Source organism: Rhinolophus sinicus, chromosome 11 (genome assembly GCF_057876585.1).
Source record: "Rhinolophus sinicus isolate RSI-liver-muscle chromosome 11, RSI-T2T, whole genome shotgun sequence".
NCBI classification, from domain to species: Eukaryota; Metazoa; Chordata; class Mammalia; order Chiroptera; family Rhinolophidae; genus Rhinolophus; species Rhinolophus sinicus.
In genome coordinates, this window is record NC_142511.1 from 21206225 (window position 1) to 21329579 (window position 123355).

The window sequence follows — 123355 nt, forward strand, 5'->3', positions numbered from 1 at the left end:
GGTGATCTTTGCTAACTTGTCTTCTAAGTCGCTGATTTGATCCTCTGCTTCATCTAACCTGCTGTTAATTCCTTCAAGTGAGTTCTTTATTTCAGTAATTGTGTTCTTTAGTTCTAACTGGTTGTTCATTATCATTTCTCTATCCTTCTTTATGTCGTCTCTAAGCTCCTTAAACATTCTTATCATCAGTGTTCTGAACTCTGTCTCTGATAGGTTGGTTACCTCTGTTTCATTTGGTTCCATTTCTGGAGGTTTCTTCTGTTCTTTTATTTGGGACATGTTTCTTTGTTTCCCCATTCTGGCTGACTCGCTGTGTTTGCTTCAGTGTACTAGGTAGATCCCCTAGAGTTCTTAGTTCTTGCTGGGTTATCTTATGTAGTATGTGTCCTTTATATTTGACTTGCACTGCTTCGTTCTTCTCCTCTGCGTGTGCTCCAAAGGTGACTCTTGTATTGTGTATATTGTCCTGTTAAAGAAGATCTTTAATTACTTTTTGCTTGTGAGTAGGTGGGGTTAACTCCTAGGCAGACTAGTTGTGAGACTTGGCTCTGCTGCATGAGGGTTGACCGCTTAAATGTGGTTTGGCCTCTATGGGCTCTTGTGCCTGTAAAGAATTCCCTCTGGGTTTGTCACTTGTAGGTCAAGCCCAGTAGTATTCTGGTTTGGTCTGGAGTTGGCCTCTGGGTATGTTGAATCTTGTACCTCTTAATTGCCTGATAGGGCTATTTCAGAACAAAGCAAATCACCAAGCACAACAACAACAACAAAGGAAAAATCAAATATATTCACATGTAAAAACAACCGACAACCCCCACTCAACACAGGCAAAGATATCAAAGATATAAAGACAAAACAAAACAAAACAGAAAGCAGTGCCAGTCTTGGCTTAAGACCACCAAGTAACCTCGAGGTTGTCCTCTGCTGTACCAAAGAGTCCCCTGCGTATTGTGCAGGCAGAGCCAGTCACCTGGTGCTCAGAGTGACCTTGGGACTGCAGATTTAGATGTGTGGGGCTGAGGGGTCTGGATGTTAGTTTTTACAAAGCCAGTGCAGTTTCTGCCCTTGCCTGCACATATGCACACGTAGAGTAGCACCACGAGTCCTGTGTCCAGTTCTCCTGAGTCTTAGGGCATTTCTTCCGTGTGTATGTGTGTGTGTGTGTGTGTGTGTGTGTGTGTGTGTGTGTGTGTGTCGCGGGCAGATTTCTGAGCTGCTGAAAGCCTGGAGCTGTGTCTGTGGCTTATTGCTAATCAGTGGGAGTTCCTCCGCAGATGTAAATGCCCCTACTCTAGGTAGGCCAGAAAGGGTGGGGGCTGGGGATGGAGGGGTCTACTCTCTCCCAGCCCAGCTGTGTCACACTTCCCGCAGGCCAGAAAATGTGGTGGCTGGGGGCGGAGGAGTCCCTTCTCTCCTAGCCCAGCAAAAACCATACTCCTCCCAGCCTCCTCCCTGGGCCAGAGCCGCCCGCCAGTCTTCCCAGAGCCTGAGCACCAAGGCTCCTCTGCAATCTGACACCACTCCTCAGTTCAGGGGCCAGTCTAGTCTCTGGAAGGGTGGGGGTAGGATTGGAATTGCGGGGGACAGAGGCCCAGGTATGGAGTTTGTGTCCTTTGTCCAGCCTAGGGCTTAACTGGAGGTCTCAGCTGAGGTTATTGCCTCAAATGCTGGATATGCTGCTCTCTCGGCAGGAGAGATCAGCTGTGGGACACGGGGAAAGAGCCCACCTCCTGGGTTTTGTGTTCTCTCTTCCGTCCTGGGATCCCCTGCGTCTCTGCAGCTGCAGATGTCAGCCGGGATTCCACAGCCGCTGATGTGGACCTCGTCCCCACAGCCACAAATGCGGGCCGTTTCTCCACTCTGCTCCCTTCCCTCTTCCCCCGCTCGCCCAATTTTCCCCACCTGCAAGCAGTCCTTGCAGAGTCTCTTAGCTGTTCTGTGTGATGAGCAGAGAGTCCTTTGATGGGTTATAAATGTCCCGTTTCTGATAAGATCCGGAGGAGAACTCAAAAAGTGCACCCCGCTGCCACCATTCCTATGACGTCACTCCTATAATGCAATATCTTAACAAATATCATTCAGATAGTGTTCGATATCTTTTAAATTCTCACAGATATGGCCTCCTTGTTTGTAGCATAAGATACCACATTCCAGTTATCACATTGCTATACTCATTTCATGTAACGTGCGCTTCTGCGTTTAGTTTCAGGCAAGACCAAATCTTTTGTGCATTTTGGACAAATGTGAATTGAGCTTACCAATTTCTGTGTTTTAATATCATGCATATGGTGACAATAACCAAGAAGATAAGAACTACTGAGCCTGCAGAAAGTTCAGCAAGTATCAAAAGCCAGAAAAATGTGACCTATATATTTCTTAAAAAAAAACAAAACTTTTTTTAATTGGAGAATATTGGGGAACAGTGTGTTTCTCCAGGGCCCATCAGCTCCAAGTCATTGTCCTTCAATCTAGTTGTGAAGGGCGCAGCTCACTGGCCCATGTGGGAATCGAACCGGCAATGCTGTTATTCAGGGCTTGCGCTCTAACCACCTGAGCCATCCGGCCACCCAGACTTATATTGTTCTGAAGAGATTGTGGGGCCTATTCCTAGTGGTGGGGAAATATGTTACTTTTACATTTACATATTAGAAATTTATATATTTTATTTATATTTATAATTACATACATTTATATATTCATATATTTATATATTTATATATTTGAAATGCTTTGCTCTATTGATGTTTGTTAAATGAACATTTATATCCCCCTTGACTAAAAGAAAACAGGAAATCATAATTTTCACACTTTCCCTTGCTTCCTCCCTTGCCCTCACCATTCACACATCCACACTTTTCTTCCTTCAGAATGATACAGAACTTGATTTGCACAGAAATGCAAGGCTCCAACCTCCCAACTCAGTTTTATCTTGGTTCTTACTCACCACTCTCACAGGTTGGTAGTGGTGTCGGCCCCCACGTTTTGTTTGCTTGGCACCAAAGGGACTTATTTCCTTTCATGGTATAATAGGTAAATGTCACAGAATCACCATGTCTGTATGGTGGCTTAGCTCTTTTATCTTTGTATCCCCCTGGTACTATGGGCTCAGGGCAAATGGCATTTTTGTTGTAATATTCACATATAGGAGCAGCTTTGTTCCAGATTCCTTTCACTTGGTCATTACTTATACAAAAAAGATATCTTTTTCCAATTAGGCGGAAGGTAGATGAACAGGTGTACCTTACCACAGTGTTAAGAAGTATGGGGCCAGAAACATAATTTTTCCAACCTATTTTGATAGGAGGAGGAGGGTCACAAGAAAGCCCTGAAAGTAGAAAAAGAAATATGTGGTCATGCTGATTATAACAACAAAAAGATTCAAATTTAGATTAAACATCCAAATATAAGTCACGTCACTTTTGCAGAAACAGACTTAAAATTTTTCATAATTTATTTTTTACTCATAGTCCCTGCTTATTCCCAAGCTCCTAAATTCTTACCTTTTTCTTCATTTTCAGCAAACAAATCAATATAGGATTTATAAGCACCATCTTGACCCAATAGTGACAATGAAGCAATTTATTGAATAGTTCTGAATCTAATAAATTTAAATAAGGAAACAAAAGACAAACAGCACATGAAAATAATTGTTAATGACAAGCTAATCACATGTGGGGAGGTAACGTGGACTAGTGAAACAGGGTTCAGTAGATCTGGTTTAAAATCCTCACTGTCATTCAATAGCTGTGTGACCTTAGGCAAGTCTTACCCTCCCTAAGCTCAGTTTCCTAGGTTGTCGTATAAATCAAGCTACTTCATAGGCTGTAATGAGAATCCAACGAGAGAAAACTACCTGAAAGGGGCAAGTACAAAACCTGGAACATACAAAATATTCAATACCTGTTTGAAACACCCATCTGGGGCTACAAGTGGTGAAAGTACTTCTGTCCTGCTGCTAAAGATACTGCAGTCTCACTATAGTCATTTGTCATCCTTTTATGCTGGACCCCTTTGAAAAAGCCATAGGAAGTGATTAGAGGTTTGGAATAATAACCTCACATCCTTTATTTACTTGATCTCATGTGCGTGAAGGATATTAATTGTTTATAGCTGTGTTGGTATATGCACATCTTTCCTGAATGAGTCTCAGAGTAAAGGGAACCTCCAGAACTTTCGGTTGATTTCCACTTAGCTCCAAGAGGGCTCATCATTAGAGGAAATGGCATACAGAAGGCATGGCCAAACCGTTTCAGCACATCAGTGCTACTCAGTTTCAGTAGGGGTAACTTTATCTTAATACGATACAATACAATACAATACAATACAATACAATACAATACAATACGTAGTCAACTGAATAAAATTAGTTTTGATCTGCATTCTAGAACATACGGAAGAGTGGCATATACATGTTCAAAGCACATATATGAATAACATTTTATAATTGATGAATGCATGAGAACTCACCAAAAATCACGAGCCAAGATGCATATTTAATTGTTCTTGCTTTCTACTCACGTTCATGGACAGGAAATTTATTCCAGTACTTTCATTCTTTCTGAGAGACACTGATTGGAAGGTTTGTCATTTAACCAGTACCTTAAATAATAAGGGGTGGCAAATTGTCACCAGAACAAACCAATTCTCAGTTACATGGAATTAATCACTTCTCTCAGGTCTCAATGGGCTGTATTTTTAAAAGCATTTATGGCTTACGGAAAAAGTCCAAGATTGTTTGTTAATTAGCTCAGCTATGTATGACTTCAGACCAGGTAAAGACCCAATGAAAAAAATTCCTAATGATTATATTCTTTTAAAAAATTCCCCCTTTTCTTATGGCATTCAAATATTAAGCTTCCTGACCACTTAGGGAAAAAAACAACAAGCACCTCAGTTCCTAGTGAAAAAAATATCAAAGATAATTTTCCCCAAGCTCACCACAAAGAGCGTCTCTTACTGAACCACCATCATCCATTCATTCTTCGTAATACGAGCCTTAACTTCTGACCCCAAACGTTGCTTTGTCAAATGATGAAAGGACTATCACAAGCTTTGGCTGGTCATGCACCATAGATACACTTGGAGAAAACTAAAACGGTTTGCTTAATAACAGAATTCTTAGTAATAAAGGTAAGGAAAAGGAGGGGGAAAAAATCAGAGAAGGAAATAAATGAATTGTCTTTAGAGATCGCATCGTGCCATGCTTAGCTGTGAACCACAGGTCTCAATTCAGGGCCAGTCACCTCACACTCACCTCTCAAACAAAACCTCTGTTCCAAGATGGTGATTAGAGGAAATCACCACATGGCCACTGAGAAGGTGCTTTGGAACAGCAACACACAGTTTCACTAGAAAAAGAGACAAGGCTAGCATATGAAGAGTCAGGAAACAGTTGAGTTTCCTTAAGATGGAATGAAGTTCTAGGCACCTTCACATTTGGGGGCTCTATGGCTCCAGGGTCCCAAGGATGTAAATGGCATACAGTTAGCTCCAATGAGAGTGTAGCCAGGCTCACAGCTGTAGGACACTTCCTGTCCAGTTGGAAAGAATTCTTTATCCATTTTGTTATAATTACCATGGTGGATACGTGGAGGTGGGGGACACTCTGAGAAAAGATCGGGACCAGAAGCCTTTCATTTCTCAAGTAAGAACTTTCTTCTGTACAACCTAAGCCAACACAGTGTTGGCAGGTGTGGGATGAAGGTGGCCACATCATCTCTCTTAGGTGTAAAGCAGAGAGTCCTCTGGTGAGGTGGAGTGGGACTAATGTGCATTACTTTTTTTCAGATGTGATAAACCATGCAACTATCTGCTTTCCCTATCTTGATCTATGCCAGGAAACATTACACCCATTCATCATTTTCCAATTCATTTAAGTAAAATGATACCCTCTCACTAATACTGTAGCCGAAAGAACCAAACTTTTTAAATATATTGTCACCACCAAAATTTTTTTCTGTTCCCCACATCATATTGATGAAGATACTGAGCATTGTGAGAGGAGCTCCAAATTTTGCCAAGTTTTTGTATGTCAGACATTTCGGGGAGACAAGGGGAAGAGACTCAATCTTAATTCTACCCTTATTACATAAATGTTACATTTTTCAATACTAGAATGTATAATGTATTTCGAATCAAATCTGATATTAGCCAATTTCCCCCATCGGAATGACCATTAGGATTGAGAATTTATTTTATGTTTGTTTAAATAAAATCTAATCATACATTTGTTTTGGAAAACTTCTCTGACCATTGGCTCTGATGCTATTTCCTTCCATTTTTTCTAAGCAACTCATCTCTGGTCAAACTCCATTTCTGGAGTGGTCTGAATACAATGACTAATCGACATGCGATATAAAATGTTGTCTTTATCTCCTTAACTCAGGACACCTCTGAACATTCATTCCAGTTTTATAACTTCCCTTACAGTTGACTGGGGATATCACTGAGATTTCATTGACACTCTGCTTCTTTTGCCTAGTTTTAATTCTTTTCTCTTCCTTTCAATAAATTTTGAGCCTAAGGCCACTTCCTAATAACAGACTTACACACTAAACTTTGTCTCAGCATTTTCTTCATGGCAACCTGCCATGTGACAGCCAGCAGGGTGTGGAGCAGAACGGGCTTCTCAATTTCCAGCTGCAGATGGTCTGGTGACTCATGTGGATTGTTCTAGCAAGGAATAGACCACTAGATTCAGAGTTGGAAGGTACTTGAGGATAATTCTGTTTGCAATGATTACAGTAGAAGGAACTTTTAAATGTTGTTGCAAGCACCATTTCCTTATTTATTTTCCAACAAGCTTCTGAAGAGTTTGGAAATACATGGTAAATTGACATCTTGGTTTATTTAGAGGCCGGCGGAGACCCAGGGATTTCTCTGTAGAAGACTATAGTAGATTCTATCTGATATTTGAAAAATTTTCTGATTATTTAGTGCATACTGATTTGTCTTATTTCGAATTATACACCACTTAATCTGTACTTAATATATAGCAGCTTGTTATTACACCTCTACTCTTTGCTGCTTTACTGTGAAATCTTACGTCCCAAGTAAGTTTATTATGCATTTCCTTTGTTTTTCTGAAGCTATAACTTTTTATTGATCTTGATCTCTCCCATGGGTCTCCCAAAAGAAGACAATGTATAAAGTCTTCAGAGTTCTCACTAACTACTTTTAAAGAAATAATTCTCCCATCCATCCCATCTCCTCCTCTTTGACAACCATCAGCTTGTTCTCTGTATCTATAGGCCTGTTTCTGTGTTGTTCTGTTTGTCATTTTTTTTTTTAAGATTTCACCTATAAGTGAAATCATATGGTATTTTTCTTTCTCTTTCTGACTTATTTCACTTAGCATAATACCCTTTAGGTTCATCCATGTTGTCACAAATGACAATATTTAATTCTTTTTTTATTGCTGATAAATATTCCATCATATATATATATATGGAGAGAGAGAGAGAGAGATATGAACTCCTAGGTTGCTTCTTTATCTTCACTATTGTGAATAATGCTGCAATGAACATAGGGGTGAATACATCTTTTTGAATTAGTGTTTCTGTTTTCTCTGAATAAATACCCAGAATTGGTATTGCTGGGTCTTATATGGCAGCTCTATTTTGAATTTTTTGAAGATTCTTCATACTGTTTTCTATAGTGGCTGTACCAGTTTACAATTCCACCAAGAGTGCATAAGGGTTCCCTTTTCGCTACATCCTGACGAGCACTTGTTATTTCTTGAATTCTTGATAATAGGCATTCTGACAGATATGAGATGACATCTCAAGGTGGCTTTGATTAGCACTTCTCTGATGATTTGTGATGTTGAGCATCTTTTCATATGTCTGTTATCCATCTGTGTCCTCTTTGGAGAAATGTCTATTCAGGTCCTCTGCCCATTTTTAAATAGTATTGTTTGGGCTCCACACCTACATGTGGCAGTTGAGAATCAAGAGTGATATCTCAGCTGGGGAAATCCCCTCTGAAGAGCAAGGTCCCAGCCCCACACTGGGTACCCCACTCAGAAGCACCAGTGCTGGGAAGAAGAGTCCCCCAACATCTGGCTGTTAAAATCAGAAGTGGAGGCAAGCAATCTACCAGTTACAGTGTTCAAAACACTGGTTATAAGGATGCTCAAATAACTTAGTGAGCATCAAAAAGGATACAGAAACCATAAAAAAGAAACAGTCAGAAATAAAGAACACAATAACTAAAATGAAGCATACACTAGAACAATACACTAGAAGGAATCACCAGCAGACTAGATGAAACAGAGAATCAAATCAGCAATTTGGAAGACAAGGTAGTAGAAACAACCAATTGGAACAGTAGAAAGAAAAATGAATTAAAAAAATAAGCATAGCTTAAGAAACCTCTGGTACAACATCAAGCATAACAATATTTGCATCGGAGGGATAGCAGAAAGAGAAGAGAGACAACAACGAATTCAGAACCTATCTGAAGAAATAATGACTGAAAACTTCCCTAATTTGGTGAAGGAAATAGACATAAAAGTCCAGGAAGTGCAGTCTCAAAAAAGATGAACCGAAAAAGGCCCACCAAAACACATCATAATTAAAATTAAAATGCCAAAGGTTAAAGATAAAAAGAATCTTAAAAGCAATAAGAAAAAAGCAGTTACTAGAAGGGAGCTCCCATAAGACTGTCAGTTGATTTCTCAACAGAAACTTCGCCAACCGAAAGGGATTGGCAGGAAATATTCAAAGTGATGAAAAGCAAGGACCTACAATCAAGATTATGCCGCCCAGAAAAGCTGTAATTTAGAATCAAAGGACAGATAAAGAGCTTCCCAGACAATAATAAGCTAAAGGAGTTCATCACCACCAAACCAGTATTACAAGAAATTTTAAAGAGACTTCTTAAAGAAGAAGGGGAAAAAATAAATATGAATAATAAAATAGTAACAACTATGTGCCTATCAATAGTCACTTTAAATGTAAATGGATTAAATGTTCCAATTAAAAGATAGAAGGTAGCTGAACAGATAAGAGAACAAGACCCATACATATGCTGTCTACAAGAGACCCACTTCAGATGGACAGACACACACACACATACACACACACACACACACACACACACACACACACTAAAAGTAAATGCCTGGTAAAAGATACTTCACGCAAATGAAAAAAAAAGCTGGGGTAGTAATAATTATATCAGACAAAATAGACTTTTAAACAAAGGCTGTAATAAGAGTCAAAGAAGGACATTTCATAATGACAAAATGATCAATCCAACAAGAGGGTATAACCTTTGTGAACATTTATGCACTCAAGATAGAAGCACATAAATATATAAAGCAAATTTTGACAGAAATAAAGGGAGAGATTGACAGTAATACAGTCATAGAAGGGAACTTTAACTCTCCAATTGACAATAATGGATAGATTTTTCAGACAGAAAATCAACAAGGAAAGTGCCCTTAAAAAACACATTAGACCAGATAAATTTAATTGATATTTTCAGACCATTTCATCCACAAACCAGCAGAATATACATACTTTTCAAGTGCACATGGAAGGTTATCCAGATGGACAACATGGTAGGCCACAAAACAAGACTCAATAAGTTTAAGATTGAAATCGCATCAAACATTTTATCCAACCACAATGGTATAAAATTAAAAATCAATTATGAGAAGAAAACTGAAAAACACGCAAACACTTGGAGGCTAAATAGCATGCTACTAAACAAAGAATGGGTTAATAATAAGATCAAGGAAAAACTCAAAAGATACCTTGAGACAAATGAAAGTGAAAACACAATGACCCCAAATCTATGGGACACAGTGAAAGCACTCTTAAGAGGAAAAATCACCGCAATACAGGCCTATCTGTAGAATAGAAACAAGAAACAAGAAAAATCTCAAATAAATATTCTAAACTTACAGTTACAGGATCTAGAAAAAAAAATAGCAAACAAAGGCCAAAGTGAGTAGTAAAAAGGAAATAATACAGATCAGAGCAGAAATAAACAAAATAGAGTCTAATAGAACAATACAAAAGGTCAATGAAACCATGAGCTTATTCTTTGAAAAGATAAACAAAATTTAAAATTGACAAACCCTTAACCAGACACATGAAGTATTTATATATATACATATATATATATGTATATATATATATATATATATATATATATATATATATATATATATATATCTGATGAATATAGATGCAAAAGTCCTCAACAAAATATTAGCAAACCGAATTAAAAAAAGATCATGATCACCATGATCAAGTGGGATTTATTCCTGGGATGCAAGGTTGGTTCAATATTCACAAATCAGTTAACATGATGCACCACATAAATAAAATGAAAAATAAAATCATATGATCACATCAACAGATGCAGAAAAACATTTGACAAAATTCCAGCATCTGTTTATGACAAAAACTTTCAGCAAAGTGAGAATAGAGGTAACATAACTCAACATAATAAAGGCCATATACAAAAACCCACAGGTAACATCACATTTAATGAGGAAAAGCTAAAATTGTTTTTTTTAAGATCAGGAACAAGACAAGAAAGCCCACACTCACTTCTTTTATTCAACAAAGGATTAGAAGTTCTAGCCATGGCAATCAGACAAGAAAAAAAAATAAAATAAAAAGCATCCAAATTGAAAAGGAAAAAAAAAGACAACTCCTTTTGCAATTGCAACAAAAAGAATAAAATACCTAGGAATGAATTTAATGAAGGATGTGAAGGACCTATACACTGAAAATTATAAGACATTTTTAAAGGAAGTTGAAGAAGACACAAAGAAATGGAAAAACACTCTGTGTTCATGGATTGAAAGAATCAACATAGTTAAAATGGCCATTGTGTGGACAGAGTCCCAGAGAGCAGTTTCCGGGCTCTTGGCCTCACGTGGGGAAGTGCTGGCTCGGATAGTGAATGACCATCAACTGTGATTGGTTGGCCATCAGCTGTAACCAGTTAGCCAATTGGTTACTGATGTAACTGCAGGGCTGCGTTGATTGATTGGTTGGTTGGCAGGCAGAGAAGTGAATGGTGGACTGCGTGCGGATCGTGTGGCTACTATTGCGTGTGTCTTGCCCGGCCGCCAGAGAGAATATAGTGGTATGACTGCCCTATTTATGGCTCTGTGGGTGTTCCCTTTTTCGCCTAGCCATATCCTGCATTCTTATGTGGGGAGCGGGACTAGAGACCCCGCAGGCCACCTTGCAGGACAAATGGTGCAGTGAGCAGGGTCCCCCGCATGACAGCCATATTACCTAAAGCAATATACAGATTTAATGCAATCCCATCAAAATCCCAATGGCATTCTTTTAAAGAAATAGAACAAAAAATCTTCAGATATGTATGGAATCACAAAAGACTCTGAATAGCAAAAGCACTCCTAAGAAAAAAGAATAAGGCTGGAGATATCACACTACCTGACTTCAGCTTGTACTACAGGGCTACAATAATCAAAACAGCATGGTATTGGTAGAAAAACAGACACACAGACCAATGCAATAGAATTGAAAACCCAAAAATAAGCCCACATAAATATGGATAGATGATTTTTGACAAAGGAGCCAAATACAATGGAGCACCTCTTCAATAAATGGTGCTGGGAAAATTGAAAAGCCACATGCAAAAGAATGAAACTAGATGACTATCTGTCACCATGTACCAAAATTAACTCAAAATAGATCAAAGACCTAAGCATAAGATTTGAAACAATAAACTGCGTAGAAGAAAGCATAGATACTAAACTTATGGACCTTGGTTTCAAACAGGATTTTATGAATTTGACCTCAAAGGCAAGGTAAGAAAAAGCTAAAATAAATGGTTGGGACTATATCAAACTAAAAAGCTTCTGCACAACAAAAGAAACCATAGATAAAACAAAGAGGCAATCAACCGAATGAGAGGAGATATTTGCAAACAACAGCTCTGATAAGGGGTTAATATCCAAAATATATAAGAAACTCATACCACTCAACAGCAAAAAGACAAACAATTCAATTAAAAAATGGGCGGAGGACATGAACAGAAACTTCTTTGAAGAAGACATACAAATGGCCAACAGATATATGAAAAAATGCTCAACTTTACTACCTATTAGGGAAATGTAAATCAAAACCACAATGAGATATCACCTCACCCCAGTCAGAATGGCTATCATCAAGAAGACAAACAATAACACGTGTTGGAGAGGCTGTGGAGAAAAGGAACCCTCATACACTGTTGGTGGGAATGCAGACTGGTGCAGCTGCTATGGAAGGCAGTGTGGAGCTTCCTCAAAAAATTGAGAATAGAATTACCGTATGACTCAGCAATCCCTCTCCTGGGTATCTACCCAAAATATCTGAAAACATTTATCCATAAAGATATATGACTCTGATGTTCATTGCAGCTTTATTGACAGTGGCCAAGACATGGAAACAACCAAAGTGTCCTTCAATAGATGATTGGAGAGGTGACAGGGTGGCTCAGGTGCTAGGAGTACTGTTCTCCTACCGCCGAAGTCGTTGGTTCGATTCCCACATGGGCCAGGGAGCTGCGTCCTCCACAACTAGACTGAGAACACAGGCTTGAATCGGAGTTGGAACGATTCAACTCCGGAGCTGGGAAAAAAACAAGATGATTGGATACAGAAGATGTGGTATATATACACAATGGAATATTATTCTGTCATAAGATGAATATTATGCTAAGCGAAATAAGTCAACAGGAAAAGTCGAGAAAAATATGACTTCCCTGATATGTGGGATATAAAACTGAAGGCAAAGGAACAAGGCAAACAAACAAAGAAACAAAAACTCATAGACACAGACAACAGTTTAGTGGGTACCAGAGGATAAGGCGGAATGGGGGATGGTAGAAGAGGTCAAAGGGGGTCAAATATATGGTGATAAGAGGAGAACTGACTCTGGGTGGTGAGCACACAATGTGGTATATAGATGATGTATTACAGAATTGTACACTTGAAATCTATGTAATTTTACTATCAATTGTCACCTCAATAAATTTAATTATAAAAAAGGAAGAAGTAAAACTCATTATTTGCAGATGACATGATACTATAGAAAGAGAACCTGAAAGATTCTATCCAAAAACTGGTAAATGAATTCATTAAAGTAGCAGGATAGAAAATCAATAATCAGAAATGGTTTTCATTTTTATACAAAAATAATGAACTATCAGAAGAGACATTAAAAAATAATCCCATTTATAAATGCATCAAAAAATACCTAAGAATAACTTTAACCAAGGAGGAAAATGACCTGTACTCAGAAAATTATAGGACACTAAAGAAAGATACTGAAGAAGATACAAATAAATGGAAGCATATACTGTGCTCATGGGTGGGAAGAGTTCACATTGTTAAAATGTCCATATTACCCAAAGCAATCTATAGATTCCATGCAATCTCTATCAATTCAATGCAATCCCCTACCAGTGGTATTTTCCACAGAAATAGAATAAATAATCTTAAAATTTATATGGAACCACAAAAACCTTGAATAGCCAAAGCAATGTTGACAAAGAACGATGTTGGAGGTATCATAATACCTCATATCAAATTATATTACAAGACTCTAGTAATAAAAAAAAACACGGTACTCCCATAAAAACAGACTTGTAGATCAATGGAAAAGAATAGAGAGCTCAGAAATAAACTCACACCTATGTGGTCAATTAATCTATGACGATGTACAGTTGGAGGCAAGAATATACAGTGGGGTAAAGACAGTCTTCAACAAATGGTGTTGAGAAACTGGATAGACACATGCAAAAAAAATGAAGCTGAACCACATTCTTACACCATATACAAGAATAAGCTTAAAATGGATTAAATGTAAGACCTGAAATCATAAAAATCCTAGAAGAAAACCTAGGGAGTAAACTCTCTGATATTGCTCTTAGTAATATTTTTTTCTGATAGTTTTGCACAGCCTAGGAAACCATCAACAAAACAAAAAGACAGCCTACTGAATTCGAGAATACGTTTGCCAACGATACATCTAATAAGGGCTTAATATCCAAAGTTTATAAAGAACTCATGCAACTTAAAACCAAACAACCAACCAAACAAGCAAACAAAAAACCAACCAACCAAACAAACCAAAAACAATCCAGTTAAAAAATGAGCGAAGGGCCAGAATAGACGTTTCTCTAAAGAGGACATACAGATGACCAACAGACATATGAAAAGATGTTCAGCATCTCTAATCATCAAAGAAACGCAAATTAAACCCACAATAAGATATCACCTCACACGTGTCAGGATGGCTGTGATCAACAAATCAACAAACAACAAGTGTTGTTGACAAGGATGAGGACAAAAGAGAACCTTTGTGCACAGTTGGTGGGATTGCAAATTGGTGCAGCCATTATGGAAGACAGTATGGAGGTTCCTCAAAAAATTAAAAATACAACTACCATATGACCCAGCAATCCACTTCTGGGTGTTTATCTGAAGAAATCCAAAACACTAATTTGAGAACATACATTCACCCCTATGTTCACTTTAGCATTATTTACAATAGCCGAGATATGGAAGCAACCCAAGTGCCTATCAACAGACGATTGGATAAAGATGTGGTACATATATACAATGGAATATTACTCAGCCATAAAAAAGAACGAAATCTTACCATTTGCAACAACATGGATGGACGTAGAGGGTATTATGCTAAGTGAAATAAGTCAGAGAAAGAGAAATACCATATGATTTTACTTATATGTGTAATCTAAAGAACAAAATAAATGCACAAAAACAGAAATAGATTTACAGATCCAGACAACAAACTGATGGTTGCCTGGAGGAGGGCAGTTGGAAGGCTGGGTAAAAAAGGTGAAGAAATTAAGAAGTACAAATTGGTAGTTACAATATTGTCACGGGAATAGAAAATACAGCATAAAAAATATAGTCAATAATATGGTAGTAACTATGTATGGTGCCAGATGGTTACCAGACTTAACAGGGGGGTCACTTTGTAAATTATATAAATGTCTAACCACTATGCTGTACACATGAAAATAATATAAAATAATATTAAATATCAACTGTAATTGAAAATAAAAATTAAAAATAAATTCTACTGTTTGTTTTTCTGGTAGTAAGTCTTATGAGTTCCTTATATATTTTGAATATTAACCCCTTTTAAGATACACCATTTGCAAATATTTTCTTTCATTATATAGGTTGTCTTTTCATTTTGTTGGCAATTTTCTCTGCTGTGAAAAAGCTTTTTAGTTTGATGTACTCCCACTTGTTTTTGATTTATTGATTGATTGAATTTTGCTTACGTTGTCTTTCTTTTTTGTGTCAAATCCAAAATATCACTGCCAAAACTGATATCTAGGAGCTTATCCTTATGTTTTCTTCTAGAAGGTTTATGGTTTTGGATCTTATGCTCAAGTCTTTAATCCACTTTGAGTTTTTTTTGTGTATGGTATAAGATAAGGGTCCAGTTTCACTCTTTTGCATGTGGCTGTCCAGTCTCCCCTAGGCATATTGTTTCCCCATTGTATAAACTTGGCTTCTTTGTCCTAAATTAAACGACCATGTATGTGTGGGTATATTTCTTGGTGCTCTTTTCTGTTTCATTGATCTATAGGTCTGTTTTTTGCCAATATCATGCTCTTTTGATTATTATAACTTTGTAATATAGTTTGAAATCAGGAAGTGTGAGGCTGCCAGCTTTGGTTTTCTTTCTCAAGATTTTATGGCTATTTGGGTCTTTTGTGGTTCCACACAAATTTTAGGGTTGGTTTTTCCATTTATGTAAAAAATGTCATTGGAATTTTGATAAGGATTGAAGGGGCGAAGGGGCATGGCCCTCTCTGGGGTTTGGCCACTGTGCACCCAACAGGTAATGTAAATTACTCTACTCCCTACTCCCTTGAGAGGACCCTGGAAAGGTAAATTATTAAACAACATTGTCCATTAGCACAGGGGGCCTCAATTCTGTGGTTCCCTTGCCCTGGCAGAACGAAATGTTTTATTGAAGAGGAAGTACACATGCATGAAAAGCCAAGGACAATGACATTAAACGGCAAATTCTTGGAAGCAATGAATGTCATTAGACTTAATTGCTTAGGTGAAGCAGATAGGAGGAAGAACTTTTCTGATGGAACAATCTCTCAATGCTGGAAAATTAAGAATGAGCAAGATTTATTTGTAGAGTTGTGAGTAAACCTGTACGACTAGTAAAAGAAAACAAGAAGACTAACTTGATGGCTAGTAAAGAGCAAACATAAGGGGTTGGCATTTTCTTCCTATGAGTTGGCAAAAAGTAAAAACGTCAGCCAATGCGAGTAAACATTTTGAGGGGATCAGCACCTCAAACTTTTAATTTTCAACATAACTTTTCCATATGTGAAATGTTTTTAAATTGACATGGATTTTGAACCACCAAGTCTGTTTAGAGTTTATTGCAAAGAAATTATCAGAGCTGTGGGCAAAGATGTATAATTTTTGAAAAACATGAACCCTAAGTGTCTAGTAACTGTATTATGGAATTGACGGTAGGTAGCTTTATGGAATGAAATTGTATGCAGCAAGCAGTGTAAAAATATCACTGTGAGAAACTGACATATTTGTAAGCAGAATCTGAATCATTATCTTTTGATATTCTTTTTATTAAAACAAAAGCAGTATATTGATACACAGTAAAAGAGATTAGTTGTGCATATACCATAATTATATTTCGTTTTCTTTGTGATTTTCATTTTTCCATATTGACTGATCCTATGTTACATTTGGAATCAGGTGAAGAAAAATTTTTTAACAATCCAACATAATCTGACAATTAAGTTCGCGAACTTGTTACAATGACATTGCTAACCTTATTTTGATATAAGAAGGATTATTCATTATGAATTTGTATCAAACGGACAGTTAGCTAAATTCACTATTTGGAAGTGCTGAAAAGGTTGCATGAAAAAATTGGAGGACCTGAACTTTTTGCCAACAACTCACGGCTCTTGCATCACGACAATGCACCAGCTCACACGGCACTGTCTGCGAGGGAGTTTTTGCCAGTAAACAAATAACTGTATTGGAACACCCTCCCTACTCACCTGATCTGGTCCCCAATGACTTCTTTCTGTCCCCGACGATAAAGGAAATATTGAAAGGAAGACATTTTGATGACATTCAGGACAGCAAGGGTAATATGATGACAGCTCTGATGGCCATTCCAGAAAAAGAGTTCCAAAATTGCTTTGAAGGGTGGACTAGGCGCTGGTGTCAGTGCATAGCTTCCCAAGGGGAGTACTCAAAGGTGACCGTACTGATATTCAGCAATGAGGTATATAGCACTTTCTAGAATGAGTTTGTGAACTTAATTGCCCGTATATGTTAACATCTACTTTATTCATAGAATGGTGAAGATAGAACCTGTATCACACAGTGTTAACACGTTGCGTACGGGTCACGAGAATCTTCACGAGGGATTTAAATCCCGCCATTCGCAACGTGTTAAGGAATGAGAGGGTGTGAGGAAATGGAAGCTCTTTGTATAAACCTCAAATACATCTCTGGGATTACAAAATGTCATATATACATATATACATATATATATATATATATATATATATATATATATATATATATATATATATATATACATACAGAGAGAGAGTACATATATATACATATATGTATATATATAGAGACAGACATATATACGTATATATGTGTATATACATATATATGTATATTTATATATATTTACAATTCTACATCTGAGATGTACTACAGACTTTCTGGGTTCAAGAAACCATGGAATTTCCTCCCAGACCAACACAATATTTGAATTCTTGGCAGAACACACAAGACACTAAGTGTGGAGATGATGTATACTTATAAAATAAACACCTTAGAGTCTTGGATTATAAAATCTAGATACTTTGTGATGACACAGACTAAAGGAGGTATAACTAAGGAGAGAGTGAATAGGACACCCAGTGAGGGGGAATTATCAACTCTGTTCCTTCTTACAGTTGTAAAACAGTGCTATAAGAGAAATGTTCTGTGGCTCAATGTTGGCACTTATTTGTAAAAGCAGAATTTATTTACTGTTCTCTACAACCATCTATACACAATTTTATATGTCAATCATATCTCATTAAAGCTGAAAAGAACTTTTCCCATCTATTTTTAGGCTTGAAAGTAATTTTTGTGTTTTTTTTCCTTGTGAGAAAATTCAAGATAGGGAAAAAAAATAAGGCTAGTGTTTGGTTTCCTACTTACAGGCTCTAGATTAGATTCAAGGACTGAAGTTTTACTGAAATGTTCTCTCATCAGTGAATTTCTACACCGAGGGTTCATGAAGCTACTGTTCTGTTCCAAGCCTTGTTCCCTATTTTCTAGACAAGCTCCATTAGTCAGAAATAGAGTTTTCTTTTGTATCTCCAGTGCCCAGACAGTTCTCAGCCTGTAGTCGGTACAAAATAAATACTTGTTAAATACTGAATGAAATAAATGGGTGCTACTGTCAACTGCATTTAATGTCTCTGCCAATTCATCCCTGTACGGGTTTACCGAATACTAGAGCGTTCTGAGAGATCTTGAGTTTAATAACTTTACACTCTAAGAACAAAGCTGGATTTGTCTCTAAAAGGAATGAATTACAACTGTCTGCAATTACAACAGGAAAGCTTTCTAAATCAGGCATCACATGCTGACCTATGATGCGAAGCTAATGTCTGCCCCTCAGCCTGGAGATCATTTAGTGACTGAGGACAAAGGAGAGTATTGGCAGAGAAAATGAGGAGAGAATGGAGAATATGCAGGTTTTGAACTGTTTGGTAGATCTCCTTCAAGGTTTATGAATGGCAGTAGGGTGAAGGTAAGTGTGTGTGGATGTCATTAAACAGAGGCCAACTACTTTAAAATAAAACAATGTCAAATGATACTTTGCCTCCTAAATTAGTATATTTACATTCTGCTTTTCCAAAGGTGAGGGTAGCAGCATGAATGGGCTTGTAAATGCTTTCAGAAAATGCTCTCCACTATCCTGGTGAATTACATATTAGGATTTGTGAAAGCCTGAAAGAGAATGGCTTAACAGAGGATAGTTAGGCCATCTTTGTGATGTTGGCCCTGGCAGCTATGCCTCCTCTGTTTGCACCTGGCAGCCAATAGCTGTCACCAGCAACAGTATTTATTACTGTGGTATGCCACACCCAAAGCAGGCATTCTGAACGCAACCAAATACAAGGAGGGTTTTTCTCAGAAGGGACGTATTTTAATTTTGTTACCTTTTGGTGTTGAAGGCTTTAAAAAGCAGATACATTGCAAACCATATTCTATGAGTAGATTTACAAAGATAAAATCTTTTATTCTTTTTTTAATTATAATTAATGGTGTAGATAGAAATTTTCATTTAAGCATTATAGTCTTTAACTCACATCTCATACTTAAGTGTACCAAAAAAGCAAAAAAAAAACAAAACAATGTTAGAATGTTCGCACTAGATATACCTTTGGAGAGTAATTGTTTCAGCTCCTGCTTTTCAGATGAAAAATGTAAGTCCAGAGGTTAACAGAATTGCTCAATAATACAATTACACTTAGGCAATATGCTATTTTATACATTGTCAGTATGTACATAGTATTTCCATAGATAACTGATAAAAAATTATCATGGATTTCTTGCAATTAAAAAGTTATAGGCATCAGGTATTTGTTAATCACATTACATTCCATTCTGGAGGAAAAAAAGAATTTAGAATGTTTTCTTATAATGGGGATTTTTAATTCTAATAAAGGCCAATTCACAAACAATTAATTTCTAGTCCTCCTTTAAAAGTTACTTCTTCCTAAACCCAGGAAATAATAGAGGTTTGCTAAAGTCCCAACTAATAATAGAGGTTTGCTAAAGCCTCTTTTTATATATTAGTGGGTTACTTGCATTTCTCTTTTTGGTGACTTGGATATATATCCTTTGCCCATTTTGGGACAGGTAGGGTGAAGGTTGGTCTTTGAATTATTAACTCTCAATTAAGCCCATTACCCTTTGTCTGTGATATAAGCTGCAATCTTTTTCTCCCAGTTTGTCAGCTGACTTTTTGGTTATGCTGTTTTTTCTTCTCTTGCATGATTTTAAAATGAACTTCAAGTTGATGTCCGGTTTATTATTTATATTTATCAATGTAAATGTGGCATAATACACTTTAAAAACAACTATTAAAACCATAATTACACAGAAATTAGTAGTCATATACAAATATATTCTTAAATATCCAGAATGATTCTGATATTTTCTAGAGGTCATTAGTGTGGCCCGTAATAGCCATGTGAAATGAATTTTTTTTTTTTAAGGATTTTACATGCACTATGTTTAATGTGATGCAATTAAAATGTTATTACACGTAAACAGTCCAGTAAATACATTTGTACTATATATGTTTTAGATCACATACTTCTTATTCAAAAAGTGGACATATTCTTTTTTGCATATTTAACTAGACAAGCAGTTAGAGGAAATGTTCGCTGTAATTCAGATTCAAATTTAGCAGCGCAGTCTTCCCAGTGTTCTCTAGTTATCTTTTCCTGCAACTCCTGCTCCATCTTGTGTTTTAACCCATTCATCTGAATATCCATTCCGATTTGATTGGGTTTTAAATCTCCAGGGAAATTAAACTCTCGATTTTCATATTCATTTAGCTTTCTTTTTGTAATCTGAAAGTGTTTCTTAAGTTGTTCTGAGAACTGTGGACCGCAGACACAGATTCGCAGCCCAACTAGTTCCGGCAAAGGGGAGAGAGCTGTGGAAGCTGGACCGGCTGTGGTGGTTGCCGCCATTGCTCTTCAAATGAATTTTTGATCAATAAGGATATGGATCTCTCAGAGATTCAGGGCCATTTACTGAGAATGTGTCAATACATGTTTATAATTTGGTAAATTATTAAAAGTCATGCTCTCCTAGTTAATTTAGTGTATTCTGTATCCATTCAAAAGTAAACTAATTAATTTTATATAAAAATTTACCCTTTTATTTAAATTTTAGTATGTTTTTTTATATAGAACACAGTACAAAGTACTTCTAAAATACAGTTTAGGAACTATCCAAAGCTTTTTTTTCCCCCCAGATATTTCTCTGGAATAGTCTTAACCCATCTTCCCAATAATCATTTAATGCCTTTTTAATAAACAAACATTACTTAGTTTTCTTTGAGAAAGTGAAACTGATATAGCATCTACTTTACTGCAATCTGTCTAAAAGGAGTGGGTTCTGCACTATAAACAAAAAAGAGGTGTTTAAACAAACAAGACATATATGTGTAAAGAAACATAAATGAAGAAAGATTAGCAGAAAGTGAGTTTTAAAACATTAACAGTAGTTATCACCAGGTAGTAAAATTATATGTGACTTATTTGCTTTTCATATCTTCCTTCTGTATTTTCCAAATTCTCCTTAATGAGTCTGTTCCATATTACAGTTAACCCTTCAACATGAGTTTGAACTGCATGGGTCCACTTATACGTGTATATTTTTCAATAAATATATAGTTGGCCCTCTGTGTCCCCAGATTTCACATCCACGATTCAGTGAACCACAGACCAGAAACAGTATTTTCATTTAGGCAGCACCACTACCATTGTTCAAGGGTCATCTGTATAATCAATTGAAAATAAGAAAGAAAAATGACAAACTTGTAAACAGAAATCCTAGGCATTGCCATCTACGTTTAAGTAGTTGAGACTATTTCTATATCCTAAGTGCAGTCTTTTCCCTGACTAGATAGTGTGTGCTTTCAGCACAAGGAAAGGGGTGATGGAGTGACAGTAATCCAAACTAAGAAGAGGGAGCGTCACTAGATATTGGGAGAGCATCAGCATCTTCAAGGGCACGTTTGCATCTCTGTGAAGTCACTTCAAAGATTTTATGAGTCACAGATCTTACTTTGTTGAAATGAATTGGCTCCTTTCCAAGGATCATTTTAATCCAAGGTGTTCTCTGGCTTTATAGTACATTGTCAAGGAAGGACACTGAAATGACAAGAATTTTTATTTAGATGACTGCATGGTCCACAACTGAACTATCCAGAATTTATATGCTGATAATCATGGTTCTAGCATTATATATAAATTACAAGTTCAGAAAAAGTATGTATTGCCCTCTGTTGTGGTTGCACAAGAAAGTATGGCATGAATTGAGGTACTATGTAGATAAGAGATTAATGATTACCTTTCCTCATTGCTTCTTTTGTCAAAAGAAAACTGTTCTCAGAGTTAAGCAACTAAATAAGAAGAGCTTTATTCCAGAAAACATACATACAGGTCTATCATAACACACAGATTATTTCCTTGAGTCTCTTTTCTGAGCCATGATTGTATCCAGGGAAATAAACAGGATCTGGTAGTTTGAGAAGGATCAGCTTCAGAAAGCATGTGCTCGTCCTCTAGTCACAGAGGACACTGAAAGAAGGTACTGTATAGTCTAAGGCATACAGATGCTTCCGGGGCCGTGCTGAAGCCTGTCCTCTTCCTTAATGCCAAGAACACTGTCCTCCCACCAACAGGCAGACCCCCTAATGAGGCCCTTCTGCTCACCTGACACCCCCAGTAATTACTGTCACTGGATCCCTCATCATTGTTCTATTTCTAGCTCACAAGTCTTCCCAACATCATGTGTCACCTGCATCAGCATTGAACATTCTCACGTCCTTCAACACGCAGCTGTGTCTTTGGAGTCTGCCTCTGACTATTGGGGTCTCCCTCTACCCCTGTACCTGGCCTAAGAGCACAGGTCTGCAGGTTGGTACAGATGCTAACTCACTCTTTATCCACCAGATGTTGCCGCAAAAGCTTAACATTGTTCCTGTACTTACCTGTGGTCAAAATTGTCATCTTAAAAGAGAAATTTGAGACAAATTCATTAAGGACTTCCAACTTCATTATTAAAAGGTAGTTAATAGTCAAGGTACACAATGGGAGATGCAACTTGGTGTAAAAGAATGTTTCCAAAAAGTTGAGGATAAATAACATTTAAATTCATTCTCAAACACTGTGATTAAGATTATATGTAGAAATTAGGGGAAATTTTAAAATGTGGTCCTTACTGCTAAGTTAATTTAGCATGGGAAAAAAAGCCACATAAGCACAGTGTACGGCATACACACACATAGGCGACTAATCAAGGTTTAATGAATCAATGAATAAGTGAATGAATGCAATAGAGTTAATAGGCAAAAAACAACAAATGAAATGTTGAATACTATGGGACATATTTACATACAGTTTTTAACAATGGAGAGAATTGTTGTCTTTTGGTTAAAATAAAACCAGATCAATAAAAATCTCAAGGTATAACCCTGCAAATATAAAACAATATGCAAAGAAGCTTGACCATAAAAACCACTGGATGGAGGGTATTACAAATAATTTTTACATTTTTTTCTGTATTCAATAACGATCACATATAACCCTTAAAAGAAAATAATTTATTTAAAAATGGAATAGACAGAAAGTGCTGTGAGTTCCAAAGAGAGACATCACTTTGGACTGGCATTATTTGGGGGAGATTCTTGGGTGGTGAATTCTGAGCTGGGTTAATTCAACTTAGCTTAGAACAGGGGTGTCCAAACTTTTTTCAACGTTTTCCACCAAGGGCCATATGCGGTAAAACACACAAACAGCCGGGCCACTCACTCGAGGTGAAGTACGTATTGCTTCACCTGGTTTATTTAAGTAAACTAAATATATTTTTGGAATTTGCTGTGGGCCAATAAAAAATGGATTGCGAGCCGCAGTTGGCCCACAGGCTGCAGTTTGGACACCCCTGGCTTAGAAGAAAGGTGGCAACGTATCTTAAGCAGGTAACCTGGGCAGGAATGAGGTGAAATCCAATGATATTTTAATCAGTCTTCTCAAATATTTTTAAATTAACTTCAATAAAAGCAACAATTGACCACTACTCTGGTTACTTTGTATGTTTATATTTGGTGGCAGCAGGGCTGGCTATGATTCCTTTTCCACCAAAGTACCCCAATAGTTGAGGAAAATAAATGCATCACTCCAAGAGCCTTCGAGGCTAACTCAAAGCATCTCTGAAAGTACAATATTTTCTGTCTTATCTTGAAACCTCCTGCATTTTTTTCCTTCTGCCCCTGTATATACGTATTTGTGCTAATATAGAAATAATGATATTTTCCCTTTAAGCTATTGGAATAACATCAGAAAAAATATTCTAGGAAGCCATGCCATTTCCATTCATAACTTCTAGATCCTCTTGGTATACTAGCCACACATTCCCCAGGCATATGTAAATACTCACTTGAGAAGGATCAAGATAAATGATCATTAAAGCTTCAAAAATTAAATGACCAATTCTGAATTATTAAGTAGCCATTACATTCGATTTGCTGCCCTAAATAGTCATGAAAACAAGTTATTCGACAGAAACAATATGAGTAGAAGCCAGATAATAAACAAGGCTTTGCATATTCATTTCTATTTAAGAGAATATTGACCATACCCTGTATATTTTTGTTTAGGAAAATTTGCCTATATCTTGATTAAGTATAAAATGCTTTTCCCACCTTCTTTTTCTATAGCCACTTCCACTGTCTTCTGTTGAATTTAGGATTTCTGGCATGTGTGTAGATATAAAATGCCAGGTTTAGATTAATGCACTTTGATATGAGAAATAGGTAGGACAGGAAAAAAAAAGGAAATTTACTAAAAAAAAAAAGTTATATTCTTGCTTCTGTTTTTCATAGGAGTGGTTTAATCCCTTTCTAGGGCTTTTGGTGCTTTTGTTTCTGAAAATGCCCTGGAAATCTTATGAATAGGAAATTTTGGATTCCTGGGCATAGCCAGAGCAAGCAAGGGCTGGATGAATTCCTTTGCATGATAAAGAAAAATCGAATTTTGAATTTACAAGAAAACCAAAAGTTGTATTGAGATACCCTGAAAATGCATTACAGATCTGAACAAAAGGGACAATTGTCTATTGTGAAAGAGGCCTGGAAAAAGAAAGCCAAAGTTTAAAGGTGGACTAGCCAGTGAGAAAATTATCATAGTGTGATATAGTTCAGGCTTTGATAAACTTTCCCTCTTAAGGTCCAGATAGAAAATATTTTGGCTCTGTGTGCCACGCAGTCTTTGGATCTCTGTGGCATCTGTAGTCGACCCCCTTATCTGCGGTTTAGCTTTTAACAGTTTCAGTTAACCATGGTCAACACCGTTCCAAACATGTTAAACGGAAAACCAGAAATAAACAATTCATAAGCTTTAAGTTGCATTCTGTTCTGAGTAACATCATGAAATCTTGTGCCATGCTGCCTGGGACATGAGTTAGCACTTTGTCCATTGTTTTCACGTTTATATACTCCCCACCCAGTAGCCACATAGCAGCCCTTTGGGTCATAAGATGGACTGTCACAGTATTGTAGTGCTTGTGTTTAAGTTACCATTATTTTCCTTAATAATGGCCCCAAAGTGCAAGAGGAGTGATGCTGGCAATTTGATGTGCCAAAGAGAATCTTTAAAGTGCTTCCTTTAAGTGAAAAGGTGAAAGTTTTTGACTTCAGATAAGAAAAAAGATTATATTCTGAGGTTGCTAAGGTCTGCAGTAAGAGTGAATTTTCTACCTGTGAAATTAAGAAGGAAAAAGAAATTTGTGTTATGTTTGCTGTTGTAATTCAAACTACAAAAATATGGCCACAGTGTGTGATAAGTGCATAGTTAAGATGGAAAAGTCATTAAACTTTAACATAAGCGTGTATGTATAGGAAAAAAACAGTGTACGTAGGGTTCAGTACTATCCACAGTATCAGGAATCCACTTCAGGCCTTGGGATGTTTGCCCGCGGATAAGGGGGGACTACTGTATTCAACTCTGCTGTTGCAATGTGAAAGCAGCCAGAGACAACAAGTAAACCAATGGGTGTAGCCGTGTTCTCATTAAACTTAATTTACAAAAACAGTTACCTTTTAGTTCAGTGATTTCTAATATTCAATTCTATGTTGTGTGCCACTTTGGGTTGTAGTGTAATTTCCCATTTCACTCCAAACCTTTAACAAACAGCTGAATATTTGCTACACAACAGTTTATGGTAAGGCTACTTTGAATAAGTAGAATGAAGGCAGAGGATGTGGTAACAAGACCAGTGGAGAGGACAGAGAGGAGAGAGCAGTCATAGGAGATCAGCTGAGACAGAATTCAGTGAAAGTCGGACAGCAGGGGAAGAGGTAAAGTGAAAGTCTCCACAGGATCCTTAAGGGGTCCTGCACATCTAAGGGAAGCTGGAGGCCTTGGAGATACACCCAAGTGGCAAATGATTGGGTTCCACAAGAGAAAGAAAAGTTTACTACTTCTCAAAGGTTCATAGCATCGATGCACAAAATTGTACCTAGGAATACTTTGAAAAAGAGTGCTTGTGCATAGCACTGACAGAGTCTTCACCCCAAATCACTGGAAACAAAGATAATTCAAGCAAGAATAACAGCAACAAAGGTGTTTCCAGCTCCTGAAGTACTTTCTAACCTCTGGTATCAATGATCCAACTAGTGAAATATAGTCAGATCCTGTTTCTGTTTTCGATATTTGAGTTGTTGAAAACATTTTGAATTCGTATATGTATTAGGTACCTGCTATTTTCCCGATTTGCTTGGAGAGATTGCGCATGGTCACAGTTGCCTTCTTGGGGATGTAAATGGACATTCACTTCTTTAGATTTATCATCTGTATAATTGCTAATTGGTAGGAGAGACAAAGATGGTAAAAATAACTTAATTATACACTTCTCAGTTTTGGAAGAAATTAGTCAGTAGGTTTCATTTTGAAATTTAGGGCATAATTCGCCTCAGGTTTCTGAAATCTTTGTAAGCTATCTAAAACAAAACAAAACATAACAAAATCCCATGTTTTAAGATTAAGTAAAAAGTTAGATTAAGAAATAATACTAAAACCATCCTATACATTACATCAGAACTCTAAATAGACAAGTGTTCATGTCTTCAAACAACACATTTCCATATTCCAAAGTAATACTAGTTAGTGAATATTGTTACAAGATTGTGATACTTAAGCTTCACAAAGGCTTTGCACTGAAATCTTACACAAGCCGTCCTTTTTCTCCTATAGTGAAGCTATCACTTCTGTATTTTGTACAATTAATACCCATAGTCAAAAGAGCAGCAGTGATGTCATGAAAGTGTACGAGAACTGACTGTAAAAAGAAGTATTTATCACTTTTAAATGTCAATAACAAAGTCGTGTGTAAATAACAAGAGCTAATGTTTTCTAACAGTCCTCACAAGTGAGGCTTTGTGTTAAGCAAGGTAGGAACTCTTATTATTCCTGTTTTACAATGAAAATGAAGTTTAGAGATGGTAGGTATCCTGCTCAGTCTCAAAGCTAGTAAGTGAGTGTGAACACAGGTCTTAATGATTGCAAAGCCCATGGCCTTTCCTTGTATGCTATTTTGCCTTTTTGGGGGTTATTTAATAAACGTTTCATTTCACATAAGTGCAATGATAAATAATACCAGTACCTTAGATTTCAAGTATGCATTGATTCTAGGAATTTAAGAATGGAAGCACAAAGAGTTAACTCACTCCACCACTTCTCTCTACTTCCGTAATACTCTTTGCCCTCTCGTGGAAATTAGAATGAGGGCTCCGCTCAGACCAAAAAGAAGACTGAGTCAGGAGCCCAAGTTTTCACAGGATGAGGAAGGGAAAACTTGAGATCCACGCATGAGGAAGTAAGGGTCGTACATTCAGGTGGGATGGGCTTCAAAGGGCAGTGACTATGTGGTTAGATGAGCAATGGCCTGGAAGTGGTCTTAGATGGTGAGTGGTACATAGCGTCTGAGCGAATACGACCTTAGGGAGCATATGCTGAATGAATGGCTATGCAGTTGGTTAAGGTGGTTATGAGATAATAGACAATATACATTGTTTCTGCCCCCAGTTCCTGTCACAGATCTCCTGAAACCTTTGTATAATTTTAAGTGATAAGAATACTAGGAAAATCTTTTGTTCAAAACGGTGACTCTGGGTAGGCTCCTGGATAGCTCCTGGGTCACATGAAAGACCAAGCCCTGATTAGAAGCTTGGAATTTTCAGCCCCATTCCTCTTCTTCCAGAGAGGGGAGAGGGGCTGAAGATGGAATTAATAATTGATCATGCCTACCCTAGAAAGCCTCCAAAAAATCCCAACTGTATGGGGTCCAGAGAGCTACCAAGTGGGTGAACACATCCACATAAGGGAAGGGTGATACACCTCACCTCCACGAGGACAGAAGCTCAGGACCTTCTCGACCACACCCTGTGTATCTCTTTATCTGGCTGTTTATCTGTATACTTTATGATATCCTTTAATTGACTGGTAAATATAAGTAAATGTTTCCCTGAGTTCCATGAGCTGTTTTATCAAATTAATCAAATCCAAGGAGGCCACCATGGAACCTAAGATTTATAGCCCTTGGGTCAGAAGCACAGGTGACAACCTGGACTTGTGATTGGCATCTGAAGTCCGGTGAGAACTGTCTTGTGGGACTGAGCCCAAAACCTGTGGGATCTGATGCTGTCTCCAGGTAGATTGTGTGGGAATTGAGTAAATTAAGTTGTAGGACACCTAGCTGTTATCACAGAGTTCCTTGGTGTGGGAAAAAGTCTCATACATTTAGTGGCCACAAGGGTCCAAAGTGAAGTATTCTGTTTGAATAGTAAAGGAGACAGACAGGAGGAAACAGTGAAATTTTTTTCTAACACAGTGGTTTTTGTGGACATGGGAAAATGCAGACAGCCTTTGCTGAGAGTGGTCTTAATAGTTCTGTCACTCCAAGCATCATAGCAATGAAGACTTTAAAGCTTTATCAGACTGTGAACCAGAAGTCTCTTTTGTAGAGAAATGGGTATGGATTAGACAGAAATAAGAGGCGAGGATAACTGGTCTCTGAATGGAGGAGTAACTATTATTTCTCAGATATCAGTATGTGAGTTATCTTGTTTGATATTTATCACAAATTATTGATGGAGTAAATATCCAGTGAACTATCGTATGTGCAGATAATAGCATCTTTTTTCATTAGTGAAATATCAAGGCAGTGAGGTTAAATCACAGAAATAACTAGCAAGTCTTGTGAAATGACAGGAAAGTTTTAACTAAACCTTAATATGGACAGAGGCCTTTAGATATAGTGTGATTCTTTTAGGCTAATAACTTAGGCTACAAAAAAGAGGAGAGAATGCATACTGTTCTCTAGAAGAATACTGGTTCAATATTCCCAAACAACTAAAACAAATCCAATATAATAGATGCGGTGGGGGGAATATGAAAGCAAAAAGGAACTATTCCAGCTTTGTACTATATGCAGTTCTGGATACTGAATTTCAGTGATACTGAAACAGATTCAGAAATGGGCAACTAAAATTATCAATAGAGAGCTGAATGGGTTTGTGTGTGCATATCTATATATCTATATCTATATATCTATATCTATATCTAGATATCTAGATATGTGTATACATATATACCGACTTTAAAATGGAGCCAGAGCTGTCATCCCTGAGGGGCTGCCTTGCACGTTTTGTAGTGTGAATCTTAGGAATGTTAAAATAGGGCAAAATGACCTTTGGACTGGGCCTAAAGCTTCATTGTGCCCCCAAAAACTGTTTGCAAAGATAACAAGAAAGCAGATACTAGGTTACAGGACTGATGACTACCAGACTGAAAATTAAAAACATTCTTTAGAATAAACATCACCATGTTATCTGCCCCTATAGAAATGCCTTCCTTCTATTGATGTAACTGTTCCCCTTCCCTTTCTCATAAACGCCCCTGGTCTTTGTCTCCTAATCAGAACAGTATTTAGGCTTCTGCCTGAATCAGTGCGTTCTGAATAGTGATTCTTTGATCTGAAACAAATGCTGTTGCCTCTCATTTTGAAAGGCCTTTTATTTTTAAGTTAACAGGTTCAAATTTTTGAGTCAGACAATTGGGACGAAAGCCTTAACTCGTAACAACTTCCTACTGGTAGGATTTAATCCAATCTCTAAATTTCTCTGAATCTCAGTCTTCTCTGCTTTGGAATAACATTATGGTTATCATTATCTCATTATGTTAACGTTATGGCAACCTACCTCACAGTTGCTTTGAGGACCAAAGAAAACAATAAATGGTAAAGCATTCTGTAAACAAACATGTTAGCTGTTACTATCTCATTATCAATGTTGACAACTGTATAAGTAGAGGTCCAATTTCATTACATAAAAATTATTTTGAGTGCCTTAGGTGATCCCTGCTCTCAAGGAACTCACTGTCTGGGGAGGGGGATGGTGAGGAGTGTAGTGGATACCAAGAACGTAAGAGATCAGTTAATAGAATGTGGGAAATTCAAAATGGGGGTGAGGGAGGAAATGAATACTTTGCTTGCAAGAAGCTCTGCTGTGAAATTCTGCTTTTAAGAAGTTTATATTGGCACCCTTCGTGAAATGTTAGAACTCCAATTCTACAATGCTTCTTTAGGAGACTGCATTTGTTTAGAAAATTGTTCACCTACATTTATATACTGTTTCTAATTGGTACAGAATTTCCTAATCAAGATTAAAACATTGATCTCTTTGACTTGACCTCACTGGTTTTATTATAATGGAACCGATAAGACAGAAGCTGTGTATGTTCTCTTTCCAATCAAAAGTATTTCCTTACTTAGATCTTAATCCTTGCAACATTTTTACAAGTTTAAAAAGTAAATGGTGTTTATAAAAGATTTACTTTTTTAAAATGCCCAATGCAAAGCTTCAGTTCTTCCACACTGGCAGCTGCGACATGTGCACCAGTGCAGCACACTAGCTAACTTCTAGTGGCCTGATAGTGTCTGTGTGTAGAGGTAGAAGTCTGGACCGTCTCAGCAGAACTGGGATACCAACTGCCCCATCAACCCCTTTGGAAAAATTCCTTCTGCTTATTTTCTCTTTTGTAAAAACCAACTCCTTCGTAAAATTCGAAGTTCTTTTTTTTTCAATGTTCTTAGTATCCTGTATATTTCTTTTAGTATGAGTACTTCTCTATGTATAATGTGCATCAAAGGCCTTTTTTATAAGAATTTCTACATCTGTTTACGCAGTAGTGTTTTCTTTTTCTTTTTTCAGTTTCTCATTTACTTCTCTTTGGGTTCCAAGAGGATGCAAGAAGAGTCATACACATTTTTGAGGCGAATATGGCTGTACTTACCCTGTTTTGCGCTGTAGAATCATCCAACAGGCTGCAAGGACAAGTAGAATAAAGAAGACCGCTCCAAAGGACACGCCTACGCAGTAAAACAAGGCGATTAAAAGCATAGAAAATATTTTCTTAGTTTAAGATACTCTTAGCATTCACCTGCACTATTTCATTAATGTGTTAACTGGCCTCCTTTCCTCCACTCTTTAGTCCTCCCATTCATCTTTCACCCAGAGATCAGAACGATTTTCAAAAAATACTCATCAGCCATGTCTACGTATAAAGTGAATGAATTCTAGATATTTCAGAATCAAGAGGACTTGCGTATAGATTGCGTGTGAGGTATATCAGGAACAATTCGGAGAGTTCTGGCACAAATCGTTGGATAGACAGGAGCCCCATTTGTGGGTATGGGGGAAACTCGAGAAAGCGGGATAGGGATGGAGAAGAAAATTGAGAGTTCCATTTAGGATATGCTACTTTTGAGATGTTTGTGACAGTCAAGCAGGCAGATTACTTTTGGAACATACTGTTTGGTGAATAGATGATCACCTGCCTCGATGGCATGTTTTTTAAATGGTTCAAGCTAGTTCAGCCTTTATCTTTGCTTTTCGTGTCTTCCCTTGTGACACTTAATAAACAAAACACGTTAAAAAAGAGGCATGGAAAATATAACCCATAGGTTTCATACGCTATCTTAATATCTAGCCCCTCTAGAGGTTGCCAATGATTGTTTAAACTACTACTATAAATTCTGCTGTAGAAAACACCCCTGTGCAGGCTTACCTTTAAGATTTCCCCTCTGCTCCTTGTTTAATCTAGTGCATTGTTGTTACTACCTTAGGGTTATAGAAAAGGGGTGAGCAGAGCAGCTTTGTAACCTTTATTCCAATGGCAGCCTTTCAACAAGTATGTGAGAACAACACTGGAGCTCCTGGGCTCCAGGTCTCCATGGCCCTGCATGTGTCTGTTGTGTAATGCACAAGGCAAGAGCTATTCTATACAGCCATCTCTGCCAATCCCCTTTGAAGCAAACTCTATTATAAGACTATTCCTCTTACATACGCAGATCACAAAAGTGGGCTTAGAAAAATTGGTCTTTGTAGCTTCTAGTTTGTGCAAGTGGGCACACTACCATCCTGAAGAATATTCCTGGTTGTATTCTCCAGCTATAATAAAATAAGATAAATGATTGTTCATTTGTAATGGTTCAAAGATTTCATAGAAACTTTGATAAAGGACACTCACTCTATATGCCTATGAGGACATCAGTTTTGCCACACTATGGCCTGAGTTTATCACTATTTTCTTTCTAATGAGGTCACAAGGTAAGATATTTTAATCTCTCTTTTTACATTTCATTCATTATAAGGGAATACTTACTGTTAAAGACGCTAGAGTTCCTCAGCAAACCCTTTATAAAACTTACCAACAATGAGAGCCTTATGTGGGCCTAAAAGGAAGACAAAGTCCACAAATGCATCAGTCTAGCACTTTACATGATTAAACAGAAACTGTCAGCCAGTGACAATGTATCTGATTTTTATCAGTACACAGTCAGTACATTTTTATCAGTACACAGTCCAATTATTTTCTAATATATATATATATATATATATATATATATATGAAAAAAAAACCATTGGTTTTACTCAGACAAGCTCATTTTATCTTGCGTACTCAGTGGTCTGTTTAATTTCTTTTTAACTTCATATTTTATCATAAAAGTAGTATAAAATACAGCAAAAAAATTATAAGACAAAATGAAAGAAAAATATCACACATAATCCTACCACCGTGAAAGGCTGTGGTACATTCCCTTCTGGCACGTGTTCTCATGCATCTGAGTTTTCACATATGTATAGAATCTCTGTATCTACCTTACCTTTGCATAGTGGAATTCAGCGCTCAATATATGTTAACTTTACAACCATTACCATCACCACAACCACCATTGCTGCTACTTCCATGATAAAACGATTAACCCTTCATTATATTTCTCATCTGTCCACTGCCATCTTACTTACTTTCCAAGTGTGTACATAAATTGTAAGTCAAATTTGATGACTTTTTATGATTTTCTCTATTATATCAAAAAGTTCAGAGTTGGCCTTCTTCTAGAGGGTTGATAAATATTCTTTTTATTATTTTTATGTTAATTTTTCTGTGTTGACTTTTAAAACTTTTAACTCTTTATTTTACCTGGTATTTATGGTAAGATAAAAAGAAAGGCTCTAAATTTTTTCAATGCTACCTGTATTATTTGAGCATCTTTTCCTTTCTCGTGGATTGATGATGTCTCAGCTATTATGTTTTATCTGTAAGATATTTTTATTTTTATGTACAATCACCTTTATTTTATTTATAAATAAATAAAATAAATAATAAATAAAATATTATTAATATCTGTTTTGTTCCACTTATTTATAAAAATAAGTCTATTTTGTGTGGTAGAAAGTGATTTGTGGCTTTATATTTTGTTTTACTATCTGGTATGGTGGTCTCCCAATTATGTGAATTTTTTGTCTTTCACAGCCTCATCTTCAAAATACTCCAAAGGCATTCAGTCAGTTAGGCAGCATTTTGCCAAAGAAGTGAATATAATTTGATATTAAGGGAGTGTCAAGTTTATAATTTGGAGACATTATTTGTAAATCAGATTAACTAGCACGTTTAAGGGATTAACTGTAAAAAAATGGCTCTTGAACAATCTTGGTATCCACATATTATAAATAAGAGTCGTAAGAATGGGTGGGGGACAGCCTAGCACTTCCTTAAATTAGGAAGAGTTATTCATTGGTAGTTTTGTTCATCACCTCCTTGATGTGTACAAGTTCAGGTGTTAGGATTTTCTATCTTGCATTACCCTCTAGTTGCCAGCAGAGGGCTACTCTCCCACAGAGCTCAACGACACATGATTTCTAAATCTTCTGTACCAGCTTAAGAGCCTGTAGCTACACCAGTGAGGCAGACCTAGCAGCTGGCCTCTGCAACTTGGAAGGCTTCCTGACTCACGTTGGAAGCATTCTTTTTTTAAAAAAATTATTTTATTACATTTATTGGGGTGACATTGGTTAATAAGGGCTGCTCTATCTCTGATGTGCTCTTGACTTTTAAGGCTCCTAGGCCGTAAACAAATCATTACTCTGGGAAGCATGCAACAATAGAGGGATACAGACAAAAAAGGTTCAGAGGGAGTTCCCCCAGGAGAGATGGATGGGTTGAGAAATGTGAGGAGAGCAAGGCTACTCTGACTCTCATTGTTAAGGGCTTTTGGAGATGAATTAGGGCTCCTATTGCATTCCTTCTCTCTTACCATGTGCCATAAACATCACACCACATTCAGTGACAGTATGGATGAATGAATGAACAGTATAATGACTGGAAAGGACACGCATTCTTTGTACTTGCACTTACTAGATATACATGTGGCCAGAGGAGGGTCCCATGTGTCATCTTCCTGGCACTGGCTCCAGGGACTGCCTTCCAGAGTATACCCTTCTTCACACACCAAGGTTATATTATGTCCATATTGAAACACTCTGTTCATTTCCAGGTCTTTCTGGATTCCATTCATAAACGGTGGGAGGCTACATTTTACCTCTGGAATTAGAAAAATCAGAAGGAAATTGATATTTTATTGAGAATTGTTAGTTATAACTGCCATAAGTAATACAAAGATCTGTGACCCCAAACCTTCTTTCCCTTCAGCAAAGATCAGTCAAGAATTATTGACTACCCCCACATCTTATGATTTAAAACTCTCTGACATTAATTTCTTAGGTAAAGTAAGGGACTATAGAATAAAGTGTAATCCACTTTCAATCATGGACAACTCTGCAACTGGAAAGTTGTGGAAAGATTAGGAGTTAGGATACCCATGTGCTAGCCCTGGATCCACTGGGTCATGTCATAAGGAAATAGGAATATCACATTAACTCTCTACGAACTCAACAAATAACGCTATTTTGCCTCTGGATTATGCATGTTTCTGGTCATGTTTATATATAGAACAAAGAAGTTAGTAAATAATGATTCTGAAATTAAATATCAAATTTCTACTTAATTTACATTACCTCATTTAGCTCAAGATTTGTTTTCCTGCCCAGCTGTTAAACCCTTCTTCAAATAAAGCAAAGTCTACTTTTCAGTTGGTTATCTCAAAATTAGCCTAAATTCTTTTTTTATCGATAAACACCAACAAGATAAAGCACTATTTCTCAAAGTACAGTCTGTGGTTTTCCTACACCAAATATTCTGATGAGTTTGTTAAAAATAGATGTCTGGACGTCAACCCAAAATGTCAGAAACAGAGTTCTTAGGCATGCAGATTAAGAATCTGTCTTTTTTAGTAAGGTTGCTGACTGATTTTGCTAATGCTAAATAAATATGGACAAAGAGTAAACCATGTTTGAAGAGAATGGTTATTAAGGCAAAATGAATTTTACACTAAGTGGAAATAAAGCAGCTACCAATAGAATAGAGTATTATTCTTTCATTTTTCAGGATAACTATCCCTGTCTTAATTTGAATAATAATCATTGAACTCTTCCCCAAATCTTCATGCATCTTATGTAAGTAAAACAAGGAGGGGTGAGCTTTCCGGTTTGTGCAGAGCCACAGCGACTCTGTAAGTGCTGTCCATTCTTGCAAATAACCACAAGAGAGTCACTTCCCATCACATGGTGGGTCACATTTTATCTATCTCTAAAATCGAGGGCTAGGAGGCCAAGAAGCATTTCTGAGACTTTTAGGTTAGGGAAGGTGCTATGATCCTATAACCACAGCAGCCATAGAACTAACCAATCTTTAATATTAGAAACACAGGGATATCTGTAATCCCTTATACCTCATCTCTGGCCTTCCATAGTATTTCTAAAATGAAAGAATAGAAGAGAAACAAGCAAAGCAAAATCATTTAACTTATCGTTTTGCAAAGTCAAAAGAGCCACATTTAAAAGCAGACAATCTAGAGTTCAGTGTTCAAAGGCAGGGCTGAGCAGGGGTCCAATCTAGCATCACCACTCGTGAGTTGTGGATCATGGGCTGGTTACTGGATCTCCCTAGACCTCAATTTCCTCCTCTGGAAATTGACTAATAATCCCACCTCATCAGATTCTTCTAGAGACTAACACAAATCACTTTTGTAAAGATCTCAGTACCATGCCTAGTCATAGAATATGATTTTTTTTCCACGTTTTGTAGCTTTTTAGAATATTGTCAATGAGGATTTTTAAGTCAGATGTTATTTTTGTAAACATAGACAGAAATAATGGAAATAATCCCTGGGACTTGTTCTAGGAAAGAGATGAAAGTAACACCTCACCATTGGTCTTGGAGATTACAGAAGACTCAGCATCCGGTAATTCCAGGAACTAATTGCTCAATCTTACTTCAGGCTTCCAATGTCCTCACAACAAACTGTGCTTGTCTCCTACTGACTTTCTAAGGGTATTTGCGAGGACCACCTGCGATCCTCTGAGATCCTTTAGAGCTAAAGTATTTTATTAGTTAAAAACCTGTAAAGCATCTTAAATGTGTTCAATGTCTATCATTCTACTGGAAAGTCCATCAGTTCTTCCTACTGATTGGGTCGAGTTGAGGATCCTTGGGCAGCCTTCCTTCTACTGTTTGTTCTGTGTTTCTCCTCCTCTAATGATACTCATTTCACGATCTTCTCAGAAAGGATCTCTGTCTTATTAGCCTCATGCATTAATTTTCCATAAAAGCCTAGCAAGAGTAAGAGATACCTTTGCAATAATGATCAAATTGGCTCCAGGTTCCCTTGTGTGTACAGAAAATGAAGGCTTTTCCCACCAACAGGTAGCCTGGGTCACAAGTATAGTTGACACTCATCCCAGGAAGATATGGAGGTGCATCTCTTCCAATGTGATGCCCGTTGTGGATCTTGGGTGGATGTGGACATGCTATCAGCAAGTTCCCCCCAAAACACAGGAAAAGACATTCAGTTAAACAGAGAAATATGAACATGCCACAATATATAATGATATCTCTGGCTATTAGAGCCACATGAAGACCCAGGTAGGTAGGTCCCAAGGCACTAAATGTTTGCCAATCAGTGGGAAGACTGATTCTCTAAACCCAGACCTCTCAGCCTTTGAACAGGATCATCTGTATTCTCTGCCTGCAAACTGCCCCCAATGGAAGTACCACTGCAATCCACAAACTACCAATTCATTGCTGTCTGTCCTCACTGGAGGTTGGAGCTTGTGTGGACAATCACAGCCACCAAGGAACCTCCTATTGCCAGACACTGTCAGGTAAAGCCAGACTAACATGAAAAAGGAATGAGGTACAGAGTCCAAGAGCACAACCTTACACTACACTTCCCCAGGGCAGCCTGCGTTCCCTTTGCTAAAGGTGAGACGAAGGGATAACAAAATGCAGTCCCAGGCTGAGCAGAACACTTAGAAGTTACACAAGGACTATAAATGTCTCCATCTGACTTTCCTAATTATTTCTATAGCATTACCCATTCTGAAGTAAATTACTGCCATCAACATGTACGTTTTGCTCTGCACACACACCTATCTAGTATAAAATCAACTAGTGATAGAGACGGCATAACCGAAGGTTTTCTTTGGCATTTGTTTTCATTACTTTGAAAATATCCTCCATAAAATCTGTGCCTCACGGATTCTCTCCGCTCTGCACTCCCTCCTCTCTTCACCGTCCTACACAACTCAGCCCAGGAGGAAGGGTCATGAAAGTCCCGCCAATTAGGCCACAGTGTAGCACATTTAGAACCATCTGTTATTCGCCTGGCAGGTAATTCTGTATCAGGTATTCATAACAAAGCCACGTTCAGAAGCATAAACGACCATCATTAGAGAAATATGGAGGTTCTTGCCCAGATATATCAATCCATCTGTGGAGTAGAGAAATGTGCACCGACCAGTGGGAACAGAAAGTTCACAGCGAGGGGCAGGGCTGCTCCAAATCCCGTTTCCTTGACTGTCACTCGTGCAGCGGATGGTGCTCTCCCCAATGAGGTTGAAGGTCATCCCTCTGCCTGGGTGGGAGTCACACGTGTAAGTAATTTCTTTCCCATGGGGAATGTCTCCCAGGGAAGTTCCTGTGTGGCTCCCATTAAGGATGGCTGGAGGATTTGGACAAAAAATTTCTAGAAGGAAAACAAGAGCTTTAGGGTCTATTTAGTGTTTCAATAAAAAATGATTGTACCATACTAGTGACCTGGGGCTGTGTTATAAACACTGTTTTCTTTCTATGAGAACATAACTAAGGTGGAATTTATTATGTAAGGCTTTTTCTGAGCATGAATTAAGAAAGGTGAGACTTAAATTAGTTTACTGCAAAAATCCAAAAGCTTTTAAGTTTTTAATCAATTTGGAAGGTAGTTAGTTTTTTTTCCCAGCAACCATTTGACTGCCTACTTTATGTAAGGCATTGTGAGTCCTGGGTTCATAGTGGGGTGGAAGGCAAAGTTTTGGCCCTCAAAGATCTGAAGTTCCAGGGAAATCTTTGTGAAGTTTGTTAAAAATGGACTATCCTTTTCAGCAGATGTAAATGTTTCCTGATGACCCATGACCATTAGCCTCAGTACCAACACCAAACACACAATAGTGTCATCAGAATATTACACTGATTCCTGTAGGGTTTTTTATAGCCAGATTAAAGAGCAACAGGAAGCTTTTTTCACCCCCTTCTTCTTTCATTGTTTTCTTTCTTCCAAGTTATCAGCTGTCCTTTCTTCCTGCTGTTAGTGTATCTGTTTCAAATAGTTCCCTCCCTAAAACTAATTTGTTACTTCTAATCTTACATAAATTTAGGAAGAGATACCCAAACTTGTCAGAATTGTATGTGTAAATAAAGTGAGGACCATAGTACATCAAACAATGATTGACTTCTCATACCTGGATTTTAACTGTGTTTGTGTTTATCCAGAGTTTACTTATAAATTTATTTCCAGCTTTATGTGTGTCGGGAAGGTTGAGTTTGCAGGATATCTGAGTTTTATAAATATGGAATGTTCTCATAAAGTTCCACCATAATCCCACAAAATGTCCAAAAGATTTCTAGCAAGGTATTTTATCAAAATCCAAAGTAAAATGAACATTTCCAAACATCAGGAAAAAGGAATTTTTTAAAAAAGTATTGCTTGTGTTAATAAACAAAGTAGGATAAATCAGTAACATCTTGGTGTATAAAACACTTTTATCTACTTATCCATTTCTGAGTCTGGATCACCTCACCTCATCATTTTAAATATGGATTCACCTCTCTGTTCCGTATTAATTTATCATAAAATTGCTTTCTTTTATCTATAATGCATCACTTTTAACATACCATTTTATGTGTTCCTTTTTTATATGTTTACTTATTTCCTTTCTTGTTCATGATCTGCCTCTCCCTATGACCTTCTTGAGAGCGGGAATATGTCTTCCCTATTCAATACTCTCTCCACGTGAAGTCCTGGAATGTGGGAAGCCCCTCCTCAGTAAACACTCTGGATTAAATAACAGGATGAATGAATAGTTTAGATACGTGAGGAAATAATAGGACACATAAATTTAAGCGAGATTAGTTCTCGGTGGCAAAACTAAAAAATAAATGGATAAATGAATTTTGGTGGACCTTGTGTCCTCTGTTTCTCCCCACAAAATTCAACATAGGCATTAACCTAGTGACTTCCAGATTAGTAACATAAACCCATGGTGTATAGGATCTACGTGACCTACTTTGAAATTTTTCCAACAACAAGTGATTCCATGCGGCCAAACACCCTGGAAACAAAAAGGAGAGGTACCCAGGCTACATAGTTAGTCTTTCTACTCACGTTCACACACAGGAACACTGCTGTTCCAAAAGCTTTTCATTCCAACCAAGACACAATGACTAGCAGAGCTGCCTTTTAATCGAAACCTAAAGAAGAAAAAGGGGTAACAAATGGGTGAGCAAATCCCATCTCTTCCATTTTCTCGTCACTGATAGATAACTCTGCTTCCTCTCTTCAGTCTAAATACCATTTGGTTCTTAGGTTGAGGCCCAGCTAAATGTCTCTGTTCATTAGGGATCTGAATTCAGTAGCTGGCAGAAACTCAGAAACCAAATTATTCTAAAGAATCACGGTATCCTGTGAAGGGCAAAGTCATCAGAACTGATACACTTAGTGGTCCTACAGACATCATAGCCCAGTGTCACCTGCAGAAGCCACGGAACACAGAGCCCTAGAACCATCCCTAGGGCACACTGACAGCCCTGTGACATGCCACTTATTCCCATCAGTGTGTCATGAGGAAGAACAGCTCTCCATCTGGGTGAGCAAAGCAGGGAACATCTGCAGAGAACTGGCATCGTTCTTGCCGCTACACTTGTAAGGGCCAGAAAGAGGCTCACAGAAGCATATTGACCAAATGTTCTAGGAAAAAGAAGGAGGATGAGGCCAACCTGAAATGCCCAGCTTATTACTGGGTCCTGTTGTCCTTCTGAGATCTGCTGATTATTACTGGGTGGAAGACTTTGTAAATATCAAAGACTCCTAGGGACATATTAAAAATAACTGCTGTGTTGTCCAATCTAGTTATCCCCACAGACAGTGCATACGACCTGGAGTCCTAGATGCACATTAATAACTAATAATACTAATTGAAACAGTAACATTGGCCATTATGAGCCCAATGTCCACAGCATTACAGATGGAAAGATACATTACTGGATTAAAAAGTACGTATACATACACTTACAAATTCCATTATTGATTGATTTTAAGTTTCCTGAAAAAAACCCTGGCCTGACTTATCACATTACAAATAATTTTTGTCTTATACAAACTTTACTAGCAAATTTTCCATAAAAATATTTTTTCCTGCCTCCAAACAAGTATTTATCCATTTACTTCAAGTTTCAACCATAAATTCCAGGTCAGTGTTTATATTTGTACTTAACACTGAATTACATGTGTCATTTCCTTATTTCCTGAGAGTGTTGCTACTGAGTCCTTCCACTTATTTCAAAATTGCCCAGATGTTAATCTCTCCGGGTACTTCTTCTTTTCCATAGGTCAGCTCCCATTTTTGGATTAACCCTTGAACCCAACAGAGTCCTATCTAGGTCACACTCACCCCTCATCACAAACGAAGGACACTTTTGCCCCAAGCTGGAGATTACGTGGAAAGAGCACACGGCCATTAGGGAGTTGGTCCAGGAAGTCAGCACACAATTTCACTAAGGAAAAAACAATCAGAAGTAAGACTGCCATGTGACATACAAAGAGATTCATCTGCAAACCAGATGAGAGTGTGGTTTCACCTGCACATCTGGGGGGTGCTGGGCTCCATTCTCCCTGGGGTGTACAGCGCAGAGAGGCAGCCCCTCTGAGATCATAGCCGGGCTCGCAGCTGTAGAACACTTCCTGTCCAGGGGAAAGATTCTCCTTGTTGCTTAGGGTATGTTTACCATGCAGGATTTCTGGAGGTGGCTGACATACTGGGGAAACAACAGGTCCAAATTTCTGTCAGTTATGGGGAAACATCACTTGCTATACCCTGTGCCTGCCAGGGAGCTTAAAACTCCTAATTACAGAGTATAGGTTTAAAGAAGAAAAGAATTGGTAGTTTCATACCCATGTTTTACTGATGAGCAAACTAAGGCCACAGTTCATAGCTGTGACTAGAACTAAGGTCTCTCCAACATTTCGTCTGCATTTTGTGTACTAAAATGTTCCCAAGATAACAGGGAGAATGGTCCTTTTGCTTTCTAGTACTGGCCATCCAGTCCAGAGCTGTAAGTGCTGACGGCTCATTCCACTCTTAAAACTTCCTAAGAAGGTAGTCTTTCTGGCAACAACAAAGGATACCTATGCCCAAGTCTCACCTAACAGACCCCTGCCTAGCTGTGTCTCCCTTTGTATTTCCTCCAAGCTTCTCGTTCTGAACTGTAAACCTCCTCTGAATCCTTATGTGCCAACCCAGATTCTTCCCACTCCTCTGCTAAGCCAGCCGTTTCAGCAAAGAACACAAGAGAAGCCATCAAGTACAAAGTACACAGTCTCCTTTTTCTTAAACAAACAAACAAAAAAAGCTATATACTTTTTAAAGAGAGAACATATTTCTTAGAGCATATTTTGACTAAAATTTTGGCTTCCATCCACAGTCCAATTGGTGTATGCTCAGGGCATTTGAGTTTCCATCTGAACCATATATAATTGAATAAAAGTAAATATTTTCTGGATTTGAGCAAGTCATTTCTCCTTTCTGAGCCTCGAGGTTTTCAGTAATAACATGGGGGAGTTGGATAGAATGAATGAAATCTAAGGCCTTTTTAATAGAATGTTATCATTTTGGTCCCCATGACTCATTTGTCTGTTGAGTCCCACCAGTAATAGCTCTATGTCATTTTTATCATCATTATTCATCATACATTTCACTATTACATTATCATTAGGCTGTGCAATCAGGAAGGCTCTTAAATTCCAGGCTTTGCAATTTACTAATGCTGTGACCTGGGAAAAGTTATTTAACACATCTAAGACTCAGTTTTCTCAATGTGAAATGGGGATAAGAATAGTTCCTGCTTCATATGTTTGCCCTAAGTATTAAGTTAAACAACTCATATAAAATGTATGTCTTATAAATGAGACAGAGGAAACTATTACTATTTGGCAATTATTAGGATCAGAGAATAGAAAGTATTAAGTTAGGAGTGTTTATGCCAATTTCATAGTCCCTGTCCACACACAAACATTTACATACACACACCTTCCTTAATTTCAGGAAATCCTATCATTTGTACTCACCTCACCCCCCCATCCTGAGCAGAGTCTCAGTGATGAAACTTACCCCTGGAGCAGCTTGGCAGCTCAGGCACCCATGTGCTGTTGGCCCGGCATTGCACACTGTTGGACCCTTTCATTACAAAGCCAGGCTGACATCTAAATCTCACAATTTCACTTAAGGAAAATAAAGTCCTGTTTCCTGACAGTCTCATCCCATTTTCAACTTCTGGAAGTGTGCATTTATTAGCAGAAATGCATTGAGGAGGAGGGCTGCTCCAATCACCAAGCTGATCATCTTTGCTGGTGCAATATATAGACTGCTCTCCCACAAGGTCAAACAGCTTTTCTCCATCCGGCCCAGTGTTACACTGATAAGTTACCACTGTTGCATATGGAAAAACGTTTGGATTGTTGCTGTAGAAGTCTCCATTGGATATGGTTGGGGGCGGCTTGCATGATATAACTGTGATAAGGAAAAGTACAGTAAACAACAGCTTAATTTTTAATTTTTTAAGACAATGTTCTTAGTGTAGTTTTAGGTTCAGAGCAAAACTGAAGGGAAAGTACAGCAATTTCCCATATACCCTCCACCCCTATACATACATAGATCCCCTATTATCATAAGGCCCTACCAGAGAGGTATGCTTGTTACAATTGATGAGCTTACATTGACACATCCTAATAACTCAAAGTCCACAGTTTACATTTGGGTCACTCTTGGTATTGTACATTCTGTGGGTTTGGACTAATATGTAATGGCATATATTGATCATTATGGTATCACACAGAGTATTTTTACTGCCCTAAAATCCTCTGTGCTCTGCCTGTTAATCCCACTCACCATCCAAACTCTGGCAACCAGTTTTTATAGTCTCTGTAGTTTTGCCTTTTTCAGATATATTTTTTTTACTGTGATTTATTTTATTATGAATTTAAATAACAAATACAAAGAATCAAATGACTTCCTAGACTGTATCTAATTACAATATGATTATTTTCTTCTAATATTTGCTAATAATCAGACATGTTGTTTACATATTTGAAATATGGGTGTGTGTGTGTGTGTGTGTGTGTGTGTGTGTGTGTGTGTGCGTGTGAGATACTGGTTCTGTCCATAATAATTACTTTTGTAAAAATATTTCTGTATTGTTATGGTTTACATATTTGTGATTTTAAGTGAATAATCTATGTGATTTTATCATAGATTGCTATTTACTTATTGCAGGGATATTTTTTCTATTGGTTATTTAATAACCTCATTTCAGGTTAAATATACCATTTCTGGAACTGCTCATCAAGAAAACAGAGGAAAAAAGAGAGTGCTCTCAGCATCTTGGTGACATGAGTTATTCCTTTTTTCTCTCCCCTTTTATTTACAACTAATTGGTCATTCACAAATGAACAAAAGTACCTCTGTATGTTATACTGGAACGTCCAGGAGATTACTACTTACCTGTCCTTCGGAAAGTAAGTGGATAGATAGGATCTTGGAGGGGACAGTGGATCTAACGAGTCAGTGAACCTGTCCCAACCCCACTAACCACAACTGGGGAAAAAGTGAAACTGGAGTGTGCAAAACATGGTTGATACTCAAGGGAGGCAGAACTTGTGGAGGTCCAGCCAGCTGATGGGAGAACGAGGTACTCCATGGAAGCAGGATACAGATATGTTTGGAGGAAGAGGAAGAGAATCTCCAGGAGTTGGTCCCCCTCCCCAGGGCAACACTGCAACATGCTGGGCTTTCGTTGGTGGGGACAACAGTGACCTCCCGCACAGAGGAGTGATAAAGCAAAAGCTGTATCCAGAGAGAGTGTATTTCGATAAAGCAGTGATTCTGTGCAGGTCACAGTTGAAGGGACCTGATTATCTCCCACACCATGGATTTCTGAGGAGTGACCTCTATGACTACCTGGAGTGCTAAGAAAGGGAAAGAGGCAGACGAGAATAACAAAGGGCATTGAAGGAACAGTTTGCCCCCTGCTGTCTGCTTTGGGATTTCAGCAGGAGTTCTGCTCTGGAATCTCTGGGAAAACCCCTTTTTAAGCCTCTACCTACTGGGCCATGGGCACCCACAAACTTTTCTTAGAGAAACAAAAAACCGAGGGAGTCCATCACCACTAGAACTGCCTTGCAAGAAATGCTGAAAACAGTGCTTCAAGCTGAAATGAAAAGATGCTAATTAATAACATAAAAGCAAATAAGAGTACACAGTACTCTAGCAAAGATGAAACATATACAGTCAGATTTAGAAAACTGTAATTCTATATTAGAAGCATGTGTTAATCACTATATTATAGGATAAAGGCTTAAGTAAACAATAAAACTAACTACAGCTACTCTAATTTTCAACAAATTCACAGCATAAAAAGAGGTAAGTTGTGATATCAAACGTAAAAGGATTGTATTAAAATGGTGGAATGCTTATAGGCAAATGAAGAGAAGCTGCTATCAGCATAAAAAAGACTATTATAACTATGTATGTTTTATGTAAGCCACATGGTGATCATAACTCAAAAATCTAGAATAGAGTCATGAAACATAACAAAGGAGGAGACTGAGCAAATCACAGTGTAAAACCACCACATTACAAAGATAGACAGAAACAGAAGAAAAAAGAAGCAAAGGAGATACAAAACAACCAGAAGGCAAATGATAACATGGCAGTACAAAATCCTGACATACCAAAATCACTCTTATTATAAATGGATTGAATTCACCAACAAAAGTCACAGAGAGGCTGGATGTATAAAAACAAGACCCAACTGTGTGCTGCCTAAAGGAAACTCATTTCAGCTCTAAAGACACATATAGCTTCGAAGTGAAGGGATGGGGGAGGATATTGCATGTAAGCAGAAACCAAAAGATAGTGGGCATACCCATCCTTATATTAGACAAAACAGACGTCAAACCAAAAAAAAATAACAAGAGAAAAAGAAGGTCGTTTTATAATGATAGAAGGATCAATGTATCAAGAAGATATAACAATCATAAATATATATATGCACCTAACAACAGAGTATTGAAATATATTGAGCGAATACTAACAGATGAAAAAGGAGAAATAGACAACAATCCAATAATAGTAGGGACTTCAATACCCCCATTGTCATTAATGGATAGATCATCCAGAGAGAAAATTAACAGGGAAATGTTGAAATTGAACCATACTCTAAAACAAATGGACTTATCAGACATATATAGAGCATTCCATCCACCAGGAGCAGAGTACATTCTTCTCAAGTGCACATGGAACATTTTCCAGGATAGATTATATGTTAGGGCACATAATAAATCTCAGCAAATTTAAGATTAAAATTATACCTTTTTTTTTTTTTACCGTAATGGTATGAAATTAGATATCAATGAGAGGAAAGCTGGAAAATCTACAAATATGTGGAAACTAAACAAGACAGTTCTGAACAACCAATGGGTCAAAGAAGAAATAAAAAAGGAAACAAAAGTATCTCAAAACAAATGAAAATGGAAATGCAACAGATCAAATCTTATGGAATGCAGGAAAAGCATTTCTGAGAGGAAAGTTTATAGTGGTAAATGCATATGTTAAGAAATTAGAAAGATCTTAAATAACCTAACTACACTTCCAAGAACTAGAAAAAGAACAAATTAAGCCCAAAGTTACCAGAAGGAAGGAGACAATAAAGACTAGAGTGGAAGTAAATGAAATAGAGATCAGAAAAACAATAGAAAGGATCAATAAAACTGAAAGCTGATTCTTAAAAAAAAAATAAAAAAAAAATGGTAATCTGAAGCCAGACCGAGAAAAAGAGATGACTCAAATAAAATAAATTAGAAACGAAAAAGACATTATAACCAATACTACAGAAATACATAGGACCATAAGAGACTATTATGAACAATTATATGCCAACAAATTAGATAACCTAGAAGAAATAGATAGATTTCTAGAAACACACAACCTACTAAGACTTAATCAGAAGGAAATAAAAAATCTTGACAGAACAATAAAACGGATTGAATTAGTAGTAAAAAAACCTCCCAACAGAGAAACCCCAGGCTTCACTGGTAAATTCTACCAAGCATTCAAAGAAGAATTAAACCAACCCTTCTCAAACTCTTCTAAAAAATTGAGGATGAGGGTATAATTCCAAACTCATTTTACAAGGTCAGCATTAGATTACCCTGATTCCAAAGCCAGCTAAGAAGAAAAGAAAACTGTAGACCAATATCCCTTATAAATATAGATGCAAAAATTCTCAACAAAATATTAGCAAACCAAATCCAAGTACACATAAAAATGATTATACACCATAACCAAGTAGAATTATTCCCAGGATGCAAGGATATTTCAACATATGCAAATCAATAAATGTAATATGTCACATTAAAATAATGAAAGATAAAACTCACACGATCATCTCAATAGATGCAGAAAAAAAAAAACATTTGAAAAAAATACGACATCTTTTCATGACAAAAACCCTTTGCAGATTGGGTATAGAAGGAACATACCTACACACAATATAGGCCATAAACAACAAACCCACAGCTAACATTATACTCAATGGAGAATAATGAAAACCTTTTCCTCTAAGATCAGGAATAAGACAAGGGTGCCCACTCTTACCCAACATAATCGGGAAGTGCTAGCCAGAGCATTAAGCAAGACAAAGAAATAAAGGGCATCCAGATTGGGAAGGGAGAAGAAAAACTGTTATTATTTGCAGGTGATATGATTCTGTATATAGAAAAATCCCAAAAATGCAACCAAATGACTATTAGAACAAATCAATCACTTCAGTAAAGTTGCGGGATACAAAATCAACATACAGAAATCAGTTGCAATTCTGTACAATAAAGAGGAAATTCTGGAAAAGAAATAAAGAAAACTATCCCATTCACAAGAGCCTCAAAAATAATAAAATACTCAGGAATAAATTTAACCAAGAAAGTGAAAGATCTATACAATGAAAATGACAAGGCTTTGCTGAAAAAAAAAAAAAAATCAAAGAAGACACAAACAAATGGAAAGACATACTATGTTGATGAATCAAAATAATTAATATTGTTAAAATGTCCATACTACCCAAAGCTATCTATCTATAGATTCAATGCAATCTCCATCAAAATACCAATGGCATTCTTCACAGAAAAAAAAAATCCTAAAATATTTGTATGGAATCACAAAATACCTTAAATAGCCAAAATATCCTGAGGAAAAAGAACAAAGTTGGAAGTATCAAACATCCAGATTTCAAACTATACTACACAGCTACAGTAATAAAAATGGTATGATACTGGCACAAAAATAAACACATAGATCGATGGAACAGAGTAGAGAGACCAGAATTAAATTAATGTTGATACGGTCAACGATTATTTGATGAAGTAGCCAAGAGTACATGATAGGGAAAGGATAGTCTCTTCAACAAATGCTTCTTGGAAAATGGGAGAAACACATGCAGAAAAATAAAATTGAATATCTCACATCACTCATAAAAAAATTAATACAAAATGGATCAAAGTCTTAAATATAAGACCAGATAATATAAAACTCCTAGAAGAAAACAGAGGAAAGAAGCTCCTCAACATTGGTCTTGGCAATGACTTTTTGGATATGATACCAGAAGCACAAATATCGAAACCAATGATCAACAAATGGGATCACATTAAATTTAAAAGCTTTTGCACAGGAAAAGAAACAATTAACAAAGTGAAAAAACCTACAGAATAGGAGAGCAATTTTGCAAACCATACATTGGATTAGGGTTAATATCCAACACATGTAAAGAAGTCATACAACTCAACAACAATAACAACAATAACAACAACAAAATCTGATGTAAAAAGGCCAAAGACATTTTGCCTAAACAGACATTTCTTAAAAAGAGAACATCCAATGGCCAACAGATACATAACAAATGCTCAACACCACTAATCATCAGGGAAATGCAATTTACAACCACAAAGAAAGATATAATCTCACACCTGTTAGAATGGCTATCATCAAAAATACAAGAGATACCAAGTGCTAGTGAAGATGTGGAGAAAAAGGAACCCTTGTGCACTGTTGCTGGGGATGTAACTTGATGCAGCACTATGGGAAACAGTATGGAGGTAGCTCAAAAAATTAAAATAGAACCACCATATGATCCAGTAATTCCACTTTTGAGTATTTATGCAAAGGAAATAAAAACATTAACTTGAAAAGATATATGCACCCCATTATTTACAATAATTATTTATAATAATTATTCACTGTAGCATTATTTACAATAGCCAAGATATGGAAACAACCAGTGTTCATCAAAGAAAATGTGGTACATGAATACAATGAAATATTATTCAGCCATGAGAAAGGAGGACCTGTCATTTTTGATAGCATTAGAGGACTTTGAGCACATTGTGTTAAGTGAGATAAATCAGACAAGTACCGCATGATATCATTCATATGTGGAATTCTTGAATTTCATTGAGTGGCTTTGGATCAAAATTATGAGGAAATTACACGTTTATTTTCTTGGGATAAATTCTGGGAAATGGAGTTGCTCAATCAAAAGGTATATTGCTCATTAGCCTTCCAGAAGTTTGTGCCCACTTTTACTGCCATTAGTTCTGCATGTGATACTGATTTCTTCACAGCCTTAACACTATCAATTTGCAATCAGTCACTCTATCAATTTGCAATCAGTCACTCTTCCATGTTCCTCAAAGTTTTGGAGGCTCACTTTAGAGTATCCCATTGAATAGACGGAGTCAGCTAAACGAGAACAAATACAACTACGGTGTCAGTCTGGAAGACTTTGAAGGAATAACGTGCAGAATGACCAGAGGCCTGGTAAAATTGTTAAGAAGTGTAAATTGTTCTTTCACTGTTTAGAGTAAGAACAATAAGGGAGTTATCTACTTCCTGGGATTGTCATGTGCTATTAAGAGGTGGCAGACGTGGCAGAGACAGGTGTAATTTTTCTAATGTCTTTTAAAGTCACCCACTAGGAGAATGATATTTATGCAGGGAAGAGTTCACTATCAAATTGGGAAAGTTACCTGAGTTCAATTTCACACATTCAGATAAATTACTTCCCAAAATCAGAAAAACAGAACAAAAACAGGAGAACCATGCAGCACATGCCTCCGATTTTCAAATATTTGAGAGACTACTCTGTGCAAAAAGGATTAGGTTTCTTCTGTGTAACTACAGGGGCAAACTGGGATCAAATAGAGGGAACTAGGGAAAAAAATATTTCCACTTACTCTCACAAATATTTCCACTTACTCTCACAGATATTTCCACTTACTCTCACAAATAGGTGCCTCCTTGTCCCAAGCAACATTATTGCCTGAGAGAAGACAAGCAGCAGATGGGGAGCCAATGAGTCGATACCTACATAGAACCAAAGAATGAAAAATGATTATACTCCACACATATTTCCCACTTAAGTCACCAAGAGAAAATAATAGCAGGGGGATGTTACAAATTACAGGACAGATTAAAACATGGGCGAACTCAAGGAAGAAACCCCATCTCCATCTGAAAATTAGCCCTTTACTCCTAAGAACAAGCTTAAATTCCCCCCTCGTTAATCCGTCTTCATTCCTAGTCCCTCATGACTCAATGCAATAATTCTCTCATTCATAATGGCACATTTTTGTACTTGACTTTAGGGAGCCTCACAGAGTTATTTTTTCCATATGTACTTCCATCCAGGAAATTATGAGTTCTTGATTGGGAGGAGAGATGTCCTATGGATATATGTGCAATTTCTAGCCCTGGCTGAGAGAGTTTTAAGCTCGGGGTGCTCAATTAATATTAGTTTATTGAAGGAAAGAATGAGGGCTTTACTCTCAAGATTCAGTAAATGAAGGCCAGAGGAAACAGCTAATCATCTTCACACTTTAAATGTGAAAGGCAGGGGTACTCATCCACTGAGCCATAAAATCCTTCAGAGTAGGCCACAAAATTTAGAACATTTCATCATGATTTATTTTTTATTTATTATGTCTATATTGCTACTGCAAGACTTTGTCACAAAGGAGGCTCAGCTAACCTAGTCAAGTGTTCCAGTGTACAGCAGGGCAAACGTAGATTAAGTAAAAGAAAGGCAGGTGCATACCGCAATGTCATGTAACAGTGAGGAAGTTACGGTAGTGGACCAACTAAGAACTTGTTTTTCTGGTTACTTAAGACATGTCATCAGAGCAGTAACCACTTGTGGCAGAGACTATTGGTATCTCCACTATCCAATTTCATTAGTATTTTCCCCTGTGCCAATGGCCACTTTCAATAAAGGCTTCAGTGCTCAGCTTTCCTTACAGCTGGACGTAGTTAGTTATGTGACTACTCTCTGGCTCCAAGGATGTCTGTGTGTCTGGAAAGCATCTTTAAATGGATGAGCGTTCCCTTCTTCCATTCTTCTTGCTGGCTGCAGTTTGGACCATGAGGTGACATGGAGTCTCAGATAGAAAGATCCCAGGTTTCTGTGGACCTTGGAGCCACCCAATAAGCCCTAGACTTCCCATGGTTTTTAACCTGAGAAGGAAACTACTCTCTTGTTTAAGCTCCTGTTATTTTGTCTTTTACTGTCCTTTACAGCTGAATCTAATCTTAACTGATACATCATCTCTTCCCAAAACAGAGCCATAAAGATGACAGCAACCATGTGGGTATAGCAATGACAGTGAATATTTTTGCAGACATATTGGGTCACTTTCATATTTAGGTAATGATTGAATTTTACTTATTGTTAATTATTTTTTATGGGCTATGTTGTAAAATCATTTCAAGTATTCCAACAAACATTTAATCTTCAAAATTTCTGCAAACAATCTGAGAACCACTAGAGCAGGGGTGTCCAAACTGCGGCCCGCGGGCCAACTGCGGCCCGCAATCCATTTTTAATTGGCCCGCAGCGAATTCCAAAAATATATTTAGTTTACTTAAATAAACCAGGTGAAGCAATACGCACTTCACCTCGAGTGAGTGGCCCGGCTGTTTGTGTATTTTACTGCATATGGCCCTTGGTAAAAACCGTTGAAAAAAGTTTGGACACCCCTGCACTAGAGTAAGGAAAGAAGATAATAATCTTTCCATTACATGTGTGTTCCCTTCTGCCTGTCTCCTGTCATGCATTTAAAAATTGCCTTCAGAGCACAGGATCATGGGTGTCCTCTGACTTTTGACCTTGTAAAGGTTGCTGTTAACCTGCTCACCATGACTAAGCTAGAGAGCTGGCGTAACAATGTGAAGTAGCTTCCAGTGTATGTACGGCTGTAAAACAGTGAATAGTTTTGCAGGTAATGTAAGACACTAATGTGCTGCAGTGGATAAATGATTTGCTATATATTTGCTCCTATTCTGTGGGTGGTTTTTACACTCTGTTGATGGTGTCTTTATATTGACAGGAGCTGTCGTCATAAAGGACTGATGAAGCTAAAAAGTATGAGAACTCATAGTTGAGGTGGTGAGGGCAGGTGGGAATCTACACAGCCGTGGCATCAGTGCTTTTGTCGAATTTCACAAGCTCTCCCTTTTAAGGTAATTCAGCCCAATTAACATCTGGGTTTCATGTATATTTTCATATAAAAAGGCAAGAACTCCACTAGTGTCCCCTCTCTGTGTGCACTTTAATGCTTACATGTCTGAAAACTGCTGTTACATATAAGAGTTACCCTCCCAGCCCCTGCTTCAGCATCCTCCAACTCAGCTATTGTACTCACTGATCTCATTTAAAGATGTTTGCATGGTTCAACTAGCATTTTCCCTTTTACTTACTTGGCAGGCTGGCCCTTTTTATCCGGTGGATATCTTACTAGGTTTCACATGTACTATTTTTGGCAGAAACATGGTGCCCTCCCTTAGTTTATAATACAGATACAGATTGTTTCTTTCTTTTTTTTTAGAATCATTTGGTCATATTTTTATCTTTACCCAGAAATTTTATTGCTCTTTTTTTTTTTAATTTTTAATTTTAATTTATTTATTTTTTAAAATTAGTTTCAGGTGCACAAGACAAAGCAAAACTTAGACGTTTATCATTTATATCCCTCACACTGTGTGAACCCCCCTCCCCCCATCCACTATCCCTCTGTACATTCCCCAAATTAATTTTCAAACCCCCATGACCATCTTGTGGTTACCGACTATTTTTCAAAACCTCTCACCTTATTGCTCATTTTTTAAAGTACAGGTGGAAGTTTTTTAATTTGCCTATCTAAGAGTGGGTCAGAGATTGACATTGCTGTTCCAGAACTCATATTCCAGAGAGAGTGCTCCCAACTCACCCTTCATTGCAAGAATAATTAACTCTTGATCCAAACTGGGTATCTGTGTTTATATGCACCGCGCCATTGAAAGGTTCTGGTGGAGTTCCACATGATTTTCCTATGGGAAAGGAACAGAATTTGGCACTAGGTGTCGAGTTCAATTTACATTTATTTTTAAGAGTCAGATGGGAGTGCAGCATACTGAACAGCCTATATATTCCTGATTGTTCCACAGAATTGACCACTCTGAGGAAACTCATCATATAACCTTAAAATCAGGCAGCTATAGAACTCTAGCTTTTAAAAGGACTACCTTGCATCTCCCAATAGGATTGCTTTCTCTTCCTACCAGCCTAAATCAAGGGCCTCATAATTTGGGATTTCTGTTCATCTTAGTTAGCCAAGCACAGTTCACTGTGACCCACATAATTTTCTTTTGTGTCCCTTTTCCATTCATTTCATGGCTTTTTTAGTCATCAAGGGTGTGGGGACAGAGCCAGGAGTGCAGTTTCCAGTCCTCACGTGGAAAGGTGCTGGCTCAGGTAGTAAATGGCCATCAACTGTGAGTGGATGGCCATCAGCTGTGGCTAGTTGGCCATCAGATATAACCAGTGAGCCATTGGCCCCTAATATAACTGCTGTGGCTACGCTAGCAGAAAATGGGGGCTAGCAAGAAGATGGCAGCTGAGCTAGCAAGAGCGGATTGCAGTTAGCAAGTGAGGTTGGTTGGCAGAGAGAAGTGGACAGCAGGTTGCAGATCGTGTGGCTCCTGCTTCCTGTGTCTCCAACCCAGCCGCCAGCGAGAATATAGTGGTATGACTCCCCTATCTATGGCTCTGTGGGTGTTCCTTTTTGGCCTCATTATATCCTGTGTTCTTATGTGGGGAGCGGGAGCTGAGACCCCGCATGACACCCTGCATGACAAAGGGTAACCTCCCCCCCAGTGGAAAATTTCCCTCCAGTTCCTTTTGTGAGAACGTTTTCCATGAAATTAATACCTTGTTAAGGTGCAGAAACTTTAGGCAATAAAAAAGGATGACCTACAAGTCTATTTTCCATTTAAATACCTTGGGCAAACTTAGATGTCTCACCTTCAAAATCACAACAAATGAAATCAGATCCCACAGGTGCTTTAACATAAGTGAATCAGCTCCCAAGAAGGCCTTACTCACGTCTGCAGATATCTTCAGCCCTTGACCAGACCAAGTTTTCCAAGCAGGTGATGGAGAACATATTCTCAAAATAGCCAGGGGAGCATGTGTAATCCAAAGATGCCCCAATTGGAAACTCAGACTCATCCATCCGGATTGTAGGCTTGGCAAACAGAAATTGTTCTGGGGCTTTACAGTAACCTGTAAAGAGACCCAAACCACAGGAACACCAAAGTGAGCAATGAGACTTGCACGCTCCCTTCTCTTTCTCTCCAATGAAGTTGATTTATGGGATTACAGAAACAGAGACATAAGAATGATAATATATTCTTCTTCTTGCTGTTACCTTAGGATGGTGCTTTCCAACAGTATCTACATATTGGGAAATTTTTGCTACTTGAGGACTATTCATCTTTCTGGCCTTCTTCTCTTATTTCTCCAAAGCAAGAAATTTAGCTAATAGTTTCACATTAGGCCTCTTATCAGAGCACCTGTATCTAAGCACCTGTATCACCTTCATGTCCTCATTTATTGGTGCTAATGTGCTCATGTATATCAAGACATATTTTATCATCTATGTCTATTTATTCCTCCCTACCTCATTCTAAGGTAACCACTATAAGCTGCCTCCCTGGCATTAAATAGCAAGTACTTGTCGTGTGTTGAATGATGTATTCTCAAAAGATACATCCATCCAGGGTGATGTGAGAAGCAGGGCTGTATGAGAGGACGCCCCTGACCTCTCCTCTTAAAGTTACAACAAGGTGAACAGCTATAATTCAACAAAGGACTCCCTGCTCAACACACAAACATGTCTGAGAGATCCACACATCAAAACACTAGAAGGTCAGTGAATGGGAGCAAACAGGGGAGGAGGGAAGGGAGAAGAGCAGAGATGAGTGCCAAAAACACAGCCCAGAACTCACTGCAGGTCTCAAGACAGGGAAGGATATCACTTTTCAGCCTTTTGGCTAAGATCAAGTGTAGGAGAGGGGAGGATTCAGGTTGCAGGGTATACTTTCTGTAGCCCTGAGCATTCCTGCCCAAGTGATCAACATATACTGCGGCTAAACCCAGTGCCTGGGGCAGAGACGGAAGACAGAGGTGTGGCAGCTGTGGTCTATAAGCCATCATTGGCAGATTGAAAGCAAAGCCACAGAGCCTGGCCTCCTCCTCCCACCCTCCCACAGCTCTCTTTCCCCGCACTGTCCCAGAGCTAGCAGCAGGATCCAGAAACTGTAGCAGTGAGTGTTGGGTTACACAGCAGAATATCTACAGCCTTGAAAACTGGAGAGAGTTTCTGAGGGGCAGATGCAAGCTGCAGCTCATATCAGTGACAAAGGTAGAGATACAGAGGTGAAGCAGCTGAGGTCTGGTAGTCGCCATGGCTGGGAGGACAAAGCAATAAACCCACAAGTGACCTCTCCCAAGCTACTCCAACCTCACCCATGGTGGCTGATCCCGGAGGGGGCCCCTGGGACACCTCGGGCAGTACAGCACTGCATCTGCTTGCAGGGGGTCAGTGCTGAAATTTCACAGGCTTGGAACCCCTTCACCCACAACATTTCCCCCACAAAGGAGGTGCCCTGACACTGAAGCAACCTGGTCACAGAGGAGAATCCCATCTCCTCAGGGAATACAAAGCATTTTCCACGTGCAGCAGTGATCCCAGGAGCCTGAGCAGTGCAAGGGAGAAATAAAACACTTGTGCCCCAGCACCACCTACTGGCAAACAAAAGACCCCTTCTTATCAACTTGCTATAAAGAATCATAAAAGAAAAAAAGAAAGAAAAAAAAGAAAAGAAAATCAGAGAGGTCATTCTCATAAATGCCTAGGAAGAGAAATAATCCCTCAAATATGATGAGCAACAAGGTAATAAGGCAGCTCAAAAATTAAACATAAAAACATGGAAATATGTGATTTAAATGACAGAATTCAAGATTGCAGTTCTGAGAAAAACCGAATGAGATGCAAGAAAACTCAGATAGGCAGTTTAATGAACTCAGGAATAAAATCAATAAACAAAAATAGTGCTGTACTAAAGAGATTGAAACTTTGAAAAATAACAAAATAGAAATTTTGGAGCTAAGAACTTAATAAAGGATGAAGAATGACCTAGTGAGCTTAGGAAATAGAGCTGAACAGATGGAGGAAAGAATTGTGATATTGCAGATAGAAATTTAGAAATGACACAGATGGAAGAAGAGAAAGACTTAAGGGAAAAAAGAAAGAGAGAGAGAGAAAGAAAGAAAGAAAGAAAAGAACTCTACCAGAACTATCTGACTCCATCAAAAAGAGCCATATAAGAATAATGGGTATACCAAAAGGAGAACAGAGGGAGAAGGGAGAGAGAACCTATTCAAATAAATAGTCAACGAGAATCTCCCAAACCTTTGGAAAGAACTCGATCCTCGACTCTATGAAGCAAACAGAACACCTAATTATCTGCATCCAAAAAGGCCATATCCAAGGCACATTATATTCAAACTGTAAAAAATTAATGACAAAGAAAGAATTCTCAAGGCAGCCAGGAAAAAGAAAATGGTACCTATAAAGGAAATCCCATTACAGGGTACTACCCCACCGGAAACTGCAACCTAGGAAGGAGTGGAATCAAATATTCAAAGTATTGAAAGAGAAATTACCAGCCAAAAATAATATGTCCAGCAGTTATCCTTTAGAAATGAAGAAGAAATAAAGACTTTTTCATATAGAAGCTGAGGTAATTTCCCACAGCAAGACCAGCATTATGGGAAATACTGAAGGGTGTTATTCTACCTGAAACAAAAAGACCAAAAGGTACAAAGCTATGAGTAAAATGACAGACAGACAGAAGCAGGAAATTGCAACCCTTATTCAGAAGATGGTATTACATTCATAAATATAACATAAAATTTAAAGGGTTAAAAATTTTTCAAAAAGAGAAGAAAACAATAGCTAATGCAACTATTGGAAGTAAACTCACAACATAAATAGTGATAATTTGTGTAAACATATGTTGGGATCTCTTAAACTTGTATGTATATTCCTTTGACATGACATTGTTATCAATGCATATAGTGTAGTCTTATTGCCTTTACTTTCTGTCATTAGAATATTCTATTAATTGCCTTTGTCTTTTGCTATTGCATATTGCTAAATAAGTTGATTAGATATTGCTAAATAAATTAATTGGCCCCTCTCTAGCATGTCCTCCTCTTTCTTTTTCCCACTCATCATTATAGTTGACCAAAGTGTCCACTAGTATAAATTTTTTTGACACCCTCTGGTAGCATTGGAAGTCCTAGCCAGAGCAACCAGGCAAGAGAAAGAAATAAAAGGCATCCAATTTAGGAATGAAGAAGTTAAATTGGCACTTTTTGCAGATGACATGATTATATACAAAACTGTAAAGACTCCACCAAAAACAAAACTACTAAAAACAATAAACCAATGTAGTAAAGTTGCAGGAAACAAAAACAATGTACAAAAATTTATTGTGTTCCTATATACTAACAATGAAATTTCAGAAAAAGAAATGAAAAAAAAAATTCCTTTTGCAACTGCAACAAAAAGAATAAAATACCTAGGAATAAACTTAACAAAGGACAAATGGGACCCCAAAGTTAATTCAAAATGGATCGAAGACCTAAACATAAGACCTGAAACAATAAATTGCATAGAAGAAAACATAGGTACTAAACTTATGAACCTTTGGGTTCAGAGAGGATTTTATGAATTTGACTCCAAATGCAAGGGAAGCAAAAGCAAAAATAAATGAATGAGACTATATCAAACTAAAAAGCTTTTGCACAACAAAAGAAACTGTCAACAAAACAAAGAGGCAACCAACTAAATGGGAGAAGGTATTTGAAAATAACACCTGCCATTAGAGGTTACTATCCAAAATACATAAAAAACTCATACAACTCAACAACAAAACACCAAACAATCCAACTTAAGATAAATAGGCAGATAAATTGAACAGACACTTGTCCCAAGGCATACAACGGGCCAACAGATATATGAAAAGAATGCTCAAGTTCACTAGTTATTAGGTAAATACGAAGCAAAACCACAATGAGATACCACCTCACACCTGTTAGAATGGCTATCATCAACAAGACAAGTAATAACAAGTGTTGGAGAGGTTGTGGGGGAAAAGGAACCCTCATACACTATAGGTAGGAATGTAAATTGGTGCAGCCGCTATGGAAAACAGTATTGAGTTTCCTCAAAAAATTAAGAATAGAATTACCATATAACCCAGCAATTCCTCTTCTGGGTATCTACCCCCAAATTTAAAAATATTTATCTGTAAAGATATGCATACCCCTATCTTCACTGCAGCATTATTCACTGTGACCAAGACACGGAAACAACCAAAGTGGCCTTCAATAGATGATTGGATAAAAAAGAGGTGGTACATATACACCATGGAATATTACTCAGCCATAAGAAAGGTGAAATACTGCCGTTTGCAACAACAGGGATGGATCTTGAGAGTATCATGCTAAGCAAAGTAAATCAGATGGAAAAAGTCAAGAACCATGATTTCACTCATTAGTAGGAGATAAAACTGAAACAAATAAACAAGACAAACAAAACTTATAGATACAGACAACAGTATTGTGGTTACCAAAGGGAAAGAGGGAAGGCGGGAGATGTAAAAGGGTCAAGGGGGTCAAATACATGATGACAGAAGGAGATTTGACTTTGGGTGGTGAACACACAGTGCAATATACAAATGATGTATTATAGAATTGCATCCTTGACACCTATATAATTTTATTAACAATGTCAGCCCTGTACATTTAAGTTTTAAAATATTTAAAAAGACACATCCATCATCCAGAACCTCAGAATGGGAACTCAATTGGAATATGTTTTTTGTTTTTTGTGTTTTTTTTTTCAGATGTAATTAAGGTAACATCTTGAGATGAGATCATCCTAGATACCCAGGGTGGACCCTGAATCCAGTGACTGGTGATATCCTTATAAAAAAAAGGAAATGGGGGTTGAGACAAAGAGATACAGAGGAGAAAGCCATGTGAAGACAGGGTCAGGGATTGGAATGGTGTGTCCACAGGCCAAGGAATGTGAGGGGCCACCAGAAGCTGGAAGAGGCAAAGAAGGATTCTCCTCTAGAGCGGTAGAGGGATTGGGGCCCTGCCACAACCTTGATTTTTGACATCTAGCCCTTGATCTGTGAGAAAATAAATATCTGTTGTTTTAAGCCACCTAGGTTGTGGTTATGGCAGCCCTAGGAAACTATAACCACTCTTCTTGTTCTGATGCTAAGCCAGACACTTAAGAACAATGACGAAATGGACTAAACCATCAAGCATCATCCTCTAAGAAGCTGTACCTTCTTTATGAGAGGGTATATTGTGTGCTGCATACTTTGAAATAGAATCTGAACTCAACTATCTCTTCTTTGGAGGAGATGGCTTCTGTGTGACCATTCATTTAACCTGGCTGAGGGTCTTGGTATCTGTGTTAAAAGAATCTCACTGCATTCTGATATATACTACCTAGTTGGAGGGTGAAGAATAGCAAAGAAAGGTTCAGTGCCTTTGTTCATGTGTAGCCTTTTCTCATTGGATTGCTCTTTTCTCTCAGGACCCTCCGAGGACGATACAGTGTTCCAGACTGGTGCCACCCACCACCAGTCTTCTCCAGCTTCCATTATTAGGAAGGCCTAAAGTCAGCCCTCAAGAACCAGGCAACCTTCTCTCTCCAGTTATTAGGAAGAAATATCCTACTCCCTTTTGTACTCTTTTCTTTGAGCTGATCTTTCCTTGCTTCTTCTCACTCCCAGCATGGAGAAATTCAAGGGCAAAGATTAAGGTGGGATCCAGAGGCAGGATGACAAAAGGTCCACTTTGAGTTGAGGTTTCTAGCTACAATGGTAAAGTGAATCCTCTTGGTTACTTAGCTTATTCAGAATAAAACTAACTAAAGCCTTAGCTAAATAATATCCATATTGCCACTTTTATCCTTTGCATCCCATGAAGTTGTGGAGTGTGTATCAATTATCCTGATATTGGTCAGTGTTCATAGGCAGTTGTTTTCATGACCTCTCCAATGAACACATTTTTCTTCCTGATTTACACAATTTGTGTTTACTGCCTTCCCTCCACCCTTCCCCTCACTCCTCTAACCCTACTCTCCTTACCACTCCACCAGCATGAGTTATTAGAATCTTACCTATCAAACACAGCTTAGTACTGCTGGAAACATCAGTTTTAGGTATGGCATGTAATTTTGACATTTGCACTTATGACAAGTTAAAGCCACAAGCAAATGCCATAATCTTATAATAGAAATATGAAGGATCTGGTCCAGATGTTCTGAACCCATTTAGGGTATATGGAGTTGGGTACTGACCAACAGGAACAGAAAGTTCACAGCGAGGGGCAGGGCCGCTCCAAATCCCGTTTCCTTGACTGTCACTCGTGCAGCGGATGGTGCTCTCCCCAATGAGGTTGAAGGTCATCCCTCTGCCTGGGTGGGAGTCACACGTGTAAGTAATTTCTTTCCCATGGGGAATGTCTCCCAGGGAAGTTCCTGTGTGGTTCCCATTAAGGATAGCTGGCGGATTTGGACAAAAGATTTCTAGAAAGAGACAAGAACCATAAATTACACTAAAATGTTTACATTTTAATCTGAGTTGATTCTACGATTATGGGATGCTGTGACTGTGTTGCCAACTAAAGAAAAATTAAACTCATGGGGAGAATATAAGCCATAAAATAAATATATTAGGCCTCTGCAATGACACAGGTAAATGAAATTATACCTAAACTAAGGTTTATTAAGACAGTCCAAAAGGAACTTAAGCATCCTGAACTCTTCACAGAGTTAAGGCTTTTGTATAATTGAGATCTTATTTCTTTAAAATAAACAAAAATCTTCTTAACTCCATTAATAAGAAAATCATCAATTTAATAAGAAAATCATCCATTAATTCAACAAGAACCTACTGTATATCAAGTACTATCTTAAGCACAAATTCTTTTAACATCAAGGATCTTCATCCTAGAGAAACCTTTCAAAATATATTATATATTTACTGTTTCTCTATCAGTGATTTACTCTTTTCTTGGTGACCTGAGGCTGTTTTCAAAAGCAAAATGACTGATTACAGTAACGCTGCCACAATGAAATGAAACATCTTCCATACTCCTATGCGTGCTCCAAAAGCCTCAGAAAGTCATGACTTTTGAGATACTTAAGAGTTTTTACAGGTTTATTTATTTATTTTTTTCATCATTGAAGAAACACACATTTCTTCTTTTGAGTTTATCTATTGGAGAAGCTCCTTTACCTTTCTAATGTGGTCTGCATTTGGAAAGGAGATACTGTAGCTTGAAAGAATTGTGAATAAACTAACTACAGAATGGAATAGCTTAACCAATGCTTACACTCTAGTAAGCAATTTCAGGCATATCTTTGGGTTCATTGGAATATTTTTTTCTTTATTTGATGCTTCTTAACTATATTTTAGGAAAGTTAAGATTTTCAAATAGGTGACTTCCAAATGTGAAAGATCTAATTATCAAGTTACATTATATTAATCAGTACAAGACATCCAATAATTTTAAAGCAAAGTATTCACATGAAAAAAATTCTATTTTAAACATGTATTTTTCAATAATTATGATCACAAGGTGAAAAAACATCCTGTTTGATTTAGTGAAGAAATAATTGGACAGATTGGATAGATCGGTAGTGTTTCTGTATTTAACAAGCTATATTTTTGTCATCTTAAAAACAAAATTTAGCTCCCTTAGTCCCACCTCCTCCTGCAGCTATAATCCCATTTCTCTACTCCCTTTACATTAAAACTCCCCTAAGATGTTGCCTATGACCTGTCCTCATTCCTCCCCTCATTCTCCCTTGAACTCATTCCAATCAAGCACATGCCCCCACAACTCTACTGAAACTGCTTTTGTCAAGGCGACTCAGGACCTCCAAGCACTAAACCCAATGATAACTTTCTGTGCTCATCTCATTTGACTTCTCTGTAGAATTTGAAACAGTTGCTCGGTCTCATCTTCTTAACAGAATTTCTCCACTTGGCTTCCAAGACCACCTTGTCTTCCTGGCTTTTCTCTTAACACTGGCTTCTTCTTCCTCATGTCTCTTGCTGATTCCTTTGCATCTTTCTGAGTTCTTACTGTCAGATGTATAAGGCTTAGCTCACACATATCGTATGTTCTGTGGCCACACTAGCTCCCTAGGTGATCTCATTAGTACCTATTTTAATCTCCAAAAACCATCAGCAAATCCTGTCATTTCTACCTTCCAAATGTATCCAGAATTTGACCATTTATCACCTCTTCTACTGCTTTGCTGGGCCAACATCTCTGATTAGTTTTGCTGTAGCTTCCCAGGTTGTACTCCCGGGTTTTCTTGGCTACCCCTGCCTTTGTCGCCTCAGCTGCTTTCTCAATTAAGAGTGCTGACGGATACCACTGTCACCTTATTGCCTAACAGCACTAGCTGTCTCAGTCTCCCCAAGGGTGAAAGATGGGCTCCTGCTCAGCCTCTGCTGCCCCACTGCAGTGGAGGTCAAAGCAGCTCCCACATCCAGGCCAACACAACTGGATCCATAGCCACTCTGGCTCCACCTACCACATCTAGGCTTAGGTGGGGACTGTGCAGCAGGACATGTGAGATGTCCCCAGAGTCTGACCAGAGGGATGAGTGCAAGACAGGGGCTTAATACCTTTGTCATAAGTAGGAGACAGGAAAGATCCAACAGATAAACTTTGCTTTTCCTCTTGCTAATGGATATTTCTGGTTCTATAGAACCTCTTCAGATGCCTTATATGACCAAACAAGCATCTCTTGCTCTTGTAAAGCTTACGGCCACCTCGGTAACACAATATACACTTTATTTATTTGCAGTTCTTTCCTCCCTGCCTCCCATTTTGTTCTCCTTGGCTGTTACTGCCCTTGGACTGCACCCTCTAATAGAACATTATAACATAAACTTTGCCTGGTGCTGTTTTCTGGGAATCTGCAGCTAAGACATACCCCTTTCAACTTAGTTCTCTTTAGAGTAGCCAGAGTGATATCATTAAAAATAAGTTACATCATGTTACTTTTCTACTCATAAAACTCCAATGTCTTTCCATCTTGCTCAGAGTGAAAACCTAAGTTCTTAAAGGATGCAGAGTTCTTTCTCTTTTGTCACGTCCGACTACTCCTGTATTTGTTCACTCTGTACCAGCCGTATAAGCTTCTGAGAAAATGTCAGAACAGGCTTTTCAAAGGAAATGCCAGGAACATTTCTGCCTTAGGCCTTTGCACTATTTGCTCTACCTGAAAGGAAAGTTCTTCCTCTATGTATGCACTTTGGTAGTCCACTAATAGCCATCAATGTTTAAATGTTCCTTTCTCAGTGAGGACTTTCTTAATCTTATTTTCAATGGGAACTTTTTTCTTTTCCTGACACCCTTTCTCCCCCTTCACATAAATATTCTATTGCATATCTTAGTTTCTTTTTATTTATAACACTTAGTATTATTTGACATTGTCTATTTATGTGTTTACTTGTTAGTATTTTTTGTTAATCTTTCTTCCTGCACAAGAATGTAAATACCATGGGAGCAGGGACCTAGTTTATCTTGTTTACAGGTAATACTACCAGTGTCTAGAAGACTATTTGGCACATCACGGTGCTAAAAATTTCTTGAAAGAATGAGTATATGAATGAATGAATGATTTAGGAAAAGGATGGAAAAACTGAGGTGTGACTATCCTATTTACTGGAAAAAAAAATTGACAGCTTCAGGGCACAATACATTTCTCTCCATCTCCCCATTTTAGCAAGCGGTATGTTTTTAAATATTTATAGGATGGTACCCCAAACACCTGATGCTCAGGTTTATTTCCCCAAAATGCATTCCTTGTAACTATTCCAACAAAGGAATGTTTCTATGAAAACTGAAGACAAACTGAGGGGCGGACATTTGATAATTTCATGGGGCAAAAGGCATTAAGAAATTGAAAAAGGAAAAAACAGGGAGAAAGCTGCAGACCTGAACAGATATTCCTTCTACTCACGTTCACACACAGGAACACTGTTACTCCAAAGGCTTTTCATTCCAACCAAGATGCAGTAACTAGTAGAATTCCCCTTTAAACGAAACCTAAGGAACAAAAGTAGTAACGAATGGGTGAGCATACATGTCCTTCATTGACAGATCTCAGTTTCTTCCCTTCTGCTAAAATACAATTTAATTCCTATTAAATCCCAGGTGAAAAAGCTCAGCTGATTTGGTCTCTCAGCTGATAAAGGCTCAGAACTAAAATATTTTAAAGATTGCACCTTCCAGGGAGAGATAAAGCAATAACAACTGTCCAACCTCAGTAATCAGAGAGGCCTGAGCTGAAGAAGGAACAAAAAATATAGACAGGCATTTCCTTAGTCTGATCTTGGACCTTCAGGAGGAGGTCATCCTTCCCTGACTGCTCCCTGAGAGCCACATGTTGTCATTAGGAGAAACTCTGTCCTCTAATGCAAAATGTAGCCTTTTCCTCTCTCAGTGGACCAGGGGAAAACAGATCCTGATTTAGGCTGGCAAATCAGAGAACACGAGGAAGGTTGTCAGAGACTGTTCTTTTTGCCAATACATTTGGAGTGTTCCTGAATGAGATTTATGGCATATCTGGATTATTAAAGAGTAGAGTAAATTAACTAGAAAAAAGAAGAGAAGGTGAGAAGAGAGAATTCTTTGGAGCCCAATTATCCTAAAACATCTTGTTTATTGTCAGACTAACGGCCTCCTGAATTGCCTCCAGGCCTTCAACGCCTGTCAAGAAGTCCTTGGAATTGTTGACCCGGAGAATGTATGTAACTGTTGAGAATGGCTCCTGGTGGCTAACTGGGCTCAAATTTATAAACAGACTGCCATGCGGGGAGTCACGCAGGGTCTCTGGTCCCGCTCCCCACAAAAGAACGCAGGACATGGTGAGGCCAAAAAGGAACACCCACGGAGCCATAGATAGGGGAGTCATACCACTATATTCTCGCTGGCCGCTGGGTTGGAGACACAGGAAGCAGTAGCCACAGAATCTACAATCCACACTCTGCCACACTCCGCCACACTCCGCGCTTGCCAGCCACCATCTGTTTGCTAGCCCCTATTTGCTGCTAACGTAGCCACAGCACCTATATTAGTGGCCAATGGCTCACTGGTTACAGCTGACGGCCAACTAGCCACAGCTGATGGCCATCCAATCACAGTTGATGGCCATTTACTATCTGAGCCAGCACCTTTCCACATGAGGCCAAGAGCCTGGAAACTGCTCTCTGGGGCTCTGTCCCCACACAGACCCTAACAGCCACTGCTAAACAGCGATCTTTCAAGTGAGCCGTGCTTCAGGGAGAAGACTGCACTGAACTGCCTGCCTCCCACACTGAACTGTCATCTGCACTGTGTTCCTGCCACCTGAGCCAATCCTTATAAAGGAGCTCCTGGAATCATATTTCAACCAATAGAACTGAGACTTTTCCCATCCAATTGGAGCTGCACAGCTATATTCTCACTAGCATCCTCACTAGCAACCAATCAGAGCACCTCCATTCTGAACAATCAGGACAATACTTTTTGAACCAATCAAACTGTGGGGCTTTGGAGTCCTCATTTACGTGGGGATGGACCAATCAGGGACCAGGTGCAGGTACTTCTCTTTCTAATATATATATATATATATATATATATATATCAGCTCCCCTCTGGCTGGGGGAGTGCACTTTCGCTTTCCATCTAAGACTGCATTTTGCTGGCTGGAGCTGTTACACTGAAAGTGCCATGCTGGACGGGAGCAGGGTGGAGCTTTCTATCTGGAGAGGGGCCCCAGGGCTGCCTTGCTCCAGGGATGCTTCATGAAATATAACAACAGATCTTGTCTATTTAGGTAGAACATTAAGTGTATAGATAAATAGTAATTTGTAGGCATGAAGAGATAACTATTCCAGAAGGGTTGTTTTAAAAAGTGCCATTCCACAGCTGTGCAATTCTGCAGCTGTGCTGTATCACAATGAGCTGTTTGCACTGAATAAAGTCTCCTTCACTGCACCCCAAATTGGGGATTCCCGTTGGCATTGAATTGGCACCAACGATCATGAGCTGACAGAACACATTGTGAACAATAGCTCTATGGTCCATGTTTTTAACCTGACAATGGTGCTGGAACATAACAGCAAGATCATTTAGATTCACATAAAGAGTTAATGATGTTAATTAAAACATGCTCCTTCAACCAACCTAATAATCATTAGATGATATATAATTAGATTAAAAATACTTCTACTTACTCGTTAATTGTATTCCAAATTCCACTATTGGTATAAAAATTTTCTGAAACAATCCTTGCATGTTACATATAAACAACACTCATATGTCAAACTTTTAAAAACAGCCCTTCTGGAGTCTTTATCTCATCATGCCTATGAATTATTTTTATCCATACACTCAATGTTCCACCTAAATAGTCAAGATTTGTTGTTATATTTCTGCTATTCAGTTTATTTACCATTTTTCCTTTTTTAAATATTGGTTCATGGTTCCATATGGTTCTTACCATACTTCCCAATTTTTGATTCAGATATTAGACTCTTTTAGTACTTCTTTTTCCATTAGGCAGTCCCCTTTTTGGATAAATCCCCATTGTACAGGGTATCAGCATGTCAGCATCCAGCACTGAGTCCCTAGTCTCTATTCCGGGTCACACTCACCCCTCATCACAAACGAAGGACACTTTTGCCCCAAGCTGGAGATTACGTGGAAAGAGCACACGGCCATTAGGGAGTTGGTCCAGGAAGTCAGCACACAATTTCACTAAGGAAAAAACAATCAGAAGTAAGACAGCCATGTGAGGTACAAAGAGATTCATCCGCAAACCAGACGAGAGTGTGGTTTCACCTGCACATCTGGGGGGTGCTGGGCTCCATTCTCCCTGGGGTGTACAGCGCAGAGAGGCAGCCCCTCTGAGATCATAGCCAGGCTCGCAGCTGTAGAACACTTCCTGTCCAGGGGAAAGGTTCTCCTTGTTGCTTAGGGTATGTTTACCATGCAGGATTTCTGGAGGCGGCTGACATACTGGGGAAAGAACAGGTCCAATTTTCTCTCAGTTATGGGGAAATACCTTTTGCTAAATCTTAGCCCTTCTGAGGAGTGACAGACTCATAATTAAAGGGTTCACAAAGAAAGTCACGTGATACTCCAGCCTCATTTTACTGATGGAAGTTAAGAACAGAGGAGAGATATAATCAAAGGCCTCACAGCTGATATGAGGTAGATAATTAGAACACACTTCTTCCTGGCACAAAGTCTAAAATACATTCCTAGGTCTACCAGGCATAGGGTCCCTTCTTGTAGTGCTGGCTGTTCAGTATAGAGTTATTAGTATTGGTGGGCTTCTCCACCCACATATTTATTGAAAGACAATCCAATTTACAGCCTCATCTTTCAGGTAATGAGAAGTTTGCCTGAGCCTGAATCTATTTAACAGATTTCCCTTTGTCTCTTTTATTGCGCTCTTATGATCAAAGTGTAATAGTAATCTATATATATATATATATATATATATATATATATATATATATATATATATATATATATATATACATCTGTTCGTTCTTCAAGCTGCTCTCCCGGTGATGGAAAAGCTGAGTGGGTTGGGCTCCCTCTCTGTTCCTATGTATCAGTTACAACATTTACCAATTCACTCCTAAGCCAGCTATTATGGCATACGAATGAGAAAACAAAACAAGCCATTGAGAACAAAATCCTTTCAATAAGCCAGTCCTTGTAACGGAAGGGCATATTGGTTAGAAAGTATTTGAGTCAAAGTCTGGCTGCCTTCATTTACAGCACTTTTGATGTGTTCTCAAGGCATCAGAACTGATTTATCTACATCTAATTAAAGATGAATGAAAAATCTGTTTGGCTGTGAACAAGTTACTCTCACTTTCAACTTCAGATTCCTAACAATAAAATATAGGAGGGAGACCAGAACAGCCAGACAAACCCTAAAGTGACTCTTCTGCATATGCTGTCTGTCTTCATAAGCCAGTTTCTTTTTGTAATATATTGATAGAAGTATGGAAAGAACCACAGCATTCAAGCTCTGCGATCTGACACAATGCAGTCTATTCCAGAGTATGCCACGTAGTAGCATCAGATTTGGATGATTTATTTAACCTCTGAAAGACCAAGCCAACTTCACTGTCATATGGACATAAGAATAGCACTATTCAAAGGAGGTTGGTAAACAGTAGATGAGGTAATGCATATAAAGTGCTCATTACACAGCGGACCAGAAAGTCCACATCAGTTTTCAATCTAATTGAGAGATATTAGAGCTGGTATGTTTCCCTGCGAATTGCTCAATATGAGAGTCCCAAATGTCTTCTTCCTTGATTAATTAAGTTCTTGCTTCTCAAAATGAAGTCCCATGGCACATGTGTATGCACACACACAGACACACACACACACACCCCTCCCTCATTTCATGCTTCATCTACCAAAATTTACTCACACTGCTCACCACACATTTTTCTACCAGAACAAACACTAATTTTCTGATCCTCCTACAACTCATATCATCTACAGCCTCTTCAAGGCCTCACTTAGACTCACCCCTGGAACAGGTGGGCAACTCTGGCTCCCATTTGTTCTGGGCCCGGCATCGCACACTGGAGGGTCCTTTCATGACAAAGCCAGGCTGACACCTAAACCTCACAATTTCATTTAAGAAAAACAAGTTTCTGTTCTTAGACTCCCTTTCTCCATTTTCAACAACTGGAGGTGTGCATTTATTATTAGGTGTTATGCACTGAGGGGAAGGGCCACTCCAGACGCCGATTTGATCGCCTTTGCTGGTGCAATATATGGATGGCTCGCCTATGAGGTCAAACAGCTTTTCTCCTCTCTTTCCACGTTTGCAGTAATAGGTCACCACCATTCCATATTGGAAATATTCTCTGTTGGTGCTAACGAAATCTCCATTGTCGATGGCTGGTGGTGGCCTACAATGAATACCTAGGAAAAGGATCAGCAAGTTAAACAAAATCTCAATTTCTTAAAATTATACTTAATTATAAATTTTGGTAACCAGTTTTTAAAAAATCCAAATTATAAATGTGAATATACACAATACTTCTGCTCTAGTCTATTTTTTCATAATGTACAGACATGTTTTTACACAACTGTAGATGAGGTAACCACAATATGATGGCTTCTACTCTTCTCAATTAACACTATTTCAATAAATATGTCCATATGTTATGACAGTCCACGTGCTTCTCATTTTAAGTGCGATCCTCTATGTTATTTCACAACTGTTAATTCAGATCTCTCTATCTAGAAGGCATTTGGCTTTCTTCTATTGGTTAGTGATATGATATGGCATACAGTATAGCCTCTTTATCAAATATAAATAAAGACAAAAAGCTCTGGCACTAATAAAAAAGTAATAAAATACAAATACATAATATTACATCTGAGAAACACAACAGTCAGATTCACAAGTAATAATAACTGAATGTGTTCTACTTTATGCTAATCATTTGGACAATGTGGACATTAGGGATATAGATATATTTTGCCAATATCGACTCAGGAAAGGGTAGAATATAGAAGTGGAAAAAAATGTATCACAAACACTACTTCCAAAAACTGGAAAGCACAGATAATTGTATAGACAAATTTAATCTTATATCCAAATAACAGATAAATCCTAGGTGCTTTAAAGCATCTGGAACATAAAAAAAAAAAAATATTTCTATCATTTTTGGCAGGCATCAAAGGAGGCACGCATTTATGTATTTATTTATTATTACTTTTAAGAAAATGTTTAAGAAGATGTATATTTCTTGTAGAAAATTCATAAAATATAAGTAAAAATTATCTTTAACTCCCTTATCTAGAAAGAACCGTTAACTGTTTAATGTGCAATCTTTAATACACACACACACACACACACACACCATATTTTTTCTAAAATATGTTCATTGGCTTAATAATACTCAGTATAGGAATGTACTATCTGATTCCATCTGAAAGAGCTGTCTCTTTTCGCTAACGTATTCTGGCATATTTAATTTTTTTTCCTTTTTCTTGCAGAACACACACCTTCTTCCTTCCAGTCCATATGCTTCCCATTTTAAGCGAGATCTTATATGTTATTTCACTACTGTTAATTCAGTTCTGAACTATTTCTGAAACATTGGAATATGCTCAACATTGAGCTTATTCTGACTTTTCCACTATCACAAATAGTAATGTGGATAAATATAGCAACATTCTTGCAAAAAACATGGTGATTAAAAAAATAAATCATAAAATGTTTAATTCCTGAATTAAAGGCATGTATACAGTTAAGGTTTTGATACCTATTGTATACGGGCCTTTTAGAACGTTTGTTCCCACTTATCCTACCAGCAGTTGGGTTTGAGAGTATTGATTTCTTCACATTATCACCAAACCAGGGCTATGTCCTCTTTATATTCGTTGTTGATTTGCAACTGCTCATTCCTCTATGTGACCTAAAGTGTAGGAAGCTCATATTCCAACAAATCATTGGAAGATGACATGTCACTGTTCTGACAGAGAATAAAAAGGAAAGGAGAGCAACACCTTTTCAATATACCCCCTGATGTGAAGAGCTGGTAGAGGGGAAGCAGGGCTACTCTCACTAACTTTGCATTTCTTTACTTCACTGAAGAGAATGATCTTCAAACTGAAAAGTGTTCAACCAACAAAAGAGGAAGTTGGGGGCTGTTTCAAACAAGTTCAAGACTATCGTTTAAAGTAAATTATACCCCAAAATAAGGAAAAGCCAGGAGGAACTAGAAGCTTGGAACATTGTGAGCAATTTTCAGGATATGATTGTTTTCTTCAAATATTGGAGGGATATCATTGCCAAGAGGGATGAGATTGATTCTTTGTAATTCGGGGAGGGGGGGCGCAATGCTAGGATTCACTGGTGGAATAAATGGGGAAAGAAATTTCAACCCACGTTCACAAAGTGGTGGCTCCGTCTCCCAAACGGCAATAGTGCCAGAGATGATACATTTAGCAGATGAATGACCAACGAGTTGATACCTAAAGGCAAAAAGTGAAAATTAATTATTCTATTTCCCATCGACTTCCCCAGAGCATACGTACATGGCAAGACAGAGTACAAAATCTGGGAGACGGCTAAGGACTAGCCTAAACTCCACCTACTTTATCCAGGTTTTTTAAAATTTCTCTTTTCCTATTCTCTCATTTAAAAGGGCTACTCCCTCAGTAATTCCTCACGGCACTCTGCTTCTTAATTTTTGGCTTCACTGTGGACTGTACTGTGTCCCAACATAAAACAATCCTTTTGAAAACCTGTTTGATGATTTCCTTCTTGAATTCTGTTACTTTTTTCCTCAGATTATCATTGCCATTTTGAAAAATTTGCATTTTCCTGATATATATATATATATATATATATATATATATATATATATATATATGATTAACACTGCTATGTACTCGTGTTTAGGCATGTTTCTTGTACCACAAAATTTGATGCTTTTGATCCTATTTTCGATGACCTCTTTCATAATGTCCAATGATGAGGATGTAGTAATGAATAAGAGATCTGCCCCCAAAATGAGGGGCTTATTTCTGGCAGAAGAGACAGATACATGCCTTCCTATTCCTTTTTCCTCCTTCTCATTTGTTATACGAACCAGATAGGTGAAGCTCTCTTAGGTGTTCTAATAATTTGAAAGTTAAATATCCAATTTCTTTCCCATTACAGATTTCATTTCATGTGTGTATATTGTGCATATACACAACACGAACATCTAAACCTGTTTTCTCCATTTTAGTATCAAAACATGTAGCATAGTCTACCCTATGTTATGTAAGTAGAGCTTATGTTTTCTTGCTTTTTCCCATTTTCTAGTTTTATGGATATATTTTATGACTTTAAAGGTTGTTATTAAATGATGATTACATTGCTGATTTCACTTTTGAACAATTAGTTCTTGTATTTAGTTTCACAACTTTGTTGAAAATATTCGACCATGCTTTCCTTTAAAAATTGTTTTTTGTTTTGTTTTTACTACTTATTACATCACTGAATTTTTTTCTACTTTATCATTTTCATTTTCAAAGAAATTATTTATGGATTGCCTGGATTAATTACTTTTCTCTTCCCAGAATGTGTATTTAATTGGTGTAATTTTGGGGTGATTGGTCTCTTTTGCATTATGTCCTGCAACTTATCATAAGCTGAATGATTTTCTGTTTTAGACCATAGACAGTTTCACCCTTACTGAATAATGTAAAAGGAAGAGAATATAGTCAGAGAAGTTATAGTCTGTGTTAAAAAATGCTCGGGAAAGAGAAGTATTTAGATTCACTCTAATTTTACTTTGTCAGGTTATAGGTACTCTGGTCTGTTAGGCCAAGTGCAGCAAATATACTGGAGATGACAATGGCTTTTCAGTGCTTATCATGGCAGCACGAGTTTAGCCCAGATTCTCTAACCGCCTCAGCTGCTCATACTGAGATGTGGGCAAGACTCCACCGTGTGCTGAGCCAGCGTAAGGACCAAGGGCAGGACTACTGCCCAGTAAACACGTTATGCCTGACATTTTCACAGTGGGCTCTGATAAGGGTTGAATAGGGTTCCTCAAAAAGATATGTTGAAGTCCTGATCCCCAAGCCCTATGAGTGTGACCTTATTTGGAAATAGGGTTTTTACAGATGTAATCAAGTCAAGTGAGGTCATTTGGGTGGGTTCTAATTCAATATGATCAGCATCCTTATAAAAAGAGAGAACTTTGGACATAGATACACACAGACAGGAGAAATGCCATGTGAAGACATAGACACAGAAGACAGAGGCTGAAATGACAGTGATGTTGCCACACGCCATGGAAGGCCTGAGGCTACCAGAGGCTAGAAGAGGCAAGGAGGGATCCTCCCTCAGAGGCTTTGGAGGGAGCATGTGCTACCAACACCTTAATTTTGGACTTCCGGCATTTAGAACTGTAAGACAACAAATTTCTGTCGTTGTTCTAAGCCACCCCATTTGTTGCACTTTGTTATGGCAGCCCTAGCAAACTAATAGTGCGATTACCTTTAAGATGTGTTTTCTCACATAGTTGCTCCATGGCCTTACCTGTCTTCCAACAATGTCTGCTCTGAGTTAGGGTTTGACTATGCCTTCCCCTCATTTTCTTCCTTCCTACCTACTTTTCCTGTATGCACTGCCCTGATTTCCAGCAAGATTACAGATTTCCCCCTGAATCTTATCACACCTTTGTTCATTTCAATCAAGAGTTGAAGTCCTACATGCAGGCTTTTAAAGAGCAGATGGTAATATCCTAGTTCTCCTTTCTGAGATGTGACTAGAAGGTAGTATTGCTACCGTGTAAATCTTGAACCCAGAGATGTTGCCGCCAACTCACCCTATATTACAAGAATAATTAATCCTGGATCCAAGCTGGGAGTCTGTGTCTATGTGCACTATGCCATTCACAGGATCTGGAGGAGTTCTACATACTTTACCTGTGGGAAAGAAACAGAGTTTTGAAGCCAAGAGGAGTATTCGGACTGTTGTTAGTACACAAGGTCCCAACCTGACTGTAGCTTACTGGTGTATATGCAATTCAGGTGGTTCCACAGATTTGCGCCACCTGAGTAACCTCACCCAATTGCCCCACGTCAGCTACCTACTAAGCGCCACTTTCAAAAAGACCTCCCATCTACATCTGTCTTATCTCCACCTCATATCTCTCATCAAAATATAAAGGTAACATATGGCCTTGTATCCTACCAGTATAAAATTCTTCTTCCCACCTGGCTATTCAAACAGTTTGTCTCCTCATAATTTTTTTTCCTGGTCTGGAGTCATTCATTATTTATTTCCCATAGGGAATCGGTTTTTCCTGCAAATATTTCTTGAAACATTCTCATGAAATAAATATTTCAACCAATAATTAGGGATGACCTACAAAAACAACTTTTGTATCTGCCTATATGAACACTTGGTAAGCAAAATTTTCTTGTCTCTAAAACTTGAAAAAATTAAACAATATCCAAAGGATAATTTGACAGACATGGGAAAGCTCCAATACAGGGTTTACTCACGTGTACAGACATTTTTGACACTTGACCACGTCAGGTTTTCTAAGCACTTGATAGAGAATGGCTTCCCATGGTACTCAGCGTGGCATTCATACTTTAAAGATGTCCCAACGGGAAACTTAGTTTCACTGGTTAGGTTTTTCAACTTAGCGAATTGAAAATTTCCTGGGGCATGACAGTAACCTTGAAACCAAGATGTCAAGAACATCAGATTTAACAAAGAGATACCCACCGCCCTTCTTCTTTCTCTCTCTCTTACTAGATTTAATGTCAGAACAAAATAAATTTTTAGCTCTGGAAAGATAATTTCCTTGCAACCTGGGGAAGGAAAGCTCCATTAGCACATGCCCATTAGAAAATACATTGTATGGAAAGGTATTCTGCCATCTTGTCGTTTTTCTCATATAATTTACAGTAAAAGACAGCTCCCATTCAGTTTTTCACACTTTTAGGGAGCCAGAAAGAGTGCCTCTGTCCAAGCGTCACAGTTCCTGTCTGACTTTTTGTACTTCAGTGCATCAAAACCCCAATGGAGGGCTCACAGCATGAAGGAGAACTCAAGAGAACTTGTGGCATGGGGAAGCAGCCACCAATGTTGTAGGTCTGATTCCTAAGCCAGCCATTTTTACACAAGAAGGAAACAAATGCATCTCCTTAAAATAAAAACAAACAAACAAAACTATGGTTACTGTTATAAGAAAATATTGTTGGAGTGTATGCTGAATCAAATTTTAGCTGTAGCTCCATGCCCCTATGGCCTATTAGTTCTAGGCTCTAGGAGTGAAACCTCACTTTGGAAGCAAATATCATGAACTTAAAAAGTACACGTGCTTAGAAAAACAGAAATCATTTCCACCTGTTTTTGACAATACCTTCTCTTTTAACTTCTCTTTCAACTGTCCTCTACCTAGCTTCCAATTATTTATTCAAATAGTAGTGGTTACACTAGAGCCAATCCTGCACTCAAAGAATTCTCTGTATGAAGATTTGCAAACCAATTTCTTATCTCTTGAACATAACTAAATAATTTTTCTCAATATAAAAATGTGGCTTGTTTTCTTTTTTTTTTTTTTATTAAATTTATTGAGGTGACAATTGTTAGTAAAATTACATAGATTTCAGCTTGTTTTCAAAGGAAACTTATCCATCTCCTTTTTATTTTAGAGCTTAACTATTAGCTCTACTAGTTTCTAGGTCAAGGAGTCCCTAGTTATGACTAAAATTTACCATCTAAGGCCAAATAACTCATGAATGGCCTAGCAAGTCTCCAGTCTCTAAAATCTAGCTGATAAAACTAGGGTTACTATCTCAGATAGGGTTCTGATGGGAAAAAGATCAGAATTTAAGGGAATATTGCCTCTTGCTATTTATTTGGTAAATCTGGACTAGGTCTCTACACTGGTGAACAGGTTCATAGGTGCACCCCAAGTTGAAGCCATGGTATTGGAGGAGGAGAGAGAGCAAAAATGACTTCTGATTGCCTATCACTTGGTCCTTTTCCTTTTAGAATTGTTATTTTCTCTCAGAGTTTCCCAGTGGCCAGTATGTTATGTCAGGACTAAGGTCCCTTCTACAATTTACTTTCTCTTTCCCATCCTCACTTCCTGATGGTGGATGTCTTAGGGGAATTGGGTGTTAACAAAACTTCTCCAGACCTTGGAAAGACACATTCTCTTTATTTTACATTTTCCCTTGAGTTCATATTCCTTTGCTTTTTTTCCCCACCAAAGTGGGAAGACTTCAATGGCTAAAATTAGTGAGGGCTAAGGAGAAGGTAAGCCTTAGTTAAATGTAGAACTTAGCCGCCCAAATTAGCCAAAGGAATCTTTGTGATTCATCTACAATGCAGTTCAACTTTCCTAGAGAATGCACAGGATCTCAGCCCAAATAGGTAATTAAAAGTGACTTTGCCTGACTTTGTTCTCTGCTGGCCTGTGCTTCCCTCCAAAACCTGTGATGATGGTATAACTTATGTAACTTAAGGTTCATAGGTATTTGCTTTCAATTCCTATGGTTTGAAATCATTTTCCTTCCAATTCTAGTGAGAAATAGAACCACCACCCACCACCTCCCTCTTTTACCAGCCCTCTACCAGCAAAAGTCATCAGAATCTTATTACTGATTTGGCAATTAATTGTGTCAAGTGCAAAAATAAACATGAAACTAATTGCAACACTTTGGAAGATCTAGTTTAGATATTCTGAAACCATTTGGGACATGGGGTGGTATGTGCTAACCTGGAAGTTCACAGCGAGGGGCAGGGCCGCTCCAAAGCCCGTTCCCCTGACTGTCACTTGTACAGCGGATGGTGCTCTCCCCAAAAAGGCTGAAGGTCATCCCTTCGTCTGGGTGGGGGTCACATGTGTAAGTTACTTCTTTTCCAAAAGGAAAGACTTCCAGAGGGTTTCCTGTGTGTCTTCCATTAAGGATATCTGGAGGATTTGGGCACAAGATTTCTGGAAAGAAAGCAAGAGCTCTAAGTTTCATTGAGGACAGCTATGGTTGGTGCTACCTGAAAACAGTTATGACAGTACACCTTTTGTGGAGGCCTTTGATGACGTGGACTGCATGAAAGGAGATCTCAATTTCATTGTTTTATGGAAAAAGTACAGGTAACACCCGTATAACACAGCACTTCTATAACACGGTTTTGCTCTAACATGGTTCGAGAGTTGTGGGAAACCCTCGTACAACACAGCATCCTAGAACACGGTTTCGCTCTAACACGGTTTGAGAAACAGAGAAATCCCCGAACAACATGGAATGTCATAAGAGCTTTTAAGAGTTTTAAGAGCAAAAGATATCTCATTTGAAATTAGGAAAATCCCTGAACAACACGGAACGTAATAAAAGCTTAGTAGTGATGACAAAGAAAACATTAATACATATTAATATGGTACACTTCTGGTGAAAATTGCTTTAATAAGATATTTCTCCTAATTATAAAAATATAATAGTATGTGTTTGTGGTTTTTTTTTTAATTTTTGGAACTGAACCCCCTTTTTTGTACTAGTTCTGTGTTTCGTATAACACGGATTCGCATAACGGCATTTTTTAGGAACCTGACAACCGTGTTGTACAGGGCACCTGTAGAAAAGAAATTTGCTTATCTTGAATCTTCCAAATAGTTAAGTTTTCTGCGTAATAGAAACTTAACACCTATAATTAAGTACCAAAATTTTAAAGAAGAAAAATAACCATTTGGAGGGTAACTCAGTCATTTATTCCATAAATATTAAGGGAGCACTTATTCTGTGTCACCCACTCATCAGAGACTGAGGATACAATGGTGAAGGCCACTGATAAAGTCACTGTCCTCCAAGGAACTTAGGCTCTTGGGAAATATGTCTACAATGGATTCCATGTGTACTAATGAGCTTAAAGATATGAAATGACCTTAAGGATATGACACCTTGTTCATACTGGTCATTGGTCTCGATCACAACAGTAGTGCTGACACAATGAATTGAAACATCTATGCTCATTGTAAAAACTCTAATGATTCAGGCTGCTTTGTCTTTGAAAATGCATGGATCTGTTTATGATTTATTTTTCTTCTTTACTTTCTGTCAGGCTTCAAATTGTTACTTCTTTCTAGTATCTGCTTGTCTGTTTAAAACACTCTCCTCCTCACTTCTAGTTGGCATTTCTTACTAGACGTGGGGTTAGGAAGCAGGTACATCAACTAGTAAGAGTCATACAAAAATAAGAAAGATAGTCCAACCAACAAGTGAGCTCTAATGTATGCCAGTAGGACAGCCACTGTCATGTTACATAAAGGAGCAATGGTTATGTTGGATAGCAGGCATCTATGTGTAAGTTATGTTCTCATAAGCTTTACTATGAAAAGCACGTTATACTGTCTGAGTAGATTTCTAGCAACATAAACATAATAGTGAAACTTGATTGTTTAAAAAATACATTTTTTCCAATCTTTAGAATCAAGAGATGAAGAAAAGTCCAGTCTTCCATTGGGGAAAATATAAAGGGGTAGATTAGGAGAAATCAGTAGTGATGCTGCATATTGGAGATTCATTTTTCAATCAGCTTATTTTTTCTGAATCTTTACCTTTATTTAGGTACATATTTAGATAAGGAGTCTTAAGCTGTTTACCCTGTGTAATGCTGTTCCCCACTTTCCCCTCATTCCTTCATTGCTCTGATCTATCACTTCCATAACATTTATTTGTTTATTGTTTTTCCTGACCATCTCCCCACTTGAGTATAAGTAACATGAGGGTGGGGAATTAAGTTACTTGTTCACTGCTGTAACACCAGTGCTTAGAAGATCACCAAGCACACATGAATTTAGCAAATAATTGATTGAATGAACATTTCACATTTATACATTAGCAAGTAGAAAAATTATAGAGACTGTACTTTGATAGGAGGAAACAAAGAAAAAGGAAGGAGGGAGGAAGGAAGGAAAGAAGGAAGAAAGACAGCTTTACATTATCGAATCTCTTCTGACTTAGAGGCAAACTGCTACAGGATTTATCACATGGAACAGAATTCAAGATGACAGAGACTCAGCAAATGGTTCCCACAACACATGGTGCACAGCAAAATGCATCACAATAAATTGATCACAAATAAATACTATTAAAATAGCAACTCTCTCAATAATATAGATTAGAAAATAAATAAAAGAACCACAACAGGGAGCTCACAGGTCAAAATAGTCAACAGATTAAGGGGAGAGATTAGTCTAAATTGTTATTCCTCCAACTCACGTTCACACGTGGGAACACTGCTATTCCAAAGGCTTTCCATTCCAACCAAGACACAATGACTGGCAGAACTGCCTTTTAGTTGGAATCTAAAACAGAAAATGGTACTGAATAAGTGAGCTGTTTCAGCAAAAATGCCATTAGTTTGCAATCTCAGGCTCTGCCAAAGATCTCAATATTTTGAGGAATGGAAACAAACAGGTGGCAGAGGTTCAGAGGAATCTGGACACATCACAGCCTCCACTAAGGGAGATCAGTAAAGCACAGTAACTGGTCACATAATATGTTGTCCCAGCCTGAATTGAAGAAGGTAGTCGTAGCTGCCATCTTCTTGATCCTGGACTCAGACTCAGAGAAGTGACTCTCTAGCTGATCACCCCATGATGAACCTGATAAATCTACTCATTGTCATTATGGGAAAACCAGTCTTCTAATGCAACATCCTGCTAAGGGTAACACTGGAACAGCAAGTAAAGCAGCTCCCAGTTTGGATTGGAAACACAGAGAATAACTAGAAAAATAACAAAGATTGTTATGATGGATGTGATGGATTTGAAGAGGGCATGCAGGAGCATGTTAGGCTATTGAAGTGTAAGTTTGAATACTCTAAGGGAAAAGGAAAGGAGATTGGAAATGACTTTTGCATGAAATCACACAGAATTCTCAATGTCTGTGGGACCCTGATGGCTCCTAAGTTGTATTGGGTGCCTGCCAAAATTCTTTGGAACATTTTGAGATCAGGTGTGTTGTTGCCCATGTTTGACACTTTCCATGTAGAGACAGTCACATGGTCAAGGGCACTAGGTTCACGTAAACTGGTTGATAATCTGATCTAAAACATTAACATCAGCTGTCATCATCCCAGTTCAGAGCCCTTAGCCCATTACTAACTAGAAGATATGTGACTGGATAAAATAATGTTTATTTGTATACTTTCACTCTTATTACAAATTTCACTTTTGATGGTGTAGGGAAGATGTTAAGAAAATTCGCCTTCATTGGCTGATGTTACATAACTTTTTTGTCTGTTTGTCTGTTTCCCTCACCTGGGGTGATATGAGTCTCCCCCAAGTGAGGTGGTTGGTCAGATTAAGGTTGGCTTTTGGTTTCCTCATATGAAAGACTGCCTATGAGATTGTTCCCTTGGTGAGGTTGGCTTTCTGCTTAACTCTTGGTTGGCTTTTGGTTTCTTCACGTGAAAGACTGCCTGTGAGATTGTTCCGTTGTGTGAGGTTGGAGGTTGGATTTCTGTTTAACTCTTGATTGGCTTTTCTTCCCTCACATGAGAGACTGCATGTGAGGTGCTAGTCAGCTGATTAGCTTTTTGTTCCTTTGTTCTCCCCTGCAACATGAGAGATTGTATGAGGGGTTCCCTCCCATGAGGGACTGCATGGGAAGAGCTGGTTAGTTTTGGATTACCTGTTTGTTCCTTGGTTCCCCCACATGAGAGACTGCATGTGGAGTGATAGTTAGTTTAGGGTTAAGAGAATTTCTCTCTCGTCTCATTCCCAGCAGGAGAGATATGGGATGATGCTGCTCTGTGCCTGTTTTGCCCTCTTCAGCAGATGAGATGGAGAAGTAACTAGTAAGTTATATCAGAATGACATGACAGCCATGTTTCCAGGCTTTGGAAGGCCTTGGGCTGATGGTCCCTGGCAAGAACAGTAAGTATTGCTTGTCTGAATGAACTGCCCCTTCAGATGGACTGCAAGCTTGCAGCTTGTAGCCTCAGGAGACACCTCAGTTTTCTAGCTGCAGACCTGGCAAGGTTTTGATTCCTGACCTTTCCACTGTTGTTTTGCCACAGTTTGGTGAACTTTTGGGATCTAATGTAATAGTCGCTATCCTATAAAATTTATTGCTGCTTTTGGGTACTCCTTATTGATGTTATAAGCAATATTTTATCACATAACTGCTGAACCCTCCTGGAACTGGCCATTCCCTGAGGGGAGGCCAGAACAAGGAGCTTGGCTCTAAGGTACATCTGAAAAAATTTATAAGACAGACCTCAGTTGGCAGTGTAATTTCATCTTTTGTCATTGGTGATGCTTCATCATTTTAACATTTTGGAAACTTGCATGCAACATGCAGCTTTTAACACCAGGAGATGCCCTGACTTCAAGCCGTGGACCTGGTGAGGTCTGGCTGGTTTCCACCTCTCCAGTGTTGTTCCCCATTGTTAGCCTTCTTGAGAAATTGTTAGCATTTTAGAAACTTGTATGCAGCTTGCAGCTTGTAACATCAGGAGACTCCCTAACTTCCAGAAATAAAAACAGCAACAGCAACAGCAACAAAAACAGCAGCAACGTTCTTAAAAACTTGTTAGCATTTTGGAAACTTGTATGCAGTTTGCAGTTGCAGCCTCAGGAGATGCCTCAGTTTTCTAGCCATGGACCTGGCAAGGTTTTGATTCCTGACCTTTCCACTGTTGTTTCCCCCCAGTTTGGTCAGCTTTTGGCATCTACTGTAATAGTTGCCATCCTATAAAATTTATTGCTGCTTTTGGATACTCCTTATTGATGTTATTTGTGTAGTTAGCCAAGTGATTTTTGATCAATAGTAAACATATGTTGAGATCTCTTGAACTTACATGTGTGTGTACTCCTTTGACATGACATTGTTATCAACACATATAGTTTAGTCTTAACCGCCATTACTTTCTGTCGTTATCACAGTCCAATAATTGCCTTTGTCTTTTGCTGTTGCATATTGCTAAATAAATTGATTAGATATTGCTAAATAAATCAATTAGTCCCATTCTAGTGTGTGCTCCCTTTTCTTTTCCCTGCTCATCATTACAGATGGTTAAAAAATTTCCTGAGGGATCGCTGCATAAATTATATAAATGTCTAATCACTATGCCGTACACTTGCAGCTAATATAAAATAATATTGAATGTCAACTGTACCTGAAAAAAAATGGAAAGAAGTAAAAAATACATTTAAAAAATTCCCTCAAATAATTCTGAAATTATCTTAGTTATTTTTAATAAGCTATTGTTACATAGCAAACTTTTCCTGGGACTCTCCAAATTGCTTAGTCTTTTCTGCTTGGAAAATACGATTTTTTTTCACTGAATGTGTCACTTATATGTATTCTTGACAAGTGTTTATATTTATCTTTGAATCTCCCATTCAATATATGTCCCAGTTTTTCCTTTATATTGCATGTTATTAGTTCCATCTATTTTTTTTACTCTTCCTTCCCATATATATTGCCAAAATTTAATCTCCTTGATTTTTTTTAGCCAAATCTTCCCTTTTTGAAGTAACTTCTAACTCCAATTTCAGTGTCTAGAAGGCCAGGCAAACTCACACTTACCCTTCATTACAAATGAAGGACACTTTTGCCCCAAGCTCAAGATTAAGTGGAAAGAGCACACGGCCATTAGGGAGTTTGTCCAGGAAGTCAGCACATGATTTCACTGGAAAAAAAAGAAAAAAGAAATAACAGTGGCACATGGAGAATAAAGACACAAGTTTAAAATGTCAAACCAGACGAGAGTGTAGGCACCTGCACATCTGGGGGGTGCTGGTCTCCATTCTCCTTGGGGTGTACAGCTCAGAGAGGCAGCCCCTCTGAGATCATAGCCGGGTTCACAGCTGTAGAACACTTCCTGTCCAGGGGAAAAGTTCTCCTTATTGTTGCTGAGGGTGTGCTTGCCATGCAGGATTTCTGGAGGTGGCTGACATACTGGAGAAAGAGAATCAAGTGCTGTTAATTGTGTGAAAATAACTTTTCCTGAGGAGTAATGGCCAACAAAATCATAACTATAAGTATATACGTTGTAAAAAATCTGGTAGATGAACACCATCGTTTTATTAATGACAAAATGAGAGAGACAGAGAGATAGAGACAGAGAGAGAGAGAGAGAGAGAGAGACAGAGACAGAGAGACAGAGAGACAGAGAGAGACAGAGAGAGAGACAGAGAGAGAGACTTGCCAAAAAGCCATGGAACTGATTCACTGCAGAACTGTGACTAGAACTGAAATATCCTTGATTCAATAATTTTTCTTTTAAGGAACTGACCTAAGATGACACAACAGACAGTTCCTTTTCAGAATGTTTCCTATTGCTAGTCATCCAGTACACAATTGTTAAGATGGAAGGATTTTTATATCTTCGTGCTACCTTTCTAGAAAGGTATCACCAATGTGTAGTCCACATTTTAGGCAACAAGGAAAGTTTCTACCCAAGTCTCATCTCACCGATTTGCCAATCACCAGTCACACTCTAAGGCACCCAGAAGAATTCAGATCTCTTTGCATTCCCTTTCAACTCCTCTCTCAGTGGCCACCAGACATGGGTTGGAAGAGAAGTATGAGTTTTCTCTCTACACTCTGTATACCCAGGCACTGCTTAAACATTTATTTTATTCCAATGAGAAGGTGGGCAACCATTGAACAAAGTCTTCTAACAAAAAAAAAGCTACTGTCCTCATGAGAGTGTGCATTGCACAGAGCACATTGGAACTGAGTCTCTGACTCTCTCTTTAAACTGTCGGCTTGCATTTAGAATCAGAACACACTTGAGTCTCAACTAAATTATGTAAAACTGCAGTTATATTAAAAATAATTTCATTTTGGCTTACAACAGATCAGTTCCCCTCTCTGGACTTCAGCTTTCTCAAGTATAAAATGGGGGATTGGAGGAGAATAAATGACCCACTTAAGGACTTCATAAATGTCCTTAATGGTATGAAACCCATTTTCAGGGCTCATTACCCTCTACCTCCCTTGATTAAGAACTACAAAGTTATGTGATATTTAAGTGCTGTGTTGGTTATATTTTTGTTGACTCACAGCCAACACTTCTGCATTCTCCTTTGACCATTGAGGCTGGAAAGCCTGCAAACTACAATTGCTTATCTTCCTTGTGAGCTGGATTCTGGTGAAGCTCTGTCAATTGGTGACATATATAGCAAATTAAAAGGCAGGGACAAGACTATCCTAGCTGGGAAGGAGACTGGTACCTCATGACAGCTAGGTAAGGTTTAAGTTAAGGCTCTCCAGGTGGTCTCTGCTGACATCATGGGCAAAGGTAGAGGGCAGGTGGGGAGGTGGTGGCAGGGCTCATTACTTCTTGGTGGGGGATGAAAGTTTCAGCTCTCCACTCAGCCTTCCACCCCAAATCGGGATTTGAAGAGACTCATTACAGCCTAAAAAGGGTGAAATTTTGGGCTCCCCACATAGCCTTTGCTGGTGTGAGTAGAGGCTATACCACAATATTTTTCTGCAGTGTTTTGACTAAAGTAAAGCAGTTATTGTCTAAAACTTTTCTGTTTTGCTAGATTGTCCCTTTTCTGTCCTTTGGTTGGAGAGCAGGCTTTGGTTGGGGCTTTTTGTGTCTGCACCTATTGGCATTTCCTGGCTATCACTTTCTTCAGCTCTAAGTCTGGGAGACATGACGCAGAAACAAAACTTGGGGAACTCACTCTGGTCTTACATTCTTTGGCCAGTGTGCCTTTTCTCTTCAGTTTTCAGAATCTCCTTATGTTTGATTGATTGATATATATATATATATATATATATATATATATATATATATATATATATATATATATATCTTCTTTCCAGGGTTTTTAGTTTTACTCAGAGAAAAGTCTATCTAACTGATCTTTCCAAAAGTAGAAGACAACCTACATTATTTTTTATAATAATTTTTGTAATATATATTATATTGGCGATGACCCATTCAGTATATACAGTATTATGAATTCTTTCTCAATAGAAAATTTAGACCAACTTACCTTGGGAGTAATTGGAAAAGCTAAGATAAATGTATATTGATAAAAACTACCATACTGCCATTTCTATGGTCCTTCTAAAAGCTAGAAAATACACCACTACATAGTTTCAGTTCTGAGCTACTTAAAAAAGCAATGAAATATTTTGAATCACTGGCTCCCAGTGTTTAGGGAAAAATAGTAAAAATTTTTAAAGAATTTCAGGAAGTGGAATAGGATTGCCACCATTTTTTGTGTTTTATGTCGATAAATATTTACTGTCATTTAGTAGGATTCAGTTTATTTTATAGAAGACTACAATTCCTTAATTGTTAAGTCATATCAAGAACTGCCTACATTAGCTAAGCTGTTTGAAAAAGTATTTCCACGTGCTCTTTCCAACTGGTAGAGTTCTGCCAAATACCTGTAGTATTCCTTATGTGAATGCCTCAGTGAGCTCAGCTGCTTAGACCTAAAACATATCTCAATGAAAAGAGAGTAATTGCATTTCAATAATATAAAGGGTTGTTAGCTTTAGCAAAAACAAAGTAAAGCAAAATACAACGAAAAAATATAGTGCAACAGTTGGATTTGAGTTTCAGATAAGAACAAGTGTTTTTTTTGTATAAGTACACCCCATGTGGTATTTGAGACACACTTATATGAGACAATTATTTGCTGATGGTCTGAAATTCAAATTTAACTAGGTATTTTGTATTGTACCTGACAACCGTATGCTTTAAAAGGTCAAAAGAAAAAAATAGCTCACCACACAAAAGCTAACTTTCTATGTACGTGTTAGAAATTTTCAAAAGGCATCAAACATAATGTGTTGTATTTTTGAAATTGCTCAGATTAATCATAAAAGTTAACACAGAAGCAAAAAATTATGGTCCAAAAAATACTAAAGCAGAATAAAAGTAATCGGTTGGGAAGTATAAAATAAGTAAATATATTTTATATTTTACCGTTTCTTTTTGTGTTCAAGAGAGGGGAAGAGAAGAGAGAGAGAGATTGACTTGAAGCAGTAGAAGAGAGTGGTGAAGATTAAAAGAACAGTTTTTATACAGGAAAAGAGACTGTATTTGTGCTTCTGCTAAGGGAAAGGAAAAAAAACCACAAAAGCCTTTGAACCCTGAGACCGACAAATGCTGGAGGAAGAGCCCATGAGAAGCAACGCTATTAGGTTGGTGCAAAAGCAATTACGGTTTTTACAATTATTTTAAACCTTTTAAGCCACAGTTGCTTCTGCACCAACCTAATAATTGCAGGGCATGCTGAGTTGAGGGATGATTACAATTTAGGGGCCAAATACTACTGTTTTTATCTACAGCCTACACATATGGAAACACTTTTAAGCATTAAATATTCTAACCTACAAGAAATTATTATTGTCATTAATCATTATCTTTGGAACAGTAAGCTTATATAAAACTAGACATTAGGGCAAGTTTTCATTTAATATTAAACGTGGCATAAGGAAAAATGAATCAAGGGTTAGGAGAAAAGAAAAAGGCAGGGACGAGATAGAAGCCATTGTGCTAAAGGAGGCTCGGGAAGTGGCGGTGTTGATGGCTCTTGCTTAGCAGCAGCAATTTTACTTCTAGCAACACATGACTTTGGCTCCAGCAACCTCAGCCATATCCTGGGAGCAGTGGGGCCTCCTGCACCATTAGCAGCATTGGAGGACAGACTGCTCATTGACACTTTCAGTAGTGAGCACACGTGCCTATGTCTGCTCCAGGAGGAACGGCGGCTTCGTGCTGTCTGGTAACAATGCCTTCCCTCTTTTGATCCTCCTGCCCTTCCAACATCCTTGTGTCCTATTATCTGTACTCCTTGAGATATCTAGACTGGTTTTTATTTTCTATGGCTCTGGAGTCAGGCAGACTTGGGTTCTAGTCTTCTTCTGTCTGCAAGTTCATATCTGTTTACTCTCGGAAAGTTATCTAACCTCTATAACACTCGTTTTCACTGTAAAAGTTATCTAACCTCTATAACACTCATTTTCACTGTAAAATGTGCAAACAATTGTAGTAACCTTTGAATTCAGGATTAAGTGCACATATAGCCTGTATTACAGTACCTGACCAGAGAAATCATTCATTAGATATTAGCAATCATTATACTCAAGACTAACTGACAGACAATGAAGAATGGACGTAGCGATGCATGCAGATAACTTCTGTTTATAAGAATCCCAAGGAAACTTCACATTCTTTGACCAGTTTCAGCTTTGCTTATCAATTTTAACACACACACATACACTTGCACATACTTTCTTTATATCACATTCCCTCCCAAAAACATGTACTCAATGACACTGCTCACCACACATTTTTCTACCAGAACAAACACTAATCTTCTGCTCCTCCTACAACTCATATTATCTACAGCCTCTTCAAGGCCTCAGTTAGACTCACCCCTGGAACAGCTGGGCAACTCTGGCTCCCATTTGTTCTGGGCCCGGCATTGTACACTGGAGGGTCCTTTCATGACAAAGCCAGGCTGACACCTAAACCTCACAATTTCATTTAAGGAAAACAAGCTTCTGTTCTCAGACTCCCTTACTCCATTTTCAACAATGGGAGGCGTGCATTTATTGGGTTTTATGCACTGAGGGGGACGGCCACTCCAGACGCCGATTTGATCTTCTTTGGTGGTGCAATATATGGATGCCTCGCCTATGAGGTCAAACAGCTTTTCTCTTCTCTTTCCACGTTTGCAGTAGTAGGTCACCACCATTCCATATTGAAAATATTCTCTGTCGGTGCTAATGAAATCTCCATTTTCGATGACTGGTGGTGGCTCACAAAGAATACCTGGGAAAGGAAAAGCAATTTAAATAATAATGAATTAAAATAACTAGTGAGATAAGATGGTGCAGTAGGTAAATGTTGTACTTGCGACTTCTTATGACCACATCAAAATTACAACTAAACTACAGAACAACCATCATTGAGAGTTGCCTGAAGTAAAGCTGGACAGAAGTCCTATAACTAAGGAAATACAGAAGAAACTACATCAAGACTGGAAGAAGGGGCAGAGACAAAGAATAGTCTGGACACATACCTGCATGTGGTGATTAAAAATTAGGAGGGAAATTTGGCTGTGGAGCTCCTCCTTGAAGGAATTAGGGGTCCCAGCTCCACACCACCCAGCCCAGGGTTCCAGTGACTGGGAGACATCCCCCTAACTTCTGGCTGTGAAAACCAGTGGAAATTGTGGCGAGGTGAGACAGAAGATGGCTAGAGTTGCAGGTGTTCCTCTTACAGGGCCCGCACATGGGTTGACTCACTCACTCTGAGCTCCAGTCCTGGGGCAGCATCTCCAGAGGCACCAGTGACATACAGGAAGGAAATGAATTATCTGGCTGCAGGGCAGGACAGACAACTTTCTCCCAGACAGAAGTGCTAGCAGAAGCCATTGTTTCTCTGTTGAGCCCTCCCCACACCCAGTATGTAGACACAGAGCGATGCCGTGTCTGAGTCTCCATCAACCTGGCTAACAACATTCACCCTGCCCTTGTGATTTCTTGAGACCCCCATCCCACTCAACTTGCAGGCCCACCCAAACTGATTCTAATTATTTTTTTCCACCCAAACAGTCTGTCTTGGCCCATGATTTGGACTTTCCAAAATTTTCTCAAAGGTTCACATGCCCCCAAAAGAAGCATCTGGCCTTAGCATGGTCCACACCCCTTGCTAAGCAGCCCCAAACCCAGCACTAGAGACAGGTGGCCTTGGTTCCCAGCTTAGCCTCTCCTAGGCACTTCCAAGCCTACTGCCACTGTCAACCATCTGCTAATTGCTTTGTGGCTGATGACAGGTGGCCCCAGGGTTACAAACTGGGCAGCCAGCTTTGGATAGAGCTGGAGCACCATTTGGCTGTCTCCAGTATAACACACCCAAAGAGCAGACTGGGAAGGCACCACAGCCCTGCTAAAGTGAATCCTGTTCCATAGAGTCAGCTCCTGCACAACAATCCCTCCACTGTAGTCACAGCCCGTTCTCACAACCAGTCAGCCTGAGGGTCAATCCCTTCCACTGACATGCAAACAGCAACCAAGTCTCAACTACAACAGGAGGACACAAGAAATACACACAAGTTATACACACCTGCAGCACTCAGCTCAGGTGACCAGGGAGACTGCGTCACTGGGCCCCACAGACACCTACTATATGAGACCACTGTACTAAGACTGGGAGACACAGCAGCCCTACCTACTATGTAGAAACAAACACAGGAAGGCTGCCAAAATGGGGAGACAAAGAAACATGTCCCAATTAAAAGAACAGAACCAACCTCCAGGAAAAGTACTAAACAAAAGTACTAAGCAATCTACCAGACACAGAATTCGAAACACTGGTTGCAAGGATGCTCAATGATCTCAGGGACATCTTCAACAAAGATATAGGAAACATAAAAATAGAGATAGAAAGCATAAAAAAAGAACTAGTCAGAAATAGAATACAATAACTGAAGGGAAGAATACATTAGTCAGAATTAACAGTAGATTAGATGAAGCAGAAGATTCAATCAGTGATGTAGAAAATAAGGTAGCAGAAAACACCCAAACAAACTTCAAAAAGAAAAATTAATCCAAAACATGAGGATAGTTTAAGGGGCCTCTGGGGCAACATCAAGTATACCAACATTCACATCATTGGGGTACCAGAAAGAGAAGAGCGAAAGCAAGTAATTGAAAAACGTATTTGAAGAAATAATGATGGAAAACTTCCTTAACCTGGTGAAGGAATTAGACATACAAGCCCAGGAAGTGCAGAGAGTCCCAAACAAAATGAATGCAAAGAAGCCCACACCAAGACACATCATAATTAAAATGAGAAAGATTCCTAACAGCAGCAAGAAAAAAAGCAGTTAGTTATCTACAAGGGAGCTCCCATAAGACTGTCAGCTGATTTCTCAACAGAAACTTTGAAGGCCAGAAAGGATTGGCAAGAAATAGTCAAGGTGATGAAAAGCGAGGACCTACAACCAAGATTACACTACCCAGAAAAGCTATCATTTAGAATCAAAGCACAGATAAAGAGCTTCCCAGACAAGAAAAAGCTAAAGGAGTTCATCAACACAAAACTAGGATAACAGAAATGTTAAAGGGACTTCTTTAAGAAGAAAAAGGAAAACAAACAAACAAACAAAAAACACCAAATATATGGATAATAAAATGGCAATAACTGCATACCTTTCAACAATTACTTTAAATATAAATGTATTAAATTTCCAATACAAAGATAGGGTGTCTGACTGGATAAGAAAACAAGACCCTTACATATACTGCCCACAGGAGACCCACCTCAGATCAAAAGACATGCACAAACTGAAAGTAAAGGGGTGGGAAAAGATATTTCATGAAAATGGAAACAAACAGAAAGCTGGGAGAGCAATACTTATATCAGACAAAATAGACTTTAAAACAAAGGCTATAACAAGAGACAAAGAAGGACCCAGCAATTCTACTTGTGGGTATTTACCTAAAGAAACCTAAAATACTAATTTGAAAAGATATGTACAACTGTATGTTCATTACAATATTATTTACAATAGCTAAGATATGGAAGCAACATAAGTGTCCATTGATAAGTGAATGGATAAAGGAAACGTCGTGTGTGTGTGTGTGTGTGTGTGTGTGTGTGTGTGTGTGTGTGTATAAAATGGAATATTACTCAGTCATAAAAAATAATGAAACCTTGCCATCTGCAGCAACATGGATGGACCTAGAGGGTATTATGCTGAGTGGAGTAGGTCAGACAGAGAACGAGAAATGCCATATGATTTCACTTATACGTGGAATCTAAAGAAGAACAACAACAATAACAAAAACAGAAACAAACTCAGAGATACCGAGACCATTTTGAGGACTGTCAGATATGAAAGCTTTCAGATCCAGACCTTGAGCAGGAATTTAAAGCTTTGAACTCACCATTCCTTCTATTAGATTATTTCTAAACCGTATTTGAAACATGCAGTGCACTTAGGTTATTTTAACAATTTTGCTATTGTAAAGAACGTTACAATGAAAAGGTTACAGTGAACAACTGGTAAAAATCTATGCTTATTTCTTATGTATGAATTCTAGAAAGTGGGTAAAAATATATGCCCACTTTTGAGGCTTACAGTGCATGGTGACTTTTGAGAGGGTTTGGTGAACACTCAGCACGTGAGAGTGTTGATTCCTTTTAAGACAGTATCACTTTTAAAACCTTTACTTATTAGCCAGGTAGAATAATCATTACACTGAGGATGGCAGAACCCACAAGATTCCAAATTAACTGAAGTAAAAACACGGTTTGGAGGCTTTTATGCATTTGAATTCCCAGATTCAGAAAAGGCACATCCCAGGATTAGGATGAATTTAAGGAAACATTTGCCAGGAAACTCACAGGTAGTTTTGAGAACAGTACAGCTGTCTTCAACTATCTGAAGGACAGAATGTACAAATGGAATTCGATTTAGATTTTTATAACTCCAGGTGGAAACTTAGAATCTATCAGTAAATGTAATAGAAAGGAATATTTCAACTCACTCTCACAAACTGGTGCTTCATTATCCCAGGCGACACCATTGCCTGAGATGATGCATGAGATAGAGGGTTCACCAATGAGTCGATATCTAGAAGCAAAGAATAATGAATGTTATATTCTAAATATATAGGTAGTCTCCCTGCTTAAATTGCTACTTATAAGAGACTACAATCTTGGAGAATTCAGAAAGACAATTTCCATTTGTCATTGTTCTATCACTTTCTTAAATTTTATGTCTGCATTTGGGCTTTTAAATGTTCTTCTTTATACCTTCTAAACTGGATGAGATCTCTCTTTATTACCTTAAGGTACATTTTTTATAAATCTAAGGTAAATAGTTTCATCAAACTATAACCAAAGGAAATCCAAGCAGAACAAAAAGAGTTGAACACTAACTTTATATTTTAAATGTTAAAGGCAGAAATTCTCAATTAGTATGCCACAAACTGTTTATAGTGTGCCATAAAATTTGGAGAAATGAATGACATTTACATTTACTTCAACAGAGACTCTCTACAATGATGGAATGCTGGCATGAACCATTCATGAGAATTGGTGTAAAGTAGGGCCAAACTTGATATTATCACAAATGAAGGCAAATGGTGTCAAATAACAGTCAAGTATTATTTGGTATAGCTAGAACATTGCCTCATGAATATATTAGAAAATATGGCAGCACAAAGTCTATTCAAACAGCAAAACAGGCCAAATGGAGATCAAATAAAAAGTGTGACAGCTGTGGAGATGTCGTGCAGATTCTGCTCTACTTTCATAGGCTTTAGATCTAACGACAATTTAATTTTTGGAACCTTGCAATGCCATTCTGGTCCTCTCCATTCTTTTGGCTCCACTTAAGTTCTCAATGGGTCCCACTGAAGCTCCCTGTGAGAGTGAAGGTGCTTCCCTGGGCTGCTTGCTGTCACTAGGTAGGAAATGGGGGATGTTTAACTCTTGGGATGGAGAGGAAGCTTTCTGGCCTGTTCTCTGGCTACCTGGTGAAGGTGGGCTTTTCACTTCATCTATGTTGGTACCAACAGGGGAATGAGGCACCTATCTAGGCTGTCTTTTGCTGCTGGGTGGAGGACCAGGAGACATGGGTCTAGGAGGCTTTCTTCTACCGGATAGAAGATCAAGAAACCCTGACTTTGGTTCACCTTCTGATGCTGGCTGGGTGGCTCACTACCTTGGGTGTTCTCAAGAGTCACTGTCTCTGAGCTGCTCTCTGATGCTGTGCAGGGGACCCTGGGCTTTCTGACATCCCTGGTAAGAATGGATGGGGCCTCTTGCTCCTGTCTTGAAGTCTATGTCGCCCTAACCAGGCTCTGCTGATGCTGCCACCGCAGGCAGAATACAACCCACTACTGCTGGATGCTGTAGGGCATGAGATGTGTTGGCCCACCCAAAATCTGCTGTTGACACAGCCACTGGTAGAGGAGGGATTGCCACTTCCCGTGGGTGTGGGACATGGGAATGATAACCTACAGCCTATCTCCATCCCCAATTTCTGTTTATGCTGCTAATGTGGGCAGATTGAGCCACCATTGCCACTAAGTATGGGTCTCCCCACTATGTCCCTGCTTGTCTTTTTCTTTCCCAATCTTATTACCATAGAGCAGATTCTTCTCTCCTCCCATTCTCTCTCTCTCTCTCTCTCTCTCTCTCTCTCTCTCTCTCTCTCTCTCTCTCTCTCTCTTTCTCTCTCTCTCTCCTGTTCCAATTTGTAGTTCTCTCCAGCACACAGTCTGAGAGATAAAAAGAAAACCCAGGGAACTTACAAGTGTCTTTCTTTAAGTTCTGTGGTCCCTAGACAGTCCACCTTCTTTCCAGCTTTTGTGTTTCTTTTGTGGTTGTACGTTAAACTACTTCCAGGGTATTTAGTTATATATAAAGAGAGAAGCAGGGAAAAATGAGTCTGCCCATCTTGTCCTGGAACTGGAAGTTTAGTAATAACTTTTTAATAGCTGATTATTAAATTTAATTCCTATTAATGTAGAAAAAAGAGGGAAAGAAAATTCCAGTAAAGGAAAAAAAGTTTACCCAAACTCTATCTTACAGAAATGTGCATACTTAATAGTTTATAGCAGTGTTTCTCAAAGTTTTATTTACATGGCAATCACCTGAGGATCTTGTGGAAATATATTCTCATTCAGTGGGTATGAAGATTCTGCATTTCTAACAAGCTCTGAGAAGATACTGGCTTTGCTGATCTGTGGCAAGAGCTTTTCTATAAAGAGACACTCATGTAATATGAATATCAACTGTCAGTAGGTGTGGGTAAACTGGACCAGGACCTGCAATTCAGAGACATGTGAGAATCCTCCACCTCAAAATTTGTGTGCGCCCTGGGCTACTTCCTCACACTTCTCTCTGCATCCACGTTCCTGAGTCCATCCTTGCCGTGTTTGGGTTCTGCACTCCTTTTATCCAGCAGGAAAAGCCCAGTCTTTTCCCAGGGTTCTCTTACAAATCTGCTTGCTCAAAGCAGTTGTTGTTGTTGTTGTTGTTGTTTAATTTGGGGGAAATTTTAGGGAGATGTTACACTGGAGATTGGATGCCATTAGGCATTTTACTCTAACCCTTACGTGTCTTTCTACTCCTTTTCTATAATAACAAGCAAGCTTTTCCCCTTGCCTTGTACAGAACAGCTTCTTCAGGGTCTCAACTTTTAAAAATATAATGACTATCTTAAGGGAATATTCAGGTTAATAAAATTTGTCCATATTGTTATGTACATATGTATTTATGTACTACATATCTGGATATATATGAGACTAATAATTTCAGTTGGAAATTATATTTAAAATATTTTATCCTATTGGGGTACTATTCATTAAAATATATATGAATTTGTTTTCTCCATTTCTGAGGTCAAGAATGAGACATATACTATAAATCTACCACTTTAAAATTTTTAGTGATTTCCAGTCAAGATGGCAGAAGGTAAACGCTGTGCTGGCATCCTCTCATGACCACATTAAAATTACAACTAAACTACAGCCCAACCATCATTGAGGTTTGCCTGAGGTCTAGTTGAACCAAAGTCCTACAACTAAGGACATACAGAAGAAGCCCCCTGGAGGACCGAAGGGTCCCAGCCCCACCCCAGCCCAGATTTCCAGTGCCAGGGAAAGAAGTCCCCATAAATTTTGGATGTGAAAACCAGCATAGCTTGTAGCTGAGCAAGACAGAAGTGGGTTAGAGTTCCAAGCATTCCTCTTAAAGGGACCACGTAAGGAATTACTTGCTGGCCAATTCAGTTGCTCTGAACTCCAGTGCTGTGGCAGCAACTCCAAAGGCACCAGGGACATACAAGGAGGAACTGGATTGTCTGGCTTCAGGACAAGGTCTGGAAGGGAAGCTTTCTCCCAGACAGAAGTGCTGGCAGAATCCATTATTTCTCATTAAGCCCTCCCTCCTCACGGTGTGCAGAAACAGGCAGCCACTATATCTGAGTCTCCACCAACCTAGAAAACAGCTTCATTCTGCCCCACCTTGGGGGTTCCTTGAGACCATGGCCCACCCAAATTTCAGACACATCCAAGCCACTTACAGTGGCTTTTCCATACAAACAGCCTATCTTAGCTCATGCTATGGACTTTCCTAAAATCTCTCAAAGGTTCACAAAACACAAACAAGCAACAATGGACATGAATATGCCCCATACCTCTTGCTGAACAGCCCCAAGCCCAGCACTAGTAGCAGCTGGCTTCAGTTCTCAGCTTGGTTACCTGAGGCACCTTCGAGCCAAATACATGTAATGGCCAACTGTAGATTAAGCTGTGGTTCATGCCTGGTGGTCTCAGGGTCCCTCTCTGTGTGGCTGGCTTCAGACCAAGCCAGACTGCCTGGCTGTCTCCCAGATGAACCACTCAAAGAACAGACTGGGCAGGCACCACAGCCCTGCTAAAGCTAATCCTGCTTCGCAGGTCGCCCCGGCAAACAGCACATCGACTGTATTTAAGACCAGTCCTCACAACCAATCAGCCTGAGGGTCAATCCCTCCCATTGACATGCAAAGATCAACCAAAGCTCAACTACAAGATAAGGGCACACACAACCCACACATTATTTACAATGGCCAAGATGTGGAGGAAGCCTGGGTGCTTGTTGATGGATGAATGGATAAAGAAGAGATGGAACATGTGTACAATGGAATATTGCTCAGCCATGGAAGGGAATGGGTTCTTGCCATCCACAGAGGCATGGATGAACCTGGAAGTTATTGTGCTGAGTGTAATGTGTCAGAGAAAGACAGGTGTCATGTGATTTTGCTTGTATGTGGAATCTAAAGAACAAAGTAAATGAACAAACAAAATGGAAACAAACTCATATATACAGAGAACATTTTGAGGGTTGCCAGATGGGAGGGTGGTTATGGAGGCAGGGTAAAAAAAAGGGGAAGAGATTAAGAAGTTAAAAAATTGGTTGTTAAAAAGTAGTCATGGGGATGTGGGGAATAGCATAAGAAATATATTAAATAATATTGCAATAACTATGTATGGTGTCAAACAGGTACTAAATTTATTGGTGTGATAGATGGGAGGGGGTGGGAAGCAAGGTGAAAAAGGTGAAGGGATTAAGAAGCACAAAGTAGTAGTAACAAAATAGTCATGGGGATATAAAGTAAAGCATAGGGAATATAGTCACTAATAAGGTTATAACTATGTATAGTGCCAGGTGGGTACTAGACTAGTCAAGGGATCAGTTCTTAAGTTATATAAATGTCTAATCGCTATGCTGTTCTCTTGAAATTAATATAAAATAATATTGAATATCAACTGTAATTGAAAAAATTTTAAAAAGGAGGAGAAGGTGAAAGGGAATAAGAGATTCAAGTTTCCAGGTATAAAATAAATAAGTCATGGGGATATATTATACAGTGTAGGGAATATAGTCAATAATATTGTGATAGTGTGATACGGTGTCAGATGGTTGCTGGACTTATCATGGCAATCACTTCTTTAGATACATAAATGTTGAATAACTATGGTGTACACCTGAAACTAATATAATATTGTATGTTAGCTATATTTTAATAAAAGTCTTTAAAGTTTTAGAAAAAAAATGTTTCTTGTTACTCTTACATATGAATAATAGCTTGACTGTTATAGAATAATTTTTAAAGCACACTCAAAACACTGCCATTTAGTATAAAGTATCAGGAAAAAAATACTTCTGTTCCATTCCTGACATTTCCTTCTTTCCTGCGTTCATATCAAATAAAAAATCCTGGCGTTATCCATACTCATTTTTTATTTCTGACTCAATACCTGGTCCATTCAGAAATTTTGTAATCTCTACCTTCATAACATGTTGAATACAATCATTTATCATAACCCTCACTCTAGTCCAAGATTTTTCTACCCAGACACTATGGATATTTTGAACCAATAATTCTCTGAAGTGAAGACAATGTCCTTTGCACTGTAACATGTTTAGTGGCATCCTTGTACTCTTAACTACTGCATGCCAGTAACACCCTTTCTGTTATGACAAACAAAAATGCCAAATTGGGAACCACTGTTTCAGTACTAAAAAAGGTCATCTTTCGCCTGGACAAAACGATGGTCCTTAACTGGTCTCCCTGTTTCAATTGCCCTCCAACAACAGATTCTTCATATGACAACTAAAGTGTGTCTTTAAAATCCTAAATCAGATCATGTCACTCTTGCTTAAAAACCTTCCAATGGCCTCCTGTTCAATGCAGATTAAAGTCCAAAGTCCATATTATGGTCTACATAGCCCTTCAAAATCTGGCTATGGCTTTTCTTCAGATCATTTTTCCCATCATTCTTTTCTTCGTTCACCTTGTTACAGTCAAACGGGCTTCCTTACTGAATCTTCATAGCTTGAAATAGACATTTTTTTCCAATAAAGCTTTGTCCTTCCTGTGAGGAATGCCCTTTCTCAGAGAGGAGCCAAGATGATGGAGTAGATAAACGTTGTGTATGCCTCCTCCCGTGACCACATTAAAATTACAATGAAATTACAGAACAGTCAACCTAGAGAACCATCTGAAGACTAGGTGAATAAAATCTTATAACTAGAGATATAAGGAAGAATCCACTTCAAGACTGGTAGGAGGGATAGAGAAGCGAAACAGGTCAGCCCTACACCGATGTGTGGTGATTGAGATCAGGAGAGATATTTCAGCCATGGAGGTCTCTCCCTTCCCTGGAGGAGAAATGTACCCCAACACCACACCAGGCTCTCCAGGCCTGGTGAGAAGAGCATATCCATGCTGAGAAGAGGAGCTCCCGCAACATCTGGCTGTGAAAAACAGTAGGGATTCTGACCCTCCCAGTGAGACAGAAGGCTGCAGGAAAACCAGATGTCATCTTAAAAAGCCCGTGCACCGACCCACTTGCTCATAGGCACTCACCCTGGGCTCTGTTGGAGGTATGGTGACTTAAGAGGAGTCAGAAAAATAGAGGGAGAGATTGAGTTGTGTGGCTTCAGGCCAAGGACTGGAGGACAATTACCATTTTCCCTGTTTAAAATCCTTCTCCTGTGCAGCCAGCATGTGGGTGCCATCTTTCCTGTGTTGAGCCTCCCCCCGTGTGGCCAAACCTGAGTTTGTATTAGCCTTGTGCACTTTGTTCGCTCCACCTTGGTGACTCCCTCAGTTTCACCCTACCCAACACATGAAACACTGGCTCTTTTTCTGGCACCAGCCAGCTCTGCCAGTGTTGCAGTCTTTCTTGGACAACTGTTGGGGGTTTGCAGATCCAAGTTGGGTGCTGTCTGGCCTCAGTGTACCCTGAGACTTTTGCTGAGTAGCTCTAGGTTCTGCACTGGCACCAAACCAGAATATACATTAACCTGCTGAACACCACTCAGCCTAGCCTGATAAATCCCTGAGATCCTGTCTTACTCAACTGGAATTCTGCAGAAGGCTCGATCAGTGACTGAACCTCATGGGAGCCAGCAGGCAATAGCAGGCCTTGGGGTGTCCTGAGCTTTTTGTGGAACTACCCCAGGCTCATGACTTTTGGCAGCCATGTGCCCATGTGCCTCCATGTCTCCCATGTGCCTCCAGGTCCAGAACAAGGAGCGACCAACCCCAGGTTGCTTTGTAGCTCCTACCACATGCTCCCTTTCTGGTCACAGGTAAACAGGTAGTGGCTGACCTGGGCCTGCACTGAAGCCCCTTTCAAGAGGCCCCAGAACGAACATATCTGTAGATCAGCTTCAGACCACAGCAGAGCACTGTCCAATTAGCTTGACAAGCAGCACACCCAAAGGGGGTGGGGGAGGCTTAGCAGGCACCAGAGCCCGATGGGGCAAATTTTGCTCCACGGAATAAGCCCGTGTGCACAGGATCCTGTAAGCTGTGGATGTGGCCTAACCCCACAGCCAGTCAGCCTGACGGTCAATCCCACCCACTGATGTGCCAATAGCAATCAACTATAACAGAAGGGCACATACAACCCACACAAAAGACACTCCTAAACCACCTGGCACTGATGACCAGACAGATTGGCCCTTTGGACCCCACAGGACACCTACTACATAAGACAACCTGGCCAAGACTTGGAGACATAGCAGATCTACATAATACATAGAAGTAAACACAGAGAGGCAGCCAAATGAGAAAACAAAGAAATATGTCCCAAATGAAAGAACAGGAAAGTCCAGAAAAAGAACTAAATGAAACAGTGGCAAGCATCTTAGCAAATACACAGTTCCAAACAATGGTTATAAGGATGCTCAACATAGAGGAAGAGATGAACCTAGTGAGAACTTTAACAAAGAGATAGTAAACATAAAAGAGGACATAGAAATCATAAAAAAAGTCAGAAATGAAAAATACAATAACTGAAAAGAAAAATGCACCAGAATGAATCACCAGTAGATAAAATAAAGCAGAGGATAGAATCAGCAATTTGGAAGAAAACACCTAACTGGAATAGGGCGTACACACACACACACTCACACACACACACACACACACACACACAAAAGAATAAAAAAAAAAGATTATAGTTTAAAGGGCCGGAGGGACAACATCAACCATATCAACATTCGCATCATAGAGATATCAGAAGAAGAGAGAGAGCAAGGAATTGAAAACCTATTTGAAGAAATAATGACTAAAAACTCTCCTAACATGGTGAAGGAAATAGACATATAAGTCCAGGAAGTGCAGAGAGTCCCAAACAAGATGAACCCATATATGCCCACACACCAGACACATTATAGTTACAACGGCAAAGGTGAAAGACAAAGGGAAAATCCTAAAATCAGCAAGAGCAAGGCAACTAGTTACTCACTTAATGAGCTCCTATAAGGTTGCCAGCTGTCTTCTAAACAGAAACTTTGCAGACTAGAAGGGATTGGCATGAAATATTCAAAGTGATAGAAAGCAAGGACTTACAATCAAGATTACTCTAGCCAGCAAGGCTATCATTTAAAATTGAAGGAGAGATAAAGAGCTTCCCAGACAATAAAAAGCTAATGGCGTTCATCACCACCAAACCAGTACACAAGAAATGTTAAAGGGACTTCTTTAAGAAGAAGATGGGGAGGGTGGGGGTGGGAGGAAAGAACATAAATATGAATAATAAACTGGCCATAACTATGCATGTATCAATAAACACTTTAAATGTAAATGGATTAAATGCTCCAATCAAAATATATAGGGTATTTTTTTAACTTTTGTTATCAGTTTCAGATGCACAAAACAATGTAATAGTTAAGACATTAATCATTTATCATTTATATCCCTTACACAGTGACAACCCCCCTCCCCCATCCACTACCCCTCTGACATCACACACAGCCATTACAAATCCACTGTCTCTATTCCTAACTCTGTACTCCACTTCTTGTATATATATATATATATATATATATATATATATGTAATTGTAGTTGATATTCATTATTATTCAGCTTCAGCTTCAGGTGTAAAAAATATATATATAGGATAGCTGAATGGATAAGAAAACAAGACCTATGCATATGCTGTCTACAAGAGACCCACTTCAGACTGAAAGTAAAGGAATAGAAAAATATATTTCATGTGAATGGAAATGAAAAAAAGCTGGATAGCAATATTTATATCAGACTAAATAGACTTTAAAACAAAGGCTATAATAATAGACAAAGAGGGACATCACATAATGGTAAAGGGATCAATCCAACAAGAGAACATAACCCTTGTAAACATTTGTGCACCCAACATAGGAGCACCTAAATATATAAAGCAAATATTGACAAACATGAATGGAGAGATATACAGCAATACAAACATAGTAGGGAACTTTAACATGCCATTGACACCAATGGACATATCTTTCAGACAGAAAATCAACAAGGAAACAGCGACCTTAAATGACAAGCTAAACAAGATGGTTTTAAGTGACATTTTTAGAGCATTTTATGCCAAAGTAGCAGAATACAGATTCTTTTCAAGTGCACATGGAACATTTTCCAAGATAGACCAGATGTTAGGCCACAAGACAAGTCTCATTAAATTTAAGAAAACTGAAATCATGCCAAGTGTCTTTTCTGTCCACAGTGGTATGTAACTAGAAATCAATTACAATTAAAAAACTGAAAAACACACAAACACATGAATGCCCAATAACATGCTACTAAATAATGAATGGGCCAAAACTGAGATCAAGGAAGAAATCAAAAGATACCTTGAGACAAATGAAAATGAAAACACAATGATCCCAAATCCATGGGATACACTGAAAGCAGTCCTAAGAGGGAAATTCATAGCAATACAGGCCTACGTCAAGAAACAAGAAAAAATCTCAAATAAACAATCTAACCTTACACTTAAAGGAACTAGAAAAACAAACAAACAGCAACAAAGACCAAAGTAAGTAAAAGGAAGGAAATAATAAAGGTTAGATGTCTTTTTGTGCTATCTCTTTGTTGAAGTTCTCACTAAGTTCCTTGAGCATCCTTATAACTGGTGGTTGAACTCTGTGTCTGGTAGATTGCTTGCCTCCATTTTCACATTTCTTTTTCTGGAGTTTTCTCCTTTTCTTTCATCTGGGACATGTTTTTTTGTTTCTTCATTTTGGCTGCATCTCTGTGTTTGTGTCTATGTATTAGGTAGATCTGTAATGACTCCCAATCTTGGCCTGGTAACCTTATGTAGAAGGTTTCCTGTGGGGCCCAATCTCCTTTGTCACCTGCACGGGGTTATCCAGGAGTATCTCTTGTGTGGATTGCATGTGCCTTCCTGTTACAGTTGAGCCTTGATTGCTATTGGCAAATCGGTGGGTGGGATTGACCCTCAGGCTGACTGTGAGAACTGGCCATGCCCACAGTGTACAAGCTGCTGTGTGGGATGGACCCCATGGAATGGGATTTACCCCAGGTGCCTCTGGCGCTACATTCAGCAAAGGTACTGAGCACACTGAGGTCAGCCTTTGCTTGCGTGGGCCCCTGAACCCTTGAGAGTTGTCCAAGAAAGTCTGCAGCTGAGCCAAGGCTGACCACCCACAACCAAAAGAGCCTCAGGTGGTGTACGATTTGGGTGGGGCAGAGTCCCAGGGAGTCACCAGGATGGAGCAAGTGGAGTTCACCAGGCCAATGTAGATTCAGATTTGGCCTTATGGGGGGAGAGCTCAACACAGGGAAGGTGGCACCTGTTCGCCAGATGCATGGGAGACAGGCGCAACACAGGGACAATAGCAGCTGTCCCTCCAGCCCTCGCCCTGAGGTTCACACAACTCAGTCTTTCCCTGTATGCTTGTGGTGTATCCTGAGCTGCAGTTCCTTTGACAGAGTCTGGGGTGAGTGCCTGGGAGCCAGAGTCTGTTCGTGGGTCCTTTAAGAGGATGTCTAGGTTTCTAGCAGTCTTCTGTCTCTCTCAGACGGATGGAATCCCTGCTGATTTTCACAGCCATATGTTGTGGAAGCTCATTTTTCTGGCATTGGTGCTCTGGGTTCAGGAACTCAGTGTGGGGCTGGAACCCCTTGGTCCTCAGGGAGGACCTCTGCAGTTGATATACCCCTCCCAATTCCCAACTGCCACACATGGGTGTGGGGCCAGCCCGTTTCACGTCTCTGCCCTTCCTACCAGTCTCTACTTGTATGTGGCTTCTTCTTTATATCCTAAGGTATAGGATTTCTGTTCAGCTAGTCTTCAAATGGTTCTCCAGGTTGATTGTTCTATGATTTAGTTGTAATTTAAATGTGGTCATGGGAGGAGGCAAATATAGCATTTACCTACGCTGCCATCTAGACTCCATGTCTCTTAAGGTAAGTAGTGTGTAAATTGAAATTCTTTTTATTGCTATTTTAATTTTTCACTTATGTTATTTTGTATATATTGTAAGTAAGCCATAAGTAATAGAAACAAAAGTTAAGATATAAGGTGAAGCAGTTTCCCTACTTCTTTCCTAAATTGGTTGTCTCACCAAAGGATAACCCAAAAATATGCTCACAGTAAGATGCCTGCACTTCTGAAAAGGCTATAACAATTAAAATTTGTCCATCCCCCACATCTGCTCCATTATCCCAAACAAATCACTCTTTTCCACTTTTCCATGAATCCACCATCTCCATCCAGCTCTTGTTGCTTTGAGCTAAGAATACATGTGCAAGTTAACTAATGTTTGTTCTATTTGCTTCTTTAGAGAGCTGGTCCTCCTTATCTAATGAAGGCTTCATTTGGTTTTAAATGCATTAATCTGGTGTGCAGTAGGAACCCACCCCAATTTTCTATCACAGATACAAGTTTTTCTTATTTTTGAAATATTTATTTAGTCATTTCAAGGGTAGTTAAATGCCTGAATTCAAGCCAACATCTCCACTAAGAAATCCTATTGCTATGTTTTTAATGGACAGGTAATTTAATTCTATCTCATACTATTGTTTAGAGATTGGTTTTACAATTCTACAACTGTCATATCAAACAATGCTATTTCAAACTCACCCTTCATTACAAGAATAATGAACAGTTGATCCAAACTGGGTGTTTTCGTTTATGTCCATTTTGCCATTTATGAGTTCTGCAGGAGTTGCACACGATCTACCTATGGAAAAGAAGCAGAATTTGGGAACTGGGTGTAGAATACTTCTGACTTCTCTTAGCACACAAGGTCCCAATCTGGCTGTAGCTTACTGAAGAGCATTTGCAGTTCCACAGATTTTGCACTTGAGGAATCTCACAAGACTGCTTAAATATCAACCACTTACTAAGCACCACTTTCAAAAAGACTTCCCCTCCAGTTCTGTATCATCCCCATATTGGGCCTCCCAGAAAAATGTAAACTTTGTTACCAAAGTGTTTACTGTGTGAGCCAACATGTGTAAAGTAAAGGTCTCAAAGTCTGGGCTTTTCTCCACATCTGCACTTTTCTTTCCTTACTTGAGTCATTTGGTACTTAGTTTCAGTTGTGAAAATGGGAGACCCCTAGTGAATGGAGATTTCCCCTCAATCATGCCTTGTAATTGTCATTTCTCATGAAATGAACTTGTAATGAAGGTGCCAGGAACTCAAAGCAGTAGGAAGCTATGACCCTACAAAAATAACTCTCACATCAACTGTACCTTAGGCAAACTTACTAAGTCATATGAGTCTGAGTTCCAAAATTTAAACAATTGCATCAGATCTTACAGATGTTTAATGGATACAGAGGAGTTCTCAGTCCAGAGTTACTTACGTAAACAGGTTGTAGGACTTGACCAGACTGAGTTTTGCAGGCAGGTGATACGGAATTTTTTTCTGTGATAACCAGGGCGGCATTCATAGTTCAAATGTGTTCCAATGGGAAACTCATCCATGTCAGTCTGGCTTGTAAGCTTGGCAAACAGAAAATGCTCCGGGGCTTTGCACTGACCTGGAGACCAAGACCACACCAACATCAAGGTCAATGGAGAACATTTATTCTCCCTCCTCTTTTTCTCCAACATGCTCTGAGATGTGATCAAAGAAGAAAAAGAACACTTTAATAATGGTAAAATGATTGCTTTCAACAGCAACATTAGATATGAGTTTTTAAATCACCATGTACCCATTTGGAAATTCCCTATTTTTGAAGCCAAGTAAGATATATCTATATTTATATCATCATCTATCTCTATCTCTCTGTCGACATATCTATGTCACCTATACCTGTCTATTCTTTCACTGAAGGGAAAACTAATTCATATCTTCAAATTTTAGTTAGTCAGGAAGCCCTGTGCTCTGGCTTCTCTGTCCCCTCTTCATTTATCATTCTCTGGTGTGATAGAGGCACACATGCATTTCACCATCCATCTTTACTCTAGAGGACCACCCAGACCTAGCAAGACTGTAAGCCTCTTCCCTGGCCTTCAGCAGCTGTCATAACTGTTAAAAGATGTTGCCCAGTCAATTACTTCAGCACAAGGAAATTCAGCACCTGCCTTGTAGACAAAGCTCAAAAACTGAAGCTATATTTTGCTTTATGAGAACAAATATTTAAAAATGCATACATTGAATTAAATATTAGACTCAGTTACTTCCCCTTAAGGCCTAAAAGGTTTAAGTTAAAGTAATAAAAATACCGTTTAGAGTAAAACAATATGTAATCAAGAAGTATCTGTTGGGAAAATATCATTTTACATTAGTTTTGGAAATATCTTATCTTCTGTTTTGGTTAATCTTCTGTTCTTCCCCACAACCCCTACTAGTTAATTCAAATAATGGAAGATAAATTCAGACTGATAAGTCAATTCTTCAATTTTATTAGTCTTCAAAGAACCAGCGTTTGGATTTATTGGTTTGCTCTGAACTTTATTTTATCTTCACTGAAATTTTCTTGTGTTTATTTGCTATGCTTTTAAAAAACACTAAATTTCTTGAGATAACTTAATTTTTTTATTTTTAGCTTTCATTGTTTCTAAATAAGCTGTCAGATTATTGTTTTTATTCTAAGTATAGATTTAGTTGCATTCCAAAAGTTTTGATGTACCATACTTTCAGTTCAAAATATTTGATAATGGCCATTGTAATTTCCTTATTGACCCATGGCTTATTTAGAAGTGTTTTACACAATTTATAAGCATTTGAGGAATTGTTTTAGCTGTGTATTTATCACTGAGCTTTGAAATTAATTGACACTTGTTTTATGGCTCGGCATATGGTCAAATGAGGTAACTGTGTCATACACATTTTCTAAAACGATGTGTCTGTGATAGTGAGTGTGGTGTTTTGGTTATGTCAGTGAGGCCCAATCAACAATTAATCAAACATATTTGTTCAAATTTTCTATATAATTACTGATTTGGGGGGTGGGGTCTGCTTATTCTATCAGATAAAAAGAAGTTGTGTTAAAATATTCCATCTTATTGTACATTGTCTTATTTATTTTTCTTTTTCTGTCCATTTTTATTTTTATTTTTATTATATTTTGTGGTAGATTATGTCTAGTAATAAATTTTGTGTCAAATTCTACCTTGTCTACTTTATCTGTAGGACAAAGAGAAAACAAATAATAAGATTGTAGCTTTAATCCTCAATATATCATCATATATTTTAAATATAAACATACAATGACAATTTAAAGACAAAGATTGTCATAATGCCACATTTGCCAAATCAGCTTTTATTTTGGTTTGTTTTTGCATGGTATGTTTTCCATCCTTTTATATTCATCTATTCTGTTCCTAAACATGTATATTATTTCTTTTATATGCCCCATGCAGTTTTTATTTTTGATTTATTGTGATAGAGCTTCCCAAACTTACTCAGTTCACAGCACTGTTAGGGCCCCAGTAATATTTTCATGTCATTCTTAGCCAAAAAAAGAGACACTTAACAGTTCCATTTATTAAATAATTAGGTACAAACAACTTAATAAGTCTTATGTCCACCACAATTCTTAACAATGAGATGTTGAGCACTGCTCAAATTCTCAACAAACCTTGGGATCAGATTGTAAACCACCACCTCATTTCCTATTCAAAATAATTTTTATTTGGTACTTTTTTATAACCACTGTTGAAAACCAGCTTTGCAAAGATTTGATATAATCAAGAGGAACTTATTGTACTATAATGTAAGCAGGAGCTACTCTGAGCCAGCAGTTTATACACCGTCTGAGGGATACTAAGTATTGCTGTGTTTCCACTGAAAATTTTAAAATATCCCACAGGTCTCCAGTGAGTTCTTGGAGGCTCCCAGAGCAGCTCATCTCAGTTTGCATAAGGGCAGCAGTATGACAATCTATGTCTTTAAAGTAGAAATGTCTGTTTATATTTAATATAATCGTTGATATATTATTTAGGTTTAGACCTATCATCTTACTATTTGCTTTTTATTTGACCTATTTTCTATTTTCTTCTATTTTGCCTTCTTTGTGGTTATCTATTATAGTTACTATTAATATTTTATTGTTATTTGCATTTGATTATTAGTTATACATTCTTTTATTGTTCCTTTTTAAAAAAGCATGCATCCTTAACATAGTAACATGTAATTAACAATTATTTCCCCAACATTGCAAGAACCATTGAAAATGCTAACTCCACCTACATCCTTCCTGTCTTTTGTTCTATCATTATCATGTATTTAAATTCTACATGTATTTTAAACTCTCACTAGTCATATTCAATGTACACACTGCAGGTTGTTTGTTGGGCTATAACCATTTGCTACTATTAGGGATAGTAATGGATTTCCTCAGTAGGCTCAACTAAGATTTTGAAAATCTATGTAGAAATGTGTGGTAGGCTAACTAATGAGCTCCCAAAGACATCCATTCCCTAATCCCTGGGCCTCTGAATGTGACCTACTATGGTAATAAGGCTATGCAAACGTGATTAAGAATCTGAGAACATTTATACATAAAGACACGTGTGCTCCAATGTTCATTGCAGCTTTGTTTACGGTGGCCAAGACATGGAAACAACCAAAATGTCCTTCGATAGATGAATGGATAAAGAAGTTGTGGTATATATACACAATGGAATACTATTCGGTGGTAAGAAAAGATGATATAGGAACATTTGTGACAACATGGATGGATCTTGAGAGTGTAATGCTGAGCGAAATAAGTCAGACAGGAAAAACAGAGAACCATGTGATTTCACTGATATGTGGCATATAAACCAAAAACAACAAAAGAACAAGACAAACAAATGAGAAACAGAAACTCATAGACACAGACAATAGTTTAGTGGTTACCAGAGGGTAAGGGGGTGGGGGGTGGGGGGTGGGAGATGAGGGTAAGGGGGATCAAATATATGGTGATGGAAGGAGAACTGACTCTGGGTGGTGAACACACAATGGGATTTATAGATGATGTAGTACCGAATTGTGCACCTGAAATCTATGTAGTTTTGCTGACAATTGTCACCCCAATAAATTTAAAAAATAAATTAAAAAAAAAAAGAAATATGTTTTTCACCACAGATGATGTATTGCAGAATTGTACACCTGAAACCTATGTAACTTTAGTAACCATTGTCACCCCAATAAACTTTAATTAAAAAAAAGAATCTTGAGATTGGAAGATTACCCTGGACTATCTGTGTGGGTCCTAAATGTAATCACAAAGTTCTTTATAAGGAGGAGGCAAAGCATCAAAGGAGACAGGAAATTTAAAGATGCTGCATTGCTATTAATAGTTCTGAAGGTAGAGAAAGGGGCCATGAGCCCAAAGAATGTAGGCAGACTCTGGAAAACAAAAGAGCAAGGAAACCTATTGAGTCCTGGAGCCTCCAAAAGGAGCACAGCCCTATGGACCCATTTTATATTTGACCTTCAGAACTTAATAAAAAAATTTATTAAGAGAATAAATTTCTATTGTTTTAAGCCATTAAGTTTGTGGTAATTTGTTATAACAGGAATGAAAAATGAATACAAAAGACAGTGGCATGTAGTATTGAAAACTTTGAACTCGTAGAGACCTGGACTTGAATCCAATGTCTTCTCCTTACTAGTTTTGAGGTCTTAGACCAGCTGCTTAATCTCACTGAGCCCCAGTTTCATCTTCATAAAGGTAATGATAATATTTACCTGATAGGTTTCCTGGTAGGGTCAAAATGCAAAGCATTTAGTTACACTATATATACTTGATAAATTGTAGTATAGTTATTATTCATAGAAAAGAAAAACGCTAACACATAAATTCAAATATTGTGCAAAAGTGGGCATGCTCCCTTTGCTTCCAAGAGTTTATTTCCTGTGTATGTGTTGGGAAAGCACTGGAGGTCCTCAGTGACCAGTAATCTCAGAAGCTCTCCTGATTGAGTGTGTCCCAGATTCAGCCTGGGATTTAATCACTACCATGAGCTCTATCATGATTCCCACCGGACCACTGACAGATATGAGAATTCCTATAGAAAGTAGATCCAAGTAGCTGTTAGGCCTGGGTGGTTACTAAGTTGCGTTTTTCCTGTTTAGTGGCTTTCATCAGAATTAGGGGACTTACTCTGTATACTCTACTTAAGCAAAAGAATGGTGGTCCAAGAAAGCTCATATTTCTTACCTATTTTTCTGCAATAGTAGACAGCCTTGTATCTATCACTACACATTCTCTTCATGGCACCAGCGGTTGTTAAGTAAGGGTGCCCTGGCTTATGTTTTTGGTCTCATCTTGTACCACTTTGTCATCTGAGCTGTAGCCCTTCCCCTTTCTTTAAGTTTTAGACATATGTTTTTTCTCCTGTCTGTGATATTCTTTCTGCTTTTTCCTTCACTCTAACCTCCACTCTTCTTCTAGTCTCTGCTAAAATGCCACTTCCATGGTGAAGGCTTTGCTGACCCTCTCAGGGATTTCAAACCTAAACTACTTCCCTCGACCCCACCCCATCATAATTTCTAATCAGACCCTGTCCATTACCATTTATATCAGTTATTACAAGTTGTGCTTTGTAGATTCTTGTGCTTTAAAAATATCTATTTCTCTCAATAGATATTAGACATACATAATACGAAGGCAAGAGACTCCATGATTTTTGTTCTTCTAAATGAATACTTTAGCCAGGCACTTAGCACTTAGTGCATATTTGAGGCAATGCACAAGTGAATGATGCCAGATCAATGGAAGAGAATAGAGAGCCCAGAAATAAATCCATGCCTATATGGTCATTTAATCTACGACAATGGAAGCAAGAATCTATGGTGGGGTAAAGACAGTCTATTCAATAAATGGTGCTGGGAAACCTGGACAGACATATGCAAAAAAATGAAGCTGGACCACCACCTTACACCATATACAAGAATAAATTCAAAATGGATTAAAGACTTACATGTAAGATCTGAAACCATAAAATTCATAGAAGAAAATATAGGAAGAAACTTCACAGACATTACCTGGAGTAAGATTTTTACTGATATATCCCCTTGGGCAAGGGAAGTAAGAGAAAAAATAAACATGTGGGATTACATCAAACTAAAAAGTTTTTTCACAACAAATGAAACCATTAATAAAACAAAAAGGGATCCTACTGAATGGGAGAAGATATTTGCCAATGATATATCTGATAAGGGGTTAATATCCCAAATTTATAAAAAATTCACTCAACTCAACTCCAAAAAAAACAAACAACCCAATTAAAAAATGGGCAGAAGACATGAAGAGACATTTTCCTATAAAGGACATACATATGGCAAACAGACATATGGAAAAATGCTCAACCTCACTAACCATCAGAGAAATGCAAATAAAAACCACAATGAGATACCACCTCACCCCAGTCAAAATGGCTATCATCAATAAATCAACAAACAGCAAGTGCTGGTGAACATGTGGAGAAAAGGGAACCCTTGTGCACTGTTGGTGGGATTGCAGATTGGTGCAGCCACTATGAAAAACAATATGGAGGTATCTCAAAAATCTGAAAATGGAACTACCTTATGACCTAGCAATTCCACTCCTAGGTATGTATCTGGAGAAATCCAAAACTCTGATTTAAAAAAATTTATGCACCCCTATGTTTATTGCAGCACTATACACAATAGCCAAGACATGGAAACAACCGAAATGCCCATCGGTAGACGACTGGATTAAGGAACTGTGGTACATTTATACAATGGAGTATTACGCAGCCATAAAGAAGAATGAAATCTTACCATTTGCGAAAATATGGATGGACCTAGAGAACATTATGTTAAGTGAAATAAGTCAGGCAGAGGAAGACAAATACCATATTATCTCGCTTATATGTGGAATCTAAAGAAAAAAATAAATGAATGAACTAATCAGAAAAGAAAAAGAAGAAAAAACAAGTGAATGATGAAATTGCCTACAAAACTCAAACAAAAAATCAGGAGTCCAGGCTACATCCCCAAAAGCTCTGACTCAGTGGGTCTGAGTTACAGGCCACGAACCTGTATGTTTAAAAAGTTTCACAGGTGATTTGGATAAATAACAACACTTTGAGAACCACAGTAGTAAACAGTAAAAATCTACCAAGTAAACGACAATTCCTGTGATTTCAAATAGCATGCCTTCCCTTTTTCTCTGGCTCATATGTGGGATGAATGTAATTTTAAAATTTGCTGCATCCATTAATGCTGGACAAAGGAAGAGACTCTAAGTGGAACTCCTGGTGCCAAAAGTTTTACTAGGAGAGGCTGTCACAGCAAAGCTCACAGGGAAAGGCTAGAAAGAGATCTAAAGCAACAAAGCAAATGCAATGAACTGTTCTTGAAATAGCATCCCTTTTCTTTCATTACCTAAAATTTTTACCTGAGTTCTAGGAATAGTATATGCAGTAATAAAAATCCAAATTTGTATAATAGCCCAAATTAAAAGGAATAAATGAAACTGTCATGCAGGGTCTCTGGTCCTGCTCCCCGCCTAAGAGCGCAGGATATGGCGAGGCCAAAAAGGAACACCAACGGAGCTATGGATAGGGGGTTCATACCACTATAGTCTCGCTGGCGCCTGGGTTGGAGATAGAGGAAGCAAGCTGCACACGATCTGCAATCCACCGTCTGCTTCTCTGCCAACCAACCACCAACCCCACTTCCTAGCTGCAATCTGCGCTTCTCTGCCAACCAACAACCAACCTCCTAGCGTAGCCACGGCAGTTATATTAGTGGCTAATGGCTAACTGGTAACAGCTGATGGCCATCCAACCACAGCAGATGGCCATCTACTACCCAAACCAGCACCTTTCCACATGAGGCCGAGAGCCTGGAAACTGCTCTCCAGGACTCTGTCCCCACAATAACTCATTGCTGAATATCACTACATTCACCTTCCAAGTATTCCCCTCGGGAAGCTATGCACCGATGCCAGCGCTTAGTCCACCTTTCAAAGCAATTTTGGAATTCTTTTTCTGGAATGGCCATCAGAGCTTTGTCATATTACCCTCGATGTCCTGAATGTCATCAAAATGTCTTCCTTTCAATACTGCCTTTATCTTCAGGTAAACAAAGAAGTCATTGGGGGCCAGGTCAGGTGACTAGGGAGGGTGTTCCAATATAATTATTTGTTTACTGGCTAAAAACTCCCTCACAGACAGTGCCGTGTGAGCTGGTGCATTGTCATGATCAAGAGCTGTGAATTGTTGACAAAAAGTTCAGGTTGTCTAACATTTTCACACAGACTTTTCAGCACTTTTAAATAGTAAACTTGGTGAACTGTTTGTCCAATTGGTACAAATTCATAATGAATAATTCCTCTGATATCTGAAAAAGGTTAGCAATATTGTTGCAACAAGTTCACCAAGTTAATTGTAAGAACTCGTATATTACATTTGGTGTATTATATAATATTTATATTATGTAATATGAGATATAATATGGCATATTATATAATGTATTAATTTATAATATATAATATTACATATGATGTATATATTATATATTAATATATTAATATTATGTACTATAATATATATTATATATTCTATATTATATGTAAACTATACAAACTACATTTAATATATTATACATTCTATAGCTTAATAAAGCTATTATATATAATTGTATAATCATAATATATAATCTAATTATATATATTATACAAAAACAAAAATATAACATAATATTATATATGTTCTAGATTATAATATAACATAATTTATATATAAAAATGTCATAAAATAGAAATATAATTTAATTATATGCTATATATTAAACATATTAAAATTAAGTTTATTTAAATATTTATATCTGATAATTGTATATTTATAAATTACATATGTATACTAATATTGTGTATTACATAAAAATATAAATTTAAAGAAATAGGATACAGATGAAATGAACATTTTAAATACTTTCCTAATCATGATGACTTAATATGATCATTAACTAAGATCTAAAGGGACAAAAGACAGTTATAGTGAGTTTCTCTGTTAATAATGGTGCATATGAAGCTATATTTTAACTAGTTTCTTGATACTTTTTACTGTTGTTTTTTTTTGTCAGTTGTGATTAGACTGACAGTGTTTCTTCCTCTTAAAGTCTCTGACAAAGAGCTTGTATATATGTGTGTGTCTGTGTGTCTAGGTGTGTGTGTGTGTGTGTGTGTGTGTGTGGTGGGGTGGTGGTGTTAGCTACGCCATTTTCTTGTTTGTTTGAGTTGAACTTACTGAAATTATTTCACTCAGTGTTTCTATGCAGGAAGATTTTGAAGTTACTTGTCCAATTGTGAAAATTATAATAGATAAAACTAGGTAATATAAACTTCAATCTGAGCATATGTAAATTGAAATATGTCACAAAACACAGAAAGCAAACAGGAACACTCCTCCTTTCAACCCTGAATCTCTACACAGCAGGGTAACAAAGTGAGATCTGAACAGAGGACCAGGTGAGGGCGCCAGAGACTGCTCTATATTAAACACTAGCCTAGTAAGTCATAATTAATGCACTAATTTTTATATAAAATATACATCCCTGTGAATCACCCTGTACAACCTTTTTTTAAAAATTCATCCCTAGAAGAAGCCACCTTGAGACTTGTAGGAGGGGCAGAGACGATGAACAGACTGGTCCTATACCTGCATGTGACCATTAAAAATTGGGAGGGATACCTCAGTTGTGGAGGTTCTCCTCCTCACCCCAGGAGTGAGGGTCCCCACCCCCTCCACAGCCCACAGTTCCAGTGCCCAGGAGAGAAGTCCCCATAATTTCTGGTTGGAAACCAGCAGAGATTGTGGCTGAGTGAGAAGGAGGGCGGCTGGAGTCCCAGGTGTTTCTCTTGAAGGGACCACACCAGACTTACTCACTGACAGAATCACTGGCTCTGAGGTCCAGGGCTGGGGCAGCAGCTGGAGAGGTGGCAGGAACATATGGTGGGGAACTGTGTTTTCTGGCTTCAGGACAGAGGTTGGAGGGGCAGCTTTCTCCCAGACGGAGGAGCTGACAGAGGCCATTGTTACTTTGTTGAGCCCTCTCCCTTCCCAGCATGCAGACACAGGTGGCCATCAGATCTCAGTCTCCATCAAGCTGGCAAATGCTGTTTGCCACACCCTGGTTATTCTGCCCTGTCCAACATTCCAGCATACCCAAGCTGCTTCCAGTGGCTTTTTCGTATAAACCGCCTGCCTTGGCTCATGCTGCAGACTTTCCTAAGGTCTCTCAAAGGTTTGCAGAACCCAGACAAGCAGCATCTGGCTGCATGTGTTCCGTACCTCTGGCTGAGCAGCCCTAAGCCAGGCACTAGCAGCAGCCATCTGTGGATTACTTTGCAGCTCCTGCTGGGTGGCCCTGGATGGAGCACAGGCTTCAGCTGAACTTGACTTGCAGCAGGTCTCCCCCCAGGTGACCCTGGGACTGGCATGCCCAATGGCCAGCTTTGAAATGATCTGGAACATCACCCAGCCACCTCCAAGGATGACACACCCAAAGGGAAGATGGACAGACACTAGAGTCCTGCTGAGGTAGATCCTGCTCTGTAGGCTCAGCCCCTGCACCATAACTCCTCCACTGTAGTCACAGCCAGTCCACACAACCAATGATTCCAAGGGTCAATCCCTCCTATTGATGTACAAATAGCAACCAAGGCTCAACTACAAGAGGAAGGTACACACAACCCACACAAGGGACACACCTGGAATGTGTGGCTCAGGTGACCAGGAAGATTGCAGCACTGAGCCCCACAGGACACCCTACTAAGACTGGGAGACACAGCAGCCCTACCTAATACATAGAAACATACACAGGGAGGCAGCCAAAATGGGGAGACAAAGAAACATGTCTAAAATAAAAGAACAACAAAGCTCCAGAAAAAGAACTAAACAAAATGGAGGCAAGTAATCTACCAGATACAGAGTTCCAAACACTGGTTATAAGGATGCTCAATGATCTCAGGGAGAACTTCAACAAAGAGATAGGAAGCATAGAAATGGAGATAGAAAACATGAAAAAAAAAGTCAGAAATAAAGATACAATAACTGACATGAGTAGATTAGATGAACCAGAGGATTGAATCAGCGACTTAGAAGATAAATAGGAGAAAACACCCAATCAGAACAGCAAAAAGAAAAAAGAATCCAAAAAAATGAAGAAAGTTTAAGGGGTCTCTGGGACAACATCAAGCATACCAACATTTGCATTATAGGGGCACCAGAAGGAGAAGAGAGGAAGGAATTGAAAACGTATTTGAAAAAATAATGATGGAAAGCTTCCCTATCCTGGTGAAGGAAATAGATATACAAGCCCAGGAAGCACAGAGAGTTCCAAACAAGATGAACTCAAAGAGGCCAACACTAAGATACATCATGATTAAAATGCCAAAGGTTAAAGACAAAAAGAGAACCTTAAAAACAGCAAGCGAAAAGCAGTTAGTTACATACTAAGGAGCTAAGGAGCATACTAAGACTATCAGCTGATTTCTCAACAGAAACTTTTCAGACCAGAAGGGATTGGCACAAAATATTCAACATGATGAAAAGTAAGGACCTACAACCAAGATTACTCAGCAAAGCTATCATTTAGAATCGAAGGACAGATAAAGAGCTTCCAGACAAGAAAAAGCTAAAGAAATTCATCACCACCAAACCAGCATTACAAGGAATCTTAGAGGTACTTCTTTAAGATGAAAAAACTAAACTAAAATAAAAAATATGAATGATAAAATGGCAATAACAATATACTTATCAATAATTACTTTCAATGTAAATTGATTAAATGCACAAATCAAAGATGGGAGCTGAATGGATAAGAAAATAAGACCCTTACATATGCTGCCTAGAAGAGACTTCAAATTGAAAGACATACACAGACTGAAAGTAAAGGGATAAAAAAATATATTTCATGAAAACGGAAACAACCAAAAAAAGCTGAAGTAGCAATACTTATATTAGACAAAATAGATTTTAAAACAAAGTCTACAACAAGAGACAAAGAAGAACCTAGTAATCACACTTCTGGGTATTTGTCTGAAGAAACCCAAAATGCTACTTCAAGGGGACATGCTCATCCATACGTTAATTGCAGCCTTATTTACAATAGTTAAGATATAAAGGCAACCTGGGTGGCCTTGAATGGATGAATGGATAAAGAAGAAGTGGTACATGTATACAATGGAATATTACTCAGCCTTAAAATAAGAATGAAATCTTGCCATCTGCGACAATATGAATGGACCTAGAGGGTATTGTGCTGAGTGTAGTAAGTCAGACAGTGAAAGACAAACGTCATATGATTTCACTCATAAGTGGAATCTAAATGTAGGGAAGACGTTAAGAAAATTCACCTTCATTGACTGATGTTAGTTGTTTTTTTTTCTGTTTGTCTATTTCCGTCATATGGGACGATGTTAGTCTCCCCCATGTGAGGTGGTTGGTCAGATTAAGGTTGGCTTTTGGTTTCCTAACGTGAAAGACTGCCTGTGAGATTGTTCCCTCACCTGAGGTTGGAAGTTGGCTTTCTGTTTAACTCTCAGTTGGCTTTTGGTTTCCTTACATGAAAGACTGCATGTGAGGTGATGGTAAGCTTTTGTCTGTTAGCTTTTCGTTCCTTTGTTCCCCCACATGAGAGAATGATGATGGTTAGCGGGGTGATGGTTAGCTTAGGGTTAAAAGAATTTCTCCCTTATCTCATTCCTGGCAGGAGAGATACGGGATGATGTTGCTTTCTGTCTGTTTTGCTTGCATCAGCAGATGAGGTGGAAAAGTAAATTATATCAGAATGACATGACAGGCATGTTGCCAGGCTTTGGAAGGCCTTGGGCCGATGGTCCCAGGTAAGATCTGCAGGGATTATTTGTCTGAATAAACTGACCCTTCAGCTGCATAAGCAATATTTTTATCACAGTAACTGCTGAACCCTCCCAGAATTGGCCATTTCCTGAGGGGGAGGCAGGAACAAGGAGCTTGGCTCTAAGGTACATCTGAAAAAATATGTAAGACAGACCTCAGTTGGCAGTGTAATTTCATCATTTGTCATTAGTGATTCTTCATCATTCTAACATTTTGGAAACTTCCAGCAACATGCAGCTTACAACACCAGGAAAGACCCTGACTTCTAGCCGTGGACCTGGTGAGGTCTGGCTGGTTCCTGACGTCTCCAGTGTTGTTCCCCATGGTTAGCCTTCTTAAGAACTTGTTAGCAGTTTAGAAACTTGTATGCAGCTTGCAGCTTGTAGCATCAGGAGACGCACTAACTTCCAGCAACAACAATAACAGCAACGGCAACAACAACAACAACAAGGACAACAGCAGCAACATTCTTGAGAACTTGTTAGCATTTTGAAAGCTTGTATGCAGCTTGCAGCTTGCAGCAATCAGGAGATGCCCGAGCTTTCTCAGCTGCAGACCTGGCAAGGTTTTGATTCCTGACCTTTTACACTATTGTTTCCCTATAGTTTGGTGAGTTTTTGGCATCTGCTGTAATAGTTACTATCCTATAAAACTTATTACTGCTTTAAGATATTCCTTATTAATGTTATTTGTGTATTTAGCCAGGAGATTTTTGATCAATAGTAAACACATGTTGGGATCTCTTAAATCTGTATGTATGTAGACTCCTTTGACATGACATTGTTATCAATGTATATAGTTCAGTCTTAACCGCCTTTACTTTCTGTCATTAGCATCTTCTATTAATTGTCTTTTGCTATTGTATATTGCTAAATAAATTGATTAGATATTGCTAAATAAATTAATTAATCCATCTCTATCGTGTCCTCCTCTCTTTTTCCTGCTCATCATTACACTAAAGAACAAAATAAACAATACATGAAACAGAAACAAACTCATAGATACAGAAAGCATTTTGACTCAGGTTGGGGGTAGGTGAAAAAGAGGAAGGGATTAAGAAGTGCAAGTCGATTGTTACACAGTAGTCATGGGAATGAAGGGTATAACATAAGGAATATAGTCAATATTGTAATAACTGTATGGTGTCAGATGGGTACTAGATCTATTGGGGTGCTAGATGGGAGGGGGGTTGGAGGCAGGGTGAAAAAGGTGAAGGGATTAAGAAATACAAATTGGTAGTTATAAAATATTCATGTGGGTTGTAAAGTATAGGGAATATAATCAATAATATGGTAGTAACTATGTATAGTGCCAGGTGGGTACTAGTTAGGGAGATCACTTTGTAAATTATATAAATGTCTAACCACTATGCTGTATACCTGAAACTAATATAAAAATAATATTGAATGTCAACTGTAATTTAAAAATTTAAAAAGCGGGGGGGGGGGGAGTTGAAGGAGAATAAGAGGTTCAAAGTTCCAGGTCTTGGTGATATAATATACAGCATAGGAAATACAGTCAATAATATTGTGATAAGGTGGTACAGTGTCAGATTGTTGCTGGACTTACAATGGTGATCACTTCTTTGGCATAGGGAATATAATCAATAATGTGGTAATAACTATGTATAGTGCCAGGTGGGTATTGTTGAATAACTATGATGTACCCCTGAAACTAATATAATATTGTATGTTCGCTATATTTTAATAAAAAACTTAAAAAAAATTCATCCCTTAAGGGCTGCTAAAGCCACGCTCCTTCAACTCAGATTTTTCTGATCACTGGAGCTGAGATGTCCCTGTTTCAGTTATCCGGTGTCCTGTAATGCTCTATATGTGACTTCCTATTCATGGTTTCTTAAATCTGCACGGGGTTTTTCAGATTACGAAACACAGTCACATACATTACTTCATTCAATTTTCAGATAACAGATATCAATTATGTTCATTTTATACTCATGGACACTGAAAGACACGGATGTTAATTGACTTGCTGGGTCCAAGACCCCCATTTGGTAAGTAGCAGACACTGGAAACACCAGAACCTTGGTCTCCTAATTAAGGAGATTTCATAAAACCTGGCCACCCTATTTCTACCTAGGAGATATAGCTCTTATACTTCTTTTCAACTCCGAAGTGCCGTGACACTGTCAGCATTTTCTTGATCTAAATTACTTTGGCAAATAAGTTACTGGACAGTTTAGTTTAGGCTGTTTCACATTAGGAGGTTACTGTGATGACCTACTAAATATATATGTATATATATATATATATATATATATATATATATATATATATATACACACACACACACACCTATGCTTTTTGCAGTTAATAGGGTCTGGGACTGTTCTAGAACAGTAACTTAATAAACACGGGCAATTTATAACTACATTCCAGTAAGAAGGGAGCCAGATACTCAAGGTCCACAACAATTTCTAAGCACTGACAACTGATTGCTTAACTTACTTGGGATGCCTCTCTTCTGAAAATAAAACTTCAGGTTTTGTCACATTTCCTCACTTGACAGGTTACTTTCTGATGTCTAAAGCGATAAAGTATTAATACCAACTTATGGGGAACTTTTTTCTCGTCTTGCTCTCTTAGAAGAGAAAGCACCATTCCACAATGAAAGCAAAATGTTTAGTGACAGGGAGAAGCAAACTCGGTTGTCAAAAGAGGCTGGAAAAAGAGAATTGAGACTGCCACGTCAACTGAGACGCTGCCAGTGAGTCTAAGCAACTAAGAAGAAGTCTGTGGGAAAGCCAAAAATAAGAAGAGAAAGGTTCTCATTGAAGTTGTTTACCTGTTTGAAGTTAAAAGGAAGTGAAGATCCAGCCTCAAAATCTGCATAATAGTTCTAATAAGCTTTGTTTTGTGCTAAACTCATGACTAAAATGGGACAATAAATAAACCTCTCACAGTCCCTTCTACCTACAACTAGCTAAACTGAGGGTTCTGGAGCTGCACGCCCTGTATGGGATGTCTTACCTTAGGTGCTCTGTAAGTGCACGTTAACGATGGCGGTGGTGGTGAATGTAGCCTGAGGCAGGGCATTTTTTTCAGGTGAAAATTGCACCACTCAGGACTACTTGTCCAAACACCCTTGTGAACAAAGTGCAGAGCTAATGGTTGGGGGATAGAAATTGATTAAGAGACGGGCACTGTGTTAGACCCCTGACACGCTTTATTCCACTTAGGTAGCAATACCAGGAGGTAGAGATATCAGTGTTCCCACTTCACAGGTGAGCAAAGAGACTCAGACAGGGTAGTAACTTTCCTCACAGTCTAGAAGTTGCTAGGATTTGAGGCCAGGCTTGTTGCGTTTCCAAACCCCTTTCTTTCACAAGGATAAGCGCCATGTTCTGCTATAGCCAATCTTTGTTAACATACAAAGGCAAGGAATTTCGCGCAGGACTCATTTAGCATCTGCCCCCTCCTCTACCCTGGGGCGACATAAGCCCCCGCAGAGGGCGACCTCAAGCTTTACCCAGAGGCAACGAGGGTCCAGGTGCACAGAGGGGATCCCGGAGCCCCCCTGCCCTCACCTTCTCACGCACTTAGCCCACTGAAAGCGACACCCCAGGACCCAAGAGCTCAGCGCAGCGCGAGTCGCTGTGCTCTGGCTGCCTCGCTCCCTGGAGCCGCTCCCCACGCTCGCCCGCGTCTCACCCCAGGCTGCCGGCAGCTGGAGCAGCACCAGAACCGCTAGCAGAGCTGCTCCGGAGCAGGAGAGGGGGGGCCCCAGCGGCCGGAGAGGCTCCGGGCTCCTCGGAGAAGAGGCTCCCATCTTCCCGAAGCACTTCTAATAACCCGATACGATCTGGAAGAAAATCGAAGTCATGGGAACCCTCAACGAAGAGACCACACGCACTGCTCAGTGGGCAGGGTTCTGGGGAGCGCTGCTGGGGTTCCGGGGGGGAAAAAGGTTTTGACCACAGCTTCCTCTTAATGGGAGAGGTCATGTTTACTCGCAGTTTACATTGTTTCTAGCAAGTCTCCCTCCCAAAGACCACCTCAGGGACTCGTGTACAGGAACAAAATCTGGCAATGCTTCAGCTCCGTGATGTGCTCCGCGTGTGTGGATGGGCATTGCAGACAAAGGTGGTGGATTCTCGCAGCTCAACTTCCACACGCTTCTGCCTGCCCTTTGCCCTTTGCAAGAATCCACATGGGTAGGTCAGCTAACGAAATGCCCGCTATCTGCATTTAAGAGACAGTTATAGACAAATATGCAGTGTACAGTTCAGCAACTACGAAGAACAAATTTCTTTATATTGAATTGTGTACACCAAGCCATTGAAAGATTTTTAAGACAGTGACTTGATCAGATTTGCATTTAAAAAAAAATAATTCTATGGGTAATATAGAGACTGGATTGGAGTAAAGCAATAGTGGATCGGGAGACCAGAAAGGAGGCTATGCCATCATCCAAGGGAGATTGATGGTGGCTTTGAATGGGGATAAAGTGGACAATTTAAAAAGATGTGGGAGCTGGACTAAACAAAATTTGCTTGTTCGTTGGATTTTGGTCACATCCATTTTTAAAGTTAGTGGTGAGAAAAAGAAGGGAATCGATAATTAGTCCCAGGATTCTAAATGAATGGTTTTACCCTCAATCGAAATAAAAAATATGTTTGGGACAAGCTTGGAGAAGGGGCTTAAGAATTGAAGGATGAGAGCATTGAGGGTGTGTGACTGGCTGAATAATGGCTCCCAAAGATGCCCATGTCTTTATCCCCAGAGCCTGTGTGTTTTGCAGATGGGATTACATTGAGGATCTCAAGATGGGGAAGATTACACTGGATTGGCCATGTAATGGCAGGGTCCTTGTTAGAGGAAGGCATTAAGTAGATCAGAGTGAGAGAAGGCAATGACTGAAGCACAAATAGACCAAGAAATGATAGCCACCTCTAGGATCTAGAATAGGCAAGTCAGAAATTCTCCCCTGGAACTTTCAGTCCTGTTAACACCTTGGTTTTAGTCCTGTGAGGCTCATTTTGACTTCTGACTTCCAGAACTGTAAAAGAATGAATCTGTGTCATTTTAATCTATAAGGTAATTTGTTTCAGCAGCAACAGGAAGCTAATATGGGGGAGAGAGGGTTGCTTGATCAAGGGAGAATGTTAAAGTTTCTTTGGATTTTTTTTATCTAAAGAAGAGTTGAGTATGGGACAGATGGAATTTAGTGAGGTCCAGCGGGTGTGAGAATGTTCTAGGAAAAGTTTGGGAATGTAGGTAAATTGATTATGAAGCTGGACTTCCAGAAAGGCCCAACAAGAGGCATTTTGAAAGGGAAATAGGTAAGTTAAAATCTCAGGAATTGGTGGAACAGTTAAAGGAGAACATCTCGAATAAGCAATAGGAAGATTAGGATTGAAACATATAAACCACATCCATGCAGAGGTTTTTAATAGTTTTGCACCTATTTGTGTCTTTGTCTGTTGGTCAAGCCTATGGATTCCTTCTCAGAATTATTTGGAAACGTGTAAAATAAAGCACATGGGATTGACTACAAAGGAAACCAGTTATACTGAAAGTCAATTCTAGCCATGATCCTTTGGAGGCCGATGGCCCCTGAGACAAGAACCCCAGATTTAAAAATTAGTGGGAATAAGAGTTCAGTTGTTTCTAAAGCAAGAGTTGGACTGAGTTGTATGGAATTCCAAATATTAAATGTTGTAGAAAGGGGAGTCGGAAGAGGCTTGTGAAGATACTGTAGCAGATATTACAGTAAATGTGTTAGCTCTCTTCTCCTCCATGCGTAGTTATGACTCATGGTGAAGTAAAGACACTCAAAGTGCAAACTATACTCTGTGCAGCTCACGAATGGAGACCTACAGTCTAGCAAACCTATGTCACTCAGCATGTAGAGTCTCAGCTCACACAAAGATTCCAGAATACTGCCTTACTTCATTTGTCCCTTTTACTCAAGTCTCAGCTCCTATTCTCACTAGTTGAGAAAGGACAGTCTTCCAAATGCCAGGTATGTTTCTTATTTTCCATTAGTTTCCATTAGGCTCTCTTCCAAGACTCTGCTGCAAGAAATACCTACTTTGATCATACCATGTATCAAATCTCCTTTTTAACACACCCAATACCATTCTTTCGAGGCTCTAATATCATCCTTTCAAGTTATTCACATAGAGCAATGGACGAAGAAGCCATATCGTAGTAGGCCGAGGAAAAGGGAATAAACAATTCAATTCCCCAGCCTTACATCATATGCCATTAGAATATGCCACTCATCAGAACTTCTTTTGTACTAATCTCCTAGCATATGCTTTCTCCCCTCGTTCCTTGAAGGTTTTATTTCCTAGCTCACAGCAACTTTCTGTACTGTTCATCTTGTCCCAGTTCTCAGTGATTTGACATTCACAATGATGCTATTTTCAAATGCCTGGATTTTCAGCCCCTTGATCTCCTCTGCCAACAATCTTATCCTTCACTCTACTATGCCACTTACACCCATGATCATACCCTAGATTGCGTCCTCATTAATAACTGCAACCCCTCCAGAATTTTGACCATCCCACTCTCCAACCACCAATCCTGTCTTTCTAGTCTGCACTGATTCCAACAATCTTTGTATTTCTCAGTACCTATATCCACTGATCTCACCACCACCTTTTTTAGTCTCAAACATCCTTACTGTCCTCATTTTCATCTTTATGAGGTTAAATTCCATGGTCCATTATTATAATCACTATCTTGCATACAACCGCGGTTCCATTGCCCTACTCTCACTTTATTATATTCATTAGACAAACAACAATTCTGGTCAGAGTTAACTCTCCAT

General features: G+C 38.5%; 1 protein-coding gene across 3 annotated transcripts; it reads right to left on the reverse strand.

Annotated features, from left to right (window-relative positions):
• Positions 1–19322: 19322 nt before the first annotated feature.
• CR1 (complement C3b/C4b receptor 1 (Knops blood group)) lies at positions 19323–120459 on the reverse strand. 3 transcript variants are annotated; one of them, XM_088801691.1, is made up of 31 exons: positions 120229–120459; positions 104092–104268; positions 103362–103461; positions 91459–91544; positions 87335–87733; positions 82699–82878; positions 82507–82609; positions 79189–79274; positions 76692–76910; positions 74458–74637; positions 73776–73875; positions 71339–71424; positions 68959–69360; positions 67240–67416; positions 67053–67155; positions 64376–64461; positions 60689–60916; positions 54340–54519; positions 53186–53285; positions 50203–50288; positions 42990–43388; positions 41461–41637; positions 41274–41376; positions 39989–40074; positions 38087–38203; positions 36921–37097; positions 34588–34773; positions 32600–32623; positions 31183–31258; positions 26589–26693; positions 19323–21984 (listed from the first exon to the last, which is right to left on the reverse strand). In XM_088801691.1, exons 1-31 carry the CDS (start codon positions 120344–120346, stop codon positions 21972–21974), a joined length of 4659 nt encoding a protein of 1552 aa, XP_088657817.1. In that variant the 5' UTR covers positions 120347–120459; the 3' UTR covers positions 19323–21971. The 3 variants fall into 3 exon arrangements, with proteins under 3 accessions (XP_088657817.1, XP_088657816.1, XP_088657818.1); XM_088801690.1 differs by having other exon boundaries at positions 38087–38314; XM_088801692.1 differs by lacking the exon at positions 120229–120459 and adding an exon at positions 119548–119682 and having other exon boundaries at positions 38087–38314.
• Between the last annotated feature and the right edge of the window lie 2896 nt (positions 120460–123355).

Excerpts from the sequence above, each read along its gene's own strand:
- CR1 (XM_088801690.1), bottom strand. The coding sequence starts at position 120,346 with ATGGGAGCCTCTTCTCCGAGGAGCCCGGAGCCTCTCCGGCCGCTGGGG. Across the intron at positions 82,610-82,698 it reads AGCACCCCCCAGATGTGCAG|TGAAATCATGTGCTGACTTC; the intron begins GTGCCTACACTC and ends TTTTTTTTCCAG. Across the intron at positions 53,286-54,339 it reads GGCTGAAGATATCTGCAGAC|GAAAATCATGTGGAACTCCA; the intron begins GTGAGTAAGGCC and ends CCTTTCCCATAG.